The sequence below is a fragment of the Cicer arietinum genome, chromosome 4 (assembly GCF_000331145.2).
Source record: "Cicer arietinum cultivar CDC Frontier isolate Library 1 chromosome 4, Cicar.CDCFrontier_v2.0, whole genome shotgun sequence".
Classification (NCBI taxonomy): Eukaryota; Viridiplantae; Streptophyta; class Magnoliopsida; order Fabales; family Fabaceae; genus Cicer; species Cicer arietinum.
In genome coordinates, this window is record NC_021163.2 from 54,873,387 (window position 1) to 54,977,480 (window position 104,094).

General features: G+C 26.5%; 7 protein-coding genes and 1 long non-coding RNA gene across 8 annotated transcripts; 4 read left to right on the forward strand and 4 right to left on the reverse strand.

The window, feature by feature from the left end:
• The first annotated feature begins 11,204 nt into the window (after window positions 1-11,204).
• LOC101509730 (probable pectinesterase 29) lies at window positions 11,205-13,829 on the forward strand. The gene is made up of 5 exons (XM_004498670.3): window positions 11,205-11,426; window positions 12,470-12,629; window positions 12,753-12,959; window positions 13,039-13,286; window positions 13,372-13,829. Exons 1-5 carry the CDS (start codon window positions 11,239-11,241, stop codon window positions 13,529-13,531), a joined length of 963 nt encoding a protein of 320 aa, XP_004498727.3. The 5' UTR covers window positions 11,205-11,238; the 3' UTR covers window positions 13,532-13,829.
• A 15,882-nt stretch (window positions 13,830-29,711) lies between these two features.
• Window positions 29,712-32,048, reverse strand: LOC101506746 (uncharacterized). Its single transcript, XR_012162636.1, has 3 exons — window positions 31,604-32,048; window positions 30,171-30,412; window positions 29,712-30,067 (listed from the first exon to the last, which is right to left on the reverse strand). It is a non-coding gene; the product is annotated as an uncharacterized lncRNA (long non-coding RNA).
• Window positions 32,049-33,556: 1,508 nt separating this feature from the next.
• LOC101506420 (receptor protein kinase TMK1-like) lies at window positions 33,557-37,271 on the forward strand. Its single transcript, XM_004498663.4, has 2 exons — window positions 33,557-36,100; window positions 36,361-37,271. The coding sequence occupies exons 1-2, from the start codon at window positions 33,862-33,864 to the stop codon at window positions 36,894-36,896; spliced, it is 2,775 nt and encodes a 924-aa protein (XP_004498720.1). The 5' UTR covers window positions 33,557-33,861; the 3' UTR covers window positions 36,897-37,271.
• A 5,587-nt stretch (window positions 37,272-42,858) lies between these two features.
• LOC101506092 (G-type lectin S-receptor-like serine/threonine-protein kinase At1g34300) lies at window positions 42,859-45,677 on the forward strand. Its single transcript, XM_004498662.4, has one exon. It carries the CDS (start codon window positions 42,902-42,904, stop codon window positions 45,290-45,292), a length of 2,391 nt encoding a protein of 796 aa, XP_004498719.1. The 5' UTR covers window positions 42,859-42,901; the 3' UTR covers window positions 45,293-45,677.
• Window positions 45,678-51,113: 5,436 nt separating this feature from the next.
• LOC101509406 (uncharacterized) lies at window positions 51,114-53,511 on the reverse strand. The gene is made up of 4 exons (XM_027334109.2): window positions 53,367-53,511; window positions 52,686-52,946; window positions 51,385-51,606; window positions 51,114-51,300 (listed from the first exon to the last, which is right to left on the reverse strand). Exons 2-4 carry the CDS (start codon window positions 52,944-52,946, stop codon window positions 51,145-51,147), a joined length of 639 nt encoding a protein of 212 aa, XP_027189910.1. The 5' UTR covers window positions 53,367-53,511; the 3' UTR covers window positions 51,114-51,144.
• A 10,509-nt stretch (window positions 53,512-64,020) lies between these two features.
• Window positions 64,021-67,967, forward strand: LOC101505546 (binding partner of ACD11 1-like). The gene is made up of 6 exons (XM_004498661.4): window positions 64,021-64,140; window positions 65,754-65,837; window positions 66,354-66,457; window positions 66,572-66,647; window positions 66,825-66,908; window positions 67,161-67,967. The coding sequence occupies exons 1-6, from the start codon at window positions 64,135-64,137 to the stop codon at window positions 67,740-67,742; spliced, it is 936 nt and encodes a 311-aa protein (XP_004498718.1). The 5' UTR covers window positions 64,021-64,134; the 3' UTR covers window positions 67,743-67,967.
• Window positions 67,968-71,319: 3,352 nt separating this feature from the next.
• LOC101509079 (cyclin-SDS) lies at window positions 71,320-78,846 on the reverse strand. The gene is made up of 7 exons (XM_004498668.4): window positions 77,738-78,846; window positions 77,467-77,634; window positions 73,851-74,017; window positions 72,729-72,857; window positions 72,377-72,554; window positions 71,902-71,946; window positions 71,320-71,698 (listed from the first exon to the last, which is right to left on the reverse strand). Exons 1-7 carry the CDS (start codon window positions 78,749-78,751, stop codon window positions 71,666-71,668), a joined length of 1,734 nt encoding a protein of 577 aa, XP_004498725.1. The 5' UTR covers window positions 78,752-78,846; the 3' UTR covers window positions 71,320-71,665.
• An 8,593-nt stretch (window positions 78,847-87,439) lies between these two features.
• On the reverse strand, window positions 87,440-89,580 carry LOC101508760 (homeobox protein knotted-1-like 6). The gene is made up of 3 exons (XM_004498667.4): window positions 89,289-89,580; window positions 88,747-88,863; window positions 87,440-87,764 (listed from the first exon to the last, which is right to left on the reverse strand). Exons 1-3 carry the CDS (start codon window positions 89,442-89,444, stop codon window positions 87,618-87,620), a joined length of 420 nt encoding a protein of 139 aa, XP_004498724.1. The 5' UTR covers window positions 89,445-89,580; the 3' UTR covers window positions 87,440-87,617.
• Between the last annotated feature and the right edge of the window lie 14,514 nt (window positions 89,581-104,094).

Genomic DNA, 104,094 nt, shown 5'->3' on the forward strand with positions numbered 1-104,094 from the left:
ATTTAATGTATTTTGTTTTTTCAAATTTGATTGATGTACTTTTTTATTATTAATTTAATGTATTTCATTTCGTTTTCAAGTTATCAATATCAATTTCTTTTCATTTAATTGTTATTATTATTTAATTTTTAATATCATTTTAAGTATAATAATTTTTAATTAAAAGTATAATAGTTATTTATTATAATAATAACAATAATTAAAATATAACATTTATTAATAATTAATTATTAACGTATTTTTAATTAATTATTAGTATTTTTATTTTTTAAATAATTAAATTAATAATTTAATGTATTTCATTTTATTTTCATGTTATCAATATAAATTTCTTTTCATTTAATTGTTATCATTATTTAATTTTTATTATCATTTAATTTATTTATTTAATCACTTTAATTATAATAATTTTTAATTATACCTATAATAATTATTTATTATAATAATAATAATAATAATGATAATAATAATAATAATAATAATAATAATTAAAATATAAATTTTATTTATAATTTATTACTATATTTTATTGTAATTTAATATTAGTATTTTATTTTTTAAATAATTAAATTAATAATTTTAATAACAAAAACTTTAAAATATAACAAAAAAAAAAAAAATAAAACCAAGTGGGAGGTCGCTTCCCCAGGAAACGACCCCCTATTAACGTTGCAAAATTTCCTCTTCAAGAGGTCGCTTCCCCAGGTAACGACTTCCTAAAGGAACTAAAAAGTAGGGCATTTCAGGAATATTGTTTCAAACTAGGGTAGATAGGGAATAAAAAAAAAAAAAACAGGATATATGCATCAAAATCCCAAAAATCTATACCATTTTGAATTTTTTTTAGTTTCACTTTGTTTGACAAAGTAGAGAAACATGAAAGAAAAAAAAATTGAAATGACAAAATTTAATAGGCTAAATTATATCCATGGTCCTTTAACTGAATTTCAGGTAACGTTTTAGTCATTCATCTTTTTTTTCCGACTTAGTCCTTTATTTTAATTTTAAGTGACAATTTGATATTTTATGTTTTAAAATTTCAACAATGATATCCTTTTTTATACAAAAATTCAAAAAAAAATTCAAACAAAACTCATAAAATTAATTATATTCTTCAATATAATACAAATTTCATCAAATTCGTAACGCAAATTTTCAAATAAACTTATATTTTCATACTTTATTTGATATTGTTAGGAATAAAGGACTAAATCGGGGGAAAAAAAAAAAGATAAAGGACTAAAACGTTAACTGAAATTAAGTTAAGGAACCACAAGTGATATTTAGCCAATTTAATATAAAAATTTAAGGAAACAATAAAAAAAATTAGGGAAAAAAGATTAATGACATCAACGGAAAATATTTTCATGGCAGAAGTTGTTTGCTATAAGTGAATGTCCACAAATCATTTTGCTAGAGAAAATAATGCAAATTTCATCAAATTCATAACTTAAATTTTTAAATAAATTCATATTTTTATTCTTTATTTTATGAATTTGATATTGTTGGAGATGAAAATATGAGTTTATTTGAATATTTGAGTTATGCATTTGATGAAATTTGCATTATATTGAAGATGATACTTAATTTTATGGGTTTTGTTTCAAAATTTTGATAAATTTATTGAATTTTTGTGAAAAAAAGAACGATAACATTGTTGATATTTTAAAACATAAAAGATCAAATTGTCACTTCAAATTAAAATAAAAGATCAAATTCGGAAGAAAAAAAAAAGATAAAGAACTAAATCGTTAATTGAAATTAAGTTAAGGGACCGTTGATGCTATTTAGCCTAACAAATATTAAAAAGAGAATAATCATTTTGTTTGTCTGAAAATGTGTACTATTTTCTTTGGTGGAAGTGAATTGTTTTTAACTATATTTTTAATTTGTGTAAAAACATTTAATCTATAATTTGTGACGAAGAAAATATGTGTTGCATGGACACACTAATGTAGAGTATTTCAAAAAAAATTCATGTGCCAATATATATACCACATTTATAGAACATAGTTAATTAAGATTATTGTTTGATTTGTTGTGCATCTAGTTCAAATTATAGCAACATTATAAATACAATATCTAAATATCATCAATTATCAATCTCAAAAAAATTAGATTGAGATAAAATAATAAAATTTTTGCTCAATTGAGAGTAATTTGCTATTTAAAGGAATAGATAGTTATCATGACCTAATGACCTAATTAGTAAATTTCTGACCTAATTGAGTCACATATATACATATATGATTAAGCTAATTAAATTATATGAAGTATCGTTTTCAAAAAAATTATGTCAATATAAATGAAAATTATTCAAAAATATACCGTCTAGACAAATTAGAAACTTGTAGGTTACAATAGAGGAAAATAAATTTGGACAAATAAATTAATATATAAAAATAAGTATCATTTAGAGATAATATCCATGTATAATTACGCCTTTAAGAACATTTTTTTACTAATACCAAAACATATATAGTTGATAAGATGTCTTAAATATTAACAGTCAGTTATAATACTTTCTTTTGATAAGATTTGTTATTAATAATTATTAATTATTTATAAGTTTAAATATGTTTTTAATTATAATAATAAATTTTTCATAATTATTAGTTTATTTGTCTGATTTTTTTTCTCAACATTCCACAATGTGATAATTAAATCAATATGATATATTAAATATTAACTGACCTAATATTATGTCATGTGTACTATATGTCATTTTGCAATACATTTATTTATAGTGTAGATATAGATAAAATTAAATCTATTTTAAAAGTTAATATATTAAATTTAGAGGAAATTGCATTAACTCAACTAAGGTCACCTAAATTGACATTAAGAAAAAACACTCATCTCCTCTATACTTTGTTAAAAAAAATGTATCAAATATTTTTTTTTACCACACTTTCATCTATTCATGTAATTTACTATATGACACAATTAAAATTTTCGCTTTAATTTGTAAAAGTATGACTAACATCTAATGTAAAGGTACAACTATACATCTGATATTTCATTAATTATCTATTTATCTTATCTCTATAACAATTGTTTATTTCAATAGTCTATTATTAAAGTAAAATAAACACATATTTAAGAAATAAAAATATGAAATATTTTCACAAATAAACAGTTTCCAAAAATCTCAAGATTTTACCCACCAATTAAAAAAATATCAAATAAGCAACAATTAAACTACACCTAATATATTTTAAAATTGTAACTGTTTCATGGTAACAATTTTATGGTACCACATTCTTTTTTTTGTTGTTGTTATTTTTGTTATTTTAGAATGATAAATTTTATTATAATTAACTCATACATAATTGTGAGGTCCGGTTCGAACCCAAAACAATGGTTGTGTGAATGTTTGCATATGTACTAATATATATAAAAAGTGTCATTTAGAGATAACATTCATGTATATTATGCTTTAAGAACATTTTTTTACTAATACCAAAACATATATAGTTGGTTATAGTACTTTCTTTTAATAAAATCCATTGTGAATACTAATTATAACTATTTATAAATCTTAATATCTTTTTAATTATAATAATAAATTTTTCTTAATTATGAGTTTATTTGTCTATATTATTTTCATTATTCCACAATGTGATAACAAAAACACTCAATATGATATCATTAAATACTAGGTGACCTAATATTATGCTATGTGTATTGTATGTCACTTCGGAAGACATTTGTTTATAGTTAGGGATGATAATAGGCTTGTCCGAAGTTAGACTTTGTTAAGTCAGAGTCTAGCCTGTCAAAAAAAATGTTAGACTTGAGTCAGAGGAGCATGGTATGACATTTTAGCCTACTTAAAAGTCTGTTTCATTTTAACATTTTTGAATAAGTAATCAAACATATCTTTAAATAGATTAACGAGTTAATATGTCAATGAAGGGTGCGTTTGTTTGAGCTTAAATAAGAATGATTTTTGTCTTAAATAATTTAGAGATTATTTTTTAGAGATTTTTTAACTCCCGTTTGTTTATTATTATAAAAATGATTTTTAACTTGTTTGTATACAAGTTTGTAAAAATGATTTTTTTTTAACTACAATGACCTTTTGGTAGCTACAATTTAAAATTTGATCAATGTAATTGAGTACTCCTAAAAAGCCAATAAGTAAACACATACACCGAAAAACAACAATAGAGAAATCGAAAAAGAGAACAAAACTTACCTATATGAGTGTCGCATGAAATGAGAAAACTAACAAAGAGAAAAAAGAATGACCACTGCATGAAGGAAAAAACGCAACTAATGAATTGATATAAACTAGTAGATAAAAACTTATTAAAAATTAAGGAGGGCAATTTGGGATTTTCAGAATAAGGTAAGGTTAATTGCATCATTTTCTCTCGCTAATGAGTTACGTTCTCTGTTTTTTAATTGTATTTCGTTTTTCTCTCATCTATTGTAAGAAACAAATGCCAGAAATTACTATTTTTTTAGTTTTTCATTTTTAGCCAAAAAATGATTTTCTTTTTAACAAAATAAATTTTAAAAAATCTAAAAAAAACACCCTTCAAACCCTAAAAAATAATTTTTGACTTGAAAAATCTGAAACAAACGCACCCGAAATTAAGTTCTATTTTGATATTTAACTTCACATTTTAAAGAATATAACAATATATTCATTATACTTAAATTATATATTATAATAATACATTAAAATATGTCAAAAACTAAATGAGGTTAATATGCGTAAATTACTAAAAGTTGATCAATATGTAAAAAAAGATCAAAATTTAATATAATAATTATATTAATAAAAAAAATATTATGCATATTTATTTATGCATATTTTAACTTCACAAATTTTCAATATTTATTATCTCCCCTCGTTAGCTTAGACTACTAAAAGCATGATCTTTAGCACAAGTTGGAATCATCACTATTTCATCAATTATCGGGGACTTCAATATTCCCATCACAATTTTATAACATCATTAATCATACATAATCATGATCATCATATAAAATAATCACAAATTTGTAACATCACTATCATCAATCAAACATCATCATTATCATCACATAAATATATATTCAATGCATCTATTTTTTATTATCACATCACATAAATTCGTCCAATCAAACATATGCATAGAATTTCATTCAACATCCAAGATCACAACAATATCAAATATCAAATACCAAACAACTATCGAAAATTAAATCAATCAACACCTTATAAACATTTCTATTTAACATTTTAATCTCACAATCATCATATTTTTACATTAATTAATTTATCTCTCAAATGGTTACTATTGTACCTAGCGAACCCCGAATGAATTATTGAGAAATACAATTTTTCCGTTAATCTCATAATATATTAGACTCATGAATTCAAAAACTCTATCAACTCTCACCTTATTTAGACGTTTTCTCAAACACATAATTTAATGAAAATTTTCAATAGCAACTGCAGATCGACAACGTATAGCGAGCGAATCTGAATAATGACGAGTTCTCAAAATCATTGATACGTAACTCATAAACTATGTGGAGCATAAAAATAAATGTTAAATAATTAATAATAATTTTATGAACAAAAATAGTGTCAAAACAACGAGAAAAAACTGTAGAAAAGTCTCACCGACTCGTCGGAGCGCTGAAAGGGTTTGACGCCAACTTTACCTAAAAATACAAATTAGTAGTTCTTCTTAAAGGTTTCGACAAGAGGAATCCAAAAACGATGCCAGTTTTTTAGACGACAAACATAGTTATCAGAATCAGCCAAAAACAGCTCGCCCAAGGAAAGAAATGAAGTTGTTTCTGATTAAACGGAGTTACAATTGATAAAATTGATGCAAAAAATAGATTCAGTGGCCGATTTTGTGTGGGACAGAGGTTTATATCGTTTCAAAATGGCAAGGAATTGGTGGGAGTGAATTTGAGAGAAAATTTTGAAGTGTGCAAATAGCATATGTAGAGGTACAAGAGTAAAATTGTATGACACAACACATGTAGTCAAGTTTGAGGCAGAAATAGGAGTGTAATAAACAAGTGTAGGAAGGAAAAGTTCAACCACTAATAGCCTAAGTTAATATGCAGAAGTAGAAAATAGAGGTGTAAACAGTCGTCTGGTCCAAAATTCATTTTCTAATATTTCTAAAAGCCCTTAATAAATAAATAATTTATTTTACTTTTCTAGAAACTTTTCTCCAAAATACTCATTTTAACATAATATTATTTATCCTTAACATAGATAAATCTAATTTTAACCAAAACTCTCATATTCAAAATAATAACTATAATTATTACTATAATATTTTTTAAAATAATCACATAAAAATACATCATCTTTATAGAATAGTCAAAATTATAAAATAAATAAATATAACATCAATAATTTATATTGCTTACTAAATCAAAATAAATATGTATAAAATCTTCATACGATAGCAACTATATAAAAATAAAGAAAATCAATATTAAAATTACTAATATATCAATATAATTATTTGTAAAATAAATAATTAAAATAACATATATTTATAAATAATTAAATATAATTATGTGCACACTTAACATCAGTCAAACATATAAGAAAATATCACATTAACTGTGAACACACATATACACGTATAATCGCCTAAAATCTTATTCTTTATAATATTTACACTAAAATATTATTATTTATAGAAAAATATATAAAATATATAAAATAATAAATTATAATATTTGTTATTTATATCACTTATTTAGTCAAATATATACAAAATTAGCATATTATAGAAAATACTCATATAACGAAAGTTAGTCACAAGATTTATTCACATATATTTTAAAATAGTTTTAACACCAAATTAATTATCTAAAATCCTATTTCATTAAAAAAAAATATTTATTATAAAATTTATGGTATTTGAATTCTCCCCTTGTTAAAGAAATTTCGTCCTCGAAATTTATGGTGAACAACAAACGAACTAATATCTAACTAAATACTCTCAAGATTCAAACTTAGTATCCAAAAATATAATAAACATACAAAAGGCATTCACTAATCATCTAAACACAATATGTCAAAAATCAATTAACTTAGCATGATAGGCTAACATGACACAAAAATCAATTAAATACATATCACATTTATCACTCAATTATGAAATAAAATGTCATATAGTTACTCACCATAACTTACATATAAAAGCTATCATATAGATTTACTTAATCATAACTTAGTTCATTTACTTGGGATAAATGATACACATTCCAAGTACATTGTCAATTTCAACTATTTCTTTCAAACAAAATATTACTAGTTTTACTCCTTAAAATAAAGTTTAAATCTTATCACTAAACATTCAACAAATTTAACTCAAAACCGAAGAAGAGAGCAATTTTTAAAATATTAAAATACGTCTAACAACTTAATAACATTATAATAGATTTACAATCGATTACTCTATAAAAACATACTTTATACATAATCAAGGAGAAATAGAGAAGAAAAAAAAGTCAATGATGGAGATACTATTACACATTAACACATATTTAATAATTATATCCATTCAATTGACATAAACAATGAACATGTTTTTCAACTATTTAAAGAATAAAATTAAAAGGTACTTCTAACAAAATAACGAGTTATTTTTGCCTCTTTTATCGATGATGAGTCATTGAGATAACTAGTCTCTCCTATTCATGAAGTCAATTAGTTAAATCAACTATAATTATAGTCATTCAAATTCAAACATGGGTAGTTAAAAGTATATTTAACGTGATTCAGGAGTACGAAGACGGCGTCATCCCCACAACTTATACTCCTTACTTCAAGTTAAAACTCACTTAATTACACATTCACAGTAATTTATTTGTAATTTACATCTAGTTACAACAAGAAAAGCACTTAATAAATAAATAATTTGCAGAAGTAGAAAATCGGGGGTGTAAACAGTCGTCTAGTCCAAAATTCATTTTCTAGTATTTCTAAAAGCACTTAATAAATAAATAATTTATTTTACTTTTCCAGAAACTTTTCTCCAAATTACTCATTTTAAGATAATATTATTTATCTTTAACATAGATAAATCTTACTTTAACTAAAACTCTCATATTCAAAATAATAACTATAATTATTACTATAACATTTTTCAAAATAATCACATAAAAATATATCATATTTATAGAATAGTCAAAATGATAAAATAAATAAATAAATATAACATCAACAATTTATATTACTTACTAAATCAAAATAAAAATGTATAAAATCCTCATACGATAGCAATTATATAAAAATAAATAAAATAAATATTAAAATTACTAATATTTTAAGATAATTATTTTTAAAATAAATAATTAAAATAATATATATTTATAAATAATTAAATATAATTATGTGTACACTTAATATCAGTCAAAAAAAAATATCACATTAACTGTGGACGCACATATACATGTAGAATCACCTAAAATCTTATTCTTTAAAATATTTACACTAAAATACTATTATTTATTGAAAAAGTATATAAAATAATGAAATATAATATTTATTATTTATATCACTTATTCAGTTAAATATATACAAAATTAGCGTATTATAGAAAACATCTATATAAAGAAAGTTAGTCACAAGATTTATCCACATATATTGTAAAATAGTTTTAACACCAAATTAATTATCTAAAATTGTATTTCATTAAGAAAATATTTATTATAAAATTTAGGGTGTTACATCTAACCTGGCCTAGGCCTGACGTAAGCTATGTCGTAGGCCCCTGTCGGTAGGGGTGGGAATAGGTTAGGCCAGACCAGGCTTTGAAAGGCCTGAGTCTGGCCTACGATTAATTTTTTAGGCCTAAGTTTGGCCTACGGCCTATCATAAGTTCTTTTTCCAGTCTGACCTGACCTTTTTTAAAGTCTGGTCTCGCCTGGAAGTCTATTTAAAAGCCTTATTCATATTAAAATATTTAAATGCTCTACTCATACCACATTTCTCCATATACCAATATCAATGTACATATCTACATATATTAAACAAAAAATAATTTTCTAACAAAATAATTTAAAAAAAAATCTGAAACAAACATCATTTAAACCCTAAAACATAATTATTGGTTTCAAAGAATAAATTTTTTTTCTTCTGAAACAAATGCACCCATTATTACATCTCAAACAAATATGGAATGACTACCGAATATAATGACTACTGAGTGATTGCCTAATAGAATTTAAAATAGGAAATAATATTATTAATATAATATTAATAAATAATTAAATATATATAGGTCGGCCTGTTAGGCCTAATAGGCTTTTTTATAAGTCTGAGCGTGACCTATTTAAATAAATAGGCTTTAAAAATAGCATGAACCTAACCTTTTTATAAAATAAACCAGGCTAGGCCATAGACCCATATCGGACGACCTAACCTATTCCCATCCCTAATTCTTGGTTTCAAAGAATAATTTTTTTTTTCTTCTGAAACAAACGCACTCATTATTACCTCTCAAACAAATATGGAAGGACTACTGAGTTATTAACTAATTACCGAATATGGAATGACTACCGAGTGATTGCCTAATTGATAGAATTTAAAATAGGAAATAATATTATTAATTGCACTCATTATTACCTCTCAAGCTTAATAGATTTTTTTATAAGTCTGAGCCTTACCTATTTAAATAAATAGGCTTTAAAAATGGCATGAGCCTAACCTTTTTATTAAATAGGTCAGACCAGACCATAAGCCCATGTCGAACGGCCTAACCTATTCTCATCCCTACCTGTTGGTGTCTGACCTATTCTCATCCCCATGTAGATAAAATTAAATCTATTTTAAAAGTTAATATATTAAATTTAGGGGAATGCATTGAGGTCACCATATATGACATTAACACCGTCTAGTTTTGAAAAAACACTCACCTCCCCTTTGTTTTGTTAAAAAAAAAAACATCGAATTAACATTTTTTTTACCACTTAAATCTATTCATGTAATTTACTATATGATACAATTAGAGTTCATATATAAAATAAATATACGATAAAACTTATATAAAAATAATATTTCTCTTAAAATCAACATTTTAATATTCTTTAATAATTATCATAAGAACTAATTATAATATTTACTTAATATTCTAATATTTATGTCATAAAAAATAATTGCATAGCCTAAAAAATATTATTTAATTGAATCATAAAAATTAATTAAAATTTTCCGTCAAAAAATATCTACTAATTAATCAGAACAAAAAAATAATTAACATAAATGCACATTAACTTTGGGAAATAAGTTTTTGACAAAAGTTAAAGAAAAAACATGGAATGTGAATATCTAGTCAGCAATAGTCTCAATATAATGAAATTGAAACTAGAGGCTCTATCACAGTATTTTTAGTAGTTTTAGGCCATGCTTTTTGTTTGGAAATTAAGATAATATTTCATAATTAAGGTCAACCAAAAGTGAAATAAAATATATTCCCTCCTTTTTAATAGTATTTTATTTTATTTTATTTTATTTTATTTTATTTTATTTTATTTTATTTTATTTTATTTTATTTTATTTTATTTTATTTTATTTTATTTTATTTTATTTTATTTTATTTTATTTTATTTTATTTTATTTTATTTTATTTTATTTTATTTTATTTTATTTTATTTTATTTTATTTTATTTTATTTTATTTTATTTTATGTTTTACATATACTAAGACAATCAGTCAAACAAATTATTTTTTATAGTAATATTTATTTATTTTCCAGTATTATCTTTAATTATTTATTATCTGATTTTATATATTTTTCTCTCTAATAATTGACTATGGGTATTTTTAATAAATCAAAATGTTGTATCCAACTTTGAGAAAAAATTCAAACAAATGTGCCATTAATTTGATGATATCGAAATAAAATTAACATTATTATATATATTTTTTATGAAACATAATTGAAAAGTCATAATTTCTCTTGATGGAAAAGTTATCTCTCTGACTCTACAATTGGAAACCGAACGTGCATGATTAAATTTGATATAAAAGGATGCCAAGAGTGAAGCACTTACCATAAAAAATGATAAAATCAGTTTTTGACTGTTCAAAAATCATTCCCTAAAAACACTTTAAATACATATTCAACTTTCAATACATTTCATTCCCATTTTTCCCTTTTTCACTTGTTCAACCTACTGTTTGAAAATCTTTGTTGCTTTTCTATGTTCCTCAAAATCATGTCTTTTCATTGGTGTCATTTTTTATGTCTAATTTTCATGGTTAGTTTGGGAGTAGAGCAAGCAAATGGTAATAGGATGTTTGCACAGTCTTATTTCCCTACTCAATCAATACAAGTAGACCCAACAGGACATGGAAATTTTTTAACCATACAATCAGCTATAGATTCAATCCCTTCAAACAATAAATTTTGGACTGCCATCAATGTAAAGGCAGGCACCTACAGGTAAAAAAATATCATAAGTTATTTTAATCTTGTTAATTTTTTTTTGGATTATTCCTTTTTTTTTTTGTGTGTGTGTAATTTTTTGAATTATTTTAGGCACATTAGCAAAATATTAATTCTATATTTTTTTCTTTGTATTTCACTCGTTTGATTTGGCTGCTTGATAATTTTTCTTTGTTGTCGAAAAAATTCTATGTTTTATTCTTTTATTAATTTCAAAAATAGTAAAAAAAAATTAGTTCAACATTTTATTTTTTTGTAGGTGTTTCTAAGACTTGTGAATTGTGATCATATTCTTGTCTTGTGATTATCGAAGACTTGGTCTATTTCTGGGAACGTTTCCATACCCTGCATTTTGAAATAGTAATTTTCTTTGAATTAATCATATATTTTTTTGAAATGATGACATACATAATTTATCCCGAAGTAAATTTTTAAAAATATGATTATTTTAGAGGTTTACTTTTCACGTAGGAGTAAAAAGTGTTACTCCCATTGTTTGTTTATTTCTAAAATAAGCACGGTATATGATATACTTTTATTCAGTCAAAAAATCACATAGTCAAGAGTCAGGACAAGGTTGACTTAGAAAAATAATTATTTCAATTTTTTTGAATAATATATAATTTGACTATTTAAAAAGAAAATACTCAAAGTGTGTCAGAAAAAAAGTAATTTAACTATTTCAAAATAAAATAATTGTTTATAATCATAAAACAGTTTTATTTATGAAATCATAGAAACAGTCGGCTACTAATATTTCCATACAATAAATATCCATTTAAACTCTCCATTAAGATGGTAAAAAAATTGTATGTCTCAATAGTTACAAATAAAATATGCCACAAACAAAAATGTGAAATAAAAATATACTGTATTAACGGATATATATAACCATACTGATTAGTAAATTAATTAATAAAAAATTTATATATGTTTGCATAACCAACAATATTTTTTGAATTTCTTAAAAAATAACAAATTAGAACTCTACTCTCTATAACTATACATTAATATTGTGTTATTAATTGTTTGTACTGTAGGGAGAAAGTGAAGATTCCAATTGACAAGCCTTACATATTACTACAAGGAGAGGGAATAAGCAACACTTTTGTTGAATGGGATGACCATGATAATACTGCACAAAGCCCTACCTTTTATACTATGGCTGACAATATTGTGGTCAAGTATATCAGCTTTAAGGTGAGATATTAATTATTCCCTTTTTTATGTTACATAAAAGATTTCCTCAATTTTAATTCCTAATAAAAAAAGAATATGAAATTGACTCTGTTTTGTGTTTTTGTATATTTGAATATGGAATAGAATACATATAATGACCCACCAAATAAAAATCCAGTGGTACCAGCCGTAGCAGCTCTGATAAGTGGTGACAAATGTTACTTCTATAATGTTGGTTTCTATGGTTTTCAAGACACTTTATGGGATGATCAAGGAAGACATTACTTCAAGCGTTGTATTATCCAAGGTGCTGTTGATTTTATTTTTGGTGCTGGCCAATCTTTATATGAGGTAATTCATTTTTTATTATTCATTATTCATAATTAATTATAGACTATAGTAGTGGAAATTAATGTGTTTAAAATTGCAGGAAAGTTACATTGTGGTGACTGCAGCAGCACTAGGACCAGGAATATCTGGAATTATAACAGCACAAGGGAGAACAAGTCCAGAGGATGCAAATGGTTTTATTTTTAAACAATGTCAAATTTATGGAGATGGAACAACATTCTTAGGAAGACCATGGAGAGCTTATGCTAGAGTTCTTTTTTATGAATGCTCTATGACTAACATTATTGAACCTGCTGGTTGGCAACCTTGGAATTTTGTTGGTCATGAGTATGTTTCCTCTTTTTCAAATTTTCTCTATTTTCTTTCATTATTATTATTCTTTGATATTAATTTCTTTTATATACTTTTTCAGGGATCGTATTGAATTTGCAGAGTATGGTAATATTGGACCGGGTTCTAACACATTCAATAGAGTCAATTGGGCTAAGCAATACAATGGTCAAACAGTTAATTCATTGGCAAGTCTAAGATTTATTGATGAAGATGGTTGGCTTGAGCATGAACAATTCTAATTCAAATCACTTTCAACACGAAACTACGTGTCATCAATTCTTTTCTACGTAATTAAATTTCATAGACATATTTTTTTTTATAAATAAATTACATATATCGTTGGCAGTATTAGTATCCAAGCGTAAGCGATGGCCAAGTTTTATTTCTTTATGTGATTCTCTTTTTTTTTTTTTTAGACGAATAAAAATTTAAATTAGGTGAATTTTGAGATTCCTTGAAATTCTGAGAGACCTCAAACCTTACAAAATATCTAAAGAGATATTTATTAGTCACCTATTATCGTTGTAATTGTAAATGTATTTTATTCACGCCGCCAAATAAGTATTATTCTTAATAAAATATGCATTTTTCTTGTGGTATACTCTTTTCTCTAATTACATATTTGGCTCCACCAACTATATTACATATCTTTCCTTCGACGCACTCTGTTTTATATATAAGGAAAAATGCTTATTTTTTTTCTATATTATTTTTAAAATTGCGTATTCCATTTTCATCAAAATAAAGTCTGCATATTCCAGATACGGCAATAAAGGTTTAAAGGTTTAGGACGATAAACCGCTAAAATTATGAAATAATTATTGCATCGTGCAGATTCATTCCATTTATTTGAAATTTCAAACGGTATATTCATTTATATGCCATGTTGAAAAATCTTCATATATATACCAAACTTTTATTTAATTTAATACAATAAATAATAAAGTTTATAGTGTGGACTAGATGGAAGTCTTTTTCGTTTCAAAATCAAGACAAACCCTTAATTGAGCAAATGACTTAACTCTTTTTTATTTTTTTCTTGAAAATAGAAAAGTACGATTCATTTTGGTCACATATGAAAAATTTGAGTGAAGAAATTGTCTCATGCTTATAATTTAAGAGATTCAAATTGAACAAAAACCACTTAAAGACCAAAATGAAATATAAAACTAATTTAAAGGACTGAAAATGTAATTTAAATTATAAAATCAAAGAGTATAAATTTTTATAAAAGATAAAACGAAAGAATAAATTAGAGTAGTTTTGTATTAAAGTATGGGGGTATGTATATAATAATAGAATTATTATTATTATTATTATTATTATAGTTTTCCTGTAAAAGTTTTTTTTTTGACAAAAAGTTTTCTAAATAGTTAGAAAATATAAAAATCAAGAGAGACAATTAATTAGCATTAAAGACAGCAAATAAATGCTTTTAAATAAGAATGATGCTGATAATTTTTTAATTTGAATATTGTATGAATTATTTAATGATGTTAACGGCTATACAGTATGTTTTCTTATGGTATACTAACTTGAGAGTTGAGTTTTGAAGAATTAAGTCTCCATTTTGATATATATTGACATTTTAAATATATTGAAAGAATAATATAATAAATTATCATATAATATCTCAATTCAACTTAATTTTTTCATTAAAAAATAAATAAAATAAAAAGTTATACCTTCCTTAATTTGAAAAAAAAAAATAAAGATAAAAAGTTATACCTCCCTTAATTTAAAAATGGAAAAATAAGTTCTCAACTGTCAAAGATACTCTTAGTTGTCCGTTAAATGAAAAAATTTAATCAAAAAATAATTCACTCGATGATCAAAAAAATTGCATTATGAAGAAAAATAAATTAATACACCATACAAACATTCATTCATTTTTCAAGTTGTCATAACTAAATAAAAAATTATTGATTTCTAGAATAAAAATTGTCATAACTAAACTATGCCTTTATATAAAAGAGAGACTAATAAAATTATAATCAAATCTAATAAAATAATAATTAACAAGTCTGTACTGCAACAATCTTCCAAGAAAACGAAAAAGCAAAATAAATCTATAATTAGTCCCTATACACATATCAAACTAAATGATCTATTCATACCAATTTACATGATGTTCTCCACATACTAATACCAGTTTACATATTTATATATATTAAACAAAAAATAAATTATCACATAACATCTTAAGTCAACTTAATTTTTTTTATTAAAAAAAAATAAAAAATAAAAAGTTATAACTTCCTTAATTTGAAAAAAAATAAAAAGTTATACCTTCCTTAATTTGAAAATGAACAAAAAAAAACATTATACCTTCCTTAATTTGAAAAACGAAAAAATACATTCTCAATTCTCAAACATACTCTTAGTTGTAAAGTTCAATGAAAAAATTTAATCCAAAAATAATTCACTCGATGATAAAAAAAATTGCATTATGAAAAAAAAAATTCATTCAATTATTTTAATGCACAATATAGACATTCATTTTTCAAGTTGTCATAACTAAATAAAAAATTGTTGATTTGTAGAATGAAAATTGTTGGTTGATGTAGATGTAGATGTAGATGATACATGTAGGATTAAATTCAATTGCGGATCTTAAACAAAATATTATGGGGAAATGATACATATTAACTAAAATATTATAATTGAAATTCATAAAAATCATATTGTTTTATCATAGATTCAACATAACATTTTAATTTCTACATTTGTTTGCGCACAAAATATGTAATTCAATTCCTACAATTGTTGATCAATTATAACACAAAATAGATTCACTTTATAATGTTGGCCCATTGTGATGTGATCATGTTGTTCACGAGTGTGCCATTCGCGTTTTATATAAATAACATTACAATCAGGGGAATCAATATCATGTTGTGGTATACTTCGAATCAATTCTCTAATTTTTTTTTTTTGAATTTTAGGAGAGGTATACTTTGAATTATATGGAGCATTCTCTAGCACTACTTTTGCAAGTTCATCATTGTATGATGCTAAGAGTTTGACCATTTCAAGAAAAGTACCTCTATTTTTTTCATCCCAGTGATTCGTCATGACCTCTAAAAACACAAGTTTGAAATGTGAACCAAACTCAACAGAGATCTTGAGACGAAGTCTATTTTTGCTGATTAGATCGCCACTTCGTACATTAAAGACATTTATGATGTGCACAAATTGATTGAACAAGTCTTGAGATGTTTTCATTGCATTACTGTAAAACAAACATGGACTATCTCCAATATGTTTAAAAATTGCACAAACTCTTTCTGGCATTGACCTTTCTCCATGCTTTAAATCCTTTTATAGAGAAGACGTCAACGCTAGAGTTCCCACTTGGTTTTGTACTAAACAAGTAACAAAACAAACAATAAGCAACATCACTAGTCATAAAGTACTCTAGCCATGAAGGGAATATTTTGACCTAGTATTGGATTCACTGGATATTCCCAAATTTTGAGACATGTTCTGGAGTCACGTTTTAAACAATTGACATCAAGTTTATACATGGTGATTTTTTGAATCTAGCAAGGTTGCTCATCCAATTGAACTATTTGATCATTGGATGGATGTTTTTCAAGTGTCGACGATGTTGAAGTTTTATAATTTTCATCTTTGTCAGAAGCTTTCTTCTTGAAAAATGCATTAATTTCCTTATGTTTCGTATCATTCCTAAAAAAAATACACAAATTAATTACACAATGCTAACTTAGTACATAAAAAAAATGAATCACAAACACATTTAGACAAATAGTTCACAATTCTAAAGGTTACAACTCAAATTCACAAAGTAAAACAGTTCACAACTTCACAATTCCACATCCACATTATACTAATCAGAAAACACTAAACAATTCACAATCACAAAGTCACAATTCACAGACTAAAGCTCACAATCTCAATTCAATTCCCACACTAAAACTGTTCAGCATTCACAAAGTCACAAATACAATTCACACACTACTACTAGTTCACAATCCTAAACTAAAACAATAAACAACTAACAAATAGTAGAAGATGAAAAGAATATGAACCTGAAAATATAAGAAGAAAATTGAGATAGTCCAAGATTACGAAACTGCAAAATGAAACAAAGATGTGGAGAGAGATGGGAAAACAGCGGCGCTAAGTTAGAAATCGATATAGTCGAGCGTTGCACCGTGTGTGGAAGACAAGAGAGGCGGATGAAAGGGAGACACGGTTGACAATCGCGTCGTGTGGTGGTCGGCCAACTACCATGAACGAGGGGGCTTAGAGCGAGAGATAAGAGAGAGTCAGAGAGCAGATAAGAAAATAGTCGAAGAAAAGAGAAGAGAGGGAGAAAAGGGATGCAACAGTGAATAAGTTTCTCCAAACCATAAAATTTGAAGAGTATTTTAGTAATTTATCACTATAATTTTATTGACCTATCATTATTATTTATAAATAAAAAATAAATTAAAAAATGGGACAATGTCGTGGCCCCGACAACTCTTGAAAAGGTCTGCCAATGATTGAACTAGAACTTGATCATAGCTAATTTCTTTGACTCAATTGTCTTTAGTAGCTATAATTATACCACTAATTTGATTATCCCACTACAAAATTACATTTCATTCATTTTATGCCAAAATATTTCCCTGAATGCCATTGTTTCAATAGCTCAATTTGGCTTCCATATAGGCATCGTATAAAGTACTCTAATTTTTATATAGAGGGATATGAGTTGAAAGTGTAACTAATCTTTTGAATTACCAATCTCACTTGTTCAATGATATCTCAAAAAACAGAAAGTTAATATGGGTTCATATTCAATGATATATCGGAGTGATTTACCATTTATAATCTAACTCAATGATTATATATATTGATTGACTTTTCTCCGATCTTGGATAATTTTTCACTAACACATATAAAGACTCCTATTATGTCTAAAATATAAAGTATGTTTACTATGCCTCCAAAATTAGAGATTGTATACCAAAATAATTAAAAAATTAAAATCCAACTCTAATTTACTTGACACTTCTTTACAACACAATCTTAGATATCTTTGTGTTCCAACTATCATCAAATGGTATAACTTTTATGTAGTTTGATCATTTCTTTTCACTTGACTTAGTTAATCAACATAAATATCTATTAAACAATTCTATAAAAAATATTTAGATACAAAATTAAAATAAATATTAAATTTATTTTGTGTGTGGGACACGCTAACTTCCACCATAGCCTAAAAAGAGAGTTGATATATAGATTAATCACTTAGAAGACAGTAAAAAATAAAAAAATGTTATAGAACTACCAAAGATTGTGGAAAATACTTTACCTGATCAAAGATTGAATCTTTTTCCTTTAACAAAATAAGAAATGATTTGAATGAAACAATATTAATTAAAGGAACACATACATAAGATAAATTAAATCTATTCAAAATAAGAAAATCATGAATAAAGATTCACAGAAATAATAATTTCAATTTCATTTGAAGTAAATGAGTCAAGCATTGCTACATTTTCATAAGAAGGATGAGTTCAATATTTTCAATCTAACTTTAGCAAACTTTTGCCTAGAAAAAACTTTATCAACTTATAATGTTTATGAGACTGGCCAAAATGCATGATAGCTATTGAAATGAATACATTGTAAATAAATTTAGTTTAAATTTAAATTGAAAACTACTCCAAATTATATTAGAATTTTGGAGACCTACAAAATTTTAAAGACCATTTCTACTTTAAACATGCTGAAATTTAATGTCTAAACAATTTTCCATGTAGTATCTCTTTATATGTGAGCAAGTGGAAAATTCAACTTCAATAACCAATATGTAATTATTGCTTTGTGAAAAATAATACAACCCCATAATCACTATTTTGTTTTTGTAAATTATGGATTTTTTTTCCAAAAAAAAGTAGGGTCTCTTCAATTTTGGTTTTTCAAAAATAAATTACAATTAACAAATTTAACAATTACAAAAGGAATAATACTAGAAAATTTACTACTAATAGAAAAATTAAAATAGGTTAAATATTATAATTAAGTGACAAATGTCACATTTCCCATAATATTAACTTTGATTGATTATAATGTATAGATTCTAATTCTAACATCATTTCATAGTCATTTAGGTTTCATCTTTATTCATTTTGCATGTTACACTTGAATGTTCCATCTATTTGTCGAAATTGTTTTGGAGCTCTTGCAAACAAGGTGGTTTTTAAAGCTATAATTTCTAAACTTTTATTTCCACTATCCATGTGTGTTATTTTATACACTTAATGCTGATTGGCTTTCTTTTCCTGACAATACTAATTTTTTTGGTTATGTTAGATAAGTTTCAATGAATAGTTGTCATTGATAAATTAAATTTTTTTTGGTACAAGATGTTGAACCTATAAATTATTCATATCAAATGAGTTTTATCATGTTTCATATTGGGTAAGACCTCTTTCTTGTCTGCTCTTTCTACTGATTTGTTTATTTCTCTTGAGAAAATATGTTTAAAGATGTTTATGGGACTGATATAAGGCTATGAAATATGTATAAAAAGTTTTGGGGTTTGATATTGATTTGAAAAGACAAAGTGCCACCGTCGAAATCTTGGTTTTGTAATTTAGAATCTTTTAAATTGTGAATGTTTTTAATAATGTTATTGAAATATAAAATTTGAAACAAAATAAAACTCAAATAAAATATTGTATAACATTGTTAAAATAGTCAAAATATTATATTTATATCCAAATTTGTTCCAATAACATCATTGTTATTTTTATAAGTTCTTTGTGATCTCGTGCAAGGCTCGGGTTTATACACCAGTTCTTATATATGCAAAAATTTATTCAAAAATATACATAAACTTAATAACAAAGATTAAAATGATATGTATAATAATAATTCAAAAATATACATAGACTTATTCAAAATTATATTTTACTGAGACGGAAATTAAAATATTAAAATTTTATAAGAATTTGAAACATATTCAACTCTAAAAAAATGACTTAATTTTAACAATGCTATTTAATTTTATATAATTGAATAGAAAAAAAATTACTACTAACCAAATTTAACATGAAAAATAAAATTATATTTTTTGTCTTAAAAAAGATTATAAATTTTATTATAATTAATTCATAAAACTGCGAGATTTCGAATTCGAATTCAAGTCCGAGCTAAAATTTAATGATATTTTTTATATTTAATTTTTATGTCGAAATAGTTTTAAAATAGATATGTATCGGTACACAACAAATCAAAAGAGTGCCTAAGAATCTACCAAAGAATTATAAATGAAAATTTTTAACTGTAGACAACTTTGACGAGAGAAAATCTATTTCCCAATAAATTTATTACTAATTAAAATATTTGTTTTTTTATGTTAATTTTTTTCGTTTGAATTTGATTTATTAAGTGTCCTTAAATATAAATTGATTTTGCAAATTTCAATTCCTTGTAGTTTTTATAGGGATTCCTTTAAATTTTCAAATACACTAATTAATATTTTTACTAAAATATGGTTTTATATTTGAAATAGATTTTTATAACAAAATATATATTATTGTGAAAAAGTATATAAATTCTGTTGTTAACGATAATTTTTAAAAATAACATAAATTATTAAGTATTAAAAATGATATAAATTATTAGTATTTTTTTTTTTTTTTTGTTTTTCATAGGTTTTCTCAAGTAGATGTAATAACATTTGACTTGTGTCGGACTCTAAATATCCTATTCGTAATTCAAACATTAATTCACCACATTGTGAGAGTATCTAACCCTTTATGCAAAACTCAACATCAAATAATTATTAGTAAATTTAATATTGATGTCAATCTTCTTAAAATTTGTGATTTAGTAAATAGAATTGTATGCTTTCACTATAAAAAAATAATTGATTTCATACATATTATTAAAAAAAATTAAACAAAATAGAAAATAAAATTACTTTTTATTATCTTACCCCTATTAAGCACTACAAGAAATAAAAAGATTTTGTGACGGTAAAAAATGATCTTTGCAACGGTTGTAACCAACGCAACTATACATTTGTGACGGTTATATAACTGTCACAGATTTGTGCGTTGTGAGGCTATTTTGCAACGGTTCGTGTCGTTCCAACTGCCTTCAAGTAATATTGCGACAGTTCAAACCGTCATTAAATACAATTCTTGTTTTTTTGTTCCTACTAAGTATTGCAACAGTTAGCAACTGCCTCTAAATACTCTTTGCGACGGTTTGAACCATCGCAAATTGATATAATTTTGTTTTATTTTTCAATGAAATTTTTGTTGTATTTTTCATTAATTTTATTTTGATGGCTTATAAAATAACAATTAATTTAAAATAAAATAAAAAATCATAAATATTATGCATATAATTAAAAGTGATTGAATCTCATTCATATAAACTATTAAAAAGTAATAACATAACATCCATACATAGAATTTTAAAATTACATCAAAAACCAAAACATTAATAAAGAAATTGATCATACAAAATAACTACATCAAACTTTAAAGTTCATGTAAACAACTAAGTATTCCCAAGTTGGTGGCTAGACTCTGGAACTTCTACCATTTCTAAGTGATTCTAAGTTTGCTTCCTGAAAAAAAAAAAAAAAAAAAAAAAAAAAAAACACATAATTATATATATTAAATTCAAATTCAACCAACTTTTTCACACATACTCAATACTTTATTGCTAACATCAAACTAATTAAATTTAAACAAGATCAAACACTCAAAATCAAAAGATGCAAGTATCAAATTAATTCATTGATTTGATAGTAGTAATAATGAACAACTCAAACACACTATAAAAAGAGCAACTATGATTTAATTACAATAAGTCTTTCTAAATAGATAAATAGAAGTCTTTGGTTATCATGAAGATTTGCTAACTTCACCAATTTCTCATTGGCCTTAACTAGCAAGAGAAAGCTAAGAACGAAATCTAGTTGAAGGGAACGAAATGATCAATCAAGTTAGAATCCACTCAATACATTTCCAGCTCACCTAACCATAGTCCATATGAGCAAACAAAGCAAAATGCATCGCATAACAAAGAGATGCAGAAAAAATAGAAGATGATGCAAAAGAAACTAATATACATTGTATTGTTTTGGCAAAAATATGTAAAGTCAACGAACTACCTCTTGTATTTGTGAAAGTTGAGTAATTGACTTCTTTGGGTTCAACAAACTCTCCATTTATTTATCAAGAACTATAACAAGGGCCTTTAATATGGTAATATTATAAGAATAGAAAAGTATTTATGTAGTATTTTTGTGTGCTATCAAAAATAAAGCAAAAACTCTTAATCTAAATCTTAATCAAAGAAAAATTCAATAATTTAAGAAACCATTTCATTGGTATGTGCTTAAAGAAGCGAGAAAAAGATAACCTAGATAACACCTAAAGGAAAGATTTCACAATGTCTTTTAAATAAAATATACAGAGACAAGCTTGCATCATGTTCTAGCAATCTCAAAAATTGTTGTTTTATGTTCCTTATCTTGTCTAGACTCTCTTTTTTACAGCAATGCTTGTGATCCTATTGGCCATAGAAGTATAAAACCAATAAAGTAGTTTACAAAATCACTAGTTTGAGAGAAAGACAAAACATGTTATAACTCAAATATGTTAATATTCACTCAAATGAATATCACTCTAAAAGTAGTGACATGGTATTGAACTCTCAAAGTTCCATTAATTTTTACCTTTATTCAAATTGTGAGTGAGCTTTTCACATTATAAACACAAGTAATATTCCCGTTAGAATTTCAAGAGTACTCTGATTTGAAAATGAAGAAGAAAACAAATGACCTAATAAGAGAAACAAAATAAACTCTTACATAGAAATATTCAATATTCTCCTATAACAAATCCAATTTCTTCTTCTTACATGTTGCACTCACCCATGGGTAAGCAATGTAGAGAATAGAAGAGAAAACTTACAGTGCTCTACACTGAAAAATTCAAATGGCAGCAACATTCACACAAATAGATCACTCATTATATAATAGACAAAGTAATTGATTATTTTTTTTATATAAAAGATAGATTAATTGATACCATCTTAAAAGATTGAAAGAAACAATTATTTTAAGACAATTTCTTTGTAAAGATGTAAATTTTTTTTGAGAAGGAGTATGGGATGATGTTATAGTCGAAAGTAGAGAAGATCTTAAGGTTCATTAAGCACTTACAAATAAATTTATATTTGCTTCTCTCCAATTGCACCAGCCAATATCAATCTAGAAACCTATTGGATCTGGTATTTGTCTTAAATATAAGACGTTGTTGACATATCATCGGAGTTAAGAAAGTGAATAGTAATATTATATTTGTTAAGAATTGATATTGTTTTATAAGTTTACCCATGAAGAAAGAGAGTTAATTAACACTTATATTACACTAATATTTATTATTTTCTACCTCTTATTGTAGTATTTATTTATCGTTGATTGTAAAAAAAAAAAAAAGTAAATCAATTAGGGTTATATTAATTAAAAAAATAAAAACTCTTAATGAGATATATGCTCTATATGGAGTGGAGTACCTAGCTACAAGAGTACTCTTGATAGACTCGCCCATGTGAATTTGGAAGTGGGGTCGCTTCCTATGGAATTTTGAGGCAGAATTCCTAGAGTGTTCACTATATTGGGATACATGTGCATGGCCATAAATGCACGGGTTTTTGATAATACACCCAAATGAAAAAGTTGTGTGTGACCTTGATGTCATAGATAGAGTTCAAGACTACAAGTCACTCTTGTTGAATCTGAATCTTATTTGTTAGCAATGTCAATCACAAGAAAAGGGGGGTTCGAATTGTGATTTCACCTTTTTAAAATTTCCTATTAAAACTTAAAGAATTTAACTCAAGATGAATTGTGATTTCACATTTTTAAAATTTCCTATTAAAACTTAAAGAATTTAACTCAGGATTAATCTTGGTTATGAAAATAGAAAACGGAGAACGTTCTTGGTTAGTGAAAAACACACAATTTAATTTATCTATTTAATTTGATAATCAAAACACTAGAAATAAATAGAGATAAGGAAAGAGATATCACACAAATATATATCCTGCTTCACCCAATCCGGGTTACGTGCAGTCTTCACAACCGTGAGATTTTTCACTAAGTGTTCAAAACAGAGAGCATTCGTGGTTTTTACACCACCAGTCCATATTAACTTTGATCTGTTACAATCTTCACCTTTCAACCTAGAAAGGATTTTTACTATCACCTTTCAGCCTTGAAAGGATTTTTACAAACACACTCAATCTAACATAAAAGATAAACTTGAGTTACAAATGATGTGTATGATAAAAGTGTTTGGGATCTTGAAACTTCTCAACACTTGTTTGAGATAAATGAAAGACAAACTCAGTAAATAATGGTCTAAAGATATAGTGAAGAGAGTTGGAGTTTGTTTGAAGAGTTTTTTGACTTGTTACTTGAACAAGTGTTGGTAGATTTGTAAATTGAACTCTTGTCTTCATCTTCCAATTGATCTTCAATTTATAGATGTTAAAAGGCTTTGAATATTTAGTTTAAAATGAATATATCCATTGGACACACTTCCCAAGTGTTAGATATATTTTAAAGCAATTAAACATGTGTTTATTTGTTGTCCAGAACGTTATTAACAAACTGAGAACGTTCTTACTTTTGGGTCTCATGGAAAACGTTAACAAGTGAGTGAATGAGTTGCCACATGTCAGTTGGCACTATTTTGAGTTAAGTTTATGTAGAACTTTCTGCAGAATATTGTAAGTACAATGTACTTGTGTCCTTGCTCACAACTCATCAATTTGGAGATCAATCTCGAGGCTGTTTTCCACCTTTGGTTATTGATCTCGAGTTCTTGGCTTCACCAATGATTTATGCAATCTTGACACTCTTTAATATGTGATTTATACTGTGTAAAATTATATGTTTTAATTATGTTTTTAAAAGAGAATTAAAACCCGAATGGTCTTTTTGTAAAAAACAAGAACATTCTTCGTTTCTGTTTTATATGAGTGCTAAACTTTGATAGTTGTTATGTGTCATTCCTTTGTCTCAGAAGCATGATGTGCTTTATGCAAAAAGATGCAACAACAATGTCCTTGCTGTCATGGTTGTCCACTCTCATAGCTCATCAATTTGAAGATTGATCTTGATGTTTTACTTTGCCTTTGTTGATCCTTTTTGATCGAATCTATCCAAAAAGTCTTATGTAGATTATTAACTTCTTCTGTGATGAATACTTATGTTTTGTAGTGTAGACAAATGTACTTTTGTAGCCCAGATCAACGTCTGATCCAGTCAGTTCCTTGTCCCTCGATTTTGCGCTTCAGTTTTGTTGGTCAAAACCTTAATTGATGGTCTCGTGTGTCTGTTATTGTCCGGCCAAAAACCTAAGTCAAATATGAGCGAACATTTTGTGGTCAAACAAACGTGGCGCACGTTTCTGTGGTCAAACAAAATGTGGCACACGTTTTTATGGTCAAAACCTGAATGACGGAGCGCACACTTAATGAATCAAACCTAATGGATCATACCTTTCTCCCTGATCCATTTACAAATTTCCTCAATAAATAGAGGACTCTCCTCAGTTGAAAAAGCACACCAAAAGTTTTCTCTATCTGAGGCTTTTCACTCTTCTCCCATTTCTTACTCACTTCTTCTTTTTCTCTTGAGTGGTCTTAGTGTCATATTACGAGTGGTAGTCATTCGACTGTCATATTTAGGGTGTAATTCTAGAAAGGTTTTCTACGGTACAATAGAACTCTGATACAATGATATGGATTGTTTTATCCTGAGGACTTCGTGGTTGATAGTCTGCCTTGCACAATTTGGGCAGTGCGACGAAACGTATTAAAGAGAGAAAGACCTAGTCCGAGACTTAACCCAATAATATTGTCGGTGGCGTAAATTATTTTTTCAAAGTTTTTCAAAAGTAAAAAATAACAAGAAAGGGTATTTGGGGAAAGTAAGGGGCCACTATGGCGGATTGATATTCAAACGATTTTGTGATTTTGGTGAGGTGGAGCATGGTCATTGGTTCCCTTCAATTTATTGAAAAGGGTAGGGGTGAAAGGGGTACTTCTTTTTTGTTGGATATGTGGGTTGGGGTGAGTGTTGAGACAAACTCTATATTTAAAGTTTTGATGAAAATAAACAAAGATTAATTAAGAAAATTAATTATGATTCTAAAAAATATTATGTTAATTTAACATGTGTTTTTGAGTGGATTTAATTAAGAACATAATCAAGCAAATCAAGAAAAGACAGCAACAAGATCATTCTGCATCATAACAGAGAATGATCTTCAGCTTCAACAACTGTCCATCACAGCATATTGGTCAAACTTTTTCTATCTCTTTGACAAAGAGTCTACCCTGGAAATTATTCATATCTAATCAGTACATGGCAAGGAACAAGTAGGATTCATCCAAACTCAAAAAAGCTATTTGGTCTCAAAGATCAAAGGACTCAAAGACAGACAAAAGTCATGATAGTTTGCAAACTCCAAAAATCAAATGTCAAGAAAGTTCGATCAATCTGGACCTATGACAAGACAATTACAAAGGAAATCCAGAACATTTAAAACGAGAACTCCAGAATGATTATTGAAGCTCAAGAAAGTTCAAACTGACAAACCAAGAACGTTAATCATTCTCTGTTTTCTGCACAATAACAGCAACTCTGTTTCTTCTCTGATTTGGTCTGTAATTCATCTTCAACATTCTCTAGCTACACTCAAGACTCAAGACAAATAATGTACCATCCAAGATCAATAAAGAAACATCAAGAGTATTTTCTAAAAAGGACAAAATTGTTTTAAATGCTAAACCAATAAAGTCAAAAAGTTATTTCAAAGAAGGATTATTTTTATTCTGAAATAATGTTTAAGTCAAAAAGCAGAGCCTCTCCAACATCTCTTGTACCTTCATTCAGTGCCTCTATAGCCTATAAATAGAAGGCCAATATCCCGATTCATAGCAAGAAATTGAAGGGCTTCAAAATCCATAAATCAATCACATACATAGTTGAAATTCTGAAAAACAGAGGCAATCATACTTCCTGATTTCTGCGAAATAGATGTTGGTTCATACTCATCTATTAGCTTGCGCAATTATCATTATATCCTTTGTAAAGAATCAATTCTCAAACAAGAGTTGAGAAATCTCAGATTCTGTCAAGACAATCAAATTGTAAAAACTCAAACTATAAGAGTTTCTTTATAGTTTGTTTTAAGATTACTTCCTATCAAGGTTAGATAGGTGCTGGTATTGCTTTCTGGGTGGAAAGCAATAGAGTTTGAAATAGATCAAGGTTGATCTAGACTAGGTGTTGTAAGATCAAGAAAGCTCTTTGTTTTAAACACTTAGTAGAAAATCTCACAGTGTGAGGACTGGACGTAACCCACGTTGGGTGAACTAGGATAAAATCTTTGTGTGGTATTCTCCATCCTATCTCTTTATTTATCATATTGAATTAATTAACTAAGATAAAACATAAACTGATTTTCTGTTTTCAACTAATCAAGGAACGTTATCTGTTTTAATACAAAAACCAAGAACGTTCTCCGTTTTCTGTTTTCATAACCAAGATCAATCTTGAGTTATTTTTTCAAGTTTTAACAGGAATTTTTAAAAGGTGCATTTATAATTCAAATCCCCCTTTCTTGTAAATCGATATTGTTACTTCAGTGAGGTGTTGAGGGATAGATTTAGTAGGCTATTTAGATTAGTATTGGTTAATAAGGTGTCAATGGCGGACATGTTTAGGAGTGGAATTGAGGTGGGTGAGGAGGTTAGGAGGTGGAGGAGGTGGTTGTTTTAGTGGGAGAAATATTTATTTGTAGAATGTATTTCTTTGTTGAATAGCATTACTTTGTAGGATAATGATGTTGATATATGGCTTTGGAGGCAAGATATCAATAATGGTTGTTCAGTTAAAGATGTGTATAAGATATTGGTTGATAATTATCCTATTTTTACTAATTCGTTCATTAATCTTACATGGAATATAGTGACCTCTTTAAAAGTATCAATATTTGTATTGAGGTTTCTATTAAATAGACTGCCTATGAAAATCAAGGTTCCAAATTTTAATTTCAAGTTTCACCAACGGTGGACACATCCATTAGTGTTTGGGCATTGGCGTTGGGGCGTTGGGGCGTTGGTTAATTTGATTACATGTTGTGGATGAGTACTTATTCTATAATCGATTTTGTCTTCACTTTGTAATTTGAGGAAGTGGTGGTTGAGTGGTGGATTTTAATATTTTTCCTCTTTTTATCTAATGGTACACTTTTGTAATTCGTTTTATTTATTCCTATTACATCTTGTTCTTTGAATATTTTTTTAGTAATATTCATTAATTGGTTTTAAAAAAATAATATTTTTTTTCTTTTGTGACAAAAGCTGAATCATATTTTTATTTATTTATTTATTAACCTATCATATTTTAAAGCAATCTTTAGAATCCGTTTGGTGAACATGATAAAAATAAGTTATCATATCATGTTTGAATTTAATGTTTGATAAATCAACATGATATGATAAGTTAATCCATAACTCTATCATAATTAATCTCTTTAGTTTAAATTTATATCTTGAATATAACATGAGTTAGAAACTAGCAAGACAAGATAATAACAACAATTTACTCAATACTCTAATAAAATTGAAATATAATAAAATATAAAAACAACTTATAAAGTATAATTTAAAATATAAAATATAAATCTATTCAAATATAAATATAAAAATAATTAATAGAATTTAATATTAAACTTAAAAATGAAATATTAGTAATTAATTTAAAAAATGTTTATGATTTTATCACAAGGGTAGTTTTGTTTTATTTATTTATTTATATAATTTGATAAATTAGTATTAAAGATTATAAAAATATGAAAATTAATTGAAATTTTAAAATAAATATAATTTGTTTGCAAGGGAATTTTTGTCAGTTACATATAATATATATTATATTTTTATTTACATTTTAACAAATAAAATTGAATTATTTAGTTACTCATTATTTAAAAAAGTTAAATTATTTATTTAATAGTGTCAATGAATAGTTTTAAATATAAAATTATTTCATCATTTATTTAATTAATGTTTTAGTATTTTTTTGTTAATTTATAATGTTTAAAATATACACTAGTGCAATTAAACCTTATTACATCGGTTCCTATGTACATGTTAGATCGGTTATTTGTCCAATCTAACATCAAACGTTGTAATAAATAGTTAATTATAAGATCGGCTAAAATGACAGATGTAACAAGTCAAAATTCAAAATTGATTTATTACATCGATTAAATTTGAACCAATCTAACAAGTCAAATTCAAAATTGATCTATTACATCGGTTAAATTTGAACCAATCTAACAAGTTATATTCAAAATATAACTAAATTTCATACTTTATTATAGCAATTAATAAATCAACTAAATATCAATTGAATCGTAGTAGTGTCATTCTAATGAAATATTCTAATGATTTTACACTAAGTTTGGGGCAGTGTGATTCTTAAACCAGAACTTAATTATGGTTTATGGTTAAAACATTTTAGGATAAACTATTTATTAATGAAACTCAACTAATTGGTTTTCTCACTTTTTCCCAAGAAACTGTCCCATACGAGCTTCCTATCGCCCACATTTATGCAGAGTAACTCCCCTGTATTTGGAGCTTCCTCTTGAGAAACCAGTGCTCTGTCAACGCAGAATATGCACAAACTCTTCCTTCATAAAGTTACTCATCTACACAACAATCAATCAAAGTAATTAATGGTTACAATTAGAACTTACATTCAGATTTTAAATAAGATCAACAAAACAATCACTACAACTAATGCTCACAAACCTGCTTTATATCATCATCATAATCGCTAACGTTGAAATTGATATCCGCATCAACACCACATAACTTGATTGCAGCTCGATCATATGCCCTGCAAATTAAATGTACAACAAAAGTTTATAATAAAAAAAACAAAAAATCAACGAAAAACATTTCAAATGCTCAAGAAAATAATAATTTTAATAAATAAATAATAACTAAATATGAAATTTATCTTGCTGCAGCATGAGTAGTGTCAAATCCACCTGAAAAATAAAAAAGCAAGAACGATCAAGAACCGTGAAGGATGAACCACTAAACAGGATTTGTGTATATCTCCAATTAAGTATAAAGCACTAAACATCTCAACCATCAGGATTTTTTGTATATCTCCAATTAAGTATGACGAACCAATTCACCAACAATTCTATGACAATGCATGAACTTTGTTTATCAAAAAATGATCAACTTTTAGAAATATAATTGCATGTAATTAATTAATTAATTGGAACTGAAAATATAAGTACGTGATCAACTTTTGAGTGCAGGGGTAATGCATATATATACACATATGATATAATGATTCCTTTTAGCATTGTATAATAGTGGGTATCTGTTGATAGATTGAGCATATACCACCATTTGCTTGGAAAATTCAAAGATAATGATTAGCTTTTGAGAGATATTAATATTATATATATATATATATATATATATATATATATATATATATATATATATATAAATAAAGAAAGATCGGGATATTGAAAAGATTTATGGGTATATGTATGCTGCAACATGTAGTAAAGTGATATTGATCTAATTTGCAGCTTTGAGAGTAAAGAGAGAGAGGATGGGCAAAAGGTTAAAATAAAACATCCGGCAATAGTGTGGAGCCCAATTGTTTTGTAAGCTTCTTTATTTATTCACATATATATGAACTCATCATTCATATGCAACAAGCCTTCCAGTACAACCATGAAAGATGAAGTAAAAATCACAGCAATAACAATAGCTTAACTTTTGTTCAAAGTGAAATTCTTTATTCCCTAATGCATACAAGTGCCACAACTTGATATTAAACAAAATAGAAATTGATTATGTTACACCAAGTTGATTATGTTGCATGTTATTAACATCAAAATCAGAAGGTTACCATATGATTTATATAACCAAAGACAAAAACTTGAAGCCAAAAGAAAAAAGGAACATACCTAGGAAATGAAACCAATCAAAAACACAATTTCTTTGAAGTTTTATTAACAGGGACAATTTCACAAACACATAGTATGCAGTTTTAAAGGATGGTTGAAAATTGATTCCAAAAGAAAGAGAAAAAAAGAGAGCAAGATAATGTGTTTAAAAGGGAATCAACACATATGATTTCTAATTCTATGATTATCACTAAATGCATTAAAGAATCAATCAGCTAAAGAGTAAAAAAGTATCATGGTTACCGGCAACATCATCATGGAGGCGAAGCATCATGTTTACTTCGTTCACACTGCATTTATCAACAGCAACACCATTCAATCCTTCAGCCACAACAGCTGCATCTCCAACTTCCGAACAAATCATCGGCATCTTACCTTTCTTAGCCTTCAGAATTTTAGAGTTAACCACATTCACACCTTCTTCAACTTCAACATCACCACCTGCTTCGATTTCACCAACTCCTCCCGTTGCCACGTCGCAACCATCACCACAATCCCAATGGTTTCAATTTAATACATATTTAGTCGATTAAAGGATAAATATTAATTAGATATTAATTAGAACATGATTTTCCTTCACATTTTTATTACAAATACAGCTTTGTATGAATGGACGAATGGTGAATGATGAATGATGAAAAATGAATCTGCATTCGTGGCTAATTTTTAAATTTTTTTATTTTATTTTATTTTTTTAATTTTGAGATTTTCTTTAAACTGGTGGTAGAACGGGCTAATACAACAGATTTAAATTTGCCATTGCCTTTTTTTTTCTGTAACTTTTTTTTAATGTATATGTTAGAACAGTTTAATTAGAATAGATCTAACAAAGTTGTTTTAATATCTATGTTAGATCAGTTCAATTAGAACAGATCTAATAAGTTTTTTTAATGTGTATGTTAGAACGGTTCAATTATAACAGATCTAACAAAGTTTACTATAATAACAAATTTGTCACCGCTATGCTTATTACATTGGATGTATAACAACCGATCTAATATCGACGATGTAACAAGGTTAAAATGCACTAGTGATAATAAGTTATTTTAAAAAAAAACTAATATGTAATTGTTCACAACGATAATTTTATTATTTAAATATAATATTTATTATATCATATGATAATGAGATGTGTATCAAACACATGATAATATTTATCTTATCACTATCATATCATATCTTGTCATGTGAATAAAACCAACCTTTATTTCATTATCAAATACTATTATTAGCTTACTTTTTTGTACATCTAATATAAAAAATTTATTCATAAAATAATTTAAGTAGTAGGATACAGTAATTTAAGGTAAAAATAGACTTTAAATTTATCGAATATTTACAAATGAATTTACATTTGTTTTCGTCTAACGACTCAAAGAGAAACTCTTATATATATCAACGATTAATTGTTTTTACTATATTCTTTTTAACGACTTGTTTACTTTAAAAGAGTTCGATCTTTATTTAATATAATAAAAAAAATATATTACTAACCAAATTTAGCATGTAAAATTAAATTATTTTTCAATTCTTGATATGAATTTCTTTTTTCATATTTAATTCTTATATCGAAGTGGTTTCAAAATATTTCTATATTTTCTGTTATTTATACTAAATCAATCAAACTCAAAACATCAACAATCAACAATATATAATACCATCAAAACACTCCAATCATCTATAATCATCAATAAATAAAATATCAATAAATAATATAATTGAAATTAACACCTTATCTAAGATCTAACAGTTCATATCATAAATTACACAAATCATTTAAACAATATAAATATTAAAAATAATGAATTTAGTAAAAAGAAAATTATAAATAGATAAAATTTTAACAGTAGACATTTAAGTTTTTGAATAGAGAAAATCAATTTCACAATAAATTTATTCCTAGTTACAATTTAATTTTTTATATAAATATTTTCATTTGAATATAATATAATATAATAACGTTGTCCTTCAATATAAAATGATATTGAAAATTCAGATATGGTGAAAATCCTAACATTCTTTTATGACTAATAAAAAAATAGAGTATCCGCAAATCTGCTTCACCTACCGAAATTAACAGCCCTTAAATTTCTCACTCATTAGTGTGTGTATATAGTATACTAACATCACACATTAAAAGCGTTACGGTGTGGACCCCACACGCATGTCTAAAACCTTCACTCTTCTCAAACACCAAAAACCACTCTCCTACTTTCAGTTTCTCTATATTCTTCTTCCTCTTTCTCCGCCCTATCAAATTCCTTCACGAACAAAAAAATTAAGCGTTTTTTTTTTATTCTCTTTCAAATTATTCTATCCATAAAAAAAAAAAATAAAAAATTCCCTTTTCAGCAGAATCCTTATCACAATTACAATGCCGCGTGAGTGATTATTTCATTTCCTTCTTCCAAAAATATTCTCTGTTATTTTACGCCACCTTCCTCTGTTTTAATAACCCTCTTCTCAACCCAACAAAAAAACAAAAATTGGACAAAAACCTAATGGGTTTGGGAGTTTCGTACGTTGTGTTGTTTTGTTTGATGTTTGTTTTTGCATGGTCTCAAGATGATGATGTGATGCAAAAACTGAAAAAAGCTATAAGTACTCCAATTGTTGGTTGGTCTGATTCAGACATTTGCAAATGGGATGGTGTTAGGTGTGATGGAAAAAGGGTGAAATCAATTCAAATGAATCAAATCATTGAAGGTACTTTGCCAAAAGAATTGGTCCAACTCACTGAATTAAAATATTTTGATTTCATGGGTTGTCAATTATCTGGTTCTTTTCCTTACATGCCAAATTCACTTCAAAATTTGCGTATTTCCAGCAATAATTTCACTTCCATACCTAATGATTTCTTCAACAACATGACTAATTTGAAAGAGGTGAGAATTGATTCAAACCCTTTTTCTCAGTGGGAAGTTCCTTCTAGTCTTAAGAATTGTTTAGCTCTTCAAACTTTTTCTGCTGTAAATGCTGGTTTTGTTGGTACAATACCTGAATTCTTTGGAAACAATGGTCCTTTTCCTGGTTTGGTTGATTTGTTTTTGTCTTTCAATTCATTTGAAGCTGCTTTACCTCTTAGTTTTGCTGGTAGTTCTATAGAGAAACTTTGGCTCAATGGTCAGAAGAGTAATAATAAACTCAATGGTACAATTTCTGTTTTGCAAAATATGACATCATTGACACAAATTTGGGTACATGGTAATTCATTTACAGGTCCTATACCTGATTTTTCAAATCATGATCAATTGTTTGATGTTAGTTTAAGGGATAATCAATTAACCGGTGTTGTTCCGCCGTCTTTGACTTCTCTTAATAGTTTGAAGGTTGTGAATTTGACAAACAATTATCTTCAAGGTTCGCCTCCGAAGTTTCAAGATGGTGTGCGTGTTGATAATGATATGGTTAGAGGGAATAATAGGTTTTGTACTTCAAAGGTTGGTCAACCGTGTAGTCCACTTGTTAATGCTTTGCTTTCTGTTGTTGAACCTTTCGGTTATCCTTTGGCTCTTGCGGATAGTTGGCAAGGTAATGACCCTTGTAATGGTAATAATTGGATAGGGATTGTTTGTTCTGGTGGTAACATTTCGATTATCAACTTTCAAGACATGCATTTTTCGGGTAGTATTTCGCCTAGTTTTGCAAGCCTTACCTCTTTGACAAAGTTGCTTCTTGCTAAAAATAATCTCACTGGTACTATACCAAAGGAACTTGCTAGCATGCCTCATTTGAAAGAACTAGATGTTTCGAATAATTTATTGTATGGTGAGATACCATCGTTTCGAGGAGATGTGGTTGTTAAAACTGGTGGGAATCCTGATATTGGAAAGGATAAAAAACCTCCAGGTCCGTCCGGCCCTAGTTCTGGAGGTGAAGATAAGAAGAAACTTGGTGTTGGAGCTATTGTTGGTATTGTGGTTGGAATTGTTGGATTACTTGGTGTAGCGGTTTTGGTGTTTGTTATGTACGGTAGAAGACGGAAGCGTGATGGTAAAGTTCAAAGTCCGAATGCGATAGTTGTGCATCCTCATCATTCGGGAGATGGAAAGAGTTTGAAGATAAGTGTTGCAGCATCTGGAAGTTCTTGTGGTCGTGTTGTTGAAGGAACTAGTACTGCATTTAGTCCGTCAAGTAGTGTTCAAACTGTGGAAGCAGGTAATATGGTGATTTCCATTCAAGTTTTGAGAGAGGTCACAAACAATTTTAGTGAAAAGAACATATTGGGGAAGGGCGGTTTCGGCACTGTGTACAAAGGAGAATTGGACGATGGAACAAAGATTGCAGTTAAAAGGATGCAATCTGAAATGGTCGGTGACAAAGGACTGACTGAGTTCAGGTCTGAAATCGCGGTTCTTACCAAGGTTCGGCACAGGCATTTGGTTGCGCTACTTGGCTATTGCTTGGATGACAATGAGAAACTTCTTGTCTATGAATACATGCCTCAAGGGCCTCTTAGTCAACATCTCTTTGAATGGAAAGATGACGGGTTGGAACCGCTTGGATGGAAGAGAAGGCTTTCCATTGCCTTAGATGTTGCTCGAGGTGTTGAATATCTTCATGGGTTGGCTCAGCAAATTTTCATCCATAGGGACCTGAAACCATCAAATATCTTGCTTGGAGATGATATGCGTGCTAAAGTATCTGACTTTGGATTGGTTCGCCTTGCTCCAGAAGGACAAGCCTCATTCGAGACTAGACTTGCTGGAACTTTTGGATATCTCGCACCAGAGTATGCAGGTATATGTTAATTATGTTTTCGAAATTTTTTGAACTTTTAATGTTTGAGAGAAAACATTAAAAAAGTGATTTTTATAATTGTTAAGAAACACAAACAAATTTATGCATTGCATAAAAATCTGCCCTGTATATGTATATGTATATTGTGGCCTTTTTTCTGTAATGATTTTAGGATGTAAAACAATTGACATTCTAGCATATTGGTAATTCTTCTTTCTTGTTCAATTCTCTAACTCATTAAAATGGTATGATATGAAAAGTGACCGGACGAGTCACCACAAAGGTCGACGTATACAGCTACGGCGTGATTCTTATGGAGATGGTAACTGGAAGGAGAGCAATTGACAACAGCCAACCAGACGAGAATGTCCACCTTGTTACATGGTTCCGCAGGATGCTAATAAACAAAGACTCGTTTGCAAAAGTCATCGATCCTGCAATGGAAATCGACGAGGAAGGCTTAGAGAGTTTCAAGACTATTGCAGGGTTAGCTAGTCAGTGTTGTGCAAGGGAGCCTTATCAGCGTCCTGACATGGGACACGTAGTGAATGTGTTAGCACCTCTTGTCGAGATTTGGAAGCCGACCGAACCTGATGCTGAAGACTTGTTTGGGATTGATTTGGATATGACATTGCCTCAAGCACTAAGTAAGTGGAAGAATTTTGAAGGAAGGACTAACACCTTCGATAGTTCGTATTCTTCGTCGATGATTACTAGTTGCGAGAATACACAGTCTAGTATACCGCCTCGATCTTCTGGATTTGCCGATTCCTTTACATCAGCTGATGCACGATGAAGTTTGATATACATTATTGTTTTTTTTTCCTTCTTACCCTTTGTAGCTCTTTTTATTTTTGTTTCATGACATATATTACACCCTTCATTCCTTAAACTTGTCTTTTTTATTATTTGTTTTTCGCTAGAGGTTTTTCAATCTCCTAGTACTTGAGAAACAGAGATTCTAGGATTCAAGAAGACAATGCAGAACAAATAGTTAAACTGTTTTGTTCTCATATTTTTCAAAGAATTCAGATGTCATTGATATTTTGTTTAGTTCTACTTACTAAGAAAATTAGGATTTAGTTGCTCATATCAATTATATTATTATATTGGTGTAAGTTATACCATTTTGCTACATATTTAGTTGCTCATACCAATGAGTTTTGTTGTATATCTTGAATTTCATTGGTTTGAAAAAGAAAAATGATAAGGATTGAGCTTTAGATCAATTGGTTGTCTTGTATAATCTTGTAACTAAACCAACTTAGTTCTCATCTGTAGTATACTTCATTTAACTTGATTATAAGCAAATATTTTCTATTAATAAAAGGATAAAAGTTGAAAGTTTTTGCAAAATAAAGTAATATAATAATAATTACATACTTAATGGAAAGCCTTATGTTACTTGCCTTAAGTTAATTTATTTTAAGCTAGATGTTTCTTAACAAAGAAAAATATATTTAAAAATAACTGTAACTTTATTTTATCAACGTAAATGATTATTTTATCATAAAGTTAAAAGTGTGCGTCAACTTTTCTTTTATATATTTATAATTCAATGTATGTTTATGATAATATAGTCAATATCTAATAGGTAATAGGATAGTTTTGTAAAATTGTTATACAAATTCATTCATTTATTACATTTCCTTTTGACCACTTTTAATTGAATTTCCATTCCCTAAAAATAATAATATTTAGTATTATTATATAGTTCATGACTTAGATTATAGGGTCTTTTTCGCAATACCAATGGAAGGTGTATTAAAGGGTACATTAAAAAATCTCCTTAGTTAATTGGGTGTGGTTTTGTTTTCTCCATCCATACTTTATAAAAAATTCTGTTTGAAGATGAAAAAAGTATATTTATCATTGTCTTTGTTGAAGGTGTTACAAAATATATTAAAAAATAAATCGCCAAGCCTATGAAAATAGAAAAAAATAAATAAATTGTTTTAAACAACAGTATAGTTAATAGATTATTGAAATAAAATTATTTATTAAGAATAAATTAAAATTTGAAATGTAAGGGATAAAATAATGTTCTGCAGTGAAATCTCACTCACTCACTTATCATACTTGCATATAATAAAAAATATTAAAAAGGATTTGAATGGTTGAAAAGTCCAATCCTAAGAATCAGTTCCCAATCGCATGGCCTAATTAAGGTGGTATTAATATCTCTACCTAGATTTGCCTTAGGTCAAAATGAAAATTCTTTGTCAATGACCATCCACATTCCAAGTGACATTTGGGAAAGGAAAAAAATATCAATTAGTTTCATATAATACCTTTTCTTTTTATGTAAAATTATTATGTAAAAATTTGTGTTTTTATTTGACCTTCTTCAAATTACAAGAATTATTAATTAATTTTTCATAAAAATACTCAATGAATTAAATATCAAGAATTAAAAAATGATTATGCTTCTCTCTTAATAATTATTAAAGAATAATTTTGGAAAAGAAAATTTACATTATTAATAAATTTAATATACTTTTCTTTTTTCTTTTTAAATTCTTTTACATTGATTAAATGAATTTTACATAAAGGAAAAGAGAGGTGGGTATAAGTAATTTTTGGAGGTTATTTGCGTGCTTTATTTGAGTATTAAAATTGTTATTGCATCCATATAGAAAATCCCTACCCTTAACATGCTTTATTTCTGAGTAAAAAAAAAAACATGCTTTTATTTTTTTTTCATTTTAATTTAAATTTCATATTTGTATATGTTGTTTTACGGTTCTACCCTGTTACAGGTAGAACTTGTCACTATACTAAATATATGAATAGCATCTAATCAAGTAAAAATCTGAATAAAAGTAGCATGACATGCTAATCTGTCATAAGAACAATTATTCCTATAAATGTAGGACAAAATAAAATGCATCTCTTTGGTCAATAATAAAAAATTCTAACATATATTCCTAAGGTAAGAGGCCAAGGGATAATGAGTAAATAGGAAAAAGACTACACCACCAATAGCGAATCACATTAAAATTTAGTCTAAATATTCTTACGCACAATCTCAATAACAATCATATGGTACCCATAAGCTTAGCATGAAAAGAAAAAGGGTGATGCTACTTCTTTAAGGATACATGTTAAATATTCCACAAATATAATTTATATTTGAATATTTTGTTAGAATTTTAATTGAAGTTGATTTGTTAGTTAAAATTCAACAAAAAATATGAGTTGTTAGACAAGGGTCTGCTTTTCTTGTGAATGTGGAATATGAAAATTTATCTCTTTTATGTTCATATTAAATATCGTTAACTAACGTCACAACAAGACAATTCTCTTTGAGATAAGGTAAAAATTAAAAAACGTATTAAAAAATATGTTCCAATCCATAAAGAAGTTGTTGATAAAATAGTGAGTGATACATGTATTATAATTCAAAAATCTATAGTTGATAAGACAAGTTTACATGGAATTAATAATGTAGCTGCTCATTTTGTGTTGATAATAATCCTTTATTCAGATTTGTGGATCCTAGTTTGTTGAAAACAATTTTTGATAGGGGGGTTGTTAGTATTGACATTTTGCAATAGGAAAATATGAACGCTTCAATGATTGAAGAGATTGGTTTTAAATCGGCTATTTAGAAATAGGTTGATATTACTAATAATGTTATTCATGATGTTTTTTTATAGTAGTTTGTCTAATTTCGCTAGTAATATTCACTTAGTGGATGATGCATAGAAAATGCAGGAAAAATATGAACATGTAAATGAGTATTCTGATAAGTGTATTGTTGGTTCGTGGAGTGATGTAGTGTCAAATAAGATTTACATTCAAAACCAACCATGACCAGCCCTAGCTAATACTTCTTTCCAACCCTAGCTCTAACCAACTAAAATATTAAACTAATAGTTTTAATTAATATAAATAAATTTAATTTATCTTTTTTATATTTACAAAACAATATTCACTTACATCTTATGAATTCTTAAATTTGTTGTGCATTTAAAATTTTATTTTTTATCAATTAAATTATACTCTTTGAATTTGGTCTTCCTCTACCATAAAACCCCTAGTTTTGAGGGGGGATAATAATTTGTCTACCTCTTTCTAGAGAGTTGTAGTTTTACTTTTTATTTTTAGGACCTGCTCCTTTTCTTTAAAAAAATATGTACAAATACATATAGTCATATTAATGTATCTATTACCCAAAAAAACACTCCAATGCAACGAAATATGGTAAAATCAAACTTTCTAAAACCATTATCATTTTTCTTGACCAGAAAAACAGTGTTTTCTTTTTCAAAAAGACGAAAATCATTACGAGATAATAATCCGTCAACTAATGTTCAGATTAATGCCGAAAAAAGTTAAAACGCATTCACATCAAAAAAGAAGATTTATTATTTATTATTATTTTTTTTAGAAAAAATATATTAATTGTGTTGGTCAATAATATAAAGAAGTTTAAGTGCAAGTGGCAGTAGAAAATCAACAAAACAATGACAAAGGCAAGGTAAGAGTCAATTTTTCAAAGTCAACCCAGTTATAGCTGTCATGAAAGATTTCTTTAAAAGACACTTAACTTTATTTAATTTTTAAAATATATTCATCTTTTATGTTTACTAAAAAAAATTATGCATAATATTTTTTCGTCACTTACAAGTTACAACTCTATTAGTTATTTATTAAAAAGACATTATAATACACACTTCAGTTGTACCTTTAAAAACATAATTGTATATTTTTAGAATTACAAATATTATATGTATGGTTAGACTTTTACTAATTAAAATGAAAATTTCTAATTATGTCATATTGTAAGTGATACAATAAATATAAGTGTGAAAAAAAAATATGTTTGATGTAGTTTTTTTTAGTGAGCGTAAGAAAGATGTGTCTTTTTTTAAAATTAGGTGTAAGTGTATTAAAGATAACTCAAGAAGGTCAATGTAATTTTCTCTCGATTATTGTCTCATTCTCATCTTAAAAGTGTTATATAATTTAATAAAAACAATATTTTTATTTATTTATAACTTTTAATATATATGAAATTTCGTCAAAATTAATTTAATATTCAAAAGTTTAACCATCATACTTAGAGAACAGATCAATAATATTGTAATTGAACGCTCTATCTCTTCTAATTTTACTTTTTTGATAAACTCTTTCTATTCTAAATTAATTTTTTTAAGGTATCTATACAATATTTAAAATAAATTGGCTAATGATCATAATAATTTTATAAATTAACTCTATTTATTATTTATAAATGCATGTTTGATATTCCCTTTGGACTCATCAAATATAACTAAAAAGAAGTTACAATCAATAGATCAATAGATCAAAATATCAAAGTAAATCTGATATTTAATATTAAAACGAGTAACTATTTCTTTTGTGACTAATACAAGACAAACAAATACTATAAATATAATATTTAATATTAAGCGAGTAACTACTCCTTTGTCACTAATAAAATTATTTGAAAAAAAAATTATCCATAAATATAAAACCCATATTAAAATATTAGAAGTATTTATTGTTATCTTTTAAATATACCCCTTAATTTATATTACTATTAATTTATCTTGAAAGATCAATATTTAAAGATGGACACATTCATATAAAAATGGTACTATTTTAAAAAAACTCAAATACACTTTTGATTGATCTATTATAATTGAAATTACATTTTAATCTACTCATTTCTAAATTCATCATTTTGGAGAAAAGAAATTAAAATTGTATTTAAAATTAAAAATAATAATTTTTTTGGGATAAATTATTTCTATAAGTTTGAGTTATTGTCTGACAAAAGAAGTAGCATTTTTTTTTTTGTTGGGTTTTAAGTGTCTAGTTCTAAAGAAAAATAGTCATTAATAATTTAAAATTCAACTGAAAGATAAGTGAAATTTAACTAAAATTTATTTAAATTAGAATTTGAATTTTAATTATTTTGAATAATTCGTTTATAATTAAAATACACACACACAAAAAATAGACCGTGCTTTAAAACATTTAGTCCAACTATTTAGTTTTTAAAAGATATAGAATAAATATTAACACTAAAATTTAAATAATATAAATTTTATTAAAATATATCATTATTTTAAACAATAAAAATTAGAGAAATGTCCATCTAATGTAAATAGTAGATTAGACTCCTTTAAAGTCAACAAATTCTTTCGAAGAATCAAATAAATAAATTAGTAATATTGTGTGTACATATAAAATCAATCATAAATAATTATAATACTATTAAAAAAATATGACTAGTATGATATTAACAATAAATTTACTCACTTTATTAACTCAACTAATGTATGCTACATTAGAATAATTCATATGTGGTTTCCCATACCAATTCTTAAAAGTTATCTAAAACTCTAATAATGTTCGACAATATGCTTCAGAAATAGAAATTATTTGCCCTTTTAATTTTTAAGACTAAAACTATTATTCAATCAATGTCATTACAATAAAATAAAATAAATAATAAATATATCTCTTAAAACTAAACTTATTGAGTCTAACATGAATCAAATCAGGGTCACAAGTAAATTGCCTTGTATCTTCAAAGAGCCTTATCAACAATTATTGAAATTTAAAATAACCATTATCTTATAATTTAATATGATCAAGTAGCCAAATCCATAAATAATACATCAGTATGTAAAACAAAGAATGACACAAGCAAGTTGATAGTCAAACCACCTTACATATAGTCCATGGTCAACTGTCACAAAGCCGCCATTCATGATCATCTAATTTAAAATCCAACCAACACACAATTTAATTTTCATCTTCTCTTATTTTTCCTTCCAAAAAACCATGTCTCTCTCAAACCCCATTTTCCTCTTCTTGTTTTTTCTCTTCAACCTTCAACCTTCAATTTCCCAACAACAACAAAAAATAACATCTTTCAACATCTCAAACTCACCATGGCTTCCTTCACAAAACAAAACCTTAATTTCACCAAACACCAATTTCACTGCTGGTTTCTTCCCCATACCAAATTCCCAAAATCTCTTCACTTTCTCAATTTGGTTCTCAAAAATCCCCCAAACTTCAAACCCTGTTATTTGGAGCTTCTCAAAAAAACTCAATTTCTCTTCCTCACTTGTAATCACTTCAAAAGGTGAAATTTTACTCAACAATGTTACTCTTTTTGGTAATTCCAATTCCACAAAACTTGTTCTTCATGATAGTGGAAACTTAGTTTTTGGAAATTGGACTAGTTTTGCAAATCCAAAAAACACTATCTTACCATACCAAAACATTAGTGGAGTTGAAATTGTTTCAAATAATGAGAAATTCAAGTTCATTACATCACAGTTTTTGGTTCTCAATGATGGTTCAAATGCAAATTCAACTTCTCAATACTATAAGACACCAAACCCTTTGTTGTTTATGGATGATGCTGGAAAAATGAGTATGGTAGGTAACTCTTTTCTCACTTCTGATTTTGGTGATTCTAGGTTTAGAAAATTTGTTCTTGATGATGATGGTAATCTTAGAATCTATAGCTTTTATCCTGAACAAAATAACACTTGGGTTGTTGTTTGGTTAGCAATATGGGAAATGTGTAAAATCAAAGGAAATTGTGGTCCTAATGCTATTTGTATGCCTAGAGAAGATTTGTATAATTCTACTTTTTGTGTTTGTCCTTCTGGATTTATGCCTAATCAAGGTGGTGCTGAAAAGGGTTGTGAAAGGAAAATTCCACTTTCAAATGAGACTCATTTTGTTAGGCTTGATTATGTTAACTATACAACTAATGGTTCTATGAATCAAATTACTGCTGGAAACTATACAGTTTGTGAATCTAGTTGTAGATTTGATTCAAATTGTCTTGGATTCGGTTTCAAATACGACGGATTGGGATATTGTGTTTTGTTGCGAGGTAAACAGCTTCAATATGGTTATTGGTCGCCGGGGACTGAAACCGCTTTGTTTTTGAAAGTTGATCAAAAGGAATCAGAAGCTACTAATTTCATTGGTATGACAGAGGTGATGCAAACAACTTGTCCTGTGAGGATAAGTTTGCCGCTACCGCCTAAGGATTCGAACACTACCACGAGAAATATTGTGATTATATGCACCCTTTTTGCAGCTGAACTTATTGCTGGTGTGGCTTTCTTTTGGTCTTTCCTTAAGAGGTATATCAAGTATAGGGACATGGCTACTACTTTGGGTCTTGAGCTTTTACCTGCTGGTGGTCCGAAAAGGTTTACCTACTCAGAGATCAAAGTTGCCACTAATGATTTCGCGAACCTTATTGGGAGAGGTGGATTTGGAGATGTCTACAAAGGGGTGTTGCCGGATCACCGTGTTGTCGCGGTGAAGTGTTTAAAGAATGTCACCGGGGGTGATGCTGAATTTTGGGCTGAAGTCACCATTATTGCAAGGATGCATCACCTCAATTTGGTTCGTTTGTGGGGTTTCTGTGCCGAGAAAGGTCAAAGGATACTTGTTTATGAATACATTCCTGGTGGATCATTGGACAAGTATCTCTTTAGGGCTAAATCTCGTAAGAATAGTGCCGAATCTGAATCTGATCAGAGTCATAGTAGTCCGAAACCGAACTCACAAGAGAAGCCTGTTTTGGATTGGAACATGAGGTATAGAATTGCACTTGGTGTGGCAAGGTCTATTGCATATCTACATGAGGAGTGTTTGGAATGGGTTTTGCATTGCGATATTAAGCCGGAGAATATTCTCTTAGGCGACGATTGTTGCCCTAAGATATCGGATTTTGGATTGGCGAAACTAAGGAAAAAAGAAGACATGATGACTATATCAAGAAGGAGGGGAACTCCCGGTTATATGGCACCTGAATGGATAACGGCCGATCCAATAACTTCCAAAGCCGATGTCTATAGCTTTGGCATGGTGCTATTGGAGCTTGTGAGTGGAGTGAGGAACTTTGAGATTCAAGGTTCTTTGGTGAGGAGTGATGAATGGTATTTCCCTGGTTGGGCTTTTGATAAGATGTTTAAGGAGATGAGAGTTGAAGATATTCTTGATAGTCAAATTTGTCATGCTTATGATAGTAAAGTACATTTTCAATTGGTTAATAGAATGGTGAAGACTGCAATGTGGTGTTTACAAGATAGACCTGAGTCAAGGCCAACAATGGGGAAGGTTGCCAAGATGTTGGAAGGGACTGTGGAGATAATGGATCCTAAGAAGCCAACTGTTTTCTTCCTTGGGGAAGAGTAGATTGTGATTATTTAATGATGCTATACATCTATGAAGTATTGACACCTACATAGGTGTCAGATGCTACATAGAAGTGATTGAATGTAGTCACATATATTAGTGTTGTGTCGGACACATGACACTCGTTCAATCCAATGTTCGATGCTACATAGCGATATATGCAAACCTCTTGTTTCTACATTTGCGCCTCTGTCAATGAATTTAGTGATCAAATGTACAATTTTTGGTTACCTTTAATTTTCTCTTTCATTGTGGTATGATTATTTTGTTCAAGTGTAATTTATATTTACTATAGTTGCAATGTATGTCCTTTTCATTGGTGATATAAGCCAGTCATTGTGTAAATGAGATATGAGCTATTGCGAATCTATCCAAGTTTTCTGAATTTGTTACCAAGATAAAGTATTAGAATTTAGTTCTGTTTCAAAAATTAACTGCATGAACATTGTGTATCCAAGTTATGTTGTGTGTAGTGAATTGGAATCACCTCCATTGGAAATTCAAGCACAAAAGTGGAAAAAATGGTCGTGTTAAGTCTGCTTATGATGAAAAGTATATTTGACAATACTTCTTTCTTTCTTATGAGACTAACAAACGAGGACATAAGAAAATATGGAACACGAATCATGTGTTAGATCTACTCATCAATAAAAAAAAAAATCCATATCTTGATGCTTAGATATTTGCTACTTACATCACATTAATTTTAAAGTATTTTTCAGCTTTTTTATGCAATTTTTATAAAATAAAATTCAAAAATATTAAATAAAAAATTGATTTAAATAGTTTATCTTTACCTCATTGAGTATGTTAATAATGGGGACTCTTGCCCCTATAATAAAATAAAAAATTATTTTGATAATCCTATTAGAATTTAATTTAAATATATGTCAATGTAAGAAAAAAATTATACCATCAATCAATCACAGCTGGTTAGAGCTGTCAATTTGACAAGCCCTCTAATTATTGGCCCCAGCTCGCATGTTGGATGGACAAAAAAAATTTATAATTTAAAATGCCTCAAAAAGAAAGTCACAGCTCCCTAAAATTTTATGGGCCTATAGGCCCACGTTTTAAAAAAAAATCGATTTCTTTTTTTAAAAAAAAATTGACAATTTTTTATTTTTTATTTTTTATTTTTTTACTGATAAAAAATTGTCGTTTTTTTTTTTAAATTTTTTTATTCGAGAAAAAAATCAATTCTTTTCGAGAACTTTTTATTTATTTTTCTTACACAATTTTTTGAGAAAAAAAATATTTTTTAATATTTTTTATAAAAAGAATCTCAAAATTATCAAAATATTGGGACATATAAGCCTCCTGAGCCCCCTCTATTAAGCCCCATGAAATAGTAGGCCGAGATTTTAAAAAAATTATTTTGATAGAGGACCTAATATTAAGGGTTTAATAAAAAAAAAACTAAAAGGTCTAACAGTTGGGGGCTTTTTGACAGCTCCACCGCTAGTAGATCATTAATAATATTTAATTTTTGCAATAATTATTATTATATAAATCCTATAAAAAAAATTTATACTGTCAATATATCTTTATCTCTTTAATTGTATTGACAATAAGAAAATAACATAACATTTTTAGAACACAAAATTTTATAAAATAGTAATTATAATTATATATTTGATAAGAGTTAGTAATATTTTTCTTTGATCAAAATATATACTATTTTATCGTCCATAGCTAAGAAAATTTCTGGATCTGCCACTGCTTTTCATACAAAATCTTTTTTAATTATTTCATATTTTTGCCACAAATTCTTATAATTATTTCATATTACTGAATGTCAATTTATTTTTAATTCTTAACAATTGAGTCCGAAATAACTACTACTAATTTTGAGTAGATTTATGTAAAAATCGCTTTTTCAAATATAAGATTAAAATTACTTATATTTTGTTTTTTTTTTTTGAAAAAAATCACCTTGTTTTTAATCTATAATAAAATTACTCTTAATTAACTGTGTTGAGATACAAGTAGTATGCTAAGAGGGGAGTCGTTTAAAGTTGATATAAAATTTGTGGATACAAATACCATAATTGAATTATTAAATAAAATCAGTAGTAGAGATTGATTTTTAGCGGATATAACTATTGCTAGCAGTAGCAGATAACAATTAAAGTGAAAATTTTAAAATGTATTCAGTAATTACGGAAAAAATCCTGATGTTTCAATTCTAATTTTTACTAAAAGGTTTAAACAAATATTTATAAGCTTATCAAAGTTATATTGTAAAATAAATAAATATTTTTCAATTAAATAACGCACTCTGTTTGATTTTATTTTTGATATACTGGTAAAAAAAAGGTTTCAATGTAAATTTTAATAAAATAATTGATAAAACTTAATTTTTTTTAAAAGAGAATCTCCTCCTACCATAATAATCACAATTAATATATATGTTAGGCGAGCCATTATTTCCTAATTCCTAAACAAACGAATCCATTATTTATTTTAATTCGAAAAAGAGCTATTTATGTTAGGCGAGCCAAATTTCCTAATTAAAGCATATTAGAGCCCAAATCAAAAATAACAAAAGCATATTAGATCTTATTGAGATTACAATTTTTTCGAATAAATTAAATAAAAATATTCCTTCAAATCGCATTATGAAAAAATTAAAATGCGTAATTAAATGCAGCGAAATAATAGCCTCTAATTGCGATTTTCCAAAATTTTCTCCACATCTTTTACTAAGATACATATTTTCCTCTTCCAGCGTCCAATAACTAAGGCAAGAAAATGCAGAAAAAAAAAATGCAGACAAAATTTGATAGAAATCAAAAAAAGAACTAAGAAGATGATAAATATTTAGGAAAAAAAAAAAATGATAAACATTAAAAGCCAAAAAAACATTCAACTTGCTTGGTTGCATAATAATACGGTGGCAGAAGCTTTGCCATTTAGCCCCACTGAGCGTGCAACATTAGGGCCTATATATATGAGTTAAATGATAAAAAAGCATATAAAGAATTTATAAAATATAAATTGAGTAGTTGTTAAAATTTTCTAATCAACACCCTCATTTTTTTCATTTTGCCATCCACTCCTTTCAGACAATCAACGATATATTAAATTAATTGAACATTTAATTTAGTCTCAAATTTTAGAAATATAATTTTATTTAAAAATATCAATCAATTTACTTATTTTTCACATATTGCACCACAATATTAAAGTTTTGTTTTGGTTACATAGCTAAAAGGAAAGGACAAAGAAAGATAGAAGAAAAAGAAAAGACTACTCTCTTAAGAAGAGTGTTCCTCGAGGGAGGGTGAAAAATGCAAACAATCCTATGCGACAAAATAATGTCATTGATATCTTGAATCAAACTAGCATGTTTATGGAACTTGGGAGTTGGCTCTTTGAGCAAACTATCACAAAGTAAGGAGTTTGTTAAGTAAATAGACCACTTTAATTTAATTAAATAATTTATTATTTCATAAATTTAAATAACTAACTTGATTGATTTTTATAATATTAAAGACTAACACTAAAATTTATTTACTTTAAATTAATTAATTATAATTTTTTATGGGTACAAATTTAAATCTATAAACCAAGATTATAAGCATGAATATCAATAATATATTAATATCTAATACTGATATGTGTTGGATATTTAAATATGTCTTCATCATTGGCCAGAAAAATCTTTATTATTATCGTATTACTCTCTTTATTTTAAAATAATTCGCCATAATTAATATTACTTGCATTATTTTTAATATAATATCTTTTATTATGTATTTATAACATTAATAATAGATCAATAGTTAACAAAAATAATTTAATAAAAATGATATTCGCCAAGGCCATGTCTACCCTCTCTTTTGTGGTCTCTAATTTATCTAAAATTAATATTTTTAATAAATACTAAATCAATAAATTATATTATCAATTGAATATGAAATTGATTGTATTACTTAAATAAATGATTTTATATTTTAAAGTATAAAAAATAAATAAAAATTTAGTAATTTAAAAAAATATTATTATAGACTTTAAATAATTACATATTAAAAGTTATCTTAAATCTCTATATACGTTAAAGAAACCCTATACGTCTTTTATCAAAAAGTGTTGGTACCATATTTTAAAATTGTAGAAGTTGTCTTGAAAGAAATTAATGTGATAAAATGAAATGAGATAATGGTGAGTTGGCAGGTCATAATACATGTGGTTGAACATGCAAAAGATGAGGGCTTCAAATTGGTCGTGGGGACATCAAATCTTTGCTATGCTTTTCACCAAACAAATTTATGAGGTTTTATGCCCTTTTTGCCTGCCACAATCAAAGGGCAGCATGTAGTTGCTTGTGCTGCTGCTACCTATAGTTTTAAGGGAGCATGCCTTATTATGCCATTACGAAGGTCACATATATATGTCAGAATTTGGGAATCCTAGAAGGAAAGGCAAAATCGCTACTAGATTTAATTTGTTTTTAATAAGTAATATGTAGGGATTTCTTTTTCAACCATCCAAATTAAAAAAAAAAAAAAATTTACCAAATTATTATATTTTAAAATTTATATATTAAAATATTCTTTTTTTTTATATACTTAATTACAAGTCGTTTATGTAAACGACGATTTTCTTATAAAAAAACCTTAAATTGGTAAAGGTGATTTTTTTAAAGAATTTTTTTTATATTATTTTTTTAAATTAAATATATATATATATATATATTTATATATATAATTATTATAATTTATTTATAAAAAACAACAATACAAGTTTTACAAAAATTATATATATTGATTAAAGTTATCTGTAACATTTAAACAATATTTTCAAGTATAATCAGATAATCGACATAGTCCGCATTTTCTTGATATTTTTTCTTTAACATTCATTTCAGTTGTAATATAAATACTATTTGAACAACCTTTTTTTAATTATCTACATTTCAGGATTGTGATATAATATTTCAAGGACTCACTTATATCCAATGAAGAATAATGACCCACATATAAAGGTGAAATATATTGTATCACAATCCTGATACGCGGAAAATTAAAAAAATCATTCAAATAATGTATGTATTAAAATTGAAATGGACAAAAGAGAAAAAGTAAGAAAATATACACTATACCAGTTAATTGGACATATTCAAAAACATTGATAAATTTTTTCAAATTTAAATTATTAAATAAATAAAAAACCTAATATGTATGCACACTATGCACACACCATAAATATGCACAATTTAGTTATTGATAATTTAAAATTCGATCAAAATATAAATAAGTTTTAATAATAATTATTTTAATCAACTTGAATTCAATTTCTTCTACATAATTTGTGTTTATTTAAAATTTATCAACCACTCAAATTAAACTATTTAGTTAGATTATATTTTTATTTTTAACAATATAATTTTCATTAATAACTTTTTTTTGTTGTTGTTGAATAACATCATTTACACTATTTTAATATTAAATAAACTCTAACGTAATCTACTTAAATTTATCTAAATTATCGAGTTTTGACAAACATCCTTTAATTGGTATAATTATATCCCCTGGAAATCCAACCAACTAAACTACTTTTCAATAAAAAAAAAAAGTAGATGTATAATTGAAGAGTAATGAGTGTACTTGAATTTAAAAAAAGAAAGTAATGAGTGTATTTCGTACACCTTTCATTTAGTATCAACTTTGTGTGCTATATATACAAGCTACTACACCATAACCTCCTAACTTATGAATTGAAATAATTACTTATTAGTATGTTGAATACTATACTTGAGTTTCTAAAAAAATTCCAATAAATCTTATTCACCAAAAAGTAAAATGTAAACTCAAAATTGAACCAAAAGAGAATTTAATAAGAAAAATTCAAAACACAAAACTAGAGATAGATCTCATAGGAGTAGTTTTCCTTGGACGTTTTCTTAAATTCACTCTTTCAACATATTCATAAGGTTCAGCTATAGAAATAGATGACTCAACTTCTGAATTTTGGTTGATTCCAATCTCTTCCTCTCCTGTGATCTAAAAATACACAAATTAATTTTATGAGAGTTAATTAAACAATAAATTTCACATTAAATTAAAGTATATATAATGGTTGTATACCTTGCATTTAATGGAGCAAAATTGATTACGCTTATCTTGTAAATGTTTGCCACATTCTTCACAAGTGCCAGCTGGCTTTTGAGGTGTTGTAATATTTGTTTCCTTCATTTGTGACTCATCATGGTTTTGAGAAGCAAATTTTGATCTTATTATTACTTGTTTCTTCTCTTTTGAAGGCCTTGGTTTGAGATGAACAATCTTGTCATTGTTTGATATATAAGTCTGCCAAATCATGTCAAATTGTAAGAATAAAGTTATGTTCTTCTATTTAATCAGAACAATAAATCCATTTATTGTTTCTAAGTGTTCATATTAAGTTTTTTTTAGTTAGATATATCAATTAAGCTATAACGTTCAAGTATATACAACTAGTACAAAACAATATCCTCAAAATACATTTCAAGCAAAAAAAACTGACTTATACATAGACAATTAACATCAAATTAAGATTTAAATTCACTTTTATTTTTTCGGTTTGGTTGATGAGTTAAGAGACATCAAAGAAGTTATAAAAATGCGATTTTAGATTTAAATATAAAATAAAAAAAAACTAATATAACTATTAATTTATTAATATCTGTCAATTAATAAAATATACAATTTTGGTTTCTTTTTTTAATTTTAGAATTTTGGAGTTCTTATTTTTAAAATTACAATTCATAGTACCAAATAGAGGAATTCAAATTGTAAAATGAAAAATAAAAGAATTAAAATTTGAACTGTAGAATAACAACTAAAAGTATATTTAAGCTAAAAATTAATGGAAATATACATGACTCAATGGTTAGAACTTGTAAAAGATGCAGAAAATTTGTAATATGGATTCTTGACTACTATGGAGAATAATTAACAGAGCAGCACAACTAATTTATATAATTTAAGCCAATTAAAAATTCTATGTATTCATCAATGGTTATTATCATTAATCAGAGCAAAATAAATCAACTATAATGCATCAAAAACTATGAATCACAGTACAATTAAGATACTAATTGATTCATTCAATAAATGGTTATCACTAATCAGAGCAAATTAAGAAATCAAGAAACTTTATTATAAAAAACAAATCAAGAAAAATAATTGATTTTTTCAAATTAAATTTTTTTTGGGATAGTAAATATTTTATCGATCAAAGTGACATTAACGATCAATTTATAATTATATTCAAAAGAATTTAAAATTACAAAACTATGCTCTTATCTGAATTAACACAATTAAGTATAAGAAACATAATTGATTTTAAACAAGTATTTATAAATGAATTGAACGCTAATAAAAAAAAAAAGTAGAGAGAAAAGAACCTGAATATTTGAGCAATCAAAATACTTGAGTAAGTCAGAATATCTGACAACATCTTGATAACAATATTTGTATATTTGAAATCTTCGATGAAGAGAATGAGAATCTTTACCATGTCTACATAAACTAATTCCACAATCTAGACAAAACACATTCTTCTCATTAAACTTTTCTTTATGTTTTTTGCAATTACCAAAGTTATCTATCAAAAGTGCATCAAGCCAATCTTTTTTCTTTTCATTTGATAAATTATGCATCCCCATCTGCAAAAAATATTCAACAAAATACAATGATCAAGGATCAATTAAATTCTTCACTATCAATCATCAACAAAGAGTAGCACAAATTATAATATTCAAGAAAAAATCAACATGACAAGTAAAATAAAATTGTAATCTAGATATATTCTTTTTTCTCCAATAAATATGATACTAGAATTTGAACACAAGAAGGGTCTAATTTGAAGAATCACATGAGCCAAGAATGTTCCAAAATTTTGGAATGCAGAAAAGGGTATGAATCAAGTATCTTGAAATTGTGAATTTGCAATCAAACTTTCTTTAAAAAAAAAAACTTTCTCAAAACATGAAATATATTAAAGTAAAACAAATACAAGATTAAGAAAACATGAAACAAAAATTAGAAATTGATAAACAAGAGTTATATGTGCTAACAATGTCTACCTTTTTTCTTTCTCTCTAGCAAAAATTGAAAGGGAGAGAAGATGGTATTAAATATTATATAAATATATAAAGTATGACCAAAATATAATAGTATAATTCTCAACACTGAAAAGGGAAAAAAGTTAGAATGGAAACAAATATTTTCAATTTCAAAGGATTGTGAGTGTGATTATGGAACGACTTTTGAAGATTTTTCAATTTTAAATTGGAAAAGTCACGTGGGGCCCAAGATAGGAGCTGCCTTTATTTCTTCTCGTAATCTTTTTTTAATGAATAAAATTTATTTAATCAAATACTAATTAATAGTTATGGATCTTTTGCTCGAGAAAATTATGGATCTCTTTTTATCCAAGAAATAGTATACCAAATATTTGAACATTATTTTGATCCTAAAAGCACCAAATTGATCTTACAACACAACTATTGAATCAAGAGGCTTGTAAATTTTAGAATTGGCAAATTTCAATGTTATATGAAAAAAATATTGTTAATGTGGCGCTGTTATGAGAATTATTTTGACCGAAGTGTTTTTATGAGAATCAATTAAAGGTTAAGTTACACAATTTATTATTAATTCATTTTGATTTGATTGAAATTTAATTATCAAGAAAATTAATATTTAGTTATATATGGAAATTTGACTATGTCAAAATAAAAATTAAATGGATTTTGTTATTTTTCACCCTTTGGATTATTTAGTGCCTTTCCTAATATAGATACTTGTTATTATTATTATTATTATTATTATTATTATTATTATTATTATTATTATTATTATTAATATTTATTTTTTTGACAAAAAGATACATTTGTTATTTATCAATTACAATATTTTTGTGCTTAAAAATTTACAATACTTTTTCTTTGCTAAAAATGAAAATATTTTATTCAATCATGTATTTTCTTCGTTTTCTAATAATCGTGTATTTTCTGTTTTATAATAAATGTCTTATAACTTACATATCAAATAAAAATTTCGATTAGAAAAGATAAGAACCGTGATGATATATATGATGTAGATTCGGTTGATATTTTAACCCATGAGAAACATAATGATAAGACATTTATTCTCTTTAGGAGATGCTGAGTTACATCAAGAAATTGATAAATATGATCATAGTGCAATTTATGAAAATAACAAAGAAATCATCTTTATTATACAAATATGTGTATTGTAGGTTATTAGAGTGATGAAGTGTTAAAACAAAATGTTGTACAAAATCATCAAATTCCTCGATTTGGTAGCAAATTTACAATCAAAAGACTTAGTGGCAAATATGACCTATTCAAATATTATAATGACAAATAATAATTTATATCTCAGAATTACTAATGACTCAAATGTATTAAAAAATTGTTTTAAAGATAAAGATCCTAACAAAACAAAAGTTAGGAGGAATATACTTATGAAGAAGAAAATGTAAAATATATTAAATATTTGCAAAATATTCAACAACAAAAATATGCAAAAGGAAACCCCGTTATATAATATATACACGAGAGTTAGAAAACCTCTTTAATTTGTGAAATATTTCTAGCACTTTTTATTTTTATTTTTATTTTTCTGAGTTAGATTTATGTTCTCCAATTTTTATTTTTATTTTACTTTTTCTTAATAAACGTTTTAGTTTATAAAATAAAATATCAAATCAAATCAGTTATTTCTTTGAATTAGATATTCAACGAAAATATATTTTTTATTTCTTATATCGATTCTAAATTTTATCATTTTTTTTTTATAAAATACTAATTATTAAGTATGGTTCTTTTGCTCAAAAAAGTTATGGATATTTTTTATCTAAGTTATAGTGTATCATAAAGATTTCAATCAAAGATCAAATACTAATATAATTATCAAAAAACTTTTTTTTTAATAAAATACTATTATTCATTTTGATTTGATTGAATTTTTTGTGTCTATTGATTAAATGGTAAAAAAGCTTGCACACAACAACTTTCTAGTTCCAACATGTTAGTGCAAGTGTTAACCTAATCAAATGAGAAAGAAAAAAAAAAGTCGGAGAGAAAGAGATGGTCTAATGAATTGTGTATGAAATACTTTTTATTTAAAACTATGTAACGAGTTAGTTAAAGCTACATCTTTATTTATAGAGTATTGCACAATAGAATGTAATTACACTTCTAACTATCAATTAGTTATTATATTTTAACTATCATAGGTGAATTAATCACACATGCTTCCTTAATTCACCTTTTGTGAAAACATCAGTTGCTTGTGATTTAGTTGGACAATGTACTATTTCAAACCTTCTATTATTCAATTGCTCTCTTAAGAAATGAAATCTTGCTTCTATATGTTTGTTCCTACCTTGTAGCACTGCATTTTTTTGCCAAGTTTTTTGATACATATTGTCAATTAGCAATTTAATTGGTTTCTTTACTTGCACCTTTAGCTCCTTACGCACTGGTTCGAGCCAAATTTCATGTTATACAACATAGGACCCTGCTATATACTCAGCCTTGCATGAAGATAATGCTACAACTTGTTGCTTCTTTGAACACCAATAGATTGGTGCTCAAAGGAACCTGAATAAGTAACCAGTTGTGCTCCTTCTTTCAACCTTGTCCCGACACCAATCAACATCAGAAAAACCAATTAGTTCTATATCACAGCGAGTTGTAGTTTTAGGAAACATAATGCCATACATCAAGGTGTCGTTTATGTATCTAAGTACTTTTCTCGCAATTATCATATGTGATCTTTTAGGATCATACATAAATCTATTGATCAGTCCCATAGTAAATTATATATTTGGCCTACTATTTCAAAAATAACTTAATGAACCCACAATTTTCTTGACGAGTGTAGAGTCCAATTTCTCCTCTTAAGTTCCTTTCTCAAGCTTAACACTTACTTCAATTGGTATAGATGTAGGATTACATGTTCTCATATTAACCTTTTTAGAACTTCACTAGCATACCTCATTTGAGAAGAACAATGTTTTTTTGGAGTATTGAGAAATTCCATGCCTAGAAAATAGAACAATTTTCCTAAATCAGTCATTTCAAACTCAGCCATCACGAGCTTCTTGAATTTTTGTATACAATAACATTTCTTCTAGTCACTAATAATCATCAATATACAACCATATGATTATTAAAGTTGATGTTGCAACTTGCACATAAACACCATACTCCACTGTGCACTTTGTAAATCCTAATTGAATCAATTACGAGTCAATTCTCTTATTTCATGTTCTAGAGGCTTGTTTGAGCCCATACAAGGCCTTATGCAACTTATACATCATTTATTATTTCCCCTTGATTACAAAGCCAATAGGTTGAGTGACAAAGACAAGCTCTTCAAGAGGACCATATAACAATGTTGACTTTACATCTAAATGAAACATAGGTCAACCTTTTCCACTAGCCAAAGCAACAACCAACCTGATTGTCTCAGTCCTGACCACTAGAGCATACACCTCTGAATAGTCTAGGCCTACTTTTTGAAGAAAACCCCTAGCCACCAATCTTGCCTTATGTTTAGCAATTGTTTTATCAAGATTTCTTTTTAGTTTATACATCCATTCCACCCTTGTTGTCTTCTTATCAACTATCAATTAGATAAGCTCCCAGGTATTGTTTCTCTCAATGGCTGCCAACTTATCTTTCATAGAAACTGTCTGCACCATTTCTTTCAAATCGCCATGATAATTAACTGGTTATACATCTACAAATGGAGCGAACATTTGCCATGATAATTAACTCATTTGCTTCATCATCACTTTCTTTGACTTTACTTTTCCCTTTACCAAACCAACATTCATCATCATATTGGCCCCATTTTTCACAATTATAACATTAGATGTTTCTCTTATCTTTACTCGTCTTTTGATTCTTATGATTTGATGTCCCTCCTTTTTTTTTAGGATTCAAGTTTCTCCTCATGTTTGACTTCTTTGAATTCGACCAGTTTCCTTTCTTGAATTATCCCTATCATTTATTCTCCTTCTACTTCTCACCACCAATTTTCTTGTCTGAATGAGTTTGCAAAACCTAAATTGTGTCTTGAGTATATTTTTTATCAACAATTCTCAACTCATATGCTTTCAATGAGCCTTGTAATTCTTCAATCTTCATAGAATCTACATCGTTAGATTCTTCAATTGCTACAAAAATATAGTCAAATTGAGGGGTCAAGGAACACATAATTTTTTTCAATGGTCATTTTATCAATAACAACCTCACCACATGTTTTTATTAAACTCGCCAAGGTCTGAACATGAGAAACATACATAAAAACCTTCTCGTCCTCTTACATCTACATCAATTCATATTGACGTTGTAAAGACTAAAGTACAACCTTCTTCACCTTATCTCCACTAGCGTAATACAAATATATTAAAAAGTTTTATCAAATTGAATCAATAAAAATATATATAATACAAATAATATTAAAAAGTTATATTATTATTTGTCACAGTTAACAATTGAAAAAACATACTATTTGTATTTATGATTGTTATTGTAATGTTACAAAGTATTTTTTATAAAAAATTAAACTTGCAAATATTAAAGGTGATAATTTACACAAATTGTGTGAGATATATTAGATAAATTTCATAATTAAATAAAATAAAATAATTGATTATTTTATTTGTGGTATTCGCTCATAAAAATACATATTATTTTGTGTTATGATGTAGAACTCTATATTTTATGATGTAAATATACACAATAATGAATATATCTAAGGGAACAATGTACTATGAACATTTTGATCAATTATATTTTTTAGTTTGTTCACATGGACATTACGATAATGTTTATTAAAGTCGACTAAATTAAGAGTTTTGATACATTTATCTATTCATTTTTTACTTTAGTAATTAAATAAATTGTTTCAATAATTAAAATTAAAGTTGTAATTTTAATTAAAATTATAACAAAAAAATTCATTTCCAAATAGACTCAAAAGATAAAATTTAAAAACTTGGTTGTGATAAATCTAAAATATGGTCAAACTCATTTATAGATAATATTTTATTAAACTATTGGTGATTTAATTTGATAGTGCCAAAATATGTTAATTTTCAAATGTATCATAAAACTCCTCATCTAAGAATTGTAGGTATTAGAAAAGAGTCATTTTTTTACAATATGATGATCTAACTTTTGGACTCCGACGTAGGATAATTGAACACAATTAAGTATTTACATGCTCAATTTTTTTTTTTAATACGGCCTGTTCAAATTTATAACTTCTCATTAAAATACATATTCAAGTGACATGTATTTTTGTGATAAAATATTCATATTTTATGAAATATTTTAATGAAATATACAAATTTAAATAAAATCAAATTATAAATTTAAAACAAATATATTAATCCAATAAATTTATAAAAAAATTGAGTTAATCATATCTAAATTTTAAAGTAATAGACTCCTTTCATCCAAAAATGATTGCCGCATTTGTAAAAAAATATTTATCCCAAAAATATTATCAATTTTGGTTTTTAATGCAAATTTAATTATTTTTTTTTCTAATTGTACTTCCTAATTAATACAATTTACAGTACTTACAAATTAATATTCTTCACTTTCCATTTATTATAATGAGAATACACCAATAAAAAAAATATTATTAATAAAAATGATAAATATCATTTAAATTTTTGAAGTTATTAATAAAAAATAAGAAAATAATGATAAAGATAATGATTTTTAATAAATGGAATGGATATTTTAACTTCAAATCATGTAAATTTCAAATTTAATAAATGGAATGGTACATTTTAAATTTAAATCATGTTTAATTTGAATTTATACCTAATAAATAATTAATAAAAAATATGAGTGGTTGTATAATTATCGCAAATATATATTTTTTCAAACAATTATCGCATATCTTATACAATGTAAATCTCGAAATATTGATATGAACATTTTGCAACTGATATGTAGTAATAATTGAATATTTTGGTTGAATATTTTTAACTAATCATCATAGTCTAACTCTATCATCAACATATTTGTCTTCACTCCATTATTTTTGTAGTCATTTTACCCCACACTTCTATTAGAATCCTTATAACATATGAATTGTTTACGAAAATAAAATAAATGAAATTAAAAAAACAATACAAATTGAAATATACAGAAATAATTTTGTTTTAAAATAACTTACCAAATTAGAAATTTGTATCATATCCATGGGCAAACACATCAACTTAATTCGAGATAATGATCCGCTTTTGGTTGCAATATGGGTGCATAATCAAGATAATTAACTTTGAGAAATTAATTTAGAATCAAACAATTAAAATACTTTTACTGAAACTATAATGTATTAACTGTCAAATCTATTAGGTATAATTATTGTCCAGTTACATACTTTTTTATTTTTAATTTAAAACATTTAAAAACTGAATTTATTGCTAAATGAAGCAGAACGAAAGAGCATTGAGACAATGACAATGTACAATTAAAATTATAAAATAAATCTCTTTTTTATATTTGTATTCGGTACATAGATTATAGCACTTAAATATTTATCATGTTGTGCTGCATAATTTTAATCAACATGCAAAGAATGGATATGAAGAAAAAATAACAAATAGCAGAGGAACCTACCTTAATAAAGTAGAAAAAAAAACTGCTGATTGATAATCAACACTAAAAAATTCAGAAAAAAAATATCTTATGCAAAAGTGAATTGAAAGAGGAAAGTTACATCTAAAATGAAAAAAAAAAATAGTTGTACTATTAACATTGTCTATTAGATCTTACATCAAAAAATGAAAATAATTGTTGCATTTTAGAAGAAAAATTGTAAAATAAATTAGAAAAGAGAAAGAAAAATGACAATTTTTTTTTTTATATCAAATCTTCGATGTGTGAATATAATAAAATATTGTTGGGTGTTTTTATTTTCTTCATTATTCACCGCTTGTTTAGCTTAAATCAAATGAACAATAACAAAAGAAAAAAAGTAGACGATGAGAAAATTAAAAATTAAGTTTGACTTTTGAATTTCTAACACTCTAGATGCCACATTAAACAAACACATGAGATGAGAGTAAAACATCAATGACCAAAATGATACTTTGGGGGAGGGGGCAGAGAAGAGAGATCTGATATGGTGATCGTCATATTCCTTTTGAACTTGTCTTTCTTTGAGTGATTGTTAAGTAACATTGTAGATATATATATTTGTGAATATTTATAGTTATAATTAAATTTTTATTGAATTTGAATGAATTGAAATATATAGGCAAAGTCAACTTAAAAAAATTGTATATAAAAGCAGAAAATTTTAATTAAAAAATATTGAATTGTTAGCAAATAAATAGAAATTATTTATAAATTTTTTAAATAACTTACAATGCTAAAATAGTTACAAACATTAAAATAACTTTTAAGTGAGACTTAATTAAACTATAATTCTAATCTAGACTCAAAGACGAGATCTAGTTTGACTCAGACTTTCAACGCTTACCTATTTCCTAAAACCCCCCCTCAATATAGTGAATATAAAATTCAATAACATAGATTTAATTAAAACAGTTATAGATGTTTCTTAGTCAAGCTGGTGTGCTAAACATAGAAAATCCTCTCAATAAATTATACTTTAATTTAATAAAATATTATTTCTTCGTAAGCTATACTTAAATACATTTTCTACTTCTAGCCTCAAAATTTTCAAACACTTTAAGTCACTACACATAAGTAATCTAATGACTTAAACTAAACATAACAATTAAATCATAAAGACTATATTGGTTTCACCCAATGTACTCCACTTGAAGTCTTGAATAATCTCTTTTGATAAAATTGAACATAATTAAGTCCGTAAGTGATGTCTCACTTATCCTGGCTCCTATCGTATATAGACAGAGAATTCATCTACTCATAACATACAGGTAATCATTTACTACATTCACACAATTGAACATGCGCTTAATACATAAATCATATCAAAATATATATATATATATATAAACACACACAACTCAACATGCACTTAATATAGAAATTATATCAATATATATATACACACACACACAAACACCATGTCTTAGCATCAAACTTCCAAAAAAAAGAGTGTTGTATTTAAGCTTTCAAACACAATTGGCTTCACTTGAAACTGATCTATATAACTCAAATTATGGTATCCTAAAGTCAACATTACCTAATAATCTTATGACAGAGTAATTGTGTTTACAATACTACTGAACCATTTATATGTTTAGTAAAATTATAAATTTTAACATGATGAAACTACTATGTGTCCTATTTTAGACCCAACTGGTTTCACTAAAAAACGAGTTTCCTAACTCAAGATATAAATATTTCAAAATGATTAATATGAGCAACTTATAAAACAAAATAGTCCACTTCATAAAGTCACAGAAACATGTAAATTTAATATAAACTTATAAAAATTTACATTAACAAAGTAATATAAATAAATCTTATATTTCAATTAGTTTCCCTCAAAACCGATTCTTATTGCGTCTGTTATACCCATTTTAACTTAGCTATGTCATAATCTTTTTATGCAAAAAATACTATATTTTTGGTAATTTAATTATAATATCAAACGATGTTCGATTTGAATAAATGATAACATTTTGGAAAGCTTAAAATGTCTAATTTATAAATATAATTTTTATTTTGCATAATAGACATTCAGTTAATATAGTTTAATAAAATAAGATATACAAATACAAAGACAAAACAACATATTATTTTCCAACTTGTAACTCAATTTTCTATGTCAATTATTAATGAAAATCAGTAAAACTAGTGCCTATTTCGTAGGTAATTAAATGCAGTTTATAATGGGATCGAAATCAACTCAAAATACTATATATGGATAAAGTTATAAACAAAATTTGTTCCTCTGATTCTTTCCTCTTTTCCTCTCTTTCCCACACACACACACGATTTATATTCTTTTTTTTTTTTTTTCTTTCTATTTCTATTTCCTTTTAATTTTTTTATTGGAAGATTGATAGGCACACCCCTCCTAAGTGGGTTGCACCCTCTATTATGTCCTCAACAATATTTTAATTGTTACTGCTCATTCAAATTTTTACTTATGCAAAGTAATTATATCTTATCATAAATCATACAAGGCATAAAACTAATTATTCTTATTATTATAATTATTCTACTAACTATAAAAGTGATCTTAAATAGTATAAAAAGAAGTACTAAAGTATGTGAAACATTTACTATTCGAATTTTCAATAGGTTATGCTATCACTAAATTTTCATTACATGCAATTTTATAAGGAATTAATGCATTTATTTAATTCTAATAATAACAACAATAATAATAGTAATAAGGACATATTGATAATAATTTAGACAAATAAAGTTAGGATGTTACTAGAGTCACTACATTAATTCATATCAAAGTATCTATAGACAAACAAATGAAAAAAATAAAATCACTAATATAGAGTGGCACACGATGCTTGAAATCAGTCTTAAATAAATAACATAAATTGATATATGAATGAAAAACAAATTTATCTTAAAAATTATTTAAGACTTAATTTTTGATATTATGTATTGATTCACATGTAAATGCATGCGATACATGTCATGAGTGTTAACTTAGCTTCACAATTACAACAAAACAAAAAATAATTCATTAAAAAGCTCAAGGCTTAATTTAGATACTTTACATCCTCCATCACATCTACAAAATATTTAATTCATATTTGATAAGGCCAGCTCAGCCAAGCAATGCGTGCCAAAAATTGCAGCCTCTATCTCATTGTGATGTGCTATTTAATACATAATGCATGTGATAGATGCCCTAATTGGTTAACTTAGCTTCCTTTCGTTATAATTTAATTCTTACACCGATGACAAAATAAAAAGTTATTCATTAATTTTATAAATGTTGGTTAGAATATTCCGCATATTGGTAAATGTGAGAATTTAGTTAGTGATGTCATATGAGCATAACCTTGATAAACCCCATAAATTTTCAATTTATAAAAAAATATTCATTAAATAGCACGTGGCATATCTCAATTTAGATACCTTGATATCCTCCATCAAATGTAGAAAATATTCAAATTCTTATTTGATCTGATTTTGATAATTAGCCAAACAATGGACCAAAATTGCCAACTCTTGTTCATTGGATCATACTAACCCACATTGGGCTTGTAACGGGCCGTACTATTTACACCCCCGTTTTTGGGACTACTATAATGAATGGTCCGAATAAAATTTCAATAGGAAGTTTACCAATATGAAACTCATTTTTTTAAGTTAAGAATGATTCCCTATTTTAAAAAGTCATTCATAAGTTATATGTATACATTTTTAGCTTTTAAAAGTTTCTCCAAATATATACATTGGGAGGTGGATAACACTATTAAAAAATTGGCTAAGTCATTCATAAGTGTAGATGTTATAATTACAAAATATTTACTATTATTTAATTATTATCATTGACTAATCTCATACCACTCACATCAACAACATTATAACCAAGACAAAATGATATCTCAATATAGTTACGTGGTTAATATTTATTTTATTTGACAAATTTGTTTTATTTTTCTTGTTTATTAAGTCTTCCTTTTTTCTTGTTCGAAAATTTACCCAACTACTCACACACGAGTGAGCAACGTCACACCAAATAAAGAGTGACAGATATAACGTCAAAATTACGTAACTACCCCTCTCTATTCCGATTTGTTCAAAAAACAACCTTTGTGTTTCACCCAACGTGGTTACGACAAAAATCATTGTATATCGTATCGTATCATCACAAATGTCGGTGAGTTTTATTTTCCTCTGCTCTCCAAATTTCTTGGTTATTTCGTTCCGTTTCAGATCCTAATTGAGTTTCATTCTGTTGTGTGTTATGGTTCTATTTGGATGTTTCAACATTCCACTATAGAGATTTTTTTTTTTTGAGAAATGAAAATCCTTGTGTTCATTTTGTTGAATGAAAATTGAGAACTGGGATGGAACTTTAGATTGATTGATTTCTATTTATTTTTCATTGAAAATTATTTAGTGCTTTGTGTCAAATTATTATATGATGATGTAGTTGTAAATGTAAATTCTCATATTGAATCCATAAGTATTGCTTTGAAATTTTTTATCTACAATGTTTGTCAATGTATAGGCAACTTCTAAAAAATCACTTGAAGTTCTTATGACGATCAATGATATTCCTCGGAAGTATAAGTTTTGAGCAAAATATTTGTTTTCCCTTATTCTTATCAAACTGATATTGATCGAGTCATTGTCTCAGCTGTAAAGATTAAGAGGATTGTTCTGAGGAGTTGTGTGGATCTTCATTAGATTTCGCCTTTTGGATATAATGGAAGTTGAAGTGTGATTTTGTGGTTGATTAACTTATAGACTATTCATGATTTACATTTGTTTTCCTAGTTGAATTGATTTCCATTTGGGATTTTTTTTTTTGTTTAATTTGGGCAATGCTCATGAATGTTTTAGTGTTAAGTCATAAAGTTGCATTAGCTGAATTGAATAGGAATTAGCTTCTCAAGTTCATTTTATAGGAAAAAATGTGAAGTTTAACATTTGATTGGAAAATTGAAGGTTGAGATTGTTATAAAAATACATGTTATGTATATCACAAATCATAAAGTTGTTTGTTTTGTTTGTTAAGTAAAAGGGCATACAAAAGCATCACAATGTAGATTGTCATTCCGACAAAGTTGTCTTCTGACTCCAACAATCATCTGCAACACACTCAAACTATAAAGTTGTTTAAAACATTAATAGTTGATTTTCAATCAATAGTTATAATTCCGCACTTTAGCTTAAGGGCATCTCTCATTTTAGCTTATGACTGGAAATTCTCATGCTATTTGAATTGGTTCATTGTAAGTGGGATTCTACCTCATTGATAGTCCCTGGCATAACCTTTCCTCTTGGTTTATTGACTCTTAGTTACTTTGGTTTGTATTCTCAACTATCAAGCATTGGTGTTAAATAGTGGATAAGTGTAGCAGAATTTGAACAAATCGCTATTGTTCTGTAATGCACTATAATATTTAACACAAAATGTTGTCGAATAGCAGCTATAGCGATTATATAGCATTGTGCGTAATGGAATATGAACAAACTTCTATTTCCTGTGTGACCTGCAATCGACATCATACCTATCAAGATAATGCTACCACTCATTAGACTTTTGTATCTGACCTTTAATCAACATTGATTCTGTGTTACGAGCTTTTATTTTCAATTGAATCTTTGTAATCTTTTGGTGGAAATTAAAAAGTATATCTATTTCTTTTTGTTGGGCTGGTTTTACATTTTCTCTTCTTGCACATGTCATTTTCGTTGCTTCTTCGCCTCCTTACTTAACAAAATATAATGCAAGCAGTCCCTAATCTAACATTTTGTGTGCAGATGTCAGTGGAACATACTGATCAAAGAGCTGAGGCAATTCCCTGCTCCACAGCTACACCAAATTGGACAGTTCATGTTTCAGATGTGAGGAATCTCTTTTATTTAGTAGCATTAGTTTGCACTGCAATTGTTATATACATGATCAGGAATCAATGTTATGTTTCCAGTGTCAACAGAAATAAATATTTGCATGCCATAAATAGTAAAACCTTTGCCACAAACAGTAACAACATTTGAATACTAGTCATAGGTTATTACAATTAAGGTGGAAGCAGCTACTATATTGAAAACCCAAAAGCATTTGATTTGGGTATACCTTAATAAAACTTTCAAATTTAATTAAGATTCTAATATCTAGATTCATAGTTTCATACTGAATAGGAACTCAAAATGACTATTTCAGTTTTGTTTGGAAAGTTAAGTTGGCTGATTTTCCTACAATCTTGGTTACTTTAGGTTAATGCTTTTAACCAATTCTTATCTGTGTTTCACTGTCCTGTGTTGGTATTTTAGCTGTCCATTTTTCAAAAATAGTTAATGATATTTCAGATATTTTTTCCTGGAAAATTTTCAAGTTCATTCCGTTTTGATTTCTTACAGATAAGAACGGTTAAGGTGAGTAACATATCACAGATTACTTCAAAAAAGGACATTGAAGAATTCTTTTCATTCTCAGGTGATATTCAATATATTGAGATGCAAAGGTCAGAGCACTTGCAATGTACTTATCTTTATTCATTTCTCATGTTTTATATTGTTTTAACTATTATATTATATAAATGTCACCCTAATCTTTGTTGTAACTTGTAATTCCGCAGGGAATTTGATCGCACTCAAGTCGCTTATGTTACCTTTAAGGATTCACAGGGAGCAGAGACAGCAGTTCTCTTGACAGTATGTGCATACGCAAATTATTTTTGCGTTAAAAATGTTACCGTACATTTCATAATAATTAGATACGTTGCACCTTACTAAACATATTAATCATTTCTGCTATAAGATAAACCGATATAGATACTTTTAGTTGATTCTCATTTTTAAGTCGTGTTTATTCTTCGATTTTTAATTTAGGGTTCTAAGATAGCTGACCTATATGTCACCATCTCACCTGTGGAGAAGTACCAGCTTCCTCCAGAAGCTATTCCCTCAAGACCAGTAAGTACTTAGTTTATTGTATTTTATTTATTGCAAACAAATGCCATTTAAAACATTTTCGCATAAATTCGATTAATAACTAGATGGCTACACTGTGGGTGTTGTTTATAGTGCTAAAGTAAAATATTTTGTAAACTGTAACCAAAATCGGATGGACCTTAAGGAGACTTTTAGATCTAGATGCAAAATCTCTGCATGTTTAAACAAATTGTCAATTTATCAATTTATGATGTAAAATGGTCTTCTCAATAGACAAACCAAAGTGGTGCTGTTGTTCAGAAGGCTGAAGATGTAATAAGCACAATGCTTGCCAAGGGTTTCATTTTAGGAAAGGATGCAATCAACAAGACAAAATCGTTTGACGAGCGTCTTCAATTGAGCTCAAATGCTTCTTCCACAGTTGCTTCTATTGATCATAAATTAGGTTTAAGCGATAAACTTAGTATTGGATCGACCATTGTCAATGAAAAAGTGAAAGAGATGGATGAAAGGTATCAGCTTTCTGGAATGACAAAGTCTGCTATTGCGGTTGCCGAGCAAAAGGCAAGTAGTGCTGGATCTGCTATCATGAGCAATTCTTACGTCTTAACCGGAGCTTCATGGGTTTCGAGTGCGTTTAGCGCTATTGCAAAGGCAGCCGGGGATGTCAGCACGATGACCATGGAGAAGGTTGAACAAGCTGAGGTGGAAAAAAAGGAGATCATTTACAGTGAACGAAAAGGGACGGTCGATGAATATGCTCAGATACACTTCGAGGACTCTTTGAACGGCGGCCCGGCAGTAGTTCCTGTTAATACAGACAATGACAGTAAAGCTAGTAATTTTCTAACATGAACTGACTCACAATCCCTAACATCCTTAAAAGCACAGCTGGATTGATCTTGTTGGCATAGTTGTTTTCAGTCTTCAGTTGCTGCAAATTTGTTGTCCATGAAAAGTTATTTGGATTGTTATAGTGATGTAAAGGTTTGTCTTACAGACATGATTCATAAACATGATCATCATTCATGTATAAATATTCTTTATTATTTTCTATCAACATATACTTTTTGAGTTTTATGTTAACTTCTTCCTTTGTGTCATACCTATGAAGGGGTTTTACTTTTAATACAATGTCTCGATAATATAATTCATTTGTACAGAAAGTTGTGTCATCAAGAGCATAAAAGTGACATAAGTACATTTATTGTTTTTATTTTCATCTCCGGTGAAAGAAAAAATATATAATTTTTTCTTTTATAATTTTTCTTTACATAAATTTATAGGTCAAAATTGAAATTTCATTTTTGGACTTCTAAAAAGTTTTTCACTGCAAACTAAGTTGCACCTATTTGTTTTTACTAAAAAATATGCAAGTATTTTGTTTTTACTAAAAAATATGCACCTATTGTTTATGGTTACATACATGATACATACAAGTCTTTTAGTTTATACATTAACTGAATATCTCTCTATACTATCAATTTATTTACGGCACATCTATTTGTACTAATAAATCAGTTAAATTTAATATTTTTATATTTTTAAAATAAAAATAAAAATAGTTATAATTTATTACAAATACTATACAAATGATTGTCACGAAAGAGTTAATTAAAATTAATTTTTTTAATTGTTATAAAAATGAGAACAATCACAACACAAATTACTATGTCAGTTTAAAATTGTATAACATTGACCGTGTATAACTATTACAATCATCTTATATCAATAATACACAAATTACTAAAAAAGTCGTCGGAGCATACAATTTTATATACCTGAGACATATAATTGTCATTAATCAATTAGATTAATTTAACATTATTTTTGTATCTTCAAAATAAAAATGAGAATACTTATATATACTCATTGTAATTTATTACAAAAAGCACACAAGACAAATAGTTGTTGCTTAATATTTAGTTAATGTTATTGTTTTTTTAAATATCGACATAAAAATGAGAACAATTATAATGCACAACTATAATTTTTTATTAAATTTTTTCATATTTTTCTAAAATGAAAGAATAAAGAAACTTTTGGAGTGTACAATTTATACACAAGACACATATTTGCATCTAATCAATTAGTTAAATTTAATATTTATTATATTTTTTAAATAAAACTGAGAATATTTATAATATATTAATTATAATTTATTATAAAAACTATACACTAGACAAATGTTTGTACTATAGAATTAGTTAAAATAAGTTTATTTTAATATCGTTGATATTAAAATAAAAACAATTATATTACACTATCATTTTTTCAGGTTTGTCTGAAAATAAGCGACTAAAGACATTGTTGAAACTTATAATTCACACACTAGTCATATATTTGTCACTAATAAATTAATTAGTTAAATTTGATATTTTATTATATCTTCTATATAAAATTGAGAATAATTATTTATTATTAAAATTATATACGAAATAAATGATTGGTATTAAAGAATTACTTAAATTAGTGTTCTTTTAATACCGTCGACATAAAAATAAAAACAATTATAATACACTAACAATAATTTTTACAAACTTCAATTTTTTATGTAGTTTTTCAAAAAATGAGTCACTAAAGAAGAATTGGAGCATAAAATTTATACACGGGACAAATATTTTTTACTACTCAATTAATTAGTAATTTTTTATAATAAATGAAAATAATTATAATATAATAATTATAATTTATTATGAAAACCATATAAGATAAATGATTGTCATTGCAGAATTAATGTCACATTATAATATCTTCTAAAAACAATACATATATTTATCATTTTAAAACACATAATAAATGTTTATTATTGATAAATATTAATTAGTATATTATTCATGGACAAATATGTGTACTAACCAATTAGTATGTTTGTTTTTATTTTATTTTATTTGATATCTTATAAATAAAATTGAGAATATGTATAATATACTAATTATAATGTACTATAAAAATCATACACGGGACAAATCATTATCACAATTTTTTTTAATTAAAATTAGTATTTTTTTTTTTTTTAATATTGTTGACATAAAATGTGCACAAATATAATATACTAATTATATTTATTTTTGATACATAAAAATATAGGTGATAAATATTTATTAATGATAAAAAAAAATTACATAATAAATATTTGACAAAAAAAGGGACAAATATTAGTCAGTGATAAACATAAAAAATCATATGACAAATATTTGTCACTGATAAATAATAAAATATGAGATAAATATTCGTAATTAATAAATATTAAAAAAATATATAATTAATGCGTATAAAAAACACGAGGATAAATATTTGTCAATAATAAATATAAAAAATCACAAGACAAGTATTTGCCATCGATACAAAAAAATCGAGGATAAATATTTATCAATGATAAATAAAAAAAATTACATAACAAAGATTTCTCACTAATATAAAAAAGTGACAAATGTTTATAAGTGATAAATATAAAAAATCATAGAACAAAATATTTATCATTGGTACATAAAAAATACATGAGACAAATCCTTATCATTAACGAATATTAAAAAACGTGGAATAAATATTTCTAATGATGCATAAAAAACATGAGATAAATATTTTTTAATGATAAATAAAAAAAACACGAGACAAATAACTATCAGTAATACATTAAAAAATACAGGACAAATATTTATCACTAATAAATATAAAAATGACATAATAAATATTTATCATTGATATATAAAAAATCTGAGACAAAATATCGTCATTGATAAAAATTTAAAAAACATAGAATAAATATTTATCACTTATGCATAAAAAAATTTGGACAAATCTTTAAAAGTGATAAATTAAAAAATTATCGGATAAATATTTGTTATTTATACATAAAAAATACATGTCAAATATTTTTTACTAATAAATATTTAAAAAACACATAATTAATATGTCATTGATAAATATTAAAAAAAAAAATATGAGACAAATATTTTTCATTAATACATACAAAAATAAAGATTAAGTCGATGTCAAATAATTCCCACTCGTTATCAATTTTAATTTGATTGATCATTATTAATTATAATAACTAAATTATTTATCTATAACACAAATAAGAGATTAATTCTTTATATTGATTTTCTGTCATTATTACCGCACGGGTATTTTACAAGTACGTAGTAAAATCTTGTAGGTGTTTTAAGGAATTTCACTTAGAATGACCCCATTAGGCTTGTGAATGTTTGTTGTACACGGTACATCTCTTAATCTCATTGGGAACAAATATTAAACGTATAATCTACTTTTAAGACTGTTTTGAAGAAAACTAGAAGTATTTTCATCTTATTAATTTATTTCTTAACTTTTGTACAAATCAAATGTTCGATCACATTGCAATGGGGTGACGACGAAAATCGATGTTTGCATAAGAAAAGAGGAATTATCTATAAACAATGCAATATGAACTTTCCTATAGGGAATTATGTATAACAATGCAAGATGAACTTTTGTATAACCGTGTATTTCTTTGTATGTGATTTACAATTTAGCAGCTGAGTTTTCTATTCCCTTGTTGGGTTTCAAAGTTTCTAAAAAATGTGATATTTTGTCTTCAATATAGTTACATGGGTAAAAGAATGGAAGTGTAAGTGAACAAATGAAATTTATATAGTATCAATGATGCTTGATTTTTTTTTTTTTTGACTCAATCAATGATGCTTGATTAGTCAACGTCAGAAAACCATTTTTCTTTGTATGGGTAGGAAATATCCCCCCATCAAATTATAGCTGATGTGCTCCATCCAGCTACTTTGTTAGCATAGATAGCGTAACAACCATTCCAGGCTCTGTTAAAAAAATAATAAGAGAAATCAAATGATAATAAAGGATTCATTTAACTCAAATTATTTTGTTGGTCATTTCTCAGCATTACTAATGAAATGTGATTAAAGTGTAGTTCATGTTCATCACGACATTTCCGGAGTTTATTTTTCTTTCTGGTTTTTTCTTGACATGGGAAAAAGCACATTGACAGATTATATCATCTTACCTCCATGCATTCATGCAAATTCTCATCCTTTGATCTAACGTGGATCTGCAAAATCACACGATTAACTATGTAAATGAAATTGTAATGACAAACTTATTCCTAATGGAAATTCTCAATGGACATTACAGGATAATCCAGTCAAAAGGAAAGGTGAAATAGCATCAATCAAAGAAAGCACACACAACTGTAGATCATTAACTGTTTTGCAAATTTTAGTGCAAACCAAGACGATACAAACCGGATCCTTGTACTCCATTTTGATTGATTTAAATTTTAGATGTACTAAAACTACATTGGTGAATTAAAATATCAAGACAGGACCAAATTAAACTGAAACTCCTAAAGCTTATCTAGCCTTGCCTAAAGAATACTGTACAACTAAATATTTCGTGACATATAATGTTAACCCACATGATTTGCTTGATTCATTAAAGATTCAAATAAAGGTTTAATTCTGTATCGCAATAGTAATTACCCCTATGACTTTGTGGGATGCATTCTGATTGAGTTCTAGAGAAGCCAGGATAACAAGTGCAGCGGCAACAGTCGAGGGCCAGTAACACAGCTGATCACGAGCTGACAGAGCCAGTAATGCTAGGCACCTCACCCTTTTCTCCATAGCAGCATCAGCATTAACAGCTTTTAGGTAAAACCTGAAAAAATTTACAAGGCTGTAATTCAGCAAAATAAACCTACAAAGACTTTGCTTAAACAGATCCTTTTGAATTGTTTCTAAGAAAGAAATTGAAAATTTGAATGAAGAAAATATTTGTGCCTGCAACATTTTATATCATTCGCACAAGAAAAATGTACAGAAAAACTTATACCACAAGAAATTGTAGATGGTTGGATGAAAACACTGGAACTCGAGCACCTCCTGCACAATCCATTCCATAGCCACTACTTCGCATCTACTGTAAACAATTTTTTCCACGTAGAAATGTTTTTGCCCCACTCTAATATAGTGCCAAAAAAACACTCGGTTATTCATTTGAAAAGAATGGAAGACTTCACAAATCCTCACACTTCGAAAAGAATTAACCAACCGATTAAGAAAGTTATACTCCTCTATCTCTAAATGAATGTTATTTTAGCAAAAACAATTGTTTTAAAATGAATGTGTTTCAACATTTTCAAAGCAACTTTAGTTATTTTTTTCCTATACTATCTTTCAATTATTATTATACACACAACTTAGACAGTTTTATTATAGTAAAAAATCTACCAATATTTTATTATTATAATTTGCATTGATATTAGTGAAAAATACATCAACGATTAAGATGAATAGTTCGGTAAAATTACTTTTATCTTTCGATTAATTATTATATTTTTTAATATGTGTGCAAAAATCTTAAACAACGCTCGTCACATAGATGAAGTACAATTTTAGGAAAACTACTAAGAGATCTTTGCTAATATATGAGAGACCAGATACTATCACGAATTGACTTAATTGTTTTTTTAACTCAAACTTGAAGTGTGCCAAGCTATCGAATATATTATAAAATAAAATAATATATATATATATATATATATATATATGAACAAACTCTTTAGTTGTAAGTTGAAATTTTAAGGAATTATTTATAATTAACCGTATAATTATTATATGAACAAACTCTTTAGTTGTAAGTTGTGACGACGTTGCAGGTTAAAATCTCAAGTCGTAACGAGTGACAAGTGATTCGTCCAAAAAAATAGGAAAATGCTGTAAGTCACAAATAATTGCCTCATGAACGCATCACAACTTATATGGCAGGTATAAAACAAATCCAAATAATACAGTAATTTCCCCATGTATGGTTAGTGGGGTGTGCTTATTGATTAATTTGACATTCGTGATAACTAGCATCCCTAAAAAATATAAGTGACAGGTGACACACAATTTGTTTCGCAGGTAAAACTAAGACAACGAAAGAAACGATGCAGTAAGATTAATTATGCACCTGTTACATTGCTGGTTTTCTTCGATCCTGGTGGCCAATGTAAGGCACGCTATTCCAACAATTTGAAGGTTTCTTTCTTCTTTGAAGTATCCCTTGCTCAGGAAACGGTCAAGTAGGCTGATTCCAAGAAACACCGTCTCTTGTCGAAGTTGTTTTCGATAAGATTGCTGCCAATAAAAAGAAAATTTCAAAACAAGCAATTTTAAAATGACAATTTCAATATCTGAAGCTAAAAAAATTGCGATCCAAATCTAAATGAGTTAGCAAATGATAAAGTTGTTTACTAATAGGTGGTGGTATGAATTTGTGTTAGCAACATACTAAGCAATAAAGCATAATAGATAGTGAAATTTTTTAAGCTATATGCTTCTCTCGCCGTCTGAACTGAAGAGAGGTAAGATTGAATTATGCTTGGTAAAAAGAATGACAAATTGATAATTATGTATGATACTTTCGTGATTTAATTAAAATGATGATGAAATGAAAAAAAAAAAATTAAAATGATAATGAGTAGAAGACAGTGATCTAATATTATATTTATATGTAAAATAAAATTTATTAAGAAGTTTCTACGGGTTTTAGATTATGTTTATAATATTCAGTAATCGATAAATTATGTGTGAACTAATTTTTAACATTGTTGATGGAAATGATACTGTAGAAAGAAATGATACTGTAGAAAGAAAGTAGAAAAATTTGTTTTGAGTAAGTAACTTATGTTTTGTTTTCTCTATTAAAAAGTGTTTTTTATCAAAAAGATCTGATTTCTCTTTTTCTGTACAACAAATCAAAAGTACAACACAAAATGTAGATTATTTGGCACAAGAGAAAGTAGATTACTACAAGATTTTGTAGTTTGATTTATATATGTCTATTTTTTTCTTCTTCTTCTTCTTCTATGTAAGTATTGAACAACTTATATTTGAAACATTTCATTACTTTTGACGAAGATGTACTCATTTTTGTATCTTTGCATAAATAAAGATTAGGAGTGAAAAGCTAGGCAAAAAAACTGAACTGTTTGCACAAAAAGTAATTATCACAAAATGTAATAAAGAGTAGAATCAAAATAATTCTATTTTCAATGTTGAATTTGTAGTTAGCTTCTATTTTCAATGTTGTGCATCACTACTTCAAAAATCACTAGGCCATATCACTCCACATGTAAGTTAATGTTCTTTTTCTAGCTCTTGAGTGATATAGCATAGTCCAATGGCTAATATATACTTTTGACAAATCTAATGATGTGTTTGTATCAATTTTAATGCTTGTATGTTTTTGGTTTAATTGTTTAATTTTTTTTAAGTGGTGGTAATTGTTGTTGTTTTAATTTGAAGACTTCTTTGTGTTGTGAGTTTTGGTTATTTAGTTTTTATAAGGTTTGAGATATTGTTTTTGTATGTGTTTTTCAATGTGGATGAGAATGTAAGTCATAGAAATAAAAAGGCATAATAGTAAGGTGTTGACTATATTGTATGTTTTGTGTGTGTCTTTTTTTTATCTTTTGCAGCAAATTGGGTGTGTTGGAAGATGAGGAATAAATTTGAGGGAGATTAGGTATGTTTTTTGTTTCTCTGTGTGTCTTTTTACCTATTCCAATTTGTATTGGTGTCGTGTTTGCAATATTGATTGTTGAAAAAGTGATTGTAATGTCAATGCCTTTGTTGAATTTGAGATATTTATATTGTTATAATTAAAACATATATCCTCTTTTAATCTTCTATTTGAATTGTTTAATATATATATATATATATATATATGATTTTTCAGGCAATACATACTTAAAATCGTCAAGAGAAAGAAGACGTTCATCTGAGTGGAGTTATTGGTCTAATCATGAAACAACATCATTAGGGACTATCAGATGATTTATGAACTAAGTTTGATGTTGTTGTTTTGTATCTTCAGTCACTCCACTAATGTTTTGATTTTTAAATATTTAAATTTATTTATTTATTAATTAAATTTAATGTATGATTGTTATTTTTGAATATATTATATGAATGAGATTTGTTTATAATTTTATATTTGTGTATTTTAATTATATGAATGAGATTTATGATTTTTTATTTTAATTAAATTAATGAAAAATAAAAACAAATTAAAAAAAAATCAAAAACTTAAGTTTGCAACGGTTTAAACTGTCGCCAAAAATATATAGGGTGGTTTATAACTATCGCAATACCTTCTTGAAATAAAAAATAGGTGCATTTAAAAACCCTGTCGGAGTCTGTTAGAACTGTCGCAAACATTTGCGGCAGTGGGAACGATGATAAATTTAACTGTTATAAAATAGTTTCGCAATGTACAAATCTACAACGGTTTGAGAACTGTCACAAACATCAAAATGCGGCGACAAATCCCTCTTTTAACTCTTGTAATTTATTTTTCTTGTAGTGATTAGTGAATAGTAAAACAGCAAAATTAAATTTTTTAGTTTGAGTAAAAAAATAATTAAATTTGTAGTTCATTTTTGTATTAATTGTATTATTATTATTATTATTATTATTATTATTATTATTATTATTATTTTCCTTGTTGACCTCTTTCTGGATTCAATTCGTTAGTGTCATCATGTAATGATTTTTTTTCCTTCCTAGTATACGGCTACAAGCAAGACAAAATGTAAATAATTACCCATCCATCCTAAATTACAAGCTATTTTATAAAAAAATTAGTACTAAATTATATATCATTTTATAATATCAATGAAAGATTAATGTTTTTTTTTTTTATCATATCATTTATATAATTTATTACTTTCTATTCTTCTAATTTTATTAATTTCTCTTTTCAATATTATTAACGACGGATATTTTTGTAAATTTCTCTTTTTCATATTTTTAATGAGAAATAACTTTGAAAAAAAATATGATTTCTGTTTTTTTTATACAAAATCAACTAAATTTCTTATTTTGTTATATCAAACATTTGAGTTAATTACAGTAATATTTATAATTTTTTAAGATAATTTATTTATTTATTTACCGTTGGTCCATTTGTAAGATATTTTCAGCACTAGCGTATGGTTGTTCTTTCTACATTTACAATCTGCAAGTAAGAAGTACAGTATCATGTTCTCTCTTTGGACAACTCGAACTAAACACATGCACGAATACAAGAAAAGTGCGTTGCATATACTTCCATCGGTTATACATTTAATATTTTTTTTCCTAATCACATCTCTCTCTCTCTCTCTCATTTTCTTTTAGCTCTATCTCTTTATAGTTCTAACCTTCCAAATGAATCTTGCGTGTGTCACAAGACAACTGAAAACTAAGTTACCAACTGATTCTCCAACAATCTTGTGTACACAACGTACACTCTCTAACTGATTCTATTGGCTAGCCCTTATATCACTCTTCAAGCGTGTTATCTCACATGGCAACACAACTTAATAACGAACTACTAGCTATAATGAGTAACAAATAAATAAAAATAACAACTAGCTAACATTCAAACGCAGTCGTACTTAACTCTGTTTCAACTCTCTATGTACAACCAAATCAATTTTTCAAATTCTTAACAAATTCTATCAAATTCAAAGCGATTATCCCAATATAATAATTATTCTAATAATAATAGCTTAATTGAATTTAGTTATATAACAACCAACCTCAATGATCCAGTGAACCATTTCGCAGCGTTGCTGAAGCACGAGTTTGCCGAATTCCGTTGTAGAGAAATATCTTTCAGCATAATTCCACATGAAAACTTGCCTCCGTTCCCTCTTCCTTAGCATCTGATAGCTCTCTTCGTCATCCAAATCTTCTAACCTTAAAAACTAAAATCAAACACATCCAAAATAATAACACCGTAAAAAAGAAATAAATAAATAAAATCTAATATGTAATTTCGAACTCTGAAATCGATGAAATCAAACGTACATTATGATTTATAGAAACCTCTTCTTCGACGCTTGAAGTATTATTAACACGAGTAGCTAGCGTCGTGAATTCCTCACGGTATTGAAGGAACAACGAATACATTGGCGAATGAGTTTCTCCAACGGATCCTTGCGAAAACTGACTTCCAGAATCGGTGAACAGAGACGGACTATAATCAGAGCAATCACCGAAAATCTCGGAGTGAAGATCAGAGAATGACGTAGTCCCCTGACTTGAACAATACTCTGATTCATCGTCGTAGGACGAGAAATGCAATTGCTCTCTACAAGCTAGATCGGAATCGGAGCCTGAATTATCCGAGCATTGCTTTATAATCGATTGCGCTATCAAATCCGTGCAATTCTCATCATCGTGACGGTTTCTCGAAGAGAATTCAGATTCCGATGCTCTGTTTTCAGTGATTCTTCTCTTTTCCTCTTCAAACGACGTTTCCCGAGCACCGGAACTAACTGAAACGACGTCGTTTCGCGCTGAGATATTCAAATTTCCGTTACTCGATTTTGAATTATCCGCACAAGTAATTTCCGATTTCGTGCAAACTTCAGAAGCTTCATCGTTTTCTTTTCCACTTTTGAACTTCAAAATCAAGCTTCTATTTCGTTCACGAACATTATAATTTGAATCCACACACGAATTCTCCGATACTTCAACTTCGTTTTCACTCCGCTTCTCAAATCTCCGATTTATCATCAAACTCACACACTCTCCGATTTCACCGTTTCTCGAGCTCGTCGTTCCTTTGCCAACAAATACAGAAGAAATTCTGCTGGAATTGCACGAAACTTCACCGCCGGCGAAATCAGAGCCGGAGCTCGAATCAACTGAAAGACGAGGATTCTCTTTAGATATTTTGAATTTCGCCGAAGCAAGAAGCACCGGAGATATCTGGTTTCTTCTCCGGCGAGGAATCTTCGACCGAAGCTTCTTGCTAACGATGTGAGATGGTGCTTCTTGCTGAAGCTTCCGCTTCGAACTTCTCGATCTGATTACCATTAGTAGTTACTAGTGAATTGTTACGTTAATGAGAAACGCAGATAGAATTTAATTTCGTTTGTTGAAGTTTAGTTGCGATGATTGAATAGAGAGTGAGGAAATGCTGAAGCTTCCGCTTCGAACTTCTCGATCTGATTACCATTAGTAGTTACTAGTGAATTGTTACGTTAATGAGAAACGCAGATAGAATTTAATTTCGTTTGTTGAAGTTTAGTTGCGATGATTGAATAGAGAGTAAGGGAAGAGTGTTCGAACGGTTATAGGAGTAATGGGATTGGAGAAAGAAAAAACGAGGGAGAAGAGTATTTATATGGCTTGGTCCCACGTAATGCGTTTTCCGTGCACCACGTACATACATCATGACTGTTAACTGTAATAAGTGGAGTTTTGTTATTAATTTATTTATAATTTCTTAATTTATTACTAACTAAAGAGGACTGCATTTGTTTTAAGTCTAAATTGATAAATCATATATAATCTAATAATATAAATATTTGGGCTAAACCTTACTATTTAGGATTTTATCATACCTACAAAAATGTTTTGTTTCGATTTTTTTAATTAATATTAAGACATTTTTTTTCAATTTTTTTTTTATTTTTTCTTTTGATAATATATTTTTTTATTTGACTCTTTACATTATGTTGTTTTCAATCTTTTTTTATATTATATCTATTACACCTGCACATCTTAAAATATTCATTTGTTTTATTTTTATGTGTTTACAATATAACACACTTTGTATATGATTGCGAACTTTTCGTTTGATTTATGTTATTAACTTACATTAGTTGAATAAATGTTCATAAAAAAATAGATTCATTAGAAATATACCCAAAAATAATAATAAATAAAATATTGATATGGTGTTTGTATTTTGTTAACTTGTTATATATACATTTTATGATGGTATATGGATTATGAATGACGATAGGTAAGGTTTCATTAGAGTACTATAATATATATTTCTATACCCATAATTCACAAAAATACTCAAATTCGTACTCGTATTCTCTTATCTTAAGTAAATATGTGAATTTGACAAGTCTACTAATTATTGACTCCAGTCAAGAAGAACAAAAAAAATAATAGTTAAAAAGACCCTAAAAAAAAATCCTCAACACTACAAAAGCTCCTAAAATTTTGTGTGCTTAATGGGGCCTATAGACCCACTTTTTAAAAAACTATTTTTTTAAAAAAAATAAATTGACATTCTTTTTTTGAGAAATAAATTTTTTTGCTTAAAATTTTATAAAAAAAAAAGTTTCAATTTTTTTTCTCAAAATTTTTTTAATTCGAGAAAAAAAATCGATCTTTTTCAATTTTTTTTTAAAAATGTTCTCACAAATTTTTTTGAGATAAAATGTTATTGAATTTTTCTAAGAAAAATAAATTTTGAAAATTTTTTAAGAAATTTTTTTTAAAATTAACAAGATATTGGGCCTATGAGCCCCTTTCTTAAGTCCACAAAAAATAATAAAATAATGGATCGAAGCTTTAAAAATATTATTTTAATAGATGACATAATATTAGGTACTTAGTAAAAAAAATTTAAGGGGCTTTGAAGTTTGAGGCTTTATTGATAGCTCTACTTTTGAGTATCAACTTTAATATCCGTACTTTACCATTTGTAGTTAAATTTAAAAATTATTCAAATATATTAAATTCAATCATAACGTATTATAAACCAAAATATTTTTTTAATTCAAAACATTTCAAATGAACACACGTTATAATACATATTCAAATTTTCATAATAATACTTTATTAAGTTGCAAGTATTAAGTTTTAAATATAATTATAAATTCACAATTAATAAGACATAACTCTTAATTATTAAGTTACAATTATTTACCTATTCATCAAAATCAAATTCTTAAAAATTTGCAATTATCTTTCGATTATAAATGTAGTGATCCAATGATACTAATATATGTTAAAATATAAAAGAAAACAATCAATTAAATTAAATAATAATATAATATAATAAATAAATAATATATTTATACAAGTGCGAGTATAGGCCGAGTTAGTACTACAAATATTTGTACCCGCACTCATACCCGCTTAATTTTGCGGGTAATTACCTGTCCCCGTGCTCATATGTATTATGCGGGTTTTTAGATTGAATAACCAATGGGTCTTAATCTAATTGTCATCCCTAGTTATGATCAACCTAAACCCTTAATAATTGCCAAATCAAACAAATTTCAACCTAAACATGGTAAAGAGAATAAAGCATTGATAGAGGTCATTCTGGTGGAAAGGGTTCTCTCGAATAGAATAAATCTTGTCTTTACTCTCGTATGTACAAAATCATTTCAAATATGTTGGCAGGCTCAAATTGGTGTTGGGAAAGTTATATCTATTTCCAGTCTGGCTTTTTGCCGAAGCGTCATATTTCCGATGGTGTTGTTAATTATTGCTAATGATCAGTTGACAGATTCTGACTATTTAAAAAAATATTTACTTGCCACTTTTCTTTCCATGTATGGGGAGATCTTCAAGTGGATTGGTGTTGATGGGGTGCTTCAATTAGGAATTTGCTAATCACTTTATGCAGTTTAGTGAGCTGATCAGTATGCAGAAATGGAAAATGAAGAAGCTAGCTAGGCATATCATATGGCTTGCTACCACTTGGTCAATGTGTCTGCATTGGAATTGCATATGTTCCAAGGCGTTAGAACTGATTGTCTGACCCTCTTCATGGAACTAATAATATGTATGATTATGACTATAGTAGTTTTGTCATTTTATATAATATAGTAAATTATTAGTTTAAAGTTTAAATAAATAAATTAATTTACAAGGGTAGTTTTTTCATCTACATCTAATATGTATGGTATTTTTATTGAGCTTATCCAATAAATAAAATCGAATTATTTAGTTATTCATGATTTTTTTTAAAAATTGATAGAGCTAAATAAGTATTTTGTAAGGATTAAAAGTTGTATTTTTATTTCACATGGACTAACATTGAAAGGTTAAAATTTTATAGGGACTAAAAATATATTTAATCCAAATTAAAATAATTTATTTAGTAGTAACATTGGATTTGTTTAAAAATAAAATTCAGTCAAAACTTATTTAATTTTTTTAGTATTTTTTTAATTTATTAATATCTAAAAATATTGTGTAAGTTTATTGTGTAGGTAATTATTAAAAAATTTAAATAAAATGGAGTCCATACAAATAAAAAAGTTTAATTAAATATTATATTAAAAATACAAATACAAAATGAGTGAAAATAAAATAAACACAAATTTTATTATAATATTTTTATTACATTAATTTTCTAAGGTGTATAAAATAAACATAAATTTTATTACAATGGTTTATTACACTAAACATGGACACTCATAGGAGATTAATGTAATAAAAACATTGTACTTTTATACACCATAAGAGATTAATGTAATAAATATATTGTAATAAAATTTGTGCTTATTTTATTTTCACTTATTTTGTATTTGTATTTTTAATTATAATATTTAATTAAATTTTGTTAATTTTATGGACTCCATTTTATTTATTTTTAATTACTTATAAAAAGTAAAATTTAATTAGATAATTATTATAAAAATAATTAATATTATATTTATTTATTTTATTAAAATAATAATTACTTAAATTAATAATTAATGAAGTTTAAATTAATTATTTAATTAAAATAATAATTATTGAGTAATAAAATATATATATTTATTATTATAAAAGATGTTAACGAGAAATAATGTGTGTCATTATCTCACGTTTATAAATTATAAATATCCACCGCCTATTAAATAGCACTATTAATAAAATATTCTATAAATAATAAATAAATTTTATAATTAAAAAAACAAAAGAAACATTGAGAAGTTTGAAAGGGAAAAACCGATTTCCCTTGATTGTTTGAAAAAATATTCTTGTTGAGAAATCGCTAGTTCCAAAGTGCATTTCTCATCTTAGTCAAATTGAAAAAAATAAAAGAGTGATATTTTGGTGTTTATTAAAAATTAGTGATATTTGGTTTTTTTTTTTTTGGGTGGTAAAAAAAAAAAGCCTTATATAGGAAGTTCTACCCCCTCTCTCATCGACAAAAATTGTGCAACAAAATTTTTCTTCTCAAAACAATGTTTGTAAAAATGGATAATTTTTTCTTCCATTTAATCTCAAACTAATGAAAATGAGGGCTTTTTGTTCGACTTTGTCCATTTTTCTTCTCCTACATCCTTGTTTCTTTTTATATATCTTTTTGTTATTGTTGCAGCACTGAAGATACATGTGGTATTATGATGGTAAAATGTGATAATATCCTCTACATCATTCGTGGAAATTGTTAGGAGGAAACACGTGTAGGCATTTCTAAGAGATACTTAGTCAATCAACTTAATTATTTTTTTTCGCAATGTAAGTATTAAATTTTGTGATGGAGTATACTAATTTGGACTACCAATGAAGGAATTGTAGTCTTAAAGCATATTTTACTAAAACTAACATGATTAATTATTGATATTTCTAAATTGATACGTTGATTTTATTAATTGTTTATATCAAGTTAAATAAACACAAGTACAAGGAATTTGAGGATGTTAAATAATATATGGTACTAAATTATGTAGTGTTTTTGGTTTTTCTTTAATCAAAGGAGTAGAAAACATGAACTCAATAACTTTTTGCAATTTTTTTGTATTTCAAAAATTGTGATAGGACATTATATTGTCATTTATGTTATTTTTACATTCTCAATCATGAACACATTTCAATAAATGATTTTATATGCTATTATATTTCAATTATATATTTTCATTCACTTACCCTATTTGTCATGATTAAACTAAGGTAGGCAGAATGTTATGCATTCAAAGTTTGATTATGCATGATAGAGAAAAGGAATGGAAATGTGACATAAGATAAATAATGGCTTCACTTATTCTTGCAACGAACAACTTCACTCTTTCTACAAGGAACTGCCTATAAAAGAATCACATATTTATTCAAATCATTGTAGATCATAGTTGTTTACATCACAAGTCATTTGGTGCTGCTCAAGGATTTTACCATGATACATGCAAGCCAATGTTTAAAAAAGGTTTATATAGTTTTAATTGACCTTATTGTTCTTAACTTTTTTTGTTCTTGGGTTGTTCTCTTATTGGGATTTTTGAAATTAGCTTGAATGAAGTTGAATTTCTTTTTTTCCGCTTTAATATGATCTTTTATAATAAAGATCAGTCACGCTTAAAATTGACACAAAAAGATAAACTAAATAAAATAATTGATTTTTAAATATGTTTAGATTCTCCTTTTATACACACTGAAACATATATAGTTAATGATAAAAAAATAGTATTATTTATTGCATTTTTTAACCTCGAGCTAGCCATTATATGATGCAAAAGTACATGCTTCAGTTCTAGCCTAGTGTTGTGATTGTTATTCTTTTTAAATCACTGTTTCTAATTAGTGTTCAACATTTATAGCTTTTTATATACTTTATGTGTTTATTTTTCTCGGGTTAGTTCACATTGTCATTCTTAACATTGCAGATTTGAAATAACTAACATTGCTAAGTTTCAAACTTTTCTTCTGTTAATTTGACTATCAATAGACGTTGTAAAAAAGACCACACTCATCTAACTCATTGGGTTATGAGTAATTGGGAATAAAAATAAGATATTAGTTATGATTTGTAGTCAATCATCATATTTGTAGTTTATAAGTTTTTCATTTTATATTATATTGAAAATATATATTATTGTTTTCCCATAAATTACAAATAATTAAATTGTTAGTAATTTTTTGGCTTAATTGCAGTTTTAGTTATCTATATTCATTTATCTACAAATTTGATCTCCTATTTTAAAATCCAACATTTTTTGTCTCATTGATTATCGAATTACGATGTTGATTGATTAATATTCATAAAATTGTAATAAAATCATCTAAAAATTCAATTTCAACTTTTGAAATTTTTCATTTTTGTAGATAAATATTAAATGCATTTAAATCATTCTACATATCTTATACCATATCGATCAAAATATGTCAAATCACATTTTTCTTAGTAAAAAAGCATGGAGGAATGGACAAAAATTGTAAGATATTAAAATAAGAAAATTCTACGAAACGATGAAAATAGAATGATCAAAACAACAAATATGAATATCACTAAGTAAAAAAAAATGGAATATTACTTATTAGTGAAAAAAATATATAAATACCACAATTTCATGTAAAAATAAACATGTGTTCAAATATTTCAAGGAGTGAATTAATCAGATAGCCTCTTCTGCTGCTTCTCTACTCAACAAACTCTACTTCATCTATTATAGAACGATGGTTTAGAATTACTTTTTGTCTGAAAACATTTTTCTATTTTTTCACTTCATATAAATAAATGGTTTACACATAAATTTAGTTTTGGTTTCGTAATTTTTTTGTTGTGAAATCGTTATCTGAGTGCAACATTCATTTCTTTTGTCATCTTTGTGCAGCATTTTTTGGTTTTCTTGTCTTGTTGTCGTGTTTTTGATTCAGATTGACATAATAACTTTGATCCGTTACAAATTTCAATCAATAATAGTGGTGGATTTGAAGACATGAATATAGTGGCGGATCTAGGACATTAGGTCAGCGCACTTGCAAAGTTTTTATTATAAATCATATATATATATATATATATATATGGATAACATAAATGATATAATTATATCAGTAATATATAGAAAACATATCATGTTAGAAGAGTTTTATCATGAGAATGTGAGAAAATTAAATATTGATCATACTATCAGACATGAATGATCATGATTAAGAGTTATTTAAGTAACACATGATTACTTAAAAAATTCATATGATTTTTTTTCTTCTAATATTAACCATCCATGTAGGATTGTATGGTCAAGATTTAATTTTCTCACTTTCTCATTGTAATATGCTCTATATATATACTCTTAAATATATAGGTAAATATTTAGACCTTATCAACCTCACAATTTTGTTTGGTATTCAGATAATGCTACATATTATCGATTGCACACATTTTCTTTAGTTTGGACTTCGTTGCATGGTAGAAAGTTCATGAAGGTGAGGTTCCTAAATATGGTTGGCCTCCTCATGGTGCTTATGGAATTTAAGGAGCAATATAATACTTAAGGATAAGGTTGCAAATTTATATTGTTATATAATATTAAGCATACTGTTTGGCTCTAGTTTGATGCGCATAGAGGATTGTTTGTCTTGTTGGCTCTCTGTAAAATTTTCTTTTATAATGGAACATTGGAGAATCCTTTATACTTTATTGAATAAAATTATGTAATTAAAATAAAATAGAAAATAATTAATCTCTTATTAACATCCACAACATATCTCAAAAGGTGATGAAAAAACTCATATATTGAACTTTGATGTAAAAGAGGATATAATTTATGCTAACAACCTCTATCATATTCTAACCGTTTAGTTGACTAAACAAACCTAAAAAGGGAAGCAATAAACTAACCTACACGAAGACTCACCATAACAAACCTATACTTTAACTCTTTGAATTTGATATAAATTTAAGGGTGTGCAAAAATATGGTTAATTGGACTATATTGATAAATTAGATTGCACTCTATTATAAAAAATCAAACCATTTAAATGTTAAAATGAATTGAACCACATATTTAAAACAATCCAGTTAACAAAACTTAATTCAAAAATCAATTCAACAATTTTAACCTCAATTAAGATGTTTTTTTTTTACAAAATTTTTGAGATTTATTTTTCTTGAAAAATATATAGGAGATATAAAAAAAAAATTTGAATAAAATAAAATAAAAATTATATCATTTTTTTTCTTGAAAAAGTTTTGAGGAAAAAACCAAAAACATTTTTTTCCTGAACAATTTTCGATTATTTTTTTGCTCGAAACATTTTTCTATAATTATTTTAATATCTATTTTTCTTGAAAAAATTCAAAAAAAAAATTTATCTAAAAATTTTTACATTTATTTTTCTCAAAAAAAATTGATATTTTTTTATCAAAAGAATTTCAAAATTCTTTTTTTGAATAACTATTTTGAAATTAATTTTAACTAAAAATTTGTTTAAAATATTAAACTAGTTTATATTTATAAACTAATTTTAAACTGATTCAGAAGTGCACTAAACTTGATTTAAAAGTGGTTTTCAATAACTGAACTAAACCATTAACGTGGTCTAATGCAATTCAATTTTTATACCATGAAGACCCCTATATATAATAGCATCACTTGAATCATTCATATTACTTGCTTAGTTTAACAACAATGTCAGTCAATTTTACATAACCGTTCTATTATTAAAAGAATTTCAATTTCAATATATTTAATTTAAAATTCATACATATAATTATTTATAACTTATTAATAGTGTAAAAAAATAACAGTCAACAGTACATCAAAATTATTCTCTAAAAAAATTAACTCAATCTTGTTTATTTCGAAAGCTTTGTTAGCCGATTCTTGCTATGTTGTTTTCCATTGTGATTTTTAATATGATTCCTAAAATATTTCTCCCAAAAAAAATAATAATAATAATATACCATATATATATATATATATATATATATATATATATATATATATTTTGTTTTTGTGATAAAATAGTATTGATAGGTTATATTTAAAGATTTCTAACTATACTATAATACCGATTATTTACTTCCCATGCAATATATAATTAGCATACAAAACATAATTTATTTGATAATAATTTATTTAAAACACTCCTGCACGACACACACACCAGAAAGCAATTGGTATGCAATAACCAACGAGGTTCCATCTTCAACATTTCTAGCAAAGAGAACATCAAGTTGCAATAATTAACGTGACAAGTATTCCATCATCATTAGTAGCTAATTGTTATCACAATTAATCTGCGGGTTATTTGCATCACCAAGTTCTTTCAATTGGATATACGTTGCATTGATGAAAGCCTTTGCTTCTTTTGTTGGTTCCTCTATTGCTTCTTTCAGCTTGCTCAGTGCCATGCAATATGCTTCCTGTGTCAAACAATATATCGTATATTTGTTAACACATACAAAATTAATGACTTTATAGGAACATATATAGTTTAATAGTTGAAAAATAACCTATAGTTTTGCATTAATTGGGGGTTTTTTATATGTCAAACTTGTTAGAGTATGCTATGTAAATTTAAATTTTTGAAGTATTATATTATAATAATTATATATTTTGACCATGAAAATTGTTACTTGTGATTTTTGGTTCAGAAAATATATTATTTAGCAGTCATGCATGTCTGTATAAAATATTTTACAGTACTCTCAATACATTAAAATTATTTATGTATATAATTTTATAGTTAATTATAGTAAAAATTAAATATATATATATATATATATATAATAATTTGACAGTTGGATCGATTAATAATATAAATAAAATTTATATAAAAATTATTTACATAATAGTATATATAAATTAATTAAATACTATTATTTATTATATTTGTGTTCCGTCCAAAAAAAAACAGACAAAAATTATGCACTATTTACGTATGAAAGAGGGTTATTTAACCAACAAGAAATATCTAAACTAAAATTCTTGTTCATGCATCCTAATTAAGGTTGACCCAATATTTATATATATGACTTTTTTGTTTATGAAAAATTAATAACAAATAAATTTGGTAGTTGCTCAAATCCCCACAAATTGCTCCCTATGATTTCGATAATACATTTTATATATTATGAACAAAGATAAGAAGATAAATGAGCAATCACTAATAAATTTTGGTTGGTAAACCTAAAATTAGAATTTTAATTATTAGTCTTATCTTTGTTCAACCTTTAGCTAATATATAATTTCACGATTTGTCGCAGGCCAATTTGCATGGATGGATTTTTTATTGGACTAAAAAGAAAATTACTTGTAATAGTATACTTCTAAAATAAAACATCATAGCTAATTTTTTGTAGAGATCAAATAATGCATTAATTATTGACCATTTGTATATAATACCATGAAGTGATCAAGCTCTGAAGTATTTGGACTAGTCGTTGCTTTAGAATTTGTGTTGACCAGTTTCTTCCATGCATCACTTGTTATGTCAAACTCCCCTGCTTCCTCATATCCCACCTAACAAGTAAAATAATAATAATATATAGTCACACATTAATTAAAAACCTTAGAAGATACATAAATAGATAATTTTTAAAGGTTGCTCTATTTTTGTCTAATTAAGTAATTTGATCTCTTTGTAAAAGTAAATTAAAGTGAAAGCAAAATCAAATAGGAAATTGACTATTTTGTTAGCTCTTTTCTAGTGAAATTATCCTCTACCCTTTTCTTGTCTTGTTTACCCTTTTAGGATATTTTGTAATAACAAATTATTTTAGTAAATAATATTGCAAAGTAGTCGGGGTCCTAAGTTATATCTTTTCCATAATTATATACACTAATGGTCTCTTTCTCACAATTGTTAACTACAAACGAATTTATGCAACCTTAATTTAATATACAAAAATAGCAAAATAAAATATTAAAAAAAATGAATTAATTACCTCCAAACATTTCATGTGAGACTCAATCAACACTTCAAACAAAGGATGTCTTGCAATAATGTTCTTTAAATCCTCTTCACTTTCATTTTGATTATTTTCTTTTACTTCATCACTTCCTTCAACCTCCTTTTTCCGTCTATTTTCTATATCTTCCATCTCTCTCTATCTATCACAATCCAAACCCTCTATATTTTATACAAATTTAGTAACCGAATCAAGACTTTGACACAAACAAACAAGCACTACGTACATATATAGAAATTTCAAAAAAGATAAAGTTGTTTGTATTATGGTTATTAACCATTTGGTTCTAAGATATCAAGCGTGGTTATCAAGAAGTACTACCCGACACTAGGATTTCTTTTGTTCTTCACGTTATATATTATTAACAAATAAATGAGCATTTGAAATTGCAAGAAAATGTAAATTTAATTCCTTAAATTTGTAAAATATAAATTTAGTCATTTAAATTGAAAATATCAATCAACTTATAGTCCATTTGTTTAAGATTCTAAAAAATGTATTTTTTAAGTTTTAATTGTGTTTGTTTTATTAAAAGAGTTATTTTATTGTTGATAATGAAATAGTTTTTTAAATTAGTTTTTCAGAAAATCATTTTTAATAAAAGAGAAAGAAATACAATTTTTTTAAACATTTAAAATATCTTACTCTTACCTATTTTATTCAATAATTATTGATGAAGATATCTCACTCAAAAAATGTGTAAGGTTAAAATATTTTCATTTATAATTATTGAATATCAAAACTATAAATTTTAGAAGCATTGTGTAAGGTTAAAATATATTCATTTATAATTATTGAATATCAAAATCATATTTTTTAGAAGCCGTAAAAAATGGGCCCTTAGTCTCTTTTTTGTTTTCAAATTTTGCATTGCTATTTTAAATGTTGTTGCATTAAAATATTGTTTCAATCATTAATATGTATAATTTTTATTGGTTAGGATGAAATAAGTTTATTAAAGAAATATGTTTTTAAGGAGGATAAGTTAATTGACATATTTTTTAATTTAAGGGTCTAATTTATTTTTTAAGTAATTTGAAAATTTACATTAATCGGCATTTATAATATTATGAGTGAAGTATTATTTTAGTCCTTAAAAAAACTATGAGACTCAATTTAGTCTCTCGAAAAAATAAAGATGACTTTTAATCTCTAAGAAAATTAAACCGAAACAACTTAGTACTTATATTATTTACATTGTATTTGGTTGATGAAAGAAAGACAAAAGAAAGAAAAGAAAGTAAAAACAAGAGAAAATAAATAAAAAAATAAGTTGTTTATTTAATAATTTGATATAAAAAAATGTAAATAGAAAAAGAAATATGTGTATTTTCTAATGTATTGTTTTGAAATGAAATACTTATTTTTATTTAATTATATCAAATTTTGGTTAAGGTCATTTATGTAATTTTATAAATATACGTTTTTTTTGTTATTTTATAATTTAATTGACATAAATTAACAAAATAAAATATTTTACACTGTCATCTAATAAAAATACACATTTTTTACACATCAACTTAATATATTTTAATTAAAATAAAATTAAAAAGACAAAAACACTACTCATGGTCTGCAATCTCGTCTACCGTACACCACCCCTCCCTTTCTACCTTTCATATTTATTGTTTTTGCATCAAGAACTAATTCGTTTATTTAAACAAATATTAAAACAAATACAAATACTCCATCCCATTTATTAGTTTATATCTCACAATTTCATTTACAATAGTTTGTACATGTTTTTTTTCACAGACAGTGAGTTTGAGAAAGTAAAAAAGAATGTTAAATAATCATCTAATTTTTTATATTTTTAATTCCATTGAAATATATTAAGTTGTTGTGTTAAAATCGATTATTCTTATTTGATGACAATGTAAAAATGACTTTATTTATATATACACAAATTAAATTTTTTCTTGTATATCAAACTACTAAATAATCATTTTATTTTCTATATTTCTTTTTATTTTTCCTTCATCGACTAATCAAAGTATATATAATAAAGACATAGACTAAATTGCCATCTTTTAATTTTCTTAAAGATTAAAAATTACCTTTATTTTTTCGATAGCTAAATTTTGTGTCTCAGTTATTTTAGGGACTAAAATGGATTTTCAGTTTAATTTTAATTACTAAAATATGTAGTTACTCTACTATATATTAATTAACCTTTAGAGGTGAAAATCGGTATGAATACAAGTGAATATATACATAGAAGGAAAAAAATGGATATAATAAGTTAAAACTATGTGGGCTTCCCCTGTTTCCCTTTATGGTCATTGAAAGTAACATGTCAAATTTGATGATATTGATTAAAGTAGATTTCAGGTCTTTGTAAGTTGTACTTTTTTTTGGACTTATTCTATATTCCCCCCTATCTTAGGCAAATTTTTTTATTTTCATTTGAAGTACTATACTATTTCTGACTACACTATTCTCATAAGTGAAACTCCCCACTTTGTTGCATCATTTTCCTTACAAGGTAGAACAGATAGTTACACCAACTTTGTAAGTAAAGCTAAATTTATTAGATGATAAAAGCCTTATCTTTGACAGTGGGGTTCTTCAGTGGTGACTGAGTTATGTATTTAGTGGACAAAATAATTGTAGTACACATCTCAGGTATGATGATCTAATAATCAAAATCTTTACCCATTTAAATCATTGTTATAATTTAATTCAATGCTAAGAATTAATTTTATAATTTAAGATACTAAGTTCAACTTTTTTTTAGAATAGTTATAAAAATGGTCATTAATTATAGTGTCACTGAATTTGATTAATAAAAAAAATTCATTTCCCTAAGTTTTGGAAAATAAATTCACTTCCTACTTGAATTGTATCTATACCAATTTCATCTATTAATTTGATAAATAGTTACTATCTTGATTATATATACGATGAATGTTTTAATCCTTGTTTTAAAATAACAACCACGAGAGTTCAATTTTTTAAATGAATCTTAGGATATCTTTAGAAAAATTCAGTTGTAAGACATAAATCTATTGGAAGTTAAATATAATTCAAATGTTGTTGTTTTGGGTCAAATTAATTTGGTTCCACATTGTACCCTATATAAATACTTTTGTGTGTATAGTTTTAAAAACTAATGCCATTTTGATATACTAATGAAAATCAGAAAATAACTCTCTTTCATAATCTCTCTCTTTTCTCCATCATTTTTCTAAAACACCACAATTTTCAATTATCAATTTTCACTATTGATTCACCCTCCATTTTTAATAGTGTTCCAACAAAATCCACGTTTAGAGTACGACTCTAATTAGTAGCTTCTCAAATTTACGGTGAAATATGTTTTGAGACATGAGTTTAGTTGTTCAAACTTTGTTCCAAGTCCACTCTTAACGAGTATTTGTTTTCACATCAAAATTAGCTTATAAAACTCGTGTCTATCCCACCGCTACAAAATCAAGTTTCTCATATAATATAGATTTGGAACATAAACCTAGTCATGAAGACACATATCTAAACATATTTTTAGTTTATATTGGATTCTACAAAGAGTTAACTATTGTTTTTTCCCTTTTTCTTGATTGGCGAGATGCTTCTCGTCTTTCAATTTCAAGAAATCTTTTTTTTTTCAACACTTCTATATTCTAGAGTTTTATTGAATATAATATTCAATATTCAATCATTTAATGTCATTTTTTTTATATTTAATTATTTTAAATTAAATTTAAATTTTAAATTTATTTTGCCTCCAAATACTAGATACCAGAACCCACAAAACTCTGAGTTAAAAAATATTTGCCTATCATTTTATAAAATAGAAAGAAAAAAAGCTAGAAAACTATAAAAGCCTTTCCAGTAGTGTTGTTATTATGACAACACTTAAGTTGGGGTTATCATCATCTATATTCTTTACTCATTTAGATCATTTCAATTCAAATTTCCCACATCCTCTCTATTTCTTTTAATTTTATTTTTTATAATTTTTTTTAATTTTAATTGCAAATTTATATCATAAATATTATGCATTTAAAATTTATACAAATCATTTTATATGTTATTGTGATACATTAAAATTAACGTTTTATGCACTTTGTTGAACATTATTAATTTTCATAAGTCTCAATAACATATAAAATAATTGTATATATGTGTATAATTTTTCATGTATGATTTATATGATATGCTAGAATTATGATCTTATCTAATCACCTTACTCTTCATCATGTATTGTTCATTTCTGATTTTTATTTTAATATTATATATGTTCATAAATTGTCTGTTTCTTTGAATTGTCATCTAACTTTTACCAATATGTATTATTCTATTAAGGAACCTTAACAATAAAAAATTATTGGATACGTTGAAGTTCAAGATGATAGATATGCTGAAGTTCATGTTGGACTATACCTTCTAGTTAATTTCCTAATATTTCTAGTTATGTTTCTAATCGGCACAATGTTCATGTACGACACTCTAAATGACTTTGTTATTGTTTCTAGAAATATTTTTTTTTCTTTACGTGGTTATTCTTTTACTAACATTATTACTATCTGCAAAATGATTACCGTTTAGGTTATCCTTCTCTTTCTATTTTAAAATATATTTGTTTATAGTTTCTTTTGTTACTTTTTCTTGTGACACCTTAATCTCTAAAACAATATATATATATATATATATAAAATAATTTATACTATATTTTTATATAAATTTGTAGCGGATAAATAAAAATTCTGTCAGAGAAAAAAAGAAATTTTTACAAATTATCAGGATATCATATTTCTCAAAATACAAATGGAACACTTTAAACTTTGTTTCTCCTATAAAATAATGCTATCTAAATAAACATGATTTAACTATAATTTACTAATTTTATTCTACAAAATTACTAGTACTTATAAGATTTTCATACAAAAATTCGTTTCTAATTAAATAAGTAAAATACAACTTATGACTCTCAGTATCACTTATCAGAAGCGTGACTTCTCCCAAACTTGAACTTCAAGACTTATTAATCTGTAATAACTGTGATTTTGCAAACGCATGACCAAGCTAGTTAAACACAAACTACAAATGAAGTGAATTTTGAAATCATGTTGATAGTATAATATCAACATCATGATATATCAAAATATTCAAGAATACACAAATAATCATAATATACCGTATCATAACATATCATGATATATCAAAATATTCAAGGAAATAATCACTACGCGAAAAATGGTATTTTACAGAGCTTTTTTTAAGTCATTTACTGCGCTTTTTCAAAAAATTAAGCGTTGTAGTATCCAGCGCTGTAAAAAGATACAACAGCGCTCTTTAAAATAAAAAAAGCGCTGTAAATCTCTTCTAAAAACGCGCTGCTTGTTGTATTAGTTTTACGACGCTTTTTAAAAAAAACGCTGTAATATGCATTCCTTTATTTCAATTAGATCTCTTTCTGTGATTATAACAACAATCTCCTTCATAAATTGTAATATACAGTATCCGCAGTCTATGTTGTTAGTTTGACGAGAGCACTATAAAATAAAACATATAAGTCAATAAATATTTGTGGATTGATTGTTAATGAAATTTTAAAGCCATACATTTCAAACCTTTATTGGAATCCATGTGATTTATTTGATTTTTGCTTCGAAACTGTAGCACCCATTTGAGCTCGGAAAACTTGTAAAACACTATCAAATAAATGTGATTATTAGCATTAACAGACACATTATATATATATATATATATAAGAAATAAATGAATACAATACCTGAAGAGTGCGAAGAAATACGTAGAGTTCATAAGGTTACGGTTTCGTTTAAGAAGAAACAGCGAGAATGCGCAGAAATACGAACGGTTCGTAGGACAGAGTAGGGTTCTCATTGAGAAGAGTACGTAATAATGTTTTTTTTACAGACTTTTTAAAGCGCTTGTCCAAAAGCGCTGTAAAAGACCTCCTTATTTTACTTTTAAAAGCCTATTACAACGCTTTTTTTAAAAAGCGCTGTAAAAGACCTCCTTATTTTACTTTTAAAAGCCTATTACAGCGCTTTTTTAAAGAGCGCTGTAAAAGACCTCTTTATTTTATTTTTTAAAAGCCTATTACAGCGCTTTTTTTATAAAGAGCGCTGTAAAAGACCTTCTTATTTTATTTTTAAAAGCCTATTACAACGCTTTTTTTAAAGAGCGCTGTAAAAGACCTCCTTATTTTACTTTTAAAAGCCTATTACATCGCTTTTTTAAAGAGCGCTGTAAAAGACCTCCTTATTTTATTTTTTAAAAGCCTATTACAGCGCTTTTTTTAAAGAGCGCTGTAAAAGACCTCCTTATTTTACTTTTAAAAGCCTATTAAAACGCTTTTTAAAAAAGCGCTATAAAAGACCTCCTTATTTTATTTTTTAAAAGCCTATTACAACGCTTTTTTAAAGAGCGCTGTAAAAGACCTCTTTATTTTATTTTTTGAAAGTCTATACAGCGCTTTTTTACAGACTTTTTAAAGCGCTTGTCCAAAAGCGCTGTAAAAGACCTCCTTATTTTTTTTTAAAAAACCTTTTTACAGCGCTTTTCCAAAAAGCGCTCTAATAGGTCATTTAATTATGTGAAATCAAAGTCTTTTACAGCGTTTTTTTTACAGCGCTTGTCAAAAAAGCGATGTTGTATCCTCCGTTCTTTCTAAAATATCATACAACAGCGCTTGTATTTAATAAGCGCTATAAAAGACGCACTATAAAATATCATTTTTGGCGTAGTGAATATCATATTATAGCATCAAAGTCACTCAAATAACATCATTATCTCATTAAAATATGCATCGGTCCTCTTAGAGAAATTATTATCATTTTTGAAACACATTAATCACAAGAAAAAGCAATGTTATTCATGTGCTTATACTCTACTTCTTTACAATTTGGTATGATTCTAACTCTGAGATATTTGATTAGGAGACTTGATATTATGTCACCATGCGATTGGACGAACAATTCAAATTGGTCATGTCCTCATAAATCCCCTCAACTCAACCCAAGACACATATACACGACAGTCGAGGTAAACGTATGTTGCATGGTAGCTCCCAATATATGGAGTCTACCATCAGGTCGCCTATAAATTCTTCACCTGAATACCTCCAAGGTCGAACGATCTTGCCTTAAGGCTCAACAATATACTGTCACCATCATACTCATTCAGTTGTACTTCCTCAAAATCATTATAGTTTGAAGGAAATAAAATTATAGTTTAAATTTGTTCGCCAATTATTTGACTAATTCTTAATCTCAACAACAGTTTGACCTATATGAAATTTATGAAATTAGTTTCTTTATTTTAAAAGTTGACAGTTTTGATCTCTCATTGTAATTTTTGAATTAAACAGTGACGAAGTGACATATTTTAAATAACGTGATATATAATACAATCATGTAGAATAATTAAGACTTATGAAATCGCAATAAAATCCTTTAAAAAACTAACTTTAAACTTCAAAAAAAATTTCATATAAGAAATAAACTGGATTTATTAAATATATATAAAAAAAAAAAAAGAAACACTAGCAAAACACAAGATATCTTAATAGTATAAAACTAATACATTACATACGATCCCACTTCCACTCTAATATGTGTAAATCTTTTTATAGAGTCCCTTCAAATTTTATAAATTCATCTAATAAATATTCTATAAATTTTATGATATAAATCTATTGAAATCCAAATAAAAAAAAAAACTGTAAATGTCTTTTTAGAAAATCTTATAAAATTCTTATGAGGTGTTTTAAAATCGTAAAGATTTTTTATTTTACTAAAATATTGTCATTAAAAATCCCAATCTAAGATATCAATTTTATTTGATTGAAAACTAAAAGTAATATATTTTTAAACTTTGTTTAGATATGTGTAGCTTATATTTAGAATTTTTTCTTCAAATGTAACATCATTTAACTTTTTTTAACCTATGGTCCCATAAAATTAAAACATTTCATTTTTTATCATTTATTTTTAACTCAATTCATATATATAAATTATAGAGATGAATGATAAAAAGAAGAACGGTCAAAATAATAAATTCCACAAACAGAGAAGTGACATATTTTAGAGAGAAATTTGGATGATAAAAAATTTGAAAAAGTGTGTTAAAATTGATTAACTAAATGAGTGAAACAATGTAAAAAATTTTGAAAGAAAACAAAGAAAATTTTCTAGAACAATTAACAATCATCGATGTCAAGCGATAGTTGTGTAACACTCCTATTTTTTTTTTTTTCTGGCGGCTGGGAAAGATTTCCCTTCCTTATTATTATATTTTTATTTTACTAATATAATTATGGTTAACATACATGAGTCAAGTCCATTAGTCCCCTTATTTATTTTATATTTTACTATTATTATTTTTATTTTGTTAAAATAAAATTAATTGTTACTTAATCTCATTTTTAATACTCTTCCAAATAGCAATTAATTTTCAAAACATTACAAACATTTAATAACTAATATATGATAAATTAGAGTAATTAAAATAATTAACCTTTTAAAAAAATACATGTTATTAACAACTCAAACTCTCATATTCAAATTAATCACTATAATTATACTTATTTTTCAAAATACTCATGTTATAATAATACTATCATTAGAGAATAGTCAAAATTATAAAATAAATAAATATAACAACAAATATTTTATGCTAATTACTAAATCATAATCAATATATATATATATATATATATATAAAATTACAATTCCAAAATAAGTATATAAAAATAAAGAAAATCAATCACAATGTTACTACTATCTCAAGATAATTATTAATAAAATAAATATTTAAAATAAGATATATTTAAAAATAATTAAATATAATTAAGTGCACATTCAATATTAGTCAAACAAACAATAAAATCATATTAATTACCAACTCACATATACACATAAAATCACTTAAATCTTATTCTTCAAAATATTTATACTAACATACTATTATTTTTTAAAAAAATATAAAAAATAATAAAATATAACATTATTATTCATATAATATATTTGGTCAAATATATACAAGATTAATACATCATAGAAACACACCTCTAAAGAAAATTAATCATAAAACTAATCAACATATATTTTAAAATAATTTTAATACCAAATTAATTATTTAAAATCCTATTTAATTAATAAAATATTTTATTATAAATTTGGGGTGTCATACAATTAATATTTTTTGCCCTTGAAATCTTAATAGAAAAGTAATGTCAGTTAAAGAAATATCAATAAAAGTCAGCCAAAAAAATAATAAACACATGAAAATCTTTCTTCTAATGATAAACATAAACCTTATTTATACCTTGTTTTACCACACCTAATTTCAAAATTGGAGAGATGAATATTTCAACGACATATTTTTTTTGGTACTTTGTGTTTCTTGTTTTTTTCTCTTGTTATGGGCGATCATCCCTTTAAAATATTGCCAAAAGGCGTGCGCATTCCGCCATCAGGACCAAACCTAAAATCAAATGTTCCTCCACTTCCACCTCTATCATCTTCTCACCATAATTTTTATTTTGGAGTATTACCAAAAGGTGTACGTGTTCTGCCATCACGAGGTAATCCAAGAACAAATTTTAAACCACCTCCACATCGTGCAAATTTAAATTTTGGAATATTACCAAAAGGTGTGCGCGTGCCGCCATCAGGACCTAACCCAAAATCAAATGTTCCTCCACTTCCACCTCTATCATATTCTCACCATAATTTTTATTTTGGAGTATTACCAAAAGGTGTACGTGTTCCGCCATCACGAGGTAATCCAAGAACAAATTTTAAACCACCTCCATATCGTGCAAATTTAAATTTTGGAATATTACCAAAAGGTGTGCGCGTGCCGCCATCAGGACCTAACCCAAAATCAAATGTTCCTCCACTTCCACCTCTATCATATTCTCACCATAATTTTTATTTTGCAGTATTACCAAAAGGTGTACGTGTTGCGCCATCACGAGGTAATCCAAGAACAAATTTTAAACCACCTCCACATCGTGCAAATTTAAATTTTGGAATATTACCAAAAGGTGTGCGCGTGCCGCCATCAGGACCAAACCCAAAATCAAATGTTCCTCCACTTCCACCTCTATCATATTCTCACACCATAATTCCGTCATCATGAGCTAGTCCAAGAACAAATGTTCAACCTCTAGAATCACATCTTTGTTATGATACTAAATTAATTGTGTGCTTATTTCTCCTTCTAGTTATGGTATTGGAACTTCGAGTTATGCACCTTCTCATTCTCACAATTCTGGATAAAATTATCAATTTTGGATAAAATTATGATAGTTAATTAAGGCAGTGGAATGTTTTTATAATGTTTAATAATAAGAGTTTATTTACTTATTCCGTCTATTTTTTTTTTATGTGTTTCTGCATAATTTTTAATAAATGAATTGTTTATTTTATTTTATTTTAATAATAAAATAAATTTTATTTAATAAAATACTCTTATTAAAAATGGTTAGTGGGGTAATTATAAGAGATGAGATATAGTAAATAACAATAATATTATAAAGAGATTAATAATTCGAGTTAAAACACTTTGCCTTTCTTTATAAATATTATTTGTTTTGTTTACATAAATTAAACAAAGTAGTAATGAATTTAAAGTGTGCATTTTATATGTGGATATTCTTAAAATAAATTGTCTTTTAATGTGTGAAATTTGACATTTTTTTTTATTTCAAAATAAATCTATTTAACTATAATATAAATATTTCAGACTTATTTCATACTCTAATATGTGTAAGTCTTTCTAAAAACTCTTTTTATAGAGTCCCTAGAGTTTTATCGAATATAATATCTAATATTCAATCATTTAATGTCATTTTTTTATATTTAATTATTTTGAATTAAATTTAAAATTTAAATTTATTTTGCCTTCAAATGTAACCCCCTAAATTTAATAATAAACTATTTTATTAGTTAAGTACGATTTTAAATAATTAATTTAATGTTAAAATTATTTTAGAATATATGATGATAAATTTTCTGACTAATTTTCGTTATATAGGTGATTTTTATGATGTGCTAATTTTATAAATACTAGATTATATGAGCGATAAAAATAATAAATATTATATTTTATTATTTTATATACTTTTTTAAAAAATAATAGTATTTTAGTGTAATATATATTTTAGAGAAAAAGATTTTATGCGATTTTACGTGTATATACGTGTACCCAATTAATGTAATACTTTTATGTACGTTTGACTGATGTTAAGTATGCATTATATTACAATTATTTATAACTATTTTTTATTTTTAGTTATTTTTTTTATAAATAATTATCTTGAGATAGAATTGATATTATGTTTGATTTCGTTTATTTTTATATACTTGTTATGACATTGTGATTATATATATATTTATTATGATTTAGTAATTAATATAAAGTATTGATGTTATATTTATTTATTTTATAATTTTGACTATTTTCTAATATGATGGTATTATTATAATGTGAGTATTTTGATAAATAAGTATAATTGTAGAGATTATTTTGAATGTGAGAGTTTCAATTATTAATATTATGTTTTTTTTATATTGATCATTTTAATTACTCTAATTTATAAAATATTAGTAATGTTTGAAAAACTATGTTTGGAAGAATATTAAAAAGGAGATTAAATAATTATTAATTTTGTTTTAGCAAAATAAAAATAATAATAGTAAAAAAAAAACATAAATAAAGGGACCAATGATTTTGATTCATGTTTGAACCATAATTGTTAATAAAATAAAACAAACAAAAAAGAGAAGGGAGTTGGAAGGGCAGCCGTAAAACCGAAGAGAAAACACAACAACACCGGTAATCGCTCAAATTTCGCTCAAATTTGAGTATGTTATTTCATTCATTTAACTCGTCAATTAAACATAATTTTCCAGATTTTTAACAACCCCAATTTCTCTCTAAAATACCCGACTTCTCTTGTTTGTAGAATTTGTTATTTTGCATCCTTCACCGTAAGCCCGATTTGAGTGAAACTAACGCCAAAACGACCGTGTGAAAATTGACTATATTATCCACTGATTGGTTTTCTGATTTATGGTAATTTTACTTGACCGAATTTTGAATTTAGTTTTTAGAGTATGTTCTCATAATTTATTTTTAACGTTTACCCATAAACTGTAGAGTTAGATCGATTGAAGGACAAATAGTCAATGTGTAGTACCCTAATTTTGTCCAATTTATTAAAAATAAATCAAAAAAAGGAAATAAAAATAATTACAATAAATAATTTTATTACGTATCATAAATTTACAATTTCATCTAATTAGAGTTTTAAAACCAAAACAAATTACAAACTAAGAATAAAGCCAAAAATAAATTACAATAAAAATTAAATCAGATCAAACCATGCTATGTTGACTCTGTTCACTGCCAAACCCTGCTATGTTGATGCTGACTGCCATTGATGCACAAGCCATGCTTATTGATACATCTGTTCCTGTTTTAACTAGTAAGAGAAATAAAAAGATAACTTTTATAAATCAACCATTGTACACATTATAGTTAACAAAGAGACAAATTTTTGAGTTTAAAAAAAAGAAACTAAAGGACAAATAAAAGCTCAACAATGAACAGATCAGAACAAATAATGAAGGCATCAAAGGTGCAGAAAAATGCAGATGATGAGCAAAGAAAACGAAACATCAAACAGGGCATTGATGGAGAAGGACCAAGGCAAGCAAGAAAGCAACTAAACAGATAAAAAAACTCTATATATACGCCCTATCAAATTTCAAAAAGGGGGGGAAGAGAAATATGAGATTAATACTGATAAAAAACACATAAAAATAAAGAGACAAAGAAACAGAAGGCATCACCGTCGTTCTAACTTCCACCGCACACTACCGTCTTTGTCTTCACCGGTATCTGAAAGGCATGTATCTTCTCATTATCTTCACATTTACAGCTTTTCGAACTTTATATTATTATATTGGAAGCTAAAATATGAACTAGAGTTGTTTTAATTGAAAGATGGAATTTTTCTTTATTTGTGTGGATGTCTTGTTTTTGGTTGAGAGCATTCTACTGTGTTAATAAAGCTTAAAATGGGGTTTGTTTTTCTATTATGATGCTCAACTTCAGTTTTTTTTACGTGCCATGTTTTCAAACCCATGTTTTCAAATCCGTTTGCTTTATGCCAGCTTGTGTTGAACTGTTGCCAGGCTGTGGGACTTGACATTACTTTGCTATGATGGCTAGTCAATATAGCCTTGCTGATAACTCATATTCTCTTCACTTTATTCCATTTAATTAATAAAAAAATTTGTTTTAATTTTCATTTTATTTCCATTTCATTTCCATTTATTATAAATAATTATGGCTGTAATTAAATGACGATAAACATAACTTATTTTATGAGTGTTATTAATCGATTTTCTTTTTAACTTTGGATTGTGCTATTTAATATCAAAATTAATTTTGTTTCAATTATTTGTTTAGTTAAAAGTTATTTTGAAAGAGCTCACATTTGAATTTTTTTTTAAATGTTTATTTATTTAATAGATCATATTACAAGTCTGTATATATTTTTACCTTTTTTTTTGTTGCTTTTTTGTGTGTTTAGTACTGATTTTATTTCGTAGAACTATTTAAACTTATTTAATATTTAGTATCAATTTTTAATTCTTTTTTTTTAAAAAAAAAGAAAAGATAATTTATAATTGAATTTTGAAGGGTTAATTAGATGAGATATTTTTTTTAATCTTTTAGGACGCAAATCGTTACAACCTGATAATTCTAAAATTTATTTTTATAAATAATTAAATGTTAAATCCACTTTTTTTATTTAAAATTTGATTAAATGTAATCATGTTTTTAATCTTTGAGTTGTTAGAACACAAGTAGTACAACTTGATAGTTTTAAATTTTTTATTTATTTACTTATTTTTAACAAATAAATATAAATTTAACTTTTTAAATTTGATTATTTAGACATGACCTTTTTTTTATTTTCGAGTTGTTAAAACACAAGTTGTACTACTTGGTGGTTTTGAAACTCAATTTAATAAATCGAGAATAATAAAATATTTTTAGAGGATTAAATTAGATGTGACATCTTCTTTATTTCTTGAGTTTTGGGACACAAGTTGTACAACTTGATAGTCCTAAAACTCGTATTTCAAAATATTTTTCTTTAAGCCAAACAAATTTATTTGCTTTTCTTGTCAAAAATATGTTTTTTAAATATAACAAAACCCATTTTCGTTAAAAAAAAAAAATATCAACACATCAACATTTTCTACCAAGAACTACGTAGCTTTGATTTCTCCATCGCACCGGGAGATACGTAGGAGCAAGATCACATTCTTGTCAAGCACATAAATAAATTTTTCTTTTTATCCTTTATTTGTTAAGTACATATTTATTTCAAAATCATATTTTAAATATAGTAATAATTGTTATTCATATTTAATAATAAAGAAAAATAAATATACTTAAGTTAAAATTAATCTTGCACAATTAATTATAGGTAACCGTTTTTAACGGATGTCGTAGGGTGCTAATACCTTCCTTACGCATAATCGATTCCCGAACTCAAATTTGGTTTCGAAGACCATTTTTTCTATTTTTTTAAGGGTTTCCCAATATTTTCCCTATTTTAAAATAAATTTTGGTGGCGACTCCATTGAATTCGAGAAACACTCGAAATTTTAGGCCGCGACAGCTGGCGACTCCACTGGGGATATTTAGAGAGTCAAGCCTAACAAATTAATTGTGCATAATTTTTAACTTTTTCTATATTTGTCTGTTTTTTCATTTTTTATTTTAT

Coding starts and splice junctions, on each gene's coding strand:
- LOC101509730 (XM_004498670.3), top strand. CDS start 11,239: ATGGTTAGTTTGGGAGTAGAGCAAGCAAATGGTAATAGGATGTTTGCA. Junction 11,427..12,469: donor GTAAAGGCAGGCACCTACAG/GTAAAAAAATAT, acceptor TTTGTACTGTAG/GGAGAAAGTGAAGATTCCAA. Junction 12,960..13,038: donor CTGGCCAATCTTTATATGAG/GTAATTCATTTT, acceptor TTAAAATTGCAG/GAAAGTTACATTGTGGTGAC.
- LOC101506092 (XM_004498662.4), top strand. CDS start 42,902: ATGTCTCTCTCAAACCCCATTTTCCTCTTCTTGTTTTTTCTCTTCAAC.
- LOC101506420 (XM_004498663.4), top strand. CDS start 33,862: ATGGGTTTGGGAGTTTCGTACGTTGTGTTGTTTTGTTTGATGTTTGTT. Junction 36,101..36,360: donor TCTCGCACCAGAGTATGCAG/GTATATGTTAAT, acceptor TGATATGAAAAG/TGACCGGACGAGTCACCACA.
- LOC101509079 (XM_004498668.4), bottom strand. CDS start 78,751: ATGGTAATCAGATCGAGAAGTTCGAAGCGGAAGCTTCAGCAAGAAGCA. Junction 77,635..77,737: donor AGGTTTCTATAAATCATAAT/GTACGTTTGATT, acceptor GTTTGATTTTAG/TTTTTAAGGTTAGAAGATTT. Junction 74,018..77,466: donor TGGTTCACTGGATCATTGAG/GTTGGTTGTTAT, acceptor TTTTATTGGCAG/CAATCTTATCGAAAACAACT.
- LOC101509406 (XM_027334109.2), bottom strand. CDS start 52,946: ATGGGGATGCATAATTTATCAAATGAAAAGAAAAAAGATTGGCTTGAT. Junction 51,607..52,685: donor TTGATTGCTCAAATATTCAG/GTTCTTTTCTCT, acceptor ATGATTTGGCAG/ACTTATATATCAAACAATGA. Junction 51,301..51,384: donor TTTGCTCCATTAAATGCAAG/GTATACAACCAT, acceptor GTGTATTTTTAG/ATCACAGGAGAGGAAGAGAT.
- LOC101505546 (XM_004498661.4), top strand. Junction 66,458..66,571: donor CAATATATTGAGATGCAAAG/GTCAGAGCACTT, acceptor GTAATTCCGCAG/GGAATTTGATCGCACTCAAG. Junction 66,648..66,824: donor AGACAGCAGTTCTCTTGACA/GTATGTGCATAC, acceptor TTTTTAATTTAG/GGTTCTAAGATAGCTGACCT.
- LOC101508760 (XM_004498667.4), bottom strand. CDS start 89,444: ATGGAAGATATAGAAAATAGACGGAAAAAGGAGGTTGAAGGAAGTGAT. Junction 88,864..89,288: donor CTCACATGAAATGTTTGGAG/GTAATTAATTCA, acceptor TTTACTTGTTAG/GTGGGATATGAGGAAGCAGG. Junction 87,765..88,746: donor CAGAGCTTGATCACTTCATG/GTATTATATACA, acceptor TGTTTGACACAG/GAAGCATATTGCATGGCACT.